This window comes from Mesoplodon mirus (genome assembly GCF_964341445.2).
Source record: "Mesoplodon mirus genome assembly, chromosome: 3".
Classification (NCBI taxonomy): domain Eukaryota; kingdom Metazoa; phylum Chordata; class Mammalia; order Artiodactyla; family Ziphiidae; genus Mesoplodon; species Mesoplodon mirus.
Genome location: NC_138978.1, coordinates 171,004,886 through 171,126,781, shown reverse-complemented (window position 1 = coordinate 171,126,781; position 121,896 = coordinate 171,004,886). Strand labels below are relative to the sequence as shown.

At 40.1% G+C, this 121,896-nt stretch overlaps 1 protein-coding gene across 2 annotated transcripts; it reads left to right on the top strand.

Annotated features, from left to right (window-relative positions):
* Window positions 1-577: 577 nt before the first annotated feature.
* PRRX1 (paired related homeobox 1) lies at window positions 578-75,646 on the top strand. 2 transcript variants are annotated; one of them, XM_082614690.1, is made up of 5 exons: window positions 582-1,870; window positions 57,722-57,897; window positions 62,317-62,498; window positions 66,294-66,365; window positions 72,085-72,186. In XM_082614690.1, the coding sequence occupies exons 1-4, from the start codon at window positions 1,630-1,632 to the stop codon at window positions 66,346-66,348; spliced, it is 654 nt and encodes a 217-aa protein (XP_082470816.1). In that variant the 5' UTR covers window positions 582-1,629; the 3' UTR covers window positions 66,349-66,365; window positions 72,085-72,186. The 2 variants fall into 2 exon arrangements, with proteins under 2 accessions (XP_082470815.1, XP_082470816.1); XM_082614689.1 differs by lacking the exon at window positions 66,294-66,365 and having other exon boundaries at window positions 578-1,870; window positions 72,085-75,646.
* Window positions 75,647-121,896: the final 46,250 nt, after the last annotated feature.

The following is a 121,896-nucleotide window of genomic DNA, read 5'->3' as shown; positions in this document are numbered from 1 at the left end:
AGTGCCTTCTAGATCTCCCCCAACCTGCCTTCAGTCCACGGAGGAAGCGTGGGAGAGCCTTCCATTATGATCACTCCTGTCATTTTATTACATTATTTAATAGGCTGCCTCTACAGGGCCAAATGTAGCCTTAATATGCTGGCTGTCTCCCCTGTTCTCAGACGCTCTTCCAGCCCCACCACCCCAAAATTGCTAGAACAGCAGGAAACGTAAAAAAAAAAAAAAAAGGCAGAGGGAGAAGAAAATTTGATTGAGATAGTTGTGGATTTTTTCCAACAAGTTTCCCCGCAGCTGTTATCAAAACATGCAAATGAGATTTTCCAACAGGATCTTAAACAAATCTGGAGGAGTTAATGCCGAAGCAAAATAATCAGCCCGTTTGAAGTGACTATGGGTTTCAGTTTGTCTTTTCTCCCCGTGATACTATTGCAGGGGAATGATAATTAGACCTTTACTTAAAAAATCTGAAGGGGCTCTCTCGCTTTCTTCTCCCTCCCTTTTCTCCCCCCTCCTCCCTCTCTCCCTCTCTCGCTCCCTCCCTCTCTCCTTCTCTCTTGCTCAGAAGTTGGCAAAGGGGGTTTTCTTAATCAGACTGTTTTTTTGGTCCGAGGGAAAGGAGGAAGAAGGAGACTGTGATGGAGAAAAGGGGTCTGTAAAACGTCAGGCACCACACAAAGGCTTTGCCACGTAATTACAGGCTCCTATTAAGTCGAGATCTGCCCTCCCAGGGGTCTCCAATTTTCTTGTATTCCCTACAAAGCCTCCTCTGCATGCCAGTTTGTGCCTTTTGAAGTGCCAGAGAGCTTCTTGATCCAACTGAGAAGGAAAAAGGAGCTCAGCAAGAAGAGGGGGAGAGGGAGAAGGGAACGGGGAAACCCACCACCACCCTCCTTCGGACTCTTGGAGCCCTTTTTTTTTTCTTTTTTTTTTTTTTCCTTACGAAAAGTAAAGTGAGAATCCTGCTCTCCAATACATCTGCAAGACATCACCCTCTCCTCCTGAAACTTTAGTCACTCCTGAGAATCCACAGGAGTGCAGAGAGGGGGAACACGTTTTCTTGAAGATGTTTTAAAGCTGGAACAAGCCTTCTTCTGTTGGTGCTTGAACTCTTGCCTGGGAATAACTTTTTTAACCTTAAAAAAAACCCCACTTTGATTCTTCTCTCCCACCCCTTCTTCTCTGTTCTTCTGTTTGCCTAACTCCCCCGCCCTGCTGGCCTCCCCTTTCCTCTCTCCCCCTTATTATTATTTTTAGTGTGTGCGCGTGGACGCTTTTGGAGAGCTGGAGGGGATTTTTTTCTCCTGACTTGAACGTAGGGTGACTTTTAATTTTATTTTTTGGTGTGGATTATCTCTTTGGACCCCGCCGGACTTGGCCTCAGGAAAGCAACCGAGGCTGTCGAAGGCTGCTGGTGCAGAACGCTCTGCTCTACACAAGGGGGTCCCCCGCCCTCTTTCCACTTTTTTTTTTGTTCTTCCCCTCCTTCTCTCTCTCTCTCTCTCTCTCTCTCTCTCTCTCTCCACTCCCCCCCTCTCTTCCCCACTCTTCTCCTCTCCCCCCTCGCGCCCACAGCGTTTGGTGTTGATTCGAGCGGGAAGAGGGGGGTGGGTGGGATCGGAGGGGGAGACCATGACCTCCAGCTACGGGCACGTTCTGGAGCGGCAACCGGCGCTGGGCGGCCGCTTGGACAGCCCGGGCAACCTCGACACCCTGCAGGCGAAAAAGAACTTCTCCGTCAGTCACCTGCTAGACCTGGAGGAAGCCGGGGACATGGTGGCGGCGCAGGCGGACGAGAGCGTGGGCGAGGCCGGCCGGAGCCTACTGGAGTCGCCGGGACTCACCAGCGGCAGCGACACCCCGCAACAGGACAGTGAGTGAGGGGCGCATGCCCGCGGGGGTGTGTGTCCCGGGTCGAGGGCGGGGGTCCGGGCTGGGCGGCTGAAGCCCAGGAACCAGGAGAGGTTGGTGGCAGTGGCCGGAGGAATGGCCGGTCACGGACAGAGGGAAAAGGATGAGAAAAGGAGGGCTCCGCGGAGGACGGAGCCAGGGCGGACGCTGGAGGGAGGCCCTGCGGTTGGGGTCAGGGACTCTGCCCGCCGCAGACTCGCGCCGAAGCCGCCTGCACTGCCTCTGCGTCCCGAACGAGTGCGGCTGCCAGATCTTTCCGCTTGCGGGGCGACCGGGCTGGGCTGGAAAAGGGTCCCAGAGCGGTGCAAATTCGGGGAGCCCGCCCTGTTTGGGAAGGCATTGGGTTAAAGATGCTGAGTCGAGTCCGGAGGGCTTCTTCCGGGTGGCGTAAGCGGGTTGGAGGGCAGACGGGGCAGAGGTGGCGGAGGGCACCTCGTAAATCGAGCTAGACCCGCGCTGCTCTGGCTGCGCACCGCGCGCGGGCTCCGAAGGCCGGGTGTGCCGGAGAGGCGGCGCCGGAGCGCCCGGCTAGAAAGCCGGATCCGCTCTCTGTCCCTGGAGCCACTCTCTGTCCCCGGCTGTTGCGGACACCTGCATAAGGGTTTGAGACCCCCGGTAGAATGAAAGGCCTGAATGACACGGGAAGACTCAGGCGAAGCAAAGGTAGTGTCCTTTAGGGGTGAAACCCGAGCTGCCGCCCCGCATGAGCCCGCACGGGAGAGATGTGCTGGGGAAGCACGGAGCACTGCGTCGCATTGAAGGAGCTCTCCCTACTGGCCCCAAAATTTCCAGAAAAGTCCATGTATAGTCTCCCTTCCGCAACCTACCTGATTGGTATCGCGCCCCCAAGGAAATCTCACCTCGCGTTATTAGCTGTACCTCACAAAACGTGACTCCAAGTGTATCCATACGTCCTGGAGTCTATAACAGACCTGTCACCTGGCTCGTCCCAGGTGACATGGGGCTGGATATTTCCTACACAAGGTTGCTAGAGTCAGAACTTGGCTGGAAGTTTTTAAATGAGGCTGATCCCTTTCCATGCCATTATTTGCTGACTGCTATTTCGTCTTGGAACCTGGAGCCTGTGGAACCAGGGGGTCCACTGGAATTCTGTGCTTTTCAAAAAACAGTGCCAAGGTCAGATTTTCAGAAAACAGATAGCAAAACAAACGGGACTTAGAAACAGCTGGAAGCAAGGCCTGTGCAAAGTGGTGGGAGGGCCAAGCTGAAACAGGCCGCAGGGAGAACCCATCTCTACCACAGGCCGCCTGCTGCTCGCCCTGCATCCTTGGTCCCGGCCTGGGCTCCCCTTAGAGTTTTTTAGCCAAAAGCAAACTGGGGCCGATCCACCCTACTACACGCAGAGGCAGAGGGTGATGGGGAGTCTGACCTGGCCTGACACTAGGGAAAAACTGGGCAACTCTGAGGAGTGAAGACCCCGTGTCCCCAAGTCCCTGATAATGGCTAGGCGCAGAGGCCTCCTTGTTGAGGTTACTGGTGCTTTCTGGGGAGCTGCTCAGGCCCAGCACAGCCAGGCAGCATGAGTCAACCACCGAAGGCGTAGGCACTTGTAGCTCAAGAAAATGCACTGCGAAATAATATTATTTTAAAACACTTTACTAGGGAATATTTAAACATACAAAGAGTAGGGTGAATAGTATTACGAATTTCCGTGTGCCTATTACCCAGCTTCACTAATTCTGCATATTCTGCCGGTTTTTTTTTTTTTTTGCCATGGCAAATTATTGATCACAACGTGTATCACTATTCGGAGAACTGAAGGCTGGAGCCACAACAGAAAACAACATTGTGAAGAAACTGCTGTATAGAAAATCAGGGTGCGGCAAGGGAGACCAGCCAGGGTTGCTTTGCCCCAAAAGCAAGCGGAGGGCTGTGTAAAGCGGGCCCAGGGTCAGTGGCCGCAGCAAGCCCAGGGCCCACGCAGGCCAGGGCTGGAGAGATGCTGACGGTTCCTGTCGTTTGACATTAAGTGGACACAAAGAGAGGGGAGTTCGAGTTCATGGTGGCCTTCTAGTGGGTACAGAGCAAGACTGGGCTGAGGAAGCCAGCTGGGAAGCACCCCCAAGCTGAGGCGAGGCCACAGTGGTGGGGAGGCAGCCCAGGGATGGGTCTTTCAAGACCCAGGCCTGGCGCAGCTAAGGCTGAGTTGAGCACGTGACAACCGCGGGATGGTTGGGGACAGGCAAAGGGCAGCCGGCGGAGCTGGGGACCATTTGTCCTGAGGGAAAGGGATGACACCTGTGGGAACCTGCCTGCTTGATACTTGAGCACATCACAGAGTTTCTAGTAGTGAGGAGGCCTAGTGGGGAGTGACCCCAGAAAGGAAACAGATTCTGGGGGAGAGGGTGTTTGAGGAAGAATGGTAGACAAACAGTTCCAGAAGGAGGTCACAGAATGCAGAGCGAGGTGATGGGAATGAGCTGATGGACAGACACCTGGGGCTGAGAAAGTAGCCAAGGAAACACACACACCCAAACACCCCCCCCGCCCCCACACACACACTCCACAGGCCTTGCTTTCTGGAGATGACCAGGGCCTATCCTAACAAACAGTAGTTGCTTTTAGAAGCAATGTTTCCTCAACCTCCTTCCCCATCTCTGGGATGAGAATAAGAGGGTTTGGTAAGTTTAGTGATAGCAAGTGTCCAGGAGGACCCTTGTCCTTAGTCTTGGGCCCCAACCAGGAGATGCCAAGGAACCTGTCATGAGCTACCTAGAAGTCAGGACCAGTGGAGCCCTGCTGGGCCTCCAGTCCACTGTGGACAGTGAGGGTCAGACTGTGAATCAGAGAAGAGAGGAGTCTCCAGGCAGGGGGTTAGAGCTAGGCTGCCAGCTGCAAGGGACAGAGGAGGGCACCAAGAGTCAGGCGCTTTTAGCAGCCTGCTGGGAGTTTACTCCAGAGTGAGAAATCATAATCTCCTTTGGAGAGATGAGGAACATTTAAAAGACACCTTCTCCTCTTAGAGCTGTATAGAAACAGGTCCTTCCTAAATTTTCTGTTCAGCTGAAATAAGTAAAACAGACTCTGCTTACACTTGCAATATTAGATCATTAATACTGCAAATTTTTCGGAATTACAAACTGGACCCATCTTAGCAAAGAGGAGCCACGTGCTGTCCAAAGTGAAGGCTTCCCGCTGATCTCCTGCACTCCACACCACAATTCTGTCCCCACCCCGCTTTTTTATTCACTCCACTTTCCTCTCTGTTGAAGGATTTCTTTCTCCTTTTACTGATATTCCCAGCCTAGTAAATTTCTCAAACGTCTCCGTTCACATATCTTAAGTGTTTAAAGAAACGGTTCTTTAACACGGTTAGAAACCCAGTGGCTAATGGGGGAGTGTGGAGTGCGAAGGGGGGGGTGGTGGAACAGGGGTAGTCAGGGAGAGGAAAGAGAAACAGGTCATAAAACTAGGCAGACCTACTTCTAGGAGGACGGTGCGTCCCGCTGTCATTTCTTAATCTGAACTTCTGCAAACTCTTTAAAAAAAAAAAAAAGCGCCTGCCTTCCACGTTCCCAACCTCTAAATTAGTGAAACCAGATTGTCCTAATAAGACCTTTTGTTGGAAACACATGTAGTCATAAAAAGGTAGACGGAAAGTCAATTAGACACGCGTGCACACTAGCACACATTCACAAGGCTGTTCTAAGTGTGCACCGGGCGCAGCTGGACCGCGGGCCCCGGCGGGATGCAAATGCAGAACAGCGGCGCGGGGAAATCGATTTGTCACAAAGGGAGAGGTGTAAACGCGGCGCGAAGGAATCACCCGCCCAATGCGCCTGCCACATTCCCGGGGGCCCATCTCTGCCGACTCTTCTAGGCCAGAGAAACGCCCAGGAGAGCGGGACCATTCTCCAGGGCGCTCCCTGCTTGGAATTCACATCGGAACATCAATTCCACTGGAGTCCCAATATTTGCAACACCTACAGCGCCAAGAAATTTTCTTATGCGGCATCACCCTGGGGCCCTGGAGCCGGTGCCGCCACTCTGAATTTGGGCCTCAATTATCTCGATTCAGGGGAGGGAGCGAACGAAATATACCGTTTTAAGCGTAGCCTGGAATTTTTTTCTCTTTAGAGGAGGTAGTGAAATCCAGGATCAAGGGAGGTCACTGAGTCCCCAAGGTTGAATGTCAAGTCCAGAAAAGAGGTTGTGAATCCTGTTTACCTTACTTGCAGAAGCAAGGGGCTGAGTGGCCTCCTCTTACCGTTTCGGAGAAATTGACCGCCTAGTGACTTCCTCCCGCTTTGGAGCGAAGGGAGCTTGGAGTTTGAAGCTTCGGGGAGGGGAGCCTCTAAAGTCCGAGGCCCCGGCTGCCAATACTCCCTGGGGCTCCAGATCCCCCAGGTCTAGAAGACAGTGAGTCACGGGCTCCACTGTTCACCTCACTGAGGAGGCCCTGCGCAAGACTCCGGAGCGCCTTTCCCGCACCTTGGGCGTCGCGCAAACCTGCATTTTTGCTCGGCGACCTTAACCTTCCCCGGGCAAGCTCAGGTCAGAGCATAGGGGCGTCAGGCGGGGAGCAGTAGGTCACTCGGGTCCCTGCAGTTCCTTCGTCTTCCCAGGGGCGTCATTTTAGATTTTACAACACGAGTAAATAAATCATCTCCAAACCAACAAGATGTCACCCCCCTCCATCCCCCTGCGAAAAAACCCCAGCAATTTCAGAGCCAAGGAGATCTTCCTATTCCACCGGCTCAGATCAGCTCAGATCCAAATTTTGAACGCCGCTCTGGTCAGCAGACACCTCCGGGAACGTTTTTCAGTTTTAAATAACATCTATAGATTTTCAACGATGAGAATCCCTAGACCCATTGGAATTTTCTTTTAAAAGATGTGTTTCTTTTACAGTTCCTCTCCCATATCCTGTTTACCTGCTCCCTCCTTCAGCAGGGCCGACAGTCAAAGCAGACCTCCCGCCTCCTGGAGAACCCCTCTCCTTCGCGGGGGCGCCAGGGACGCGGGTACGAGGAAGTTGCAAATCCGTGCGCGCCTGTGCGTGCGCGGCGAACCCCGCGTGCCTCTCGCTCCTGGCGGTGCGGACTTTCAAGTGCTCTGAGAATATGTATTTATTTTTTACCCTTTAGGAGAGATGGAGTCAGCAAAAACCATAAGAAGTACAATTTTTAGGAATCGGGGAGTGTATTTGTAGAAAGGATATAAGGCTTCCTTTTTTTTTTTTTTTTTGTCCCCCTGAGGGTGGATAAGGGGCCAACTCCCTGTTGCCACTTCTTGTCCAAACATTTACAGAACTACCTGTGATTGCGCGCCATTGTAATCCGATTGGATGCTCCTTGTCGAATTCTGGGTTTTAATTTGATGCGGGGCGAGTGCCACTCTCATAGTTTTGGTACACTTTAACTCCCTTTTCAACAATTCAAAGAAGATGCATATGTCAACAGCATTATTATTTATCCACAAGAATTTGGATTCTTGTAAAATCAAATAGTTTGGTGAGCAGGCTCACAAACCTCAGTTAAAAACCAACCATTTCAAAAAGTAATAATAATATCAACAAACTTCCACGAACGCTTTTTCTCTAAATGCTGTTTGTGATTAAATCATTAAATGCGGAGAAACTTTGCTGAGACGTCTGAGGAGGGACAGTCATCGGTGTTTCAGAGTCAGTGGGCTTGTTTTCCAAACAAACGTAAGTTTTTGAGCAAGGAGTCTCCACCGTGGTCTGAATATTAGTAGATTCTTGGCATTGTCATCTGTCTAATTTAGTGAGGCGGCCTCAAGGAAGTAGTCGTACAGAGAATTATGGCCTATCAATTTTACGTTTAAGACAGAAAAGAAAAATCACTACACTTCACTTGTCCTGGAAGCACTTTTCTTGGTGGAAAAATATCTGGGAAGCCGATTACAGGGGCAAGCCACTTTAGGGGAGGGGAGGGGAACAAAGGCACAATGGTGGTGGGTTAGGGAAATTTTATGAAAGAAAATAAAGAAAACACGTCAGAACAAATCTATGATAAACACAACTGACTTCTCAGAAGAGTCTGAGTACAACTAGAATCAAGGATTCTGCTGTTCCCGGAGTCCTCAAATACAGGAATTTATATAGGTCTGAGTTAGGACCAGAATGCAGTTCTCGGGCACTGGATAGCCTAGTCGCTTTGCTGCACCACGTAATGAGGGAGCTCTAATTCCTAAGAACTTTGGTCCTCATTTTTGCCATTATTGATTTCCCCAGACTCAGCTCCAAATGAGGAATGCATTTGAAAAATGTGTATTAATTTGAATCCCCAAGGCCCGAGTTATGAGAAAGAACAAGGACAGGTCCTCTGGTTCCTATTTTGTCTACTTTCAAGGAGTTATTTGCAAGCGATTGGAAATGCTCTTAACTGCCGGATGAGGAGAGACTATACCGAAACTCTCTTGCAGGAATGGCGGTCGCACCCGGCCAGAACCACAGGCTCTCTTCCACGTTCATCTATTTGGGGGAAGAGGGGCGGGAGACGTGGGGGAGGGAGTAGATTGGGCGAGGGAGAATTAATTCAGTAATTCAGTGAAGAATTTTAACTTGTAAAATAAAGACATAGTATCTTAGATTTTAATGTTCTCCATCTCTGCCGGCCGGGACGAAGATGCGAAAACCACCACCCCACCTCCGCCCTTTTCCTCCCAGTTCCAGGGGCGCTGGGGCGCAGCGCTCGGCGAGGTGGAACGCACTCGCGAGCCTTGCCAGACGCGCCGCTCCTTGCTCTCTCTCGCCGAAAGGGGGCGCCTTCCTCCCAGGTCGGGGCTGGAATTTAACCCCGGCCTTCAAAAACCCTTGGACTCCCGCAGGAGAGAGGGACGTGCTGGAAGACCCCTCTACACAAGTAGCAAAAGATGGGAAATATCAATAGCGTGAAGTCACTGCGGGGACTGCGTAAATATATGCTACACATGCGTTTTAACGGAAACATGGAAACAGCTGATAGGCTTTGGGCTTTCCTCTACTTTGAAATGAGGGTGGTCAGTATTCTAGGGTTAGCAGGAAGGGACAGGAGAAGAGTGGGACTAGATGACCCTGGATAGGTGGGTGCTAGGGCTGATGCCTGGGTTCCAGTGGGAAGGAGAAGGTTCGTCCTTGTGGAGGTGGGTGAGACATTTCTGTAGATGAACTCCAAGTATTTAAAGAAAGAGGGGCAGTTCTGAGAGACGGAGAGCTGGCAGTAGTAGTGAGATGCTGCAAAACTGCCCCAGAAACCCTTATGGTACCTGAAGTCCTTGGATAGGGCAGAACATTGGCCACCTTAGAGTTAGGCCCTAGGGTTAGGGTAAGCCTCTTCCCCTCAAAGGAAGAACAATAGCTGCCCCCTCCGTCTTTTGTGTGTGCCTGCAACTTGGGCACTCACAACCATTTCCAACCCCTGAATCTGACTCCTGGCCTCCAGTGATGCTCCCTTTTTGGGCAAGAGTTTCAAGAGACTTACAGGACAGATGAGGATACACCCTGGTACAGCTTGGCATCTTCTACTTCTCTCTTAGTCTGTTTCTCACCCTGACATTGGAGGGTCAACAGGATAAGGCAATGCTGGGAACAACAAACGGACAGAATGAATATTTTGTCTTCTTAGCTTCAATGGTAGTTTATACATACCTTCCAAGATAATCTTGAGCTTGGGTGTTCACTAGAAACGGAAGCATGAGGCCAGAACTGGAAGGGAAATTGCTTTCCCACAAACGTTTGTCTGAGAGTAAGAACATTCACCCCATTCACTTAATTTCTCATCATCAGTATGCCATTATATTTTAAAGGACCTCACAGTGCTGGAAGGTGTAGTTATAAATAAGCATAAAAACAGATGGGTATTCTTCCAGGACTCTGAATATACAGGCGGAGGCCAAATCTATTCAAAGACGATTGAGATATACAACTTAAAGGCCAAGGGGCTCAACTCAATCAATTTTTGAGCCAGGATATGCTAAGTTCAATCAGCTTGACTATGGGCAAAGTGAAAGGCCTAGCCAGACTTCAGATATATACAGAGAACAGGTTTTCCGTTGTATTTATCCACACAAATTCATGGTAGTCTGCAAAGGTCTTGGTAGAATTGGCTTGGGTCTGTTGAGTGATAGGGAGTCAGTGTCCCGGCCTCCTGAGCTTGTCCACCATCCTTTTCTTCTTTGCATTCATTCCCTGTGCCCCAACTGTCTGTCCAAGATCTGTGTGCTGTGGAGAAAACTGATGCTAGAGGCCACAGAAGCCTCTTTAATGCTGTTCTAGAATCCTCAGAAAAGGAGAGGGCTTTTGAGCAAAATATGTAATGTACTAGGTATTTTCATGTATTTGTCCTCTCTGATGATTCATTTTATAATAGCCAGTTAGAGACTTCTTGGGGATTGAGGTTTGGGAAACTGGTTACTATTCTGCTTCTCTTTCAAGTAACTCATAAATATATGAAGTTGAAAATTCTAGTGGAAACAGGCATTGAATCTAAATCTTTATACCTGGACACTGACATACATCACCATTAATCCAAACTGGGAGGTGACACTAAATAATTATGTACATTGTGACTTTTCTTTCCATTTTCTACCAGTGCTACTTCCCTAAATACTGGTCTGGATTACAGCAGTCACATACCACTGGGACAGGTGCCGAACTGTTGTCTGTGCTCAGTAAATGCTTATTAAGTGATGGAATGAGCTCCCTAAGTTTAGTGGATCCCCTTTCTAACCTAGCATAAGTACTAGGCCCCCTCGCCTCCTCTTCCCACTCTAAACCCTTTGCCTTGGAGATCTCCTCTAGGCTCACCATTTTAGTAACCATCTATATACTAATGACTCCCAGGATATAGCTTCAAGCCCCCCCCCCCCCCGGAGCTGCAGATCTATATATGCATCTACCTATTGGACATTTCCATTTGAACAGCACAAAATGCTTCAATCTCAAAAACAACCTAAACACGGCACTAATGAGCTCCTTTTCCCAGTCTGATCCTCTCATAACTTTTTCTATTTTCCTGTATCAAAACATGTGGGTGATGGGCTTCCCTGGTGGTGCAGTGGTTGAGAGTCCGCCTGCCGATGCAGGGGACACGGGTTTGTGTCCCGGTCCGGGAGGATCCCACATGCCACGGAGCGGCTGGGCCCGTGAGCCATGGCCGCTGGGCCTGCGCGTCCGGAGCCTGTGCTCCGCAGCGGGAGAGGCCACGGCGGTGAGAGGCCCGCGTACCGCAAAAAAAACAAAGCAAACAAACAAAAAAAATGTGGGTGCAACACTCAGAAACTTCAGACTCATCCTTGACTCCTTCCTTTATGCTTCTGTCCAATCCAACTCCAAATCCCAACAATTTTACCTTCTAAAATCACTTGAATTCATCTCCTTTTAAAATCTTTACGATATCTCACCCGCACTGCTAAGCCAGCCTCCTAACTAAATGGGTCTGTCTGCATCCACGCTTGTCCTCCTCTATGTGTACATGATGGCAGAGTGGATATAATAGATCTTCAAAAAATATTGGTTGCATGAATGAGTGAATGCTAGTGCATTTTTTACAAATATATTTTTAAAAAAATCATGGCCCTCCTCTTCTTTAGAATTCACATTTGCTTTTCATTCTTTTCTGTCTCAAGACCAAATTTTTGTCCTGTTCTTTTTTTAAAATCACTCTTTACAATCTATATTTTTATCTCTGCCCCAGCAACCTGCTCATTCACACACAAATGCTGATTCGAACCATTCCCCTACTTTTCCCTAGTATGCCAGTTAGGCTAGTACATGTGCTCTAGTCTCTTTTCTGCTTCTTTGATTCTGATCTGAAATGTCCTTGCTTCATGCCTCTTTTTTGCAAACCCACCCATGCTACCTTTCAAGGTTCTGCTTCCATCACCTCCTTGTGACATCTTCTTTGTCTGCTTCTTTTAGACCAAGTAAATCCCTTTTCTCAATGCTTACTGTAGAAATAATCAGTTCCTCTACAAGTATTGCTTAATTCTTTTCTAAATATTTTAAATTGTTAATTTACCTTGAGAATTTTCTTAAGATTAGAGACTTTTTTGGGCGGGGTTTATTCCACAGTTGTAGTAAGCAAATAAATCAAATAGATAATTTTAGGGTGGTATTGTATGGTTCTTCTGTTTATGCAATCTCTAATGCAAGTAATTTTTAAAATATGAGTAATACCAAAGTGCAATACATGCTTATTTTAGAAACTGTATTATTTTGCATTAAAAAGTTTAAGTGGGAAAGTCAACTAAATTTCACCACCCTGAGGTAGATACAGGTAACAGATGTTAAAGTATTTCTTTTTTATTTTTTACACAATGTTTGTATTAATACTTTTTTTAAAATACAAATTTATTTACTTTATTTTTATTTTTGGCTGCGTTGGGTCTTCTTTGCTGCACGCGGGCTTTCTCTAGTTGAGGCGAGTGGGGGCTACTCTTCCTTGTGGTGTGCAGGCTTTTCATTGCGGTGGCTTCTCTTGTTGCGGAGCGTGGGCTTCAGTAGTTGTGACCCACGGGCTCAGTAGTTGTGGCTCGCGGGCTCTAGAGCGCAAGCTCAGTAGTTGTGGCACACGGGCTTAGTTGCTCCACAGCGTTTGGGATCTTTCTGGACCAGGGTTCGTACCTGTGTCCCCTGCATTGGTAGGCAGATTCTTAACCACTGCGCCACCAGGGAAGCCCATGTACAACATTCTTGATGGCTGATTTTTCTTAATTTTTCAAAGACTGTGTTTCCCCCAAATTAAGAAAACACACACACATTGAACCCACTTGCTCTCATCAGAAAAGTTAAACAAACACACAAACAACAAACAAAAGTTCTCCAAGAATGATGAGAGCTGTGACATCACAGTTATTTCCCAGCGTTCTCAAGTTCCAGTGGGTACTTTTCCAGCAGTAAAGACCTTCAGAGTAAACAGTTTCTTTTTCTTTTCTGCTTGTTCTAGCTGGGAACCTTCCCTAGACATGAGCACATGTCTCCTTTTGAAATTGGAAAAGCCTGCATAATACCTAAAGGACATTCCAAGACCACAGTTGGAGAGCTACTGCTCAAAAAAAATCATTTTTACATGATTTAGTAAGAAAAGTGCCACAAAGCAAGTTGGGAAGAAAACATCTTAAGGGACTGAAAATTTTCTATTATTGTAGATCCCTGGATCTTGAATTTTCTTTTATTAAGTATTTTAAGACTCATACATGCTTTTGTAGAAAAAAAAGGAGGAAAATGATATATATTTCTCTGTACCCTGTAGAATGATGATCAGGTTGGATAGCAACATATTCCAGGACATGGTAGTGTTTTTTGGCAGAAGAAGAAGCACTTAGAAAAATCAAAGACAATGCATTTATCCAGATATGAAAGTCTGCAGTCCCCTAGCCCTTATTTAAAGTGATAATTGCAGAGAAAATATAAATTGTTATTATGAAGTCTATGTAAAAATCATTCCCAGGCGAAATGATGTTGAAACATTTGCCTGATTAATGCAAATATTTTCTTTAGGGAAAGTATTAACAAATGATATAACATCATGCAGAACCAAATTTTAAAATTATGAATTAGATATAGCTAAATAATTAATCTTTCTCTTTCTCATGAAAAAGAGGGAACAGGGAGAGTAATCATCATTTTTGAGGATTAAAAATCACTCTTCCCCAATAAAAGTTTCTGCAGTTTCCCACATTGCCTAGTTTTAAAGGAGGAAAGAAGGAGAACCACCCAGAGAGCTCTTTGCCTATAACCAGATGTGCTGTTCAGCTGCTCTAATCCTCAAGTTCGAGGGAAGAACACAGGATGAATCCTTAACACATTTAAGAAATAAAACGTAATTTGGTTCATTAATCAAAAAACTGAAATCTGCAGTTTCGCTACATATATTTCAAAGGCTGAATCCCTTTTGACAAGAGAAGAAGAAAATAATATCACTGCACGTTTGGCTGTTATGAGTCTGTTCTAGCTTCCCTCAGGGAAGAAGAGATTTTTCCGTGCGTGATCATTTTTTACTCAGAATATATGAAGTGTTATTTAAATTTATATCTTTTTTTCCTTTACCCTAACATTCTCCTTTCTCAGGGTGATGAGAATATCTGTTGTCTGCACTGTTTTGGATTTTTCTTTTGTGTGTGTGTGTGTTTGAAGATTCAGGGCTACCTTGAACAGCCAGGAAATTCCAGCTGTGCTTGGGTAAGCCTTAAAAGTACAGTTGTTTAAACTGAATTAATATACTCAGGCTGCTGGTTTGCTTAATTCTTTTCCCTTATTACTTGTATAAATTGATGACTTACTTGTCTTAAAGGATTAATAACATTAATAATAGGAATGATAAAGTGAGATAAAATATGAAACTGCTTCACAAACCCTAAGAACATGTGCCAGTGCTATTATGTTTTATAAAGGCAATTCTAAGAAGTAGGTAGGGGTAGCATAATTATTTTTATTTTACAGATAAGGAAACTGTGGCTTGGAGAATTTTAGTGAGCTACTGTTGAGTGACTTGAATCTTGATCAGGAATCTCTCCTGATCCCATTTTAATTTTTTTCATTGTATCCCACCACCTTTGCTGTCAACCAGATTCTCTTAGATACATTATTATCTAGAGAAACAACACTGAGTTAGGAAGAGGGACACTAGCATGCCACTTCATGACATACTGCCATGCTGCACAAATCTCTTTTAATTCCTCTGGCTCTTATTCTTCGTTATAAACTGGGCATATAACTTCATTATAAACCGTGCCTGTCTTCCTCATGGGAATGTAGCAGGCCAAAAAGACATTGCATTTGTGAAACTATTTGAGAAATAAAGGGCTAAATTTATGTACATTAGTATACCATAAGGAATCAAATGGAGGCTTTTCTAAATTAAGTTATCAAATAAAGATCAAAAACAAGAATGCATTTCAATACACTTATATCCAATTCTCAAAAGCAAGAATACTTAATTTAGATTTAGGGGCACTGGGAGGTTCAAAGCATTTTACTTTGTTTTTAGACAAATCCATGTTAAATGATGGGTCTGCAATTTACTTACTGGTTGACTTTAGACAAGTCTCTGGGTCTTGATTTTCTCATCTAAACACCTGACACATTAATATCTATCACACAGGTTTATTGTTTGGAATGATGAGATGATGTAAACAAAGACCCTGAATGCTTGCGCTTTCCCTGTTCTCCAATTCTACAACCTCTCTGACAAGTTCAGGCTCAGTTATGTATTCAGTATGGTTTCCCAATCCATGCTGGAGGTCATTTAATGTAACTGAAATTAGGAATATTCCCATCCTCCAAAAGTCACAGTCTTACAGCTTGTCACTTACCAAGTGACTAGGGAGATATCCATTTTTGATCTACAGTTCAGAGCTGATGCCTTAGGATTTTTAGTGACCTCCTAAGACCACACCATAAGTTCCTGGCAGAGCCAGGAGTCTGGCTTAGGTGTTCCTGACTACGGTCATCTCTTTCAGGCCACCCTCCCCTTCTTTAGCATGAAACAGTATTGCACATCTTTTTAAATTTTGAGATGGGACCAACCTTTCATATTTCCACGTGCTTCATCCATCACTGAAGACCTTATTGTGACTGAAGAAGACAAACACCCACCCCCAATTTAGACACTGAATTTAATGGAGAATATATGACATATGCTTAGGCTACCAGCTGTCAAGACTTCTTATCCCAGACCTGACACAACCAGTAAGTTTCCAAGAGACCGATCATGTTAAATTTTCTCTGTAGTATAATATCGCTAACATAGCACTGTCATACCACTCCTCTGAGATTTCTGTGGGGTTTACTTAATTTTTTTGTACGTGAATAATACTAAGTTAAATGTGATTATATATAAAGTTGCCATTCTTTTACCAACTTAGATTTCCTAACCAGTTGAGTAAGATAAACGTTCTGTTCTCAGTTTGATATGTGACCTGCTTTCATATGTATGGCTTTGAAATCTGATAAACCTGGAAGACATACAGACTGCATTTCTATATCATGAAGCATCCAGGACTCTTTATGTATTTATTTATTTTGCCAAGCAATTAACAATTAAACCTCCCTGGCATTTTTCTGTAATAGAACAGCATGGCTAATGCTTGTGGTGCATGTGGAGAAAATGGGTCACTGTGGGTGAGGCACTTTGAAGATGGTTTATTGCAAGACGTGTGCTAGCTGTCTAGAGAAGCAGGGTACCATGTACCTTCTGCACATGATAGATGAGAGGCAGATCATTTCTTAAACATGCTCAGTGGGTATTAGTCAGAGATTAGGAGCACAGCTTTGTTGGGAATATCAGTTCCGACATATGGAAAAGTGTTTGTGTGTTTGCTGAAAATGCTTTGTGTGCTTTGCAGTGTTATGTAGTCTCTAATTGTGGGTGTAGATAACTGGGTTACTACTTTCCTTTAGGGAGCATGGAGTCCTTCCTCATCCAGGAAAATTATCCTTTGGTCCTTATATTCTTCCTTTCTTTCTCCTATATACGTGTCTCCCATGTGCAGTTCATTTCTAATGATTTAGAGAAAAAGGATAAAGAGAAATAACAGGTAATCTGATTCTTTCTCTAATGCACTTGCAATCTAATCCTGTGTATCTTAAAGTGTGATCCCTAACTCACCCGCATGCATCAGAAAGAAGAGTCTTAATATGCAGATTCCAAGGCCCCACCCACACCCAGTGAATCAGAATCCACCAATCATGTGCATTCTAAATATCCTGGATGATTTTTATATACCGCAAAGTTTGAAAACACTGACGTACACCACTTTCTCTCATAGTAATTGGTATTGAATGATGTTTCTTTGTGACATCCACTGTGTTTTCTGTGTTCCTTTGTTATTTAACTCTCCCTAGGTGTCAATCTTATCTTTTCAACCAGGTGTATAAAGTTTTGAAGACAAGGGCAGAGAGGCAGGTACTTTATAACTTCAGAGTGCTTATCACGGTGCTTTTCATGTTGTAGATGGCTTCATAAAAAGCAGTTATTAAATAAATGAATGCATGAACAAAGTGGGAGATAAAAAGAGCACACATAAAGCACTCACTAGGTGCCTGGCACTGTTTTAAATGCTTCACATAAAGCAAAGAAAAACAGTTGGAGGCAATTATTGGGGGTTGTAAAAATCCTATGATAAATTTTCAGTGATTGTTATCTCAGCTCTTCTTCTAGAAGAAAAATGTTAAAGAAGGGGCAATCTATCACACAGATACTAATATTTGCAATTTCACTTTAGTTTTAAGTAAGTTTTCAGATGAAAGCATGCCACATTTCGGAAGTTATAGTTCAGTATTTTGTATCTTTTTTTTTTTTTACAAAGTCCTTCCTTTCTGATGGTTGATAAAGTACAGTTTTTCTAATATTTATGCAATTTTGTGTACTTATCTTCTACATGGTCTGAGAAAGCCAAGTTTTAATTTACCCTTTTTTCAGACATTGACTGTGGGAAGGTTGTATTTTGAAATTTCAACATAACTTTTCCAAGTTTGCCATGTTTACAGACAAATTTATTCCATTAGTGGGCACATACATTAGCTTGGCACATACTAAAGTTACATCTCAAATATCTCCTTTTAAGGTGTGTTCCAGGGCTTTTGCCCTAAATGGATTTTTCTGCTAAATATCAGGCTTTGCTTTTTTCTACTGAAGTATATCTAATTCATAGCTCGCTGTTCAAAGAGTGTGGAGGAGATGTGGATAGCCTCTTAAATGACAGACCATTCAGTTAAAAAGGAACTACAGGGGCTTCCCTGGTGGCACAGTGGTTGAGAGTCCGCCTGCCGATGCAGGGGACACGGGTGCGTGCCCGGTCCGGGAAGATCCCACATGCCGCGGAGCGGCTGAGCCCGTGAGCCATGGCCGCTGAGCCTGCGCGTCCGGAGCCTGTGCTCCGCAACGGGAGAGGCCACAGCAGTGAGAGGCCCGCGTACCAAAAAAAAAAAAAAAAAAAAGGAACTGCGTTTAGAAAGGCAGGGTTAGTGTGATTTTTGAAAGCTCAGAGGAAGAGAACAAGCAAGGAGGACCTTTGCAGAGATGAGAAGGGGCAAAAACCAAGGGGAAAGGCTTTCCTGGAGTCATATCTGCAGCAGAGACCACTGCTGAGTTACAGGCCTCTAAGCTCATCTGGGATCCTTTGGTGACCTAAACTTTGCTCTAGTGGTCTATGACATCACTGGCATCCCCTTAGTGGAATTACAACTTCATAATTTACAGTTAGCTGTTGTTTATTTTATATTTAATCATTTGTGGAGCATACTGGCAGCATACTCAGGGGAACTATGTGGTTATGCTCCTGCAAATCTTGTTGTTGCATAATTAAGTACGTAAGAAGTAATTCACCCAGTGTCATAACATCCCATATTTCAGGTCTTGCAGATGCTGGCCTTGGTTGTGACTGTCCTGAAAGTTAGCCCTGCTGACTCACCTTCTCAATGAGTTTTTCTTTGGGCTGAACAGTTACCAAAGACAGCTGGGCTTCCTGGTTTAAATACAGTTTTCTAAGTAGCAAGCATAATGCTTCCATAGAAACATAATCCTCTATGTGATATTAACTTCTATCATGTAACTGTAAAATGTGTTTCTATTCCTATGAAGCCAAAAGAATGTAAAATGTATCAATGATATAACAAAGAAGGTTCTTGAGTTAGCAAAGGGAATTTGGATTAGTCTCTATATTTCTCTGTGTTTGGCCCTGCGGCTCAGAGATGATACCACTTATCTAATGTCTTTGGATCTTTCAATGGAGGAAGGGAGCTAAGGGAAAGACATTAAGATTTATTGAGCACTCATCATGACCAGGTACTGTGCTGGGTGACTTATACTACTTAATACTGTTTCCATTTTCACAATAATGCTGAGTGGTAGATATTGTCACGCCCACTTTACAAATAGGGTTTTGAGACTCAGAAGGGGCAGAGCAACTTGCCTGAAGCCTCAAAGTTAATCCTGACAAAACCAGAACCTGGGGCTTCCCTGGTGGCGCAGTGGTCGAGAGTCCGTCTGCCGATGCAGGGGACGCGGGTTCGTGCCCCGGTCCGGGAAGATCCCACATGCCGCGGAGCAGCTGGGCCCGTGAGCCATGGCCACTGAGCCTGCGCGTCCGGAGCCTGTGCTCTCCAACAGGAGAGGCCACAACAGTGAGAGGCCCGCGTACCGCAAACAAACAAACAAACAAACAAACCAGAACCTGTCTTGACCCCTCTGGTAACCCGTATTCTGTTATCCTATCACTTATCCTCCAGTGGCTAGAAAAGTGGAAGAAGATGATTGAGTTGAATGGCTCTTCTGTGACGTTTAGTCCGTGGAACACAGGACTCCTGTAACTGGGGGTACTGGACTGTTCACTGGGCTTACAAGTTAAAAAATGCAAATAGCCCTTTAGAAAATTATAGTTTTGCAAAGAAAACCCCTCGTGTCACTGGATACTTCAATGACAGTTAAGCAGCAAAGTTGAGGTTAATTACAGGGCTCAGTGAACTTGACTGAAAGGGTGAGCTGAAGATAGTACTAGAGAAGGGATTAGGAGAGCCAGAGAGCTTTCCCCAAGATAAGGACTTGATTTTGATCATGGCTCTGACCTTGAACATGCCACCCAGCCCCTCTGAGCTATAATCCTCTCAAATAGAAAACATATAAGTATAGTTTTTACAAGTCCATTGAAGATTAAATCAGGTATATATGGATCGTCTTTACCTTATCTCACGAGTGGTACAAATCTTTTAAATTGTGTCAGGTCTAATACTGGATTAAATACTGGATTAAAATATTGAAACAAAATGACAGGTCCCAAATTTCTGGTTTTATTCTTTCCCGCTATGGAAATGATTTTTTTTTATAGCAAAGAATAGGGTTTTATTTGAAAGAGTCAGTCTGATTTGGTTGTTTGGAATTGGAAATTCATGTTTCCAGATGCAATGTTATAAGTGGTGATTAGGGTCCCAGGAAGCCTCCAACAGACTAGTAAAAGTATGATATAGACGAACAGTAGTGATGATGGAGGCATCCAAAGGGTTGTGTCCTGGAAGGAAGTGTCTCAGGGGCTCAATAGTGAGGAGGAAAGGGATGTCTTTCCCTCTTTACTGGTATAGACCAGTGCTGGGAAAAATTTAGAACTGGATGAATTTTATCTCTGGCAGCCTTCTTTAGCACTTACCCCCCGACCACCAATGTATGAATTCAGCCCTCTCTCCTGGTGCTCTCATGTCATTTATGGTGTGGTCTCTTTGCCCGGTTTCTTTAAAAATGCGACTGAGGTTTTGGTGCCTCAATCATCCTGCTCACCCCTCTTCTTTCTTAGTTCCCAGTGATAAGATAAACACACAGAACAGTAGTTTAATGGGAAATGATATACTGAATTTTCATCATCTGGACCAACACTCAATAAACCCCGGGCAGCCCAAGGCCCCATCTTCTGAGATTTGCTGATGAAACAAAGTTGGAGGCCTAAGTTTAAGTCTGTCGTGATTGTGGAACAGACTCCCATTCCACTGTCTTTTCTGTTCCTCTCACTCATTTTCTCATTTGACAACTGTTTTGAGTACCTGCTGTGTGCCAGTCACTATTCTAGGTTCTGGGGATGATGATGCAGTGAAAAAGACAAATTGTTTCTTCTCATAAACCTTACGTTCTCCTGGGAAAGAAAGGTGATAAACCTGTACATAAACGAACAACTAGATAAATGATTCAATTACACATGATGCTAAGTCCTATAAAGGAAACGAACAGGATTATATGAGCAAGGATATAATGAAAAGAAGGAGCTAACCATGAGGAGATGAGAGTAAAGAGCCTCTCAGGCAGTGGGAATGAACAGCAAGTGCAAAGGCTCTGTGACAGGTACAAACTTTTTTTTTTTTTGCGGTACGCGGGCCTCTCACTGTTGCGGTCTCTCCCCCATACTCACTATTTTAATATGTACAAACCCGTAAAAAGTTTTCTTACTTTTTTTTTTTTTTTCTTTTGCGTTACGCGGGCCTCTCACTGTTGCGACCTCTCGCGTTGCGGAGCACAGGCTCCGAACGCGCAGGCTCAGCGGCCATGACTCACGGGCCCAGCCGCTCCGCGGCATGTGGGATCTTCGCGGACCGGAGCACGAACCCGCGTCCCCTGCATCGGCAGGCGGACTCTCAACCACTGCGCCACCAGGGAAGCCCAGTATGTACCTTTTGTTTGTTTGTTTTTGCGGTACGCGGGCCTCTCACTGTTGCGACCTCTCGCGTTGCGGAGCACAGGCTCCGGACGCGCAGGCTCAGCGGCCATAGCTCACGGGCCCAGCCGCTCCGCGGCATGTGGGATCTTCGCGAACCAGAGCACGAACCCGCGTCCCCTGCATTGGCAGGCAGACTCTCAACCACTGCGCCACCAGGGAAGCCCGACAGGTCCAAGGAACAGAAAGGTCAGTGTGACTGGAAGATAGCAAGTGATAGGACTTTGGCAGATGAGATCATAGACCTAGGTAGGGGCCAGGTGATAGTGACCTTGTCGGTCACACTGAGGAGCTGGGCTTATATTCTACGTGTGATGGCAGTGGAGAGATTTAAGCTGGGGAGTTTTGTAATCTGATTGATGAATTTAAAAGAACAATTTGACTGCTATATGGAAAATAGATATTAGAGGGGAAAGGAGAAGCAATTAGGAGGTTATTGCAACAGGCCAGGTCGGGGGCAATGGTGTTTTGAACCAGCTGTATGGATGAAAAGCTGAGCATCGGTGGCAGGCACCCAGACTGTGCTTATTATAGGGGCCTAGGAGGCTGATGGGAGCCAGCTGGCTTAGTAGATAAAAGAGGCCTTGCCTGGAGGACTGACCCCAGGTGCTTACTTTTCTTAGCCTCATCTTTTCTGTATTTCCTTACCCAGGTTTTCTCTCAAACTTGCAAGCCTTTTCTCAGGGAGCTCCCTGGAATCAGTTGACAAAGAGGAGGGAGTGGTTGGGTGCAGTGCAGTGTGAAATGTGGGCAATTTTTTCCTCGAGTTTGTGATTTGAAAAGTTTGAGCCTGTAATTCAGGTACTGCCTGTAATTTTCCCAGAAAGGAAGGATTCTGTTTTAAAAGTTCAAAAGCAGCCTCTTTGTAATTTAACAAAACATCAGAAGGTGGTGTTACTGACAACCACAATTCAGATACGTGATAACTGAAAAGCCTTGACACGTTATTTGTATTTCCTAGGTTGGAGTTCCTCCCCTTTACTGTGTGTGCATTAATGCAGTCAAAGGTCAGAAGTCAGTGAGGTCTTTTCTCCAAACAATGAAATAGTACGCAGAGTTCAGATGAGCTCAAATCAGAACATTTTACCTACCACTGGTCATCCAGCTAACAAGTATTTATTGTGTTCCACACCATGTCAAGCACTTTGGAGGATGCTAAAGATGCATATGACGTGGGCTTTTGCCAAAAAAAGCCAATCATCTAATTGGTGAGATGAATCTAATACTGGCCCTCACATAGCTCACCTTCAGTGTAATTTTAACACCTCCAATCCTGAGATCACCAGTCCTCCATACCTTTCCTCCTCTTTTCCCCATCACTCAAGGGTACCTCAGGCTACCAGGTGGTGCCAGCTCAAACTTTCAAAGCAACTGCAACTCCTTCCTGTCTTCTGTTCTACATGCCTGTTTTTTGGGGCAGACATCTTGTCTCACAGGGGCTTGATCAGATCTTTCCTTACCGTTCTTTACAGATGGAATTTTCTATGACCTGTAAGTGATCCTAAACTGGAGGAAGAATTTCAAATATGTAAGAAACCACTAGTTGGAAAGAAGAAACTTTGAATAGATACATCTTGCTTTTATTTATTTTTTATTTTTAAAAATTTTTATTGGAGTATAGTTGATTTACAATGTTGTGTTAGTTTCAGATGTACAGCAAAGTGAATCAGTTATACATATATCTACTCTTTTTTACATTCTTTTCCCATATAGGCCATTACAGAGTGTTGAGCAGTTCCCTGTGCTATACAGTAGGTCCTTATTAGTTATCTATTTTATATATAGTAGCGTGTATATGTCAATCCTAATCTTCCAATTTATCCTCCCCCCCTTACCCCCTGGTAACTACAAATATGTTTTCAATATCTCCTCTTGCTTTTAAAGAATATTTTGAACCTCCAGTACTTTAAGCATTGTGCAGCTTATAGTACCACGAGAGTTAAGAAATACCTCATTATCTCATCTTCCTCAGCATTCTAAACCTTCTAACACTTCTCATGATTTTCAAGTTATTTGGCAAATGGTGTTATAGTCAGCATAAATGTACAAGTATGCAATCAATTAAACAGACCACACAGAAGAGTTCAGTAGTTGGAAAGAAAAACTGGACTTCATATAAACTGAACCTTGGAACAAGATGACAGTCCCCTAACTTTGAGACTAGAATTCAGAGACGGTTTATTAATTTCTTAACACAGGGAATTTAGACAATTTTTTTTCCTGAGGCTGAAATATTGGCTTTGCAACAGGGCTTATTTGAGGTTTTATTAGGCTTCTCCCTTCTTCTGAGCTTCCACTAATGTCTTTATTAATGATCTGAAAAAAGGAGCAGAGGAAATTGGGTCAGGATAAATCATTTTACACCAGTGGTGGCTGGAACTAACCCTGCACATCTCCTGATGCAGGGGGACACAGAGGACAGTGTGAGGTGGGGAAGCCCTGTAGCCTGACAGGGCCGGTCATAGCCAGCTCAGACCTGGGAAGGCTTGTCAAAGGGTAATTCAAGTCCTGACTAGTAGCTGACTAGGGAACAACTCAGCAGTTCTCAGAAGGCTGATTCCAAGCCAGAGGATTTATGGAGGCAATCTGCAAGACACAGTTAAGAGGGAAGATGATTTGGGAATTACAGTGCTTTCATCCAGACTAGGAAGTTTAAAAAATATTTGTTTTGGTAGGTGAAGAATAGAAGAATTTGGAATTTGAAATCAGAACATCTAGATTTCAGTCCTACCTATGTGTGACACTCTTGGCCTCTATTACCCATCTGTAAAATGGAATGATAATGCTTGATTTGTCTTTTTTTTTTTTATGGAGTCTTGAAGGGGGGCACAACATGGAAGAAAAGATGTATATGAGAAGAAACTAACACAACATTGTAAACAAACTATACCCTAATAAAAATTCAAAGAAAAAAGATGTATGTGGTTTGAGGTCTGATCAACACTACTATAAAACTCTAGTATAACAGAAGGGTAGCAGACTGCTAGGGAATCAGACGGTGGATTTTTCAAACTAGCAGGGATACATGAGGAAAGGCTTCCTGGAAAAGGCAGCATTTGAACGGGACTTGGGTGTAGTAGAATTTTTTTACAAGCTGGAACATTGTGAGTTAAGAACAATATAAACACTAAGCAAGCAAATTTCAAATGGACATGTACCTGTTCAGTCCCACAAGGACGCTTGCAAGCAGAAAGGTGAGGCCTGTGAATTTCCTTGGCAGTAGCTGACATTGCTTCACTCTGTTATAGTTAAAAATATAGACCCTCCACCTCCAGGTTGTCAATCTAGGCACCTTTCACCAGCATTAAACTCACTTAAAAATGATTTGAAACAACATTACATTTAAGAAAAAAAAAAGGCTGGTAGATTTTTAGTCAAGGGTACAAAAAACAAGTTGCTGTTTGTGTTCCAGATATTTTTTTAAAAATATGGTCTGGTGAGTGGAGAATGGCAGCTTGGAAAAAATGCTGGCTTTTAGAGGACCAGAAAACCTAAGAGGGCAAAAGCGGGCAGCTCTGCATTTTATAACCCAGCGTTTCTTTAAAAGGAGCTATTGGAGACCCTGGAAAGGGGGGAAGAAGAGAAGTGGGGAAGAGAACTCATTCAAATAATCCCATGGTTTTCAGCAAGGTCAAAAGTCTGAGAGTTCTGTGGTGCCTTGGGGAGTGGACTAAGGAAAATGTGACTTGGCAAGGTCAGCAATTTCTGACACTCATTCAAATTCTAGCCTTAGGAGGGTAGCTATTTGATGAGAACAGGGGAAGAGGTGGCATGAATAGATGACATTTAACATCGGTAGGAGACAGGCTGCTGCAGCAGCTTGTGCGCTCAATTCCAGGAGAGACATTTCCAGAGCAAACAGCGTCACCTCTTAATTGCCTGCATATGGATTTCCCACTTGGTGGATTCTTTTAATGTCGATGGTTGCTGTCTCTAACTTGCACACTCCAGAGGTACTTCATTTCATTATCCCAGAGACTGCACGTTGAGAACCCAAAATCATCTGGAAACTAAACCTAGGCAAAACTTGTTAGAAATGTATACCTCCTAGGTAAACGAAAACAAAGAAACTATATAATATTTTTCAAGCGTAAATACAGAAGGCTTCTGGACTACCTTTTGTTTTGGGGAGTGGAACTAACATTCATTGAGTACCTTGTAAATGGTCATGGCTTGCTTCTCTCCATTAGTTAAAACAATCAATAATTGATTGGACACTTCCTCATCCCCACCCCAAATACAAGTCATTTAAGTGTTTTTTAATTAATACTAGGCTCTTTCCAGAGTAACACAAAGTTAAACAAAAAGCATAGTTTCTATGATATTAAGAGCTTCTTTTAGAAAGGTCACCTTGACCACTTAGGATTCTTTTTTTTACAGGTCAGAATATTGTGAGTGAAGAACAATATAAACACTAAACAGGCAAATTTCAAACTCCATACGTGAAAGCTGGTTTTTATTTTTATTTATTTATTTTAAAATAAATTTATTTATTTTATTATTTTATCTTATTTATTTATTGTTTCTGGCTGCGTTGGGTCTTCGTTCCTGCACGCGGGCTTTCTCTTGTTGCGGCGAGGGGGGGCGACTCTGTTGCGGTGCGCGGGCTTCTCATTGTGGTGGCTTCTCTAGTTGCGGAGTAAGGGCTCTAGGTGCACGGGCTTCAGTAATTGTGGCACGTGGGCTCAGTAGTTGTGGCTCACGGGCTTAGCTGCTCCGCAGCATGTGGGATCTTCCCGGACCAGGGCTCGAACCCGTGTCCCCTGCATTGGCAGGCAGATTCTTAACCACTGCGCAACGAGGGAAGCCCTGGTTTTTAAATAGTGAGAAAGTGTTGGCATCATACATTTACAGTCTGTTGCTGTATTTGGTGAACAAGTCTGTGGGAAGTCCTCATGGATATTAAACAAGGAGGACTCTTGGTCTACAAACCTTCCTCTCTCACCTCTTAAAGGAAATTTATTTGGATGTTCAGGGATGCTCCACAACTTCTGTGAATTCTGTCCTCTGTATCCTGTGCTAAGCCAACAGGAGAAGAGCTTTGCTCTGAGAGAGAGGCAGGGCCCACCGGCTAAGAATGTGGACTTAGTATAGCAGCCCATTCCCTCACTTCATGTTCTGTGGTTACTCTCTGAGCCCCATCTTCCTTTTCTCCAAAACGAGGAGTACAAAACCTCCCATATAAGGCTATTGTGAGCATCCAGTGAGATAATGTATTGAGCGTGGTTAGCGCTGTGCCTGGCATGTAGCAAATACTTGCAGAATGGAAGTTATTCTATAATAAGCACTTGATCCTTATTTTACAATTGAGCAGACACTGTGGAGTCCTTTATCACTCAGCCATAAAAACTGTGTGAATATTTCCTTGAAATATTTGTAAACATCTGGAAACAATTTAGTCCGGGGACACTTTAGGTAACTAAAGGGACTCATTCTTAAAATGAATATATAGTCTCAGGAGACTCTGGGGTCAGAGAGCAAGTGACCAAATACTTCTACGCAATCCAGAAAGCTTTGTGGTGAGAGAGAGGGAAAAAGAAGGAGGGAGAAAGAGAACGGGTGGGAGAGAAATAGATTTTGCTTAAAGCTAAGGATCAAGCATATTTTGTTTGAGAAGCAACATGTTGCTTACTCTCTGATTTAAAAGTCAAAGCATCTAGGCTATATATCTGTTTATTTGCTGAGTGACCTCTAAATCCAGTGGAGTACCTCTCAAAATTATTATTGTTATTATTATTATTAAATCTATTAACCTAGAGATCTTGGGAGATAAAGCCTAGAACTGCCTGCTGAATTTGGACCTCGAAGCGGTGTAAAATCACTGAAGGGAAACATTAGCACTCAGAGTACAACGTGGACCAGAAAAATGTAATGTTACATAGTGTAAAGAGATACCTGTGGAATTGGGCTATACTTGCAAAAATGGAGGTATTTGGGTTTTTTTCTACTTTTCTTAGACATTGCCTTTTTTTTTTAACCAATCCATTTGAAAAAGCAATTGGATTTTTAAATTTTGCTCTTAAAGATAACACAAAGCCAGGTGTGTTTTGAGGGTTCCCAACTTTTAGCCCTTCAAAATTAATTTCAGATTCATGCTCGGGATAATCTAGACTTTAGAAATTTATTTAGTTGTAAAATTTTATTCAAAAAATTCTGGTCATTCTTACTTATTTAGCCAAATAAGGACATTTATATAAACTTCCTACTCTTTTCTGACGATATTGTTTCATAAAGAAAAGGATACTATAACACCAAAATAATAAAATGACTATAATCTCAGAATAAAACATATGGGTGCATTTAACTTATGAAGAAACTCACTGCTTTGTACTTATTTCCTCCCCATTTTATATTGGAACCTTGAAAGCTTTGTCTTTGTTCTGAGGACTGTTGACTAGGAATCTCTGATCTAGGTATTTTTTGCCTCCTATATCTTCACTATATAATTGCTGATTTTGTTATTGAAACTCATTTGATGATTTCGTGATGACTCTAGTTCAAGTAAAATTCATATTATCCTTTAGCTATGCATTTTCAGTTCTTAGTTCTGTGACAATAAAATTATCATCAATATGCCTTAACAACCAATTACATATTTAAAACCAGATGAAAGATAATCTGAATATAAAGTAGACATTTGAGACTTTTTTTTCAGGAATTATTGATTTGAAGCTGTACTCAGTCCATCAGGATCTATTTTTTCCTTATCCACTGGTACCCAAGTTCAGATTCCCCAGCTTCTTAGGGACAATGATAGGAAAACTTGACTAATTTTCAGTTATTTCAAAACACCTAATGAAAATATATGTTTACTCTCTACAGACAAAGAAAAAACTTTACAATTTCTTGATTGGATGGATATTAATTTACTGTCACTCTGTGGAACACTGTATAGCTCTTAGAATACAGTAGGGACTCATTAAAGAGCTGATTGAACGCGTAATGAATGATGATATTCCTGGCTATCGCAGGCTAAACGACACCTTAGACTGACAATTTTGAGTTTACTTAATGCAATGATAGTTTATTTTCCGGTAAAGTTTTTAAAACATAGAATCTATGGTGGGGGGAAGGTAGTCCATGCAACTGAAAAGATTGACAGCATTCTTTTCTTGTGTGAAGATGTGAGTGGAAACAGGCTGTGCTTTGAGGGAGTTTTGTGCACTTAATCTTTATGGTTGTGACCAGAAGTCTATGCCAAGAAGCATGTGATTTTTTTAAACTTTCAGTATATGATTCTAAGGTCCTGATATTTATCAGCTCAAAAAAAATCCTTTTCATTTCTTAGATATTTTTCTTGCTTTCGGACACCAGGTGGCGATATGAGGTGAGATGTGGGGAGCTTGGGGCTCCTGAGGCTGGATTATGTCACAAGACAGATAAATTTAAAAAGGGAAGGCGTTTTAACGATTTGGCTGTATTTTGGCTGAGAAAGGCTAGGTTGGCATTCATCATCTGTATGAAACACTTTTCTCACCAGATTTCAGGCAATATTTCACTTCGAAAATTCAGGAGCTACCAGTAGGTCTGTAGCTTCTGCTAGCCATTTTTGATTAGTATTTCATAATATACAAGACCTGCCCTCCTCCCATCTCTCACATCCATTCAGCATTTACAGAGTACCTACAGTGTTGCACGCACTGTTATAAGCACTAGAAATATTGTGTTGTATAAGGTCTGGGCCCTGCCCCCTAGGACCGCATAGTTTAGAAGAGGCAGACATACGAATCCTAAATCAGCAACATGTCATGGATTCTAGGATGGAGTCAGGATCAAGACAGGATAAAGAAGAGTCACAGAGGATGAAGTTGCCAGCCAAATAAATAGCTAAGGAAGAACTACATGGAAGACACGAACTTTGGGCTGAATAATGAAAGTTGAATAGATGTTAATCACTTAGAATGGATTGGGGGAAGGGAATTCCCTTCATACATAACAGTCCATTTTGCCACTACAGAAAGTTCAAGTATGTGTGGTATGTACAAGAAAAGCTGGTTGGGTCTTAGCAGTTAGTCATAGTCATACCCAAAAGCAAACTTGGTAGTTAACATTAGTAACCTAGTTTTTGGATTTGAAAATGTGAGAGAATACACTGTTGGCAAAACCCGCCACCTCCTCCTATATATGAGAATTTTTGTGATAAGAGTAATTGTAATATAAATTGGGTTTAAACATTCAAATGTTTTTACGGGGTCAGGATGGTTTAAATAGGGGCCACCTGGATTTTGTGTCAGAAAGGTCTGGACGTGTGATTCTTGGAAGAGTTTGAATTAAAAAAAATTTAGAAACTATTCAGAGAGTCGGAAATTTCAGAAGATGTAAGAGCCTGGAGAGAGAATAGTAAGTTGGCTTGATGCAAGCACTGCCATTGGGGTCAGAACCAGGGGCTGCAGGGATTGATCAGAGATAGTCCATTGGATAAGGTTTGATCTCAGGGAGAAGGTACTAATGGTTTTGTCTGGGCAGACAAAAAGAATTTAAAGAGGATAATGTGATGAAAAAGATGCTTGCCTGACAAAATTTGGGGATGGATAATAGCACTAGTTTGGGTTTCAGATGGCTGTGGAGAGAGTCGGGTAATCCGTTCAAGTGAGAGAAATGTTTTGTTCGCCACTGTTTTTCCAGTGCCCATCACAGACCTGGGAAATTGTTCCTCAAAAAGCATTTATTGAATAATGAAATAAAGCAGATGGGTTGGGTGCCAGCAAGCAAACTCAGATCGGGTTAAAAAATGTTTATTGGCCAACTTAGGCATGAAATATAAAGTAATGTCTTAGACACTGCCAATGGATTTAATCAGGTCAAATTTAACCCAAGTAATGAGAACCAACTTGTTTTTATAGAGTTGCCACTGAAATGAATTCTGACTTCTAGAAGAAATTACATTAATTTCTTCCTTCTTTCTTCTTCCCTTCCTCCCTCTTTCCTTCCCTCCCTCCCTTCTTTCCTTTTTTTTTCTTTCTCATGTGTTTGCTATTATTTCAGGTACACTGAATTATTTTGTTTTCCCCAGTTCCCATCTTTTCTTCTTTTTCTCCCCCCATTCTTCTGCATTCCCTCCCCCACCCTTCCTTTTCTCCTCCTCTCCTTCCTCCTTCCCCCTTCTCCTTCCTCTCCCTCTTTTTCCTCCCCTATTCTTGTGTGAGTAACAAATATAGAATTGAAAATAAATAAACTAAAGGAGCACAGTCCCAAGGGTTTAATGTAAAATGGAAATATTTTAACCCTTGTGCTCTGGCGGCTGACAGAGTTCTAGCTGCAGGTTTCAGGGGACCACTCGACCTTCTGTTGGGGTGGGGGAAGCAATGCCTATTACAACACTTAAACCTACCTTATTGCAACATTAATTCAAGAAATATTTAATGCGCCAATATAGGTACATGGTACTGTGTTAAGCACTCTGAGAACACAAAGTTCTTTGTCCCTCAAGAAACTTGAGTTGATGGATGGGTCTAGAATCTAGGCTCTAGATTAGATAAACACAAAATAAATATAATATTAACTGGAAAGTGATGTTACAAGAGAGGAACAAATTATTTGATACAGGAGTTATTTTTATCTTGGAAGTCCAAAATGGGAGTAGGATTTATATTTCTGGGAAAGAATATGCATTTATATTAATGATTGTCCAAGATCAGGAAGTTCTTCCTAATAACTGACAATCTTTATGGGTTAAAAATCTAGTTATTTTTCCATAGTTTCAATATTTCTGATTAAATTCTTAATTTGAAGGGTTTAACTCAAGAGAAGAGCCTTAAAAATCCCAATAAATGGGGTTAGTAAGACTGTTGGAATATTCTTCCTTGATTCACTGTTGAATTATATATTAGAATGTAGCTAACTTTCTAGAATATAGTTAAAAGATCACCTTACATTATTATTATAACCCTACATTATAATGAGCATTATAACATTATTATTATTAAGTTATGCATTACATGTATCTGATGAAAAATCAAAGCTGTTTTTATTTCAGGTCTCTAGTATTCTCGTATTATTTAAGAATTAGATTTGTCCTAGTTGTGGAATCATTTTTTTTCAAGATAAAAAATGATAGTCTGTGACAAGTATTGAGGATTTAAATGGGTTCAGTAGAGAACTTTCATGGAAATAAGTTAAAGGAATCTTTAACTAATTAATTCCCCACCACCACCCAACACACACTCGCCCCTACTTCTCTTACATTTTTCTGCATTTGGGGCTTTTGGAATTTGTATATCATCAAAAAGCCTTACCTTCTGCAGAAAGCCCTTGACCTTGAGGTACCTTGGGAAACTTGAGGAGCTTGCTTAATCCTATATATATTCCAGGCAAATTTTGACAGCCTTATTGCTTTCCATCATTAAGTGATCCTGGAACTTTTCCTAACTAGTTGGGCATATTAACACCAGCATCTTGATTCATTTCCAACCCAACCTTCAATTTATCCCACTTAGGCTAGTCCTAGCATTCTTCCCTGCTCTTTCTGTGGCCTAAGCCATTTGGGAGAACAGTGTGTGCTGTTAATATGTGTAGAGTTCTCAGGAGACAGAAGCAAGAGAAAAGCCAAATAGCATGGTTTTGTTATTATTACTAATCACGAGGCTCTACCTCAAAGGAACGAGGGTGAGAAAAGATGAAATAGCATTGATAAATGACTTGCACAATAAAATATGCTGTAGAAAAGTTCTAAGTATTACTATAAAGAGTGGAGACAGCATGCAAATGTGATTAAGGAGGTGGGGCCGGAGGGCAAAAGCTGGAATATGGGTGCACTTAGGGTCAACGAGACTGAATTCTGCTATGATGTAACTTCCCGCACATACCAATCTCAGCGTCATGTTTTCAGGAAACAGGATATTTGATGTGACAGCAATGCCTTACTTACGAAGGGGACCAGGAAAGAACAACAGTTAACTTTCCTGCTGGGCTGTGATCCCCCTGTTCCCCTACCCCTAACCCCCACTAAATTCAACAATTACCATTGTAAATAATTTAAAAATTGGTGTTGCTAGGTAGAACTTGCTCAGCCAGACTCTTAAAAGGAGAACTTTTAGGAATGAGACATTTGATAGTACAGTTGGTATGGTGGAGGATGGGGAATGGGGTTGATGGGGCCATTTATTACTTGGAATTTCTTGGAAATTGAATTAAAAAGACGAGAAGATCAGACCTTGAACTGGACTAAATTTTGAGATGAGACAATCAGAAATCTGATGTGATTGGAGGAAAGTGAGATGTATCAGTAGTAGCAAAGAAACAAGTCTACATAGTATAAATTGCAGGTGAGTTTTCGTCTACAAAATAAAATGGTTGGGAGTAATAATTCCATTTTGTTTCAAACATTTGATTCCTAATTTCCATGCTTTCTGACTGTGAGAAGCGGGAATGGTATTGTTCACCACACATAGATACCATAGAGTTTTAGGTTTTTTTTTATAGCACTTTGCAGTTTTTTTGGAAGAAGGTTGCTGCCACGAAGGATTTTATTACCACATACTTTGGTTTCTAGGTGCAAATGTGTCCAAAATCCCAGGTGCAAATGTATCCAGATTTCAGCACCACAAGGTTTTAGTTTCTCACTTGTGTTTGTTATAGTCCCTGCCAACAAATGAAACCCAGTAAAAAGGTTGGGTCAATTTCTAAAATGAATTAAGGAGAAAATGGTAACTTACAGAATCTCTGAACTCACAGTTGAGAGAGAGTTTATAAGTGATTGAATCAAACCTATTCTGGGATCTGGAATTCCTCCTCTGGTATTCCTGGATTAAACAAAATCCAGGGCTTGTTTAAAGGTTTTCACAGCTAAGGAGTGCACTATCTCACAGAACAGCTGTTTTCTTTGTAGGGTGGAAATTATCTTTATAAAATTTATATGAAAATTTTGTACATGTACATGCTTGTGTGCATGTATTATACATATGCCCATTTAGAAGAGGCATATTCCCTATATAACTTCATTTTCTTATTCAAAAGCTAGTCACATGGGCTGAAAAGTGTGAGCATATTTATGGGGAAAATAAGAGAATTGGAATAGTGCTTAAAAACTGGGAAATGTGCCCGCAGTATTTACCACTCTTTTAAGAAAGCATATTTAGGCTTTTAGTACGAAGCACATCTTTTTATTAACTCAGGAACTTCTACTATTTCACAATGAAAGCAGACTGTAAATAAAACGTTACTGATTTTCTTTTTTCCTTTTCCTGTAGTAACCAAATGCTTTCAGCCACTGGAGTCTAATGAATAACAGCTGTGCTTGAAGTGTTTCTATAGATAAAAAAATTTAAGTACGATAACATCTAAGGATTTTTTGTTGTTGTTAGAATAACAATGGATGCGGGAAAGTAAGTGGTGGCTAAAGGCATGAGTTCTTCTAATTTGTCATTCAGCCTCTTCATGAAGTAAATTAGGAACTGGCAGAGTCTAACAATCCAGTGCATTGGGAGAGAGGCCGGGGCTCTCTGAACCTGCATGTAGTTGCAAGAACTTGCAATGGAAGAGTCTAGTTCACCCACTGGGATGTCTTTGGTGGCCTGATTTACAAGATATCTGATATTAGAATGGCTAAATGCAATAACTCTAACCCCATGGACAATTAGAGCTACGAGGGGCTGGAGAGGGTGTCCTTCCAAACCTCTTATTTACAAAATGAGGAGTCTGATGTGATTTACACAAGATCAGGTCGCTGGTGGCAGAACTGTGTCTGCAACTGGAGCGCCTGTTTAATACCCATTATGTCCCCCCCAGTGGCTTTTCCAAAGCTGCCTTCTCGTTGTAACCACTCAAAATAAGATGCTATATAAATACTACATACCTAAATATTCAATCAATTGTCCTCCCCCCACTTCCCACCTTTTAGCAAAACCTTTCTGGAATATATTTGACGCTAGTGTCATGTGTCTGTTCATATACACTTAGTGAAGGAATATTTGTCTTTGGGTGGAAAGGTCATTCTTTCATGCTGGGAATATGTACATGCATGAGATTCTCAGCCACAGTTAGATAGAGGAGAATATTTTCTTCTTCAGAGTCAGGATCAGAAGCCTTTATACTGCCAGCTGTGCTTGAGTTCTTTTCACTTGGACATATCAACTCCCAGTCAATTATATTTCCTATTAGTTCAAATCATTTCCTATCATAATATTGTAATAATTATATTCAATACTACATAATATTGTAATACTTCAATTAAAAAATAAATAAAAATTAAAAACTCAAAAAGGAAAGTAGAGACTATTGCCACCAACATTTTTGGATTTGTATGCTGGCAAGAGTCAAACATCAAAGAAATTTTGCTGCAAAGCTTTTAGATTTGGATTGTGTTTAAAAAAAGAGAGCAACTGAAGTAGTGCTGGTTCATTATTTTAAAATATTAAATCTGCAACACATAATCAGTGATTTGATTAATAGTGGCTAATAATTATGGATGTGCTTTTTTTTTTTTTTTTTTTTTTTTTTTTTTTTTTTTGCGGCACGCGGGCCCCCCACTGCCGTGGCCTCTCCCGTCGCGGAGCACAGGCTCCGGACGCACAGGCCCAGCGGCCACAGCCCACGGGCCCAGCCGCTCCGCGGCACGCGGGATCCCCCTGGACCGGGGCACGAACCTGCGCCCCCCACATCGGCAGGCGGACCCCCAACCACCACGCCACCAGGGAAGCCCCTGGATGTGCTTTTTTGCTCTATTCAGAGAAGAATCATTTTTAAAGTCTTTATGTGTGAACTTATAGCCTCATATTGGCATTAGATATTATAAGAATAATAGTTACTGATAAATAATAAAAAAGAAAACATAAAACTAGATGTATTTAAGGTCCTGAAACTATTTTATTTATTTGTTTATTTGATCTTTTATTTTTTTTAATAAAATGCATATATATTTAAGGTAAAAAAAAAATCACTTCCTGTTAGTTCCTGTTAGAAAGTCACACCTCCAGTCAACAAGAAATCTATAAGAGGTATGAAATCACACCTTTCCCTCCAGCAATCCTAACTGCGTCTTCTCTTATCACTTCTTTTCCTGGATATACTCTTTTTTGCTCTATTCTCTGGGCCCTTATCTGGAACCCCAGTTGATGTAGCATAGGCTTAGAGTGATTTAGGATGATTTTTCTGGGACCTTCCAGATGTTCAGTGTGGAGAAATAAAATATAGACGTGCTTCCCTCTAGACTTCAACATAAAAGGCTTGAGCTTTTAGCTTCCTCTCCCTGTAGTGGTACGTGTCCAAAATCCAGCACAAAAGAGGGACAGAGAGCATCCACACCTCACATCTGCACGGGTCACTCATGCAAGGTGCCAGCTAGGCAGGAGCAAAGGAGAGAGTGACACATGAAAAGTCACAGGGCCACATGACAGTAAGACCAGCCTGGCATGCTTTTCTAGAGTGGTTTGGAAACTCAGTGGGTGTTACCCCTCCACAGCAGGAAGGGTGCTAAATGCATTATTAGTCATGGCCAGAGGTGATGTTTCTGTATTAGAGAAAAAGAGGCAAACTTGGCTCTCAATATCATATTTTTTGTCTTACTTTGCCTATTCCCTAGTGTGCAGTTCTCAGAGAGGAATGTGCCATAGTATTCCAATGGTTATGAAAAGATAGCATAAGTACAGCTGGCAGTCCAGAAAGGATGTGGTTAAGATATAGGCCACTTGAAGTTCTTTATAAGTAAAAATACCTCACTTCATGGCTCTTTTTTTTTTTAACATCTTTATTGGAGTATAATTGCTTTACAATGGTGTGTTAGTTTCTGCTTTATAACAAAATGAATCAGTTATACATATACGTATGTTCCCATATCTCTTCCCTCTTGCGTCTCCCTCCCTCCCACCCTCCCTATCCCACCCCTCTAGGTGGTCACAAAGCACCTAGCTGATCTCCCTGTGCTATGCAGCTGCTTCCCACTAGCTATCTATTTTACATTTGGTAGTGTATATATGTCCATGACACTCTCTCACTTTGTCACAGCTTACCCTTCCCCCTCCCCATGTACTCAAGTCCATTCTCTAGTAGGTCTGTGTCTTTATTCCTGTCTTGCCCCTAGGTTCTCGTGACTTTTTTTTTTTTTCTTAGATTCCATATATATGTGTTGGCATATGGTATTTCTTCTTCTCTTTCTGACTTACTTCACTCTGTATGACATACTCTAGGTCCATCCACCTCACTACAAATAACTCAATTTCATTTCTTTTTATGGCTGAGTAATATTCCATTGTATACATGTGCCACATCTTTATCCATTCATCTGTTGATGGACACTTAGGTTGCTTCCATGTCCTGGCTGTTGTAAATAGAGCTGCAATGAACATTTTGGTACACGACTCCTTTTGAATTCTGGTTTTCTCAGGGTCTATGCCCAGTAATGGGATTGCTGGGTCATATGGTAGTTCTATTTGTAGTTTTTTAAGGAACCTCCATACTGTTCTCCATAGTGGCTGTATCAATTTACATTCCCACCAGCAGTGCAAGAGTGTTCCCTTTTCTCCACACCCTTTCCAGCATTGTGTCTAGATTTTTTGATGATGGCCATTCTGACTGGTGTGAGATGATATCTCATTGTAGCTTTGATTTGCATTTCTCTAATGAGTAATGATGTTGAGCATGCTTTCATGTGTTTGTTGGCAGTCTGTATATCTTCTGTGGAGAAATGTCTATTTAGGTCTTCTGCCCATCTTTGGATTGGGTTGTTTGTTTTTTTGATATTGAGCTGCTCTTATGATTCAATTTTCCAGTTAAAAAAGGGCAAAGAACACATTTTGCCATTTGTGCTAGAGATTAGTATCTCTTTATTTACATGCAAATTACTTTAAAAGCTAGGAAAACCTATAAAATCTTAAATATTCCACACTGGGGACTCAAAACTAAGAGTCTTTGTCAAATAAAATGAATTCTCTGAGATCTGCTTTGAGCTACTTTCTTTGCATCTAAGCACAGCCTCTCTTAGAGGAAGGAAATAGTAAAGTTCTCACAGGGAGAGAAAACGTTTACCACTCAGTAAAAATCCTGGGGCCTCGCTGTATGAAAGCTTTAATTTAGCTCGGCTCACTCCTCCATGAGTTAATTTAGAGCACTAGTAAAAGGAGATTATTTTTGGACTGAGAATCTGCCGGGTACATTCTTTGAACCTAATAGAGCTAAATAAAGCCATCCAAACTCCTGTGATTTTTGGAGGAGGTCACCCACAAGTGATAGCCCTGTGATAGTTTTTATGAACATAGCAGACCAAATGTGAAGGAACATGCTCTAATCTGGAGAGATTAGGAGCCTCATATATGAATAGAGCCGCTTCTTAAACCCACATTAACTGGGAAAGATATGGAATGTGAATGTGCAAGTGTGCCTGAGTGTGCACGAACACACACACACACACATCAGTGCAGGAGGCAGCAAGGAGAAAGGGAAAGCACATAGGCCTAGAAGTAGAATAAACCGTGTCTCAGCTTTGGCTGTGGTACCTACCCGGTTTCCATTGGGCAAATCACTTAATCTCTTTTAAGACTCAGTTACTTTATTGTAAAAATGGGAACAGTCAAAGGGTTATCATATTGGATGTGAAAAGTATATACATTCACAATCACCTTGCAAGCCTAATATTTTAGTTTTGATTTTTTTCCTTGCCTGTACCTTTTCTGTTTTTTTCTCATAATAAATGTAAGACAAGCTCATCATAGAAAATTAGAGTATAGAAAAAACAACATGAGAAAAATATCTGTTATTGCATCACTCAGAGGTAAATACTCTTAACATTTTGATTTATCTCCTTCCAGTCTTTTTTTGCTGAATATTGTTTCACACAGTTAAGAATATACCACATGTATAACTTGCATTCGTATATATATGGATATATATGTTCACAAGTGTTCTTTCATAACATTAAAAAGGCTTTATAAACACAAATCTTAATACTGCATATTCCCCCTCCTCCTCATCTTTATCAGCATTATTGCCAACAGCATCATTATCATCATTTATTGATCACTATATACTAAACAAAAAATAAGTGGTTTACATATATTCTGTTATTTTACTTCATTCTGATAAAATACCGATGTTTGTATACTGAGACAAATACAGTCAATAAAAGCAAAATATTGAAGGGAATAATAATATTAATCTGTAAGCCTCTGAGAGAAACTCCAGGACCATTTAAATTAAATTAACTGGCAACAAGGTGATAGTAATACTGACAATGACCTCATACTTCGCTGGAAAGTTAAATCTAAATAAAGATATACACATATGTTTCTTGAAAAAGATGTCGTACCACATATATGCACTTGAGACTAAATTTTTTCTCATTTTAAAGTCTGGAAAACAAAGCATCTCTTTGTTTTTCTGTTCCTAAGGAATGAAATCATTTAAAGATGGTTTAATGCCTCAGTGAAATGCAAAAAGGCTTCTTCCGAGAATACATAGGCACCATTCAGGGTTTGGGAGGGTGTTTTAGAATCACAGTAGAGGCCTTTTGCTTATTAAAATTCACTATTTTTCTGACCAGTTAGCCTCTAAATGAAGCAGCTGAGAGGAATAAGACCATATTATTTCTTTCGTTTTCAGAAACCAATCTTGTCATTTCCATTTTTATCAACAGAGCTCATTCAGAGCAGAATTGGAGCAAAGTTGCTGCTGACTTGATTTGGCCAAAGATTCTTAAGTAAGGCCTTTCACAACCATTGCGTCTTTTTGCTGAAAGCTTGCTGGTGAAGGGAGAGAGTGCAAGAGATGGGAGAGTCAGCCTTTAAAGGGGAAGAGGGTGGGCGAGGAAGGGTCGAGGGGGGTCTCTAGGGAAGGGGCTCTTGGTGTTTAATGTTCTAATCCTCCCTTCAGAGTGGCCCACTGGCCGCCAAGGCTGGTGTTATCCTGTGTGCAGTGTTGATGGTCTGTAATCCTTTGTCAGAGTAATTGATGGTGAAGTCTGCACTTTTGCAGCTAATGATAAATAGGGCTTTTAAAGGTTATAATTTCTTGTTTAACTGATGCCAGTTGCAAATACTTTGTGCTGAGGAATAATTCCTCTCTGCCAAATAAAATACAGTGCAAGTCTGGGGCGTGTTTTTCAGCTTATTGTTAATCACAGCTTGCCTGACAGAGCACTTTCTATGCAGGAGATAAATGCTCAGGCCGTCTGGCTGCCAACTTCAGTACAGAAAGGACTTTTCTTGTGGAAAAAGCTTTTCTGTTTCTCCAGCACACATTAATAAGGCTTGTTTATTTTTATTTTTTTTACTTTTGATTTTTGTTCTTGTATAAAACACTTTCAGAGGGCTAAATGTTTAGTTCCTTGAAAAGAGAGGGATTCTTTGAGTTTCTGAATGTGTCTCACTTCTTTCTCTGTTCCATTCTGGAGCCGTGGTGTGCACATAGCTCCTCCAGATAAATGGCAAGAAGGCAACTCTCTCAGTTCACAGAAAACTGGATTATGAGCAATGGGGCTGGGGATGAGGATCTTGAGGGGTCTGCCCATTTCAAGACTGAAGGAAAAGTTAGGGTAAAAAGGGCTGGAGAATGGCAAAGAGAAGAGAAATAAGGGTTCCTGTGGGCTCAGAAGGAGACAGGCTTGCTTGGATTTGAATTGGACAAAGCAACACAAAAATACGATGAGAAATGCCAGTTTGCCTCAAAGTACAAATACATGCACTTCTGGGGTTTTCATATATATATAATTATACTTAAAATATCCCAATAGAGTTAGCAATTTAAAAATACCCTGTGGTCAATATTTTTTCATATCTGATATTATATTTTTGGAAATTTTCTTTCTTTTTTTTAATAAATCAAGTTGCTTACAGTGAGACTCCTCAGGAGCCTGGGAAGTTCAGTAGGTCTCAGGTGGAATGTTGGAGGGTGGAGGCAATACCAGGTAGTATAGAGCCTTTGATGGGTTGTGTTACTGCAGGCTCCTAGTGGAGGGGTGCGTGGACTTTTTGGATATACATTTGGACCATTTGGAAAGTCCTTCAAAGCTCTGCCGTACAGTAAAAAAATTGTACTTCTTCATGTCCTGAATTTGTACTTTGCATCTTTTGTAACTCAGATACACATATACTTAGTAGATTGAAAGAAAGATGAGCACGGAAGTTAAAAACAGGTACATACCGGAGAGATAGTGAGAGGTGATGGACAGAGATATTATGGTGGAAGTTTAAGAATCAGAGATGCCTAAAGCATCCTGAGCATTAAAAGTAGCAGGATGGACCATATTATGAGTACTGGCTTTTTGAATATATAAAGTGTCGATGTTTGCCTCATGCCCAGCCAAAACCACACTCTGTGCAATTAGCAGGATGCTATCTGAGAGGCAAAACTGCTCCTGTCACCCACTCCCCTGCTGAAGAATTCATGACTGACTCCCCTGCACTAAAGGATGAAGTCCAAACGCGTGTTTTAGGAGGCCCTCCACCATCTGGCCCTGCTTCCCCTACAGCCCCATCTTTCTCCTCTTCTCAAAGATCCCAGTGCTCAGCTTCAGCAACACAGGAAAGTCAAGATCATATCACTTACCAGCCCTGCGTTCTTGAGATGTCTACTTTTCTGAAACTCTGAAATTAGGACAATGACATGCTCCTTCATGGGGCTGGATTGAGGAATAAATGAAGTGAAAATCCTCTATTAGGAATGAGTAATACTGCTTTCTATCACTTTCCTCCATCCATTACAAGCAGTCATCCCCCACCCCGGTCAAAGTGGAATTTTTTTCCTTGAAAATCCAGTGCAATTTGTTTCTCCTTTTCTGTGACTCTTTTTTTCATCTGTTAAGATGCAGTTGCTCCCTCCTTTGTTCCACAGCTTTGCAGTGTATGCCTCCGTTATTTTACTTAGCTCATTTTTTTTGAAGTCACCTGTTTAAAGATCTGTTTTTCTCACTAAACTGTGAGCTCCTTGTGGGGGTGAAGGCCATTGACCTTTCATACTCACCAGCCCCTAGGTGTTCAATAAACATATGTCACATTGAATAGAAAGAAAACACAAGATAGGAAACCTGAACTGATTCATCATTGCAACTTTATTTTAATTCCATGGTTTAAAGGCTCGTATACACCTTGGGCATGAACTCAGTTTAATTTGTGGGCTACTGATCATTCCATCTCTACTCAGGCCAAATGCTTTGCTTGCTTTTTTCAAGAATTGCTCATTTGTCAGACTCCCCCTACGGAGTTGGCCTGTGTGTGAGGGAAAAGCAGAGGCACATTTCTGCTAACAAATGTAGTTTCCATCACCAAAGAACTAAAAAGAGAACTACCCAACTTAATTTCTTAGTGGGGCTCACCGGATCCTTAAATTGAAGTGCTTATCTACGTTCACATCAGATGATATTGAATTTTGATGTTTTTTTCTCATGTTTTCCATTGTACTATTACATGAGCACCCTCTGAAGGATAAAAACTTAAATTTTATTTTGATAGCACTTAAGACAAAGACAGTATAATATGGTTCTTCCATAAATGGCAATAGTAGAGTATTTCAAACAACGTGGGGATTCCAGAAAGCTGAGGTCGTGGCACTTCAGTGATTGATGATGCTGAGTGTAACGGATGGGTACTAGATCTATGCAATTATCTTGTTCCCACTGGCCTTGTGCATAATCGGATTTATGCTCCCATGATTCTGGGAAGAATTTGTAACTAGTTGATCAGGAGACGAATAGAAACATCTTGTAGGCTGTAACTTCAGTGTTTAACATTTTGCCAAATCAAATGCTCAGAAGTGTTTCTCTGAAAGAAACACCTCTTATACGAATCATATGATTGCAACCCAATCATATATATCAAGAAGTTGGTGTATTTATTTATTTCAAATTCTGAGTTAAAATTATATCCAACATACGCTCACAAATTCCTATGCACTTCTTAAAAGTCCTTTCATTTTTTGATAGTTTTAGGAAGGACATTTTATAACCTCTGCATTCTTTCAGGAAAGAATGCTGGTTCTATGAAAGACAAGCAGAGTAAACAGTTTCAGAACTTGGGCTCTGTAGCCAAACTACTAAGAGTCGAGTGTCAGCTATGTGCCCCTGGTCAGGCTGCTCAATCCCTCTCAGTCTTGGTTTCTTCATCTGCAACATGAGAATAATAACATGACCTATTAAGGTAATGAAATATAAAATATTCCATGTAAAGTACTTAACAGTGATTCTTGGAAAATAGTAAGTACTCAGTAATTGTTCATTAAGAAATATTAATTAAGTACTTGGGAAATCATATTAACACATCACATTAGATCCTGGAAAGTAGGTAAGACAGTTACAAAATATTGTCTCTGCCTTCACAGAGTTTACAATAATAATGTCTTATTTGTATGCATAGTAGTTTTTAGAAAAAAAATCTTATTTGAACCTCACAGCAATCCTTTAAGATTTTTTTTCATTTGTTAGTAAAGAAACTGGAGCATAGTAAGGCTGCGAGTTTGTTGAATGACAGTGAGGGGCAGACACAGGTTGGGGAATTAAGGCTCTGTCTTGAGTTAGTGTCATTTCCAATACACACCAGTCTCTCCCTTTGAGTAGCTATTGAGACTAAAATACATAGAAAACAAAGAAGACAATGTAACAGTGTATAACCATGTGCTAAATTGTGTGAATCAAGCACTTAGTGCAATTAGAGTTAAGAGAATAACTCATAGGATCTTGAGAAGTTGGGAAAAGTAAAATAAAAATTTTAATTAGAAATAAAAACAATGAACTCACCCACTAACCATTTTTAATTCTGAATGTTACTGAACATTGGTTTCTCTTGTACATTAAATTAAGTAAATGTTACTTTACTTAGTTTTGCTAAACTGTATTAAATTATTAATACACTTTTCCTTAAAATTGTATTAAGTGCTCTTTTCTTATACTGTAAACACATTTGGAATATAAATGAAATAGCATATGTGAGGTATTTTATGATCTTTGGAAGAAAGGCATCATAAAAATGCAACCTCTCAACCCTCAGAAGTTATGAACACAATTACATTGTCTCTCTCTAATGGAATTCTATTCTCTCCAACTGCACTGAGAATAAAGTGGGGAACATAGATTTCTAGTTCTATTCCTGAGGTTTAAAAATCTCTAGGCTGTGGTTAACTTTTGGCTTGAGACCACAAAAAACACACTCCAAGTATTTGTCATATCCAAAGGTTAAGTAGGGTACAAAGATGTAATTGATTTATTGGCCATTGGTCACTGGAGTCATTGTATAGGACTGTATGCAAACTTGCCTTCTTAGCTGTACTATATTCTTAAAGGCACCTTGAGAAGCAAGCTAGACTTGGGAAAGCCAGTGACATACATCTTCCTGTCTCCTGTCCTGAGCTCCCACAAGGGATGATCTTGGAGGAACTCACCATCATGATAGTCTTTGTTGAAACAAATAAAATGGTAGACAGATTTGCCCCAACAGATCTGCACCCTGTGTATAATAGACTATACACCAAACTTTTCTTAATCCTAAATGTCAGAGTTTTTCTCTCAGCCTGGGAAATAAATTGGTTTTCTGAATGCTCTCCTTTTGGAAGAGGCATCAACTTGCAATCTAACTAACAGGCCTAAATTCTGTTGTTACTGGATCCTTTGCAACATTATTTTTCCAGCCCTGACAAGAAACTGCTTTTCTAGAGGGACCCATAAAATCTACCTAGTGGCTTTGGTCTGGATTTTGAAACATATACTGCAAATGGTTCCAAAGGCTCGCGTATTACTTGGGTCCTAGTGGGATGGTGTTAATGTACAAACACTCACAGTTTAATGGAAGAGCATCCTTAGTGATTCATCTTTAATGCACTCCTACTCCTTTTGTGCCACTTCCCCTCCTCTATGTCTGCATTATGCAGCAATTTAAGACCCCATTGATATAGGACTTGGTTGTACCAACCAGCACAACTTGGCAATTGACTTACTTGGAACCTTACACACTCTGCCTTGGTTTATTTAAATTTTAAACATCTGAAATATCTATTTAAGATTTTTTTTTGTTTACAGCTGAGGCCAGCTGGCACTGATATCACATGAGCCATTGTCGGGGAGCTCCTACCTAGAAACTAACATGTCAAAGTGAGTTACCAGATATAGCTGCCATGAGACTAGGTAATGATGATAGGTCTTAACAATTTTAGTGGGCTACACGGAAAGCCCAAACAAGTAAAATCTTTCACAATGCCAAAGGTTGGTCCTTTCCACTGTGGGCAGTTGGATCTGCTTCTGGTTCTCATGTTTATAGCACTGTTGCAGTTCAACACAGGATTCTCTGAGTCACACACACACTCATGCAGACACACACACCCACGCACATGCACATGCACAGACTTTTTATAAAAAATGTCCCCCACCTCTAAATGTCAGATTATTTTAAAATTCCAGAACTTTATAAAATGGTTTTTCATCTTTGCTCTCTTCTCAACTGTTTGAATACTTGCTAAATCTGAACATTTTCTTTAAAGTTTATCTAAAAGAAAATAAGCATCTATGCAATGCTGAAATAACCCTGATATCCACAAAGATCATCAGTAATGTTATTTAAAACATCAAGAACACTGCAAATTTGACTACAAAAATGTGTATCTGTGGAGTTATATAATATCTAGTTAGTCATAGATTCCAAAATTGGAGATAATTAATAAGTAAATATATTATTCTTTACTATATACCTCTTTGAGGGCACAGATTTATTCATTGGTCAAGTATTTGAAGAAGAATTTATAATTTAAAATCAGGAAAAGATATTTAAAAATCTAATAACATGCCACATTTGATAACAATAGAAATGGAAACCCAGCTTGGCAAAGTTACATGCTTAAGATTACCTGACTGGGAAAAAAATCACATGATTTTTAGTACCAGACAGGTCAAGAACCCAGGTTGTCTGACTTTTAATCCACTGGAGTACCTCCCCCACCCCTGCCCCCACCAATTATATAAAACTGTCTTTATAATAAAATTCTATGAAAAGACATAAATATTGGATTGCTGGGGAAAGGTATAAAACCACTATCATGAAAATCTGATCTGGGGCTATGACTAATTAGAGATAAAGTCTGATATAAAACTAGACTTTCTCAAGTCAAGAAGTTAATTATACTGATGTCATTCGGTGACCACCTGGGCTTAGTGGCAAACAAAGTTAGTGCCCTTTTGGTTTTTGGGAAGATCTGAGACTGGTGCTAAAACTAGAAGTTTCCAGGAAAGAAAATCATGATAATCCTTTAGCCAAGGAGCTGTACTTCCAAACTGACAGACCTGTAGTAAAGAAGGAAGTTTAATTATGCTCTCAAGGGAGGTATGACCACTACTGGAAAACCTTAGTATGAAAACAACCAAACAGAACAAAGTGAAGGAGCCCAGCAGGGGTCTGCAAAATACAACTGAAGAGCAAGAAGGAAGTTGATTTCCTTGTAGGTAACTCCCTCTTTGGCTAGATAAAAAAGTATAAAACTGCAGCTTAGGATGGTCTCACTTTCCCAGATCAGTTACCGTATGCACACTTCCTTCGACCAATTTATGGCAAACATTATGTTTATAAAATCTTATTTTCTAAAATCTCTTCTCCCACCTACACACCGAATCCATATTATGTTTTTTTTTGTGAGTCACCTGAGTTCATAAAATCTTCCAGTTTATTCCTAAGATGCTTTATTTTAAAGGTGCTGCCTTCCCAGTAAGCTAACCACATCATCAAACCCTGTGCCATTTTGTCAACATTGCAGAGGCATAGAGAAGAAATAAGAAGAAAGCTAGCAAATGAAAGTTGAAGAATGGTTTTGTAGTGGAATTAAACACTAGTTTGTAGTGGAATTAAACACTAGTTTTGTAGTGGAATTAAACACTAGTTTGTCCCGGTTTGTCCTTCCTCTTGGTTCAATGTATTGCTATCAAAGTCCTTTCTTGAAAATAACTTAAAGGTTGGAAACAAATCTAAAGGTAGGGAAAATATGTAAAAAGACACAAGGATGTGGAAGGAGGAATGGCTGTATTGGCAGTGGATGCACGTTGGGAACAGGTGTCAAAGAAGAGGAAGATTTAGGTGGTGACTAGAAAGCCCTTGTACTTACCCTTGGTTATCCTCCTTTTCTAGTTACCTTCTTTTTAATCAGTAAAACTTGTTATTAGGTCTTTCCTCCATCCTGGCTTCTTCCTGTTATGAGTTGAGCAGTATAAAGTCTTCTTGCCAACTTTCAGATGATGCGGAGTTGGAAGTGGTGGCCATGACATGAGTCACAGTGACACATAGATTACTCATAGGTTTCCACTCTAGGCAGACAGAATCACCTACTAACAAGGAGTTCTTTAGGGCTGTTCAACAGCAGGGGACATGATTCAGTGGAATAAGATTATTCCACATGGATTTTTGAGTACTTTGCCCAAAATCTTTTTTCTCTCATATGACCTTAGTGCATCAGCTTTCTTACTGGTTAAAAGTCACATATCCCTGGAGAGGAAATCACCATATAATTAAGGTTTAGGTGTGGTTGACAGACAGTAATGTTCTTGTATGTTGGCAAATGAATTAGTCATGCTTTTGCCCAAGCTCCTTTACCAGTGAAAAGGAACAGAAAACATAGAAATAACTAACTAGAAGAGAATACAACCTAAAGCTAAAAATATATATTTTTGGAACAGAAATAACTGTATCAGGTCACAACTAAAATGTTCAATAATTCCATAATGTGTCATCATTACCAAAGTCAAAGATTTAATGAGTGTAACTGCGATGTATAGGGCTCTGTTCTACACACTTATTCACCTGCCTCAAGGCTCTCTTCTGACTGGGGTGATAATTACTGATGCAAAGTCATGTACAAAGAAAGTGCATGAAAGACCTGGATAACACATGCTCCTGGAATTTTTGTGCCTTGTAGAGATTGCAGTAATCCTTCAGAACAGGAAAGTTTCTGTGCCAAGACTTTATAGAAACTCATCCCTGAAAGGGCTGTCAGGTTTGGTGGCTGAGTGTGAATCAACCAGGTGTACAGAATAGGCATTTTCACCAAGCACAGTTAACATATTCATTAGTCATTCAAAGAAAAGAGCCTAAAGTATGCCAGGCACTAATGCTGGAGGCTGGGATACTACAGTTAACAAGTCAGAAAAGGTTCCTGCCCCCATGAAACTCATATTCTAGTGTGTGAGCCAGTCAACAGCAATAATTACAGGTTGTCATAAGTTACAAAGCAGATGGTTCATTCCGATTCTGGAAGGGGAATAGTTATAGGAAGGCTACTTCTGCTTGGTGATCAAAGAGGGTCCCTATGGCGAGCTGACAGGAGGAGGTGAACTGTGGAGGTTGACTGAGACTTGGAGGAGGAGAAGGTGCCATCAATATAAAGAGTCAGTGGATAGGGGAAAGGCCTAGTGTGTGTGGTTAGGCAAAGACAGACGGGGTCAAAGAAGAGTATGAATAACAAATGTGGAAGGCATGATTTGTCAGCATCATTAGCTGAACAACCAGAATGGGGTGAATGGAATGACAAGTCATAATGTAGCTGAAAAAAGGATGCTGAACTTCACAGGTGACAGAGGGAGGCTCGTGCTAACTGTGTCTTCTTACTTGTCACCCACTTTGGTGTCTCTGTCCTCCTCCCTCGCCCATTACTGGCTCTGATGGCCACCACATCTACTGGAATCTCTTTTTTCTGTTTTTACTTTACTTTTCAAGTGCTCATGGCTTCATTTCCCAAATCAATTATAAAGTTCCTTGAAGGTGGACTACATGTAATATTTGTCTATTTCTCAGAGCACCTACTTGCCTGGTGTGTAGTAGATGCACACTTAATATTGGTTCAAATGAATGAATAAGGTGATAGAGACAGGATGTGAAGGTCAAGAATAAGTGTGACCACTGTTAGTGGCACCAGTTTTGGGATTAGTCTAAAGTGGTTGACATAGACAGTGTTTTCAGCAAGTGTACTGTCACCCAACCCACAGTTAGGTGGTCAAAGCTAGTAGAAGTAATAATAGAAATAGCAGTTATTCTCATTTCTGTTAAGTAAATTTAAATGTTAGAATAACTGTTTCTTAGAAACCTCTCAGGTTTCCTCTTTTTCTTGACTGCGATTATAGGTGAACTAATTTCTTTTAAAATAAAGATTCACATTAATTTCAGTTTGGAGACATATCTTCAGAGTACTCTGGACATAGAGGAATGGATCAGTCACTTCAGCTTCCTCCAGGCATGAGTAATTACAGAATAGTCTTCATCCAATATGTCATCTAGCCAAAGGTTTTCCAAAACAAAGAACAAAACAAAGCAAAACCAAAAACATAACAACAAAAACCAAAGGACATGGTTCAGTCATTGCCTTAAACAAACAATTATTAAAAGTTTTCTATTGGGCTAGATACCGAAAATATAAAAACAATCCAAAAAACCCACAGTGCTGGATTTGAAAGAGATCTTAGTTGCCTAGTCCAACCTATAATTTTTCCAGTAAGAACACTAAGGCCAAACATCACATATTTGGTCAGCAATCCTGCTGAATTAGGATCTGAACCTCCTGATTGCCAATCTAACGCCCTAATTGCCAATCTAACGCCCTAATTGCCAATTTCCACAATTGCTCCATAACAGAATTTAAAGCAAAATAGAAGGAAATGTGTATATACCTAGTTGTTATAATTTTTAAAAAACATGTATTGTTTATGTCTTAAAGCAACCCCATTTTACAGATAAGAAAGTTGAAATCCAGAGATGTTACAGTGTGATACATTTCTCAGAATATGTCAAGCTTTAAACCACCATTTACACTTTGGCTTTTCTAATTCTTGAAAGAGAATTTTAATTTCCTTTCACTTAAGCATTGTTTAAAGATACGAGGCTTCTTATGTTGACCATTTTGGCATATTTTAGTCTTTATATTAGTTTGATGTCAGAGGCCAGAGTAACACCTGAGAGGGGCTTTAATCTCCTCTTTAGCCCTCTTCGTTCACTCTGTCCAGTGTTAACAGAGTTATCCTTGGCTCCATCTTTATTATGATGAAAAGCTAATTCTCTGTTCTCTGTGACTTTCTCTGCTATAGGCATCTGTCCTTTTAACTTGAGATGAAAAAGCATAAGGAAAGACAAGTCATGCTTCTATTCTCAAGTGTTCAAGCCTCATAATTGTCTTTTTATCCAAGTAAAAGAGTCTTGTTCCACCACTACAGTCCTTTCAAGAGCTGAGCTGACTCATTAATCATGTACATCTCCTTCATTACTATCTGCTGCCAGCTATGTTTGTTTGTTTTTTTAAAAAAACGTATTTTTTACCATATTTTTCTTGAGGACATTAAAATTTATTACCCGAAAAATGAATCATTAAAAAAAAATGACTTATAGTGGTTGCCTCCCATGAAGACACCAATTTCCACTGCTAATGTTAAGACTGATGTTGTGTCTTTTACAAAATAACAACAAGTCTTACTACAAAGGGAAAATGCTACCCAAAGAAGACAGGAGCTTATAACTCCTCTAGAGCTTTGTTTGTAATCCTACTGAAATACCGGGCGCTTCCAAGGGGACCACACACCTGGAATACTACAAGTTTAGAAAGCTTTTAAAATCTCCATCAGAACTCACTCTTTTCCCAGAATTTGCTTTCCTTGGTTTCTTTTTATCCCTTTGGAATTCACCAAAATGCTCAGACATTTACAAAAAAAAAAAGTCACTGAATAAATATTGAGTAGTATGACCCAACTTTTGTGTTTTTAGACATGTGGCAACCAAATTAGTCAACCTGAGGCAAACAGGCTGCGAAATCATTGAATTTTCATAGCCTGGGTTTAGCCCTTGGTTGTCTTCTTCCTTTCTCCTGTATTTTTTTTAAAACTTGTTTCTAGTGAGATTACTTGTTAAAGGAGCAGGTTGCTTAACTGTCTTTGAGTCTTAGAATCTGCCTGCTTTCTGAAAGTTTCTTTTCAAAATTTTAATTGAGAAAGGAAAATTGATTGCCTTGTTAGAAAGCCAGGAATTGACTAGCAGTAGAAAAATGACCCCAACTGCACTGATTTCCATGTACAATTTTGGGTCTATTGTCATGTTTCAGTTCTTTTTAATTTATAAAGTTTTTACTCATTTTTCATGCTCCCTAGATCTCAACTATGCTCTCCATCAAACCTAACTAAGCCAGATCAACGTATTTGAATGTTTTTCTCACTATCTCCCCAGTTATGCTGTGATAGAGATCTTAGTGAATAGTTAGATACCAACAAACAGTAAGCAGAAGAAAAAAGGAAGAACAGCAGTGGTTTTGACAATCCACCTCCAAGGAGAAATTGCAGCAGCAGTGGGAGCTGTAAAATCCACCACTTACAAAACAACTGCTCTGTGACAGACTATCTGCCTGCTCTGTGTTCATTATATTTTCAAGTGACCCTAGGAAGTAGGTAGTCTTACTTCCGTTTTATTGTTTTGAAAATTGAGGCTCAGAGAAGTGAAGTGTCTTACTCAAGGCCACACAGCTACTAACGTAGCAGGGCCTATAGGAGAACGCAGGTCATTCTGAATGCCAAGCCAGTGAACTTTCCTCTCTACTCCACTGCACTCCCTCATGATTATAGTGTAGTTGGCTCTGAGTAAAACATTCTCATTTTCCACTATTTTCGACATCCAGAAATGAATTGACAAATGAGTAAATAAGTGATTCATCCTTAGAGAATTGGGAGTAGGTTACATATCTGAAGCTGGAATTTTATGTCTTTATCGAAGAGAAGGTATTTTGTGCAGTAACTGAACTCCTATGATCATAATTCCAATATATGAATATTTTATGTCTGACTATTAATTTGTATTCACTGAGCATTGATAAGAGCTTCAATTAAATACACATGTAGGGCTTCCCTGGTGGCGCAGTGGTTGAGAGTCTACCTGCCGATGCAGGGGACACGGGTTTGTGCCCCGGTCCAGGAGGATCCCACATGCCGCGGAGCGGCTGGACCCGTGAGCCATGGCCACTGAGCCTGCGCGTCCGGAGCCTGTGCTCCGCAACGGGAGAGGCCACAATAGTGAGAGGCCCGCGTACCACAAAAAAAAAAAAAAAAAAAAAAATACACATGTAAACTTTGTACTCTGAAGTTATAGTCTAAAATAGACCCAGAGTCACATGGAAAAATGATAGCATGGGGAAAATTGTCAATATAGTCCCAGAAGAAAGCTAGGGTTCCAATATAGGGCTGCATCAGAAGGCTTGCTTTGTATCAGATATCCTCAAGGTCTGGTCAGGAATCCTTTCAGAAAAATGTCTTAAGAGAGTTAAAGTAGATAAGATGATATGGATTGTGTTGATATTTTTAACTGTATGGAAATGTATTGGTCCTACAGAGGTGAAAGCAAATATGTGAGATGAAGAAGTGAAAAGCAGTACAAACTGTATTATGATACCTCATATTCTCCAGTATTTTCTATTTCAAATGAGAGTTGGTTATATTCAGAGAACTCAACTTTGAGCTGTATCTGCTTGAAACCACTGTAGCTTTACACAGAGCCATTGATCCATCTTTTGGGTGAAAACCATTCAAAATAACATTATTTCAAACATTTTAGAGCATTTTATTCTCCGAAGAACATATATTCCCCCAAATGTTTAAGGTGTTTTAATGCTATTTTCTAAGGTTTAAGACTCATACTTGACCAAAAATAAACCATGTCTATGCCAAGTTGACAGTAAAGGAAAAAATATACTCATCAAAGACCATGATGCAAAGTTCAGGTTCTGGCAGCCATGACCCTAAGGTGAGTAATAGCTGTACAGTTGGGCATTTGTATTGGCTGAAACCTGGTCACTCTTGACAGTTGCTGGGATTCAGCAGTGGAGGATATCAGGTATGCTGCAGAGAAGATGCGGATGTGCTGCTGAACTTGGCTTTGGTCAGTGGGATGTGCTAAACTCAGTCTACACTCATCCCAGTGAGGACCTATGTGCCATTTATCAGAGCACTTATTAAAAGGATGCTGTCCTAATTACAATTGGAGCTTAGTGTAACCAAAGAAACTCAAATGAATGCCATAGCTGGATTTCACTGCTTTTCATAAGCCTTGCAATAAAAGCTAAACAGTTTTTAGTGGCTTTTACAATTATACTTCCCTTCAATTTTCCAAAGGTTACAGGGCCTGAACCACACAAATCCCATTAAAGTAAGTAGTTGTGCAATATAAGTTCCTTTGAAAACATTCTTCAGTGCCCATAAAATGATCAGCAGGCTGCTCTTTAGATCCGCTTGCCTGCCATGTTTTCAGCCAAAAGGCAGATGACAAGCTTTGATGTGATGGTTGGTTTCTGCTACTGAAGCTGGCGTTTTATCTTCTTGCATCAGATTTCTTCTCAAATTGATGTGACTCAGGCATAAGAAACACATTTTTTTCTTCAGATTTTATTCCTAAAATATGTTTTTGCTGTACCTTTAAATTACAGTTGGCTGACTGATTTTGGAATCTCCAGTGTCCCACAGGGTACAGAGCAGGAGAGGGTCAGGGCCTTTGGGAGTTAACTGGAGCCTGCACAGTGAGTGCAAACCTTAGTGAGGAGGGACCACGGTGTGCTGCGTTCTCCTCATGCTTGAGGATGGCATTCCTCCCTGTCTCCTCCACCCTCCCTTCAGTGCAACTTCAGCAGCCACGAGTGAAGTTCAGAGTGAATTTCAAGCTAGAGCCAAGGACAGAGCTATTGTTCTCTTTAACTTCTTCTTGAAACTTCTACTTAAATTCCCTAAAATTTACAGCTTTCTTTCCTAAAGAAGTGCTTGATAAGTATTCTAACATCCTGTTCCATAGGAAACACCATTTTCTTTAGCAGCTCTTCCCGCTGCGTGTTCCTGTTTGTTGAAATCATTCATTTATCTTAGATCTGCTTTTCTTGTAGGGAATAAAAAAGAAGGACCAGCTCCTTCATTTATGGAAGAGTCAGACCCACCCAGCTTCCTCCCATCTCTCTAAATCTGGTGGTGAACCTGTTTGAAAAAGAAACATGGTAAAAAGATTTTTTTCCTTCACAGGTAAAATTATCTAGGGACAAAAGATAATGTTAACCTAATTATTTACTATGCACTGTTAAAAATAATAATTGGAATCAGAAGTTATTCAGCCCTCCAAAACCTTACGTAAATCACCAAGGTTCTAATTTTCTGGGACTACTTCTATACCACAATATTACTATAACTCTTTCAAATTTTATTGTCATTTAATCTATCCAAAGACCTTATGTCTTTTATATAGGAATACTCGAGCGCAGCGAGGTGACAAAACATTTACATAAAAAGAAATGAACCATAATTTTTAAAAAGTATTTGATTATGTACTAAAATATGTTTAGGAATTTAGATATGGAGAAATCAATATGGATTGGCATTATCAGCAAAGTTGTATAGAGAAAGTAGGATTAAGGTGTGTCATAGGAGACAGAGATTTTTTTTTTTTTTTTTTTTTAATTTATAGCTGTGTTGGGTCTTCATTTCTGTGTGAGGGCTTTCTCTAGTTGTGGCAAGTGGGGGCCACTCCTCATCACGGTGTGCGGGCCTCTCACTATCGAGTCCTCTCTTGTTGTGGAGCACAGGCTCCAGACGCGCAGGCTCAGTAATTGTGGCTCACGGGGCCAGCTGCTCCGCGGCATGTGGGATCTTCCCAGACCAGGGCTCGAACCCGTGTCCCCTGCCTTGGCAGGCAGATTCTCAACCACTGTGCCACCAGGGAAGCCCGAGACAGAGATTTTGAACTGTGTCCTAAAATGAAAGAAAGGGAAGTACTAATATGAATGTGAGGAGAAGATGGAAGATGAGGGTTTACTACTGTGCTAAAGTAACCCTGCACACACTTAATTGATGAAGCAAGCACTTACAGAGGCCTTTGAAAAGTGAAATCCAAGAACATCTGGATCAAGATTGCTGTCCTAGATGAGAATGGTTGCATTTTTTTAATGGCTCTTCTGGCAGGGATAACAACATGTGATACACGTGGACCCTCTTCCTGAGACCCTCTTTATACAGCTAGTTTGGATAAACCTATCTTTCCCATAAAATTTTTTCCTGGGGTAGTGGTTTTTTATTTATATCTCTGGTGAGTCATTGCCCCTCTCCTGCACAGGGTGTATATTGTCATTGGCACTTAAAAGTAGAGTGGAATTCTTCCACACTACTATATATAAAATAGGTAACCAACAAGGACCTACTGTATAGCACAGGGAACTATACTCAATATTTTGTAATAACCTATAAAGCAAAAGAATCTGAAAAAGAATAAATATATATTCTTTTATGTATTTTATATATATATATATATATATATATATATATATATATATATGAATCACTTCGCTGTACACCTGAAACTAACACAACATTGTAAATCAACTATACCTTAAATTATAAAAAAAAGGCGTCCTGGCTTCTAGCTCTGGCTCAGTCACAGCTTGTATTGTGATTTGAGGCAAATCACTTCATTCTTCTAAGCCTCATTTACCTCATCTGTAAAATAAAAGGGTTGAATTAGATAATTCCCCTGGTTTCATGTGGTGCCAATATTTTATGACTCATGAATCCAAGTGAAAATTAACCTGCTAATAAGATCATTTTTCTTATTTTTATTAGAAAGCATGGCAGTAACTGCATACTTACAATTTACTCAATCATTCATAACATACATAATCATCCATAAAATCTGTAAACACCTTGGATTTGAAACATGATTTTGATAAAAATGTATCCATGTACTCTGTGGTTATCCTGCAGTTTGGTGAATCCTACCCATTTCAGAATTCCAAAGAATTAGCTATTTCCTGATAGCCAATTGGCTGTCAGCATCCTTGGACAGCATCCTTCAAAATCAACCTTTACAGTAGCTGTTTTTACAAGAAAGATGATATTCCAGCAATGATAAAAATACACTACTTTCTGTACCGTGTATTCAACCAGAGTTCAGAATCTGATAACAGTCCTTATCCCGGGTGTTTCAAATACCCCACATTTGTAAACCCGTATGATGTTCACATTTTCTCTCATGCTGCTGATGAGATTGTACTGATCCTGTTCTGTGTTCTTGGGGGAAAACAGGGAGCTCATAGTTGGTGATTAGTGAGCAAAGACAGACGAGCCGAAGGGCTGCCGCTCAAGCTGTCTCTGTTGCCCCCTCACTGTCTCTTTCTATTATACTTGTGCTCTGAAGGACATTTGCCAGATACACTCCTTGGACCCCTGTTATTTGTGTGTCTTTTCTCACCTTCAACATGATCTGGACTGGTGTTTTCATTTGTTAAAAACAACAAGAACATTCACTGGGAAACTTTTGCTGGAATCATTTCAGGTCATCACAGCTATTTATTCTCTGTCATAAACTGTAATTCTCCATTTCCCTTGCTCCCATGTCAGGGGAGTTGGTGGTTTATGGTGGACAGGCAGTGGAATGTGAGTGAAGAGTGGAAGATTTCAAAGAACTACTGAAAGGCTATGCAGCAGGTTGTAGTACTAACAACAAAACATAAAAGATTCTTGTTCTCCATCATAGTTTGACAGTACAAGAAGAAATGGGCTTACCAAACAGCATAAAGGATTTATAATTTGTGGTTATACCTGAGAAAGCATTTTCTTTGAGGAAAGAAAGCAAATCATGGGATTGGCTTAACAAGGGATTTCCTTTTTATGATTAAAATAGCCTAGGGTCTAATTGGTCTCAGTCTAGGGTTGGTATGCAAGCTAAAGATTTTTTGCAGACTTCTGTTTAATAGGAGCATGAAATACAGGTGTGGTGCTGTCAAAAGGCCTGAATGACTGAGAGAATCCTGAAGCGCAAGACATAGAACTGTAAAAAGATTTAGAAAGAGAATGGGAGCAACAGGAATGCCTTCAAATATTCACATAGGAAGGAGCATACAAATGCAAGGCAACAGCTGAAAGATGTATGATCCTAGGTGTTTGAACTCTAGTGTTGACATTATTATAAACTAATTTTGCTAATAGCTAAATAGTGGTAAAATCAGGGTTGTTGGATGGAATATTCCAGGCGTTGATAGATCCCAGAAATCATGATAATTAAATTGGCTCCATTCTCAAGATGCCACTGATCTGACCTTCTTATTGAGAGTGTCACAAAAGTGCCTTCAAAGCAGGGCTCCTTGTTGAGGTACCACAGTGGAAGAAACTGGAGAGGTGGTCAACTCTGAACACAACCATAACACTGAGAGAATGGGTGTCAGCTGCTTCTTAGCTGGGGGAATGTGGTTGAGATCATACGGCTTTTTTTTTTTCCTACAGAAACAATTTTCTAAAGACAGGAAAAGTTTCACATTTTCCCTGGACACAGATTCAACAAGCACTTACTATATATCTAGGTGCTTTAACTATCAGGAAGGAATGAGCAGTCTCTCTTCTGAGCTCCAAGGGCATCACTGATGAAGCAGCACTCATGAAGAAGCGGTCTCTCATCCAAAAGCCTTGGAGGCCTCAGTTAGGCACTGAGAGATCTGAGCTAGGGACTCCTAGATTTAAGCTGCACTTTGAATCCCCACCCAAATCTGGAACATGCCCTCAATTTGTAATAATACTACTATAGCTCAGGGGGGTGGGTCACTCTCCTCGGGGCATTAGAATTCATGCTAGTAATTTTCTGAGTGTTTTGTGTGTTTATAGTCAGGATCAGGAGACTTTACATGTTGGAAAAAATGGCTGGGAGCTACTTTCTGTTGACTGTGGAGCGAGTGGCCATGCTCTTCTTTCTCCATCCTCACTCTCACTCCTCATATTTTTCGTTGAGCTGAGTGGGGAAAGTGACTGGAAGTGTGAGTTCAGTTCCTCAGGCTGAGCATGTGACCTGGGCCTGAGCAGCTTGAACTGTAAATCTCTGAGTGCTACATGGGCTCTGCAGTGGCTTGGCCGTCAGGGTGAGGGCTTGGTGGTGGTGTTAGCACAGCTGGTATTCCACTCAGCTTCACACGTCCATCATTCCTGTCTGGGCTGGAGGGTGGCAGGACAGGAGCACACTACTCTCTGACTGCCATGGGCAGCCTGGATGATCAGCTTGCCAGGGAGCCTCTGGGGGCACTCAGAGAAAACCAAGGAGGAATCTTGACAGGTGAAAACATGGGGGAATGATTCTCCAAAGGTTCCCAAGAGCTCAAAGCCTTAGAACTCAAAGTTGGAGTGAAACTGTTTCAGAGATGTTTCAGGACTGTTCTTGAGTTCTTAGAGGGTGAGTCTCAGGTCAGTGTCAGCTTTTGATGGCGTTATAGCACTAGCTCTGATCTAGGCTGAGACCCCTGAAGCCTGCCTCAGCAACAGCATGGAGCCTTGAGCAAATACAGTTAGGAGTCACTTGCTGTTTCCAGGAAAATGCATGGTAAAACAGAGATCCTTCTGATATTGTCTACGACAAATGAGGTACAAAGCAATCTACTCTCCTTCCCCCATCTCCAGAGAATATGGAGAGGTGTTAAATTTTCCTTTAGCCCTCTTTGACAAAACAGGCTTCAAAAAAAATTTTTTTTCAGCATACAAAAAATATCCCTCTGACAGTTCAGGTCTGGTCCCAGATTTAGAAGCAGCAACGAAGCATCAGAACTACTGCGGGCTCTTGGCGTATGAACATGATAGCACGAGTGCCTGCATTTGCACACTGAAAGTGGCATTCGGCTGTAGCACTTCGATAAGCATGTGAGCCAAGGAAACAGTCTCACTCTAGGTACACAGTAAAGAAGTGTAAACCGGGACCTCCAACGTGACTTTTGAGCTCCTTATCATCAATTTCTTCTATTCCAGATGATCAACTGAACTCAGAGGAAAAGAAAAAGAGAAAGCAGCGGAGGAACAGGACAACCTTCAACAGCAGCCAGCTGCAGGCTTTGGAGCGTGTCTTTGAGCGGACACACTACCCGGATGCTTTTGTGCGAGAAGACCTCGCCCGCCGGGTGAACCTCACCGAGGCCAGAGTGCAGGTAACCGGAGTATTCCCCTCCTTAGAGGCACATCTCTGAAGACTGTTGAAAAACACAACTTGTAGGTTTCAGACCAGAGCTGATACTAAAAAGAATTATAAATGGACAACATGAGAACAGAATCAGTTTCTAATTGTGTTTCTTTTGGCAGCAGAGTATTTTTAAAAATTGAAGTGAATGCCTTTCAGCAGGGCAGACAAGGCCTTGCTAGAGGTCTCATTCCTCCCAGTGTTTCTCACCCTTCCAGATCTGTGTTATAAACATTGTCCATTGGAGCATTTGACTCTGAACCCTCCCTCGTCCACATCCCAGCTTTCGACTTGAGCTGTAGGGTGGCCAGAGAGATGAACTCTCTTGTCTTCCATCTCAGTTTTCCTCCCCAGACTTTGGGAATATCCAAATCTTCAGGAAATGTATTATAAATACACACAACTATGGACATGGATGGGAGTCAGAAATGAACACACCAAAGACCTTGCCCTTAGGAACTGCATTAAGAGCACATTCAAATAGATGATGATGTGTTTCTATGAAGTAAAGAAGGGTAAGGGCATGTAAGACAGGGGAAAGAGAATAGCATGTGTTTCTAATATGAATGCCATGAGACAATCAACTACAAGCCAGACATCTAGAAATAATACCACCTGTGATTAGGAATAATAATGATGATAATCATAACTAACACTAGTTGAGCCCTTACATGCCAACTAGTGTTTGTAGTTACATAAACTAATCTGTCTAATCCTCGCAACAATTCACTGGGGTGGATAACATTATTCATCTTGCAGATGAGGAAACTGAGACTCAAAGGTTAAAGTAGTTTCCCCAGTGTCACACAGCTAGGAAGTGGCTGAACTAGGATTTGAAGACAGATATGCAGATTCAGAGTTCATGATTTTAAGCACTACAGTGAATTTTAAATAAAAAAGAGTCTTCTGGCTAAATGCTTTTTCAAGCAGTGCTTTGCTATCTTTGCTGAGAGTCAAGATTTTATTATTTTCCATATTGCCAGTGGTAGGCTGCTCTTTTGATAAAGACGGGTTGTGGGCCAAATCTGTCGTCTTCCCGAATGAGTTATTGTTTGCGTATCTGTGTTCAGTCTGGGCTTAAAGGGTTTCTTTCTGCAAATAATAACCCTCTTGATGGGGACTTGAGCTAGCCTCGAAGGGTGTGGAGGGTAGGAACTGTATCTAGTACCCTATGCTATGAGAGACATTCGTTGAGTTGAGGGAGAGGGTCCTAGAGGTCCCTTCAGCCTGAGGAGAGTGTGCAAGAGTTTTCCCCATGGGAAACAGGGACTTCACCTAGAAGTGTTCCCCAGGAGAAAAAAAAATGTCATTGACAAAAGGGGAAAGTTGCCTGGGCACTGTGGTGCCCCCGAGGATAGGTGAGGAGAAGGCATACGTGAGGATGCGTGTGTTACTGCGTGGCAGTCTCTCAGGGCTCAGATGAGAGTGGTCCACAGGCACAAACTCAGTTCTGCTCTCTCCATCCTGCAGTCCAAAGCAGAACTCGGAGGTCTGCCTTCCCACATCCTCTTCCCCCATGCTGCTCACCACAGTTCTCCAAACACATTCTCTGTTTCTACTCTTAAATCCCTTCCTCTCCTTCAAGACCCCATATGTTTTATACCCCAGGCTTGGCCTGCAGTGGCCTAATAAATAATTTTAGGCCAATAACCCACAATTCCTGAAAGTACCATTTTTGCCATGGCAATCTGAATTTTAAATAAGGAAACCTGGACAGGGCAATGCTGGAAATTTTTTTTAAAAATGTGAAAGAACAATTTTGGGTTGAGAGCTATTTTGGCCCCATCACAACAATGAGCAAATGACTTTCTTATATGCAGAAACTATTTTATCTTCCACCTTTTCCATCCTACTACGTTCTAATGTCTTTTAGAGTTGTGAACATTTCCCACGTGAGCAGGACAGAATTCTCCCTCCGTGACTTTACTCTTCCTCCATGAAGTCTTACCCTTTGCCAGTGTGAACCACTCCCTCTGACTCTGGCCTTCTTTCTATTTATGGCTTTTATCGCAACATGACATGTATTATATTGAGTTGTATGTGGGCCAACTTCCCCAACTAGACTGTGAAGGCCTCTTGGATGGAAGCCATATCTTATCATCTTTGCAAAATTCACTTTTTTCCCTCAAATATTTATCAAGCATCTGTTATTCGCTTGGAACTGGTTTTGGTTTGCTGGGCATAAATAATACACTGGCCTCTCTCCTTAAAGATGTTACAGACTGGGGGCAGAGAAGACAGATGTGCATATCATACTATTATCATAGAGTAAGATGATTCCTACACTAAAGGAATGTTCAAGAATTAGTGATAGACCAGAGGAGGGAATGATTAAATCTGCCTGGGGAAAAAGAGAATACGTGAACATTAAGCAGCCATTCTGAGCCAAGTCTCACAACAACCTGTGAGTAGGTGTAATTATCTTCATTTGACTGGGGGACAAGGGATCAGAGAAATTAAATAACTATCCAAGGACAAACCTTTAAAGTCATGGAGCCAGTGTTTTTATCCAACTCTGTTAGACTTTAAAGTTATGTTCTTTCCACTACAACATTTCACAAAGAAGGTGATAGTAAAGTTAAATCTTAAAAAACATGTCTTTGGCATGTGGACCAAAGGGAAGAATATCGCAGGCAGAGAGAACATTCAGTGTGAATACACGTAGGTGGGAAAATAACCAAATATATTTGGGAGTCTTAAGCCCAGGTAGGATTGGAAATGATGAAGGGCCAGTGCATGAGATTCAAGTGATACAGGATGTGGCTGACTTGGTGGACAATGAGCTAATTCTCGAACAGTCTTTGTTCTATGGTAAGACATTTTGATTTTAATCTGTGGGTGATGGAGAGTCAGAGGATGATATAAAGCTAAAGCGAAGCCCTAATACAATTATATTCGCATCTAAAATGATAACTCTAATAGCAATATGAAGGACACATTAGAAACAAAAGACGTGAAGCCAGAAAAGATTCTGCCTCTACTGATTTGCACCCCGGTCTTCCATGGTGCACCAATCAGGTGGTATTTTATGTGAATGTTACCAACTAGAACTGTGAAATTGTCCCACTCCGCACCATAGGATTTCTTTCTCACACACCTTGTCATGCGTTTCCATAATTGCACTTAAAATTCTTGTAATTTTTCAAATTTACATGTCTATCTTCTTTTAATAGATTGTGAGCTGCTTATGAGCAGAGAATAAGTCTCACCTCTCCATTCCCGGTATTTAGGCCAGGGTCTAGAATGCAATCGCCATAAAGACTTCTTGAATGAGTAAATGAATGAATAAAATACCACGGCAGTCTGGAAGAGTTGTAGTATCATGAGTCAGATGTTCTTAAGCTCAAAAACTCGGCCATTTATTACTTGTGAGAACTTTAACAGATTACTTAATCTCATTGAAATGGTTTCCTCAACTCTGAAATAGAAATAATAATACCTAATTGTGGAATTGTCATAATAACTAGAAATAATGTAGGTAATGTGCTTATATAAGTTCCTAGCCCTAACAGCACTTAATAAATGGTAGGTTTATCATTAGCTGTAGTCGATGATATCAGTACTGCCCATTTCCTTGGAACCCTACAATTAAATATACTCCAGCCAACTTCCAATTTTCAGTATCTGCATTTCTGTTTCACAAGTTTCTTTCTAGAACTTCGGGAGACATGCCAGAAGTGTTGGAACATTTATAATCAATGACTGACAGGAGCCAGTGTACCAATCCACAATTCTCTCACCCCTCCGGTGGGAGGTGTGTGCCCTGCATCAGTCCTTAGAGCCCCTTAAGGACTGAGCTCCCACAGAGGAAGCTGGTTCAGTAGCACAGTTAGAGGTTGCTTTTCTTCTGTTACTTCCTCCCTCTCTTACACCTTGCACCTCCCAGATAAACTATTTGCTTCTTAAATCCTGTCGCAGGGTCTACTTTTGGGAAGATGGAGAATTTTCTTTACATATCCAATAAGTATTATGAAAGCAGTTGAAGTTTTTGCCTTTTGAAGAATTTTGAAAAAACTTTTAAAATGCCATTGTATCTGTGCAGAAGTCTAACGAGATTTTTCTTTTTTTATTACAATTACAACAAGGATTATAATCCATATTTTGCTGTCACATGGGTTAGTCATGGATCCCATCTCTGGTGGCTTGATTATTGGAAGTACCTCATGGTCCTGTTCTAATAGGCTTTGTCCTTAATAGCCCTGGAACATGGCCCACCAGGGAAGGATTATGGCATGTTTTCTGTTGTTCTGGGAAGAATTCTATACTTAGCCTATATCTTCCTTGGGAAGGTATTGCATGATAAAAATCAACCAGGACTTTATTCATGGAACCTCTTCTTTGTTTTTTCTCTCCCTCCTCATGCTCTTCTCTCCTCCTGACAATCTTCCAGGTGTGGTTTCAGAACCGAAGAGCCAAATTCCGCAGGAATGAGAGAGCCATGCTGGCCAATAAAAACGCTTCCCTCCTCAAATCCTACTCAGGAGATGTGACTGCTGTGGAGCAGCCCATCGTACCTCGTCCTGCCCCAAGACCCACTGATTATCTCTCCTGGGGGACGGCCTCTCCGTACAGGTGAATGACTGGCCCACTCTCCCTTGCTCCGCTTCCACATGTTTCTCAGCGGTTGGTCACGTTTAAAGCTGCTTGTGCAGCTGGCTGACATTTCTTACTGGGTTAACCTCTTCAGAGACATTCAACTTGCTGACATCCCCAGATTTTCACAGGAGATTACTAGTTGCCCCAGGAGCAGGGTTTGGGGCAGAAGAGAGAGGGGCAGGCCATCAGCAATCTCCTCTTGGACTCAGGAACTCTTGCAAAGGTTTCAAAGATGGGGAAGAATCTCAAAGAAAAGATCATTAAGCTATGCCCAGAGTCCCTCTTGTAATCATTCTGGAACAAAACTTCACTCCATGTCCAAATCTGATAGATTGGTTTGATTATACACAAGTAGGAATTTAACATGTAAGGCTCTAAGTGTAGGACCAAAGGCAAACTTCACAATAAAACTGATTTTGAATGAAAAGAAAAGAAGTAAGGAAGGGAAAAAAGGAGGAGAGAGACAGAGAGAGAGAGAGAGAGAGAGAGAGAGAAGGGGAAAAAACCCAAGATCATTCAGATAACTTTCATGGCCATAGTTCTTTGTTAGTAGGTGGGGATGTCTTATGATCCAAGATGCCTTCCTAATCTATTGCTAATTCTTGTCTACTTATCTGAAGTTCTTTGAGGGGTTAGTTTGTGTGTGTGGTTTTTTTTTAATATATAAAAACAATGTATAATTTACACTAAATTTTTATATTTAAAAGGTGAAAAATTTTAAGGAAGCAAATAACAGAGTATTATTTCAATGGCTTGGAAAGGCTTTAAACCTCCATTTATTATGCTGTCCAGAAAATACAGATTAATGCCAGAGGGAAGCTGAGACACATGTGCCTAATGCATTGTCATCAGTCTAAAGTGTCTTTATTTGAACCTAAACCTGAGTATTCTTAGAAACCAGATCAAGGCTATGTGTTCTCTGGCTGATTGCAGTGGAGGAGGAAGTATTTACAAATTCATTTATTATGCTTCTGTTTACCTTTTTATTGCTAAGTTTAATTAAAAGTTTAAAGAGAGGTTTTAAACTAATTATAAGATTATCTCCCAGTTGATGCTGAGCTACTGATGTGAAATGCAACATTAGTGAAATGCAAATACTTTCAAAAGTTGATCACTCTAATCAAAGCAAAAAACCTCATCTAAATATTCTCTCTGTTCCAAATAAGTTCCTTGAAAGAAACACCATAAATGGATTTGAAAATTTCTTTTAAATTCCCCATTGTAAAATTAGCCTGAATTGCTTTGGTCTTAGTACATGGAGACTCTGTGCATAGGAAACTGGAAATTTCTATTGCTCTCAGACATAGTATGCTTTGCTGATTTCAAAAGATTAGTCATATCTGTGTGTCCTATTTAAAATTTAGACTCCTCTCCCATAGGATTTACTAAAAACATATTTTGAAGACCATCGTGAAATCATATATTCTTCTTTAATATTTTAAATAAGTGGAAGACTGCTTTGTTTTTCAGATAAATATTGATAGTTCATAGACTCATTAAATGGCTTGGGAAATGGATGTGGATCAGAGCTTGATGTTTCAAGGTCTCTGGTTTGAATTTGGTCACAACCAGGAAGTTCAGCTCCTTTTTCTTCCTGGATCCTAGTGAGGAAGTTTTCATACCAGCTGTAATAACCCAGATGGCTGTCACGTGGTCCTTACCAGTGAGAGGCGGAGGGCAGTACACTGCATGGGCAGGGATGAAATCTTCCCTGAATTAATGGCTAGATTACCTGGACCTCAGCAGAAGTTCAGATCCTGTGCCTGCATTATACATACTATGTATATGGGCATCTAATTGAAATTATTATGCAATTTATGTGTGCTATTTGGGGAAGTGTTCTATTTTACTTTGAATGATTATGTAGAAATACTAGATACACTTTAAAAAACACTCATAATTCTACCATCTTGAGATAATTAGTGTTTATTTTTGCAATTAGAGTTCAGTATTTCATATAGTATAGACTTAGTATAAATACTATTTTGTATTCTGCTCCTTTCACTTAAAAATCATATAACCTAGTACTTCTTACTCAATTCATGGTATACTTTTATATCATTTCTCTCTTAGCCACAGAGTTTGTAAAAAATAATTAAAAATTTCATAGAATCTGATTGTTCATATTCTGTATGAAGAATAAATTAATCTCCAGATTTAAGTAGAAAAATGATGGTTTAAGCAGTAATTTAATCAATAGTAATGTTTTTTGACCCAGTGTTGACTGAAGTGTTTACATTTTGATTAATTTCTAAAAGTGGCACAAAGCTATTTTGTTTCTTAGAGATTTTTCTGCTATGTTTAGAACCAAAATACATTATGATTTCACATTTTGAAGCTTGGTAGGAAATATAAGTCTTGTTAAGGAAATATAAAAGAAAACCAAGTGATGAAGAGCAAAGGAAATGATAGACCTTGTGTGTTATGGAAAATTAACTTGCTATTTCTGTTGGTACTATTATGTCAAATTAGTTGTCTCACATGTGACATTCATTAAAAGGCATTTCTCTTGGTTAATCTTTGGATGCTCCTGTGTGGCAGCTCTGTCCTTGATCTGGTTCCAAAGAACAGACCCAACACTTGCCCAAGTTTAAGACTTCAGCAAGCAGAATTAGAGCCAGGGCTCATGAGCCCTGTTTCTGTCCAAAGTATTAGGCCACATAACCATATTTTCATTCAAATTAAATCTTACACGATATTGAAAATAGTAAATAGTATAAGACTAGGAAACTACGTAAACATGCCTGTTTGATTCAGGGTTTGTCTCAGATCTGTGAAGCATGCCTGCAACTGAGGTCCGCATTCTGGGGTGTGCGGGTAACCCCTGGGATGAGTGAGGCAGCTTGGTCACGCAACCCAGGGACAGTGGAGTAGACAGTTTTGCCAGAGAGGACAGTTTGCTCACTTCCACAGCAAACTGGAAGAAGACAGGAGGAAACCAAGACTCAAAGCAGAGAGCGTGCATATGGTCAGAATTATGGGATGGGAAACAGCCAACATACTTTTTTCTGGGTGTCTTTTATATCTAGAGTGGTGGCTGTATAATTTATCATCCAAACGGGGACACTTCTGAAGTAAAAGGGGAGTGCTATTAATAATGACACTAGGACAACAGGCATAAACTGGGATTGTCCCTGGCAAACTGAGACTTATAGGTCACTCTGTTTATAGCATGTCATGACCTCCTTCATTCCCTCGAGGGTGTTAGAGGTGATGATATCAGGTAGGCAACTGAGTCACCAGAAGGAACAAAGCATTCCTTAACAGGACACTACTGTCCTGGCAGGTGTCTTCTTTATCTACCCCTAGACAGTTGAAAGAAGCTTGTCTTTGGCACACATGCTCACTGCTTAGCTAAGAACTGTTTCCTTATGCAAATGAAAGCACACACAAGCACTAGAGTTATTTAAGACTCATTACCTTGTACTGCTCTGCCTCTCGGGTAGCAGTGATTTACCAAGTCCTGGACTTTTGACTGTTGTTTTAGATGAAGTAGTCAAGAAACCTTTCTGCAGAGACATCCCTTCCTATGAAAGATAGATAAAGAATGGCCTAGCTCTGCAGTGTTGGTCTGGAGTGCCATTTCCAGAGGGAGGGCTGGGCTTCAAAGAAAACTAATGACAAGTGAAAGAGAGGCCAGCGATCCTTATCCACAATTTCCCTCCCCCCACCTTCTCCTCCTCCTCCCCTCATTTGATCGTGGTCACGGTGCTGCCTGACATCTGCTGAACGCATTTGGCTCATTTCTCCCTTTCACACTTTCAAAAATAGATCCTCGTCCCTCCCAAGATGTTGTTTACACGAGGGGCTTCATAACGGATTCTAACGGAAGACACTGAAAAGGTAACTTGTCAGAGGGGGAAGAGGGCGGCTGCTGGGGGTAGGGTTTCAATGGGAATTAAGTATATTCAAGAAAGTGGGGCTTAACAGTCCTAGAAATGAAAGCAGTGAGGTCCTCAAGTGGGGAACACCATTGGAAACCAAAACTGCAAGAAAATACGTCCATAGAGTTAGGAGTAGTCTGATAGCCTAGAGCAGGGCTCTGCAAAGATTACTGGGCGTATGAATCACCTGGAATCATGGTACGATGCAGAATGAGATTCAGTAAGTCTGGGGCAGGACCTGGGAAATGTACCTCTAACATGCTCCCATGTGATGCCCATGCTGTTGACACTTGGTACATACCTTGAATAGTGAGGTTTTAGAGGAGATGGGACAGAGGTCAGAACTATGTTCTTGTTCTGGCTCTTGCTGTTCTTCAGGCCAGTTGGGTCCTGAATCTCTTATGTAACCTTGTATCTAAGCTTGAGCTAGTAGTAGTTTCCCTATTATATATCACACACGGGCGTTTGGAACCTACGGTGAAGCAATGTGCATTTCAAAGAGAGAAACAAAAATCATTGAGACAACAGAAAGATGCAAGTCTTCATATATAAAACATTTCTAGAAAGAAATGTTTAAAATGGTGGAAGCATCACTGAACATGCAGTGCAAACTGAAGGCTTGGTAATGAAATATGGCCCAAATGTGTCCACTTTAAGAGCTAAATGTACATTTAAAAAAATCAACTTCTGAGTTTTAAAAACAGAAGTTGGAAATGATTATTTAAATCACAAAAAAGATCACTTCCAAAAGGATTTATCGGGTCTCTCTTTAAAAGTAAAATTTCCCTAGGAAAACTCATATTGAATTTTCTTAGATGAAGCAAGTATACCCCTGCTGTTCTTGCATTGACAAAAGAACAAACCAAAGAGATGATCTCCAACCTCTACACGTCACAGAGTCATGAAAACCTCAAGCTCTACAGCCTTTCAAAAAATCCCAAGCTGGGAAGCCTTAGGATCTCAGGAGGACACATAGACTTCTTGGGCTGACAGATCTGTCTTTGGGGTGAAATTTTCCATAGCTTGTCATCATTTGTCCCAAAGGGCCAAATAGAAAACAAAGTTAGAGTTGAAAACTGAGTCAGGTAGTATTTTTCCCCCAGCTCTCCTCAATTGTTTAGTGATTTGTGGGATTTACACTCTGGGTGATTAGAAAGCAGAGGGGGAGACGGTCATAAGTTTCCTGGCTTTAAAACCATACCATGTATAGTATTTTCCATACTTCCTTGGTGTTTGGCAGTCATTTTAACACACTATCCCTCACGACAACCTCTCAAGGTAGGTTGAAATTATCAAAAATGATTTGTCCCCAGTGAAAACAGAACTCTAACCCTGCTGGTGGTTAGCATTCTGCTGTCTGTGGCTGGGCTCCATCTGTTAGGAATCTCCAAATAAGGAGAGGGAAAAATTTCAAGCTTACTTAAATGTGTCAGCTCTGTGCAAGTCCCAGAGCAGATTTGCTGAATCAACAGATAGGATACAAGTATTTCTTTTTCATCTCTAATTCCTCAATGCCCTGTACACAGCAATGTCGTTTCTTGGTCACAGACACACAGAATTTTACATTCTTCAAAACTAAATAGAAATATTGCTTTGGCCAAACCCTATAAGCCCAGTCTTAGTACTCATCTCATGTCTGCATCCTGTTAGAGGAATAGGCAGAAGGCAAGACCAATGGACAGGCTCTCTACTTGTTGGAAAGCAGGCTCTTGGCGTTATCATGTGCTTAATAAATTTTACCTAGTTTCAACCTCATCTTTTTAGCCCAGGAAGCTTAATCCTGTTTAGGAAGGAGAGGTCATTTTACATGGTGCGAATGGCCCCATTAATTTGGTTGAAAACAGCTTATTAACCTCATTGGTTTCTGTCTTGTGAGAAAACATTTCAGGGGTCTCGTTCTTTTCCTAACACAGAGCTTTAGAAGTTTTGGTGACATGGAAAACAGGTGGTCATGAACAATCTTTCAGATTGACAGCCACTCAAGGCTCTCTTGCATCTGTTGTCACTTTTGGAAGTGGGTCCTCTCCATCATACTTCTAATGTCTTTTTAAAGCATGACTAAGCTGCTCTTGGATTAATTTTGTCTTTTCTGACCTGTAACATGTCTTGCTTATTACTGGTATGTCAAAGGACTGGTCCCTATTTGCCTAAATGGTAGTTTTAGTTTAAGTTGAGAAACTAGATTCATGTCAAACTACTGGAGGGAAAACATACTCATTTTCTTTAGTGTGTGCACACAATATCACTTTAGCCTCTACCTATAAAGTTATGTACTCTAAATGTTTGTTTAGAGGCTGTGAATTAAGATGGTCTCTGTTCTTTTATCCTATTTCTTATGGCTATGCGATGCTGAAATAAGTTAGACCGATTTTTGAAAGTTTATAGCTTTCCTAAACGTTTATAGAGTGAAAATCTTATCACTTATCAAGTGTATAGGATATTGCAAAACTCATTCATTAATATCAACTGCTTTTTTATTCTCACATCCCTCTAACTTAAGAGCTACATATAAGTCATTGTCATGGTCTCACTAACACAGTGGTGTCCTTAGAACACCACCACAGTACAATTAGACAAGGGTGCTGTTCTCAACTCTGCAAACACAGGTGGCTATTTAAGGAAAAATGTCTCAGTGAAAATCCAATCTCCTGTGTAAAATATAACTCTAATTTCATTAATTTGGTTTTGAGATGGGAAGTGGATCAACATTCATCTCATCTGGGTTATTAACATCTGGCCTGCGTTAGAGAATCTCAGTATTTCCAAGATATGTATTACTATACTAAGTCTTCAGACTAGAAAACCAGATGATACTAGCAAATTATGAAGTAACTGCAGCAAAATGGTTATATAATAGATAAAACTGAAATCGCAAATACAGTAGACATTTCTAGAAAACAGTAACAGCATCTTCAGTAAACTAATTCTCCATGGTTCTAATTCCCTTTGTCTGCTAAGGAAAGTGGCCACACCTTTGATCATCACAAAAAGAGAGAATCTCTATTAAATAGGACTTTGCTTGTCCAGAATCTCAAAGGATGGAAAACATATCCCCCAAGAAACTGGGCCAAATGCGTAAAAGCACAATACTCCATGACAATCTACAGTTTGCCATCAGAGAATTTTTTTTTCTTTCTGCTCTCTCATGAAGTTTTAGCCTCCTGTTTTCAGAAGCCATTTAATTTTATTCTCAGTACTTAAATAATACAGATAACTCAAAATCTCAGCTTCTCTCCTATGCATTTAAAATTGTACTATGTACCATCTTTAGGACTTAATTCTCTCACAGAAATCTGGCTGAGAAAGGCTGAATTGGTTGATGTCATAATCTATAACTTAGGTACATTTCCCAAATCCAATTATCTTTTTCTTAGCTACTTAGATCTTTTATTTCTTTGAAATCTTAGATTTCAGTATATCCTAGAAATTTCTTGAGTATGGGATTTATGGATTTGCATATATTTCTGGTAGGGTCTTGAATGGAAGCATGTAATTCATACAGAACTTAAATGATAATATGTATATGGGTTTTGAAAATAAATGAGACTTCTTGGTATATTGTAACAAAGAAAAAAACTTGTCCCATTTTAACAGGTTGTTCTGATTATTTAACTCACTCCTAATTGAAACCTACATGAATTGGGACTCCTTCTATCTTTGTCTTTTGGTAGACAGTAGTAGAAGTAATAGTCTATTCTATAAGTCTAACCTGCAGCAAAATTTTTTCACTTTTTACTGTTAAAAGCTATTTATGGTGGATTAAGAATATGCAATCATCAGTCTTGCTTTTGTCATGTCCCTTTTGATTTTGCACATTCGATTAAGATAGCAAAATTGACGGGAAGGACTGGTTCCTTAAAATAAAAGCATGTTGGTAAAATATTTTTAGAAATCATCACTCACAGCAGGATGACAGAGATCACTGATATTGAGCAGGAATCTGTTTAATCATACAATATCTAGATATTTGTCAGTTACTTATCTATTCATTAAATACTTGAATGCCAAATATGTGCTAGACATGGTGCTAGTTCTACCTGGGGACACAGTGGTGAACAAGGCAGATGTGGTATCTCATCTATGGGGCTTATAGTATGAGGAATTAAAATAAGTCCTAAAAGGAAAAGTACAGGGTGCTATAGATAAATCTAACTTTGTGTAGACAGTTAAGATCATGCACCCAGAAATGAGTAAGAGTGAAACACACAACAATGAAATAGAAGAGTGTAGGGTTATTTTGGAACCCTTCTGAGTCTTCTGCCTGCCATAGGACACAACCATAGACACTCACACTCACACACATACCAGTGTTATAAGGGTCTTAAATTAAGGATTACATTTCTGGGAAGACCTAATTATACTTTTTAACCCGATTTTCCTGGGTTAATTGCTAGTAACTGAGCTGAAATAGGCTATTGTGAGTCTTGACTATTAAGTTTTGACTGTAAATCTTGACTATGTGGTGTCCCAAAGAAGTATTAATGATACAGTCTCTCTATTTGTAGAGTAGCTTTAGTTTTTTCTTTCTGGTCTGTCACTTGATCCCCAGAACCACAAACTCCTGTGCGGCTGACAAAATTGCACAGGAATGCAGGAACCAGAAGAGCACATGTCATTCCATTTATAAGTCTATCTCATTCCAGCCCTCAGTTGAAAGGTATTTTGCTAATCTTAGAAATAACTAGGAACATTTTCATTGAATTTAAATGAGTTCCCTTATAGCTGTTTAGTATCAAGTAATGGATAATTTGCATCCAAGTCTAAGAAACCTTTACTTTTCCTTTAAAAGAAATTCATGGATACAATTAATAGAAAACCACCAATTACAAATTTCTGCCCAGTGGTATTCCTAGGTCTTAATTACAGTCTCTGACAATGAAAAACAACTTAGGGTTTTTCTCAGTAATAAGAACAGTCAGAAACAGTTACCTCTGAGGTCAGGAATACTGAAACTGGAGCATTTGCTAGTTTATCTAAGAGATTTAAACATTTCCAAAATAACTGACCCAAAAGACAGTGTAAGCTGCTCAAGTACTTTTGAGTAAGTTATAAAATAAAGGCCAATTGGAATGGAAACCTCTTGATTTGGCAGTGCTTGGTACTATCCACCAGTGGATCAACAAAGGCAGAGAAGTCATCTTAGATTATTTAACTGGTTCTCCAAGTACGCTATTTAATATGGTATTCAGTGATTATCTAAAATATGTTAGGATTAATGTCAGCTACCTAGAATGAGGAATGAAAAATGCCCCTTAGTTTCTTTGCAAATGCCTCCTTCTCTTCCTCCTCACTCCCACAAGCTGGTGATGTAGGCAGGACAAGATTAAACACTGTTTTAACTGGTCAACTGATGAAACACCTGTTATCCACCATAAGCAGCTTTCTTCTCTCACCCCAGAAATAAATAATTACTCACTGTATCCAACACAGAAAATACTTTTCCCCTCATCTTGTTCCATGCTCCACTGTTTTTCCCTGCCCTTCAAAACACTGCCACCCTTTTCCAAGGGCCTTAGACTAATGGAATCTGGGGCTGTAAGGGACCTCAGAGGTCATGTAGTCCAACCCACCTGCCCCTACCTGCCCCCATCCTGAGACTTGTACCCATCTGGGGCAGACTTGCAGCTTTATGAAACTAATGCCTGTTATTCTCCCTGCTCTCTCCTTTGTCCCTACAGCGCCATGGCTACTTATTCTGCCACATGTGCCAACAATAGCCCTGCACAGGGCATCAACATGGCCAACAGCATTGCCAACCTGAGACTGAAGGCCAAGGAATATAGTTTACAGAGGAACCAGGTGCCAACAGTCAACTGAGGAAAAAAAATAATTAAACAGGCCTAAGAAGAAATCAAAAACCATAAGACACCTATCCTGCTCTGTCATTTCTACATCTGCTGGAAAAAAATAAAAACAAACAAACAAACAAACAAACACAGAACTAAACTATTGGGACCATGGCAGAGAAAAGCAGGAGAGGAGCAAAATGAAAATTAGTTAACAAATGTTCCTCCTCCCTCTGGGATACCATCACCACTTGTTTCTGTGTGTGTTAATTTTGTTTTTCCTTCTATTCATATGCTTTGCTTGATATACTCTGAGCTTCTTCAGTTAAGTTCAGCCCACCCACCCCCATGATTGTATGGGTTTTAAAAGAATCTACAGCAGCCAAAGAAACCATATATGTATATATATTCAGAATAATTGCCTATAGTCTCCTCATTGACCTGTTTGAACCTCAGTGTCTTACACTATCCTTCTTCCTAGTTCTCTGTACAGAAGCTCTAGGAACTTCTGAAAAGCCAAAGTCTTTCTAAAGAATCTGTGCCAGACATAATTCCCTTTCTCATTGTCTCCATCTCTGTTGGTCATGGTAAGCTTGTTCCATCAGCTACTGGAAAGAAAAAGCAATTGTATACAACATCTGGTCACTGGCCTGTCTGATCCAGTGTGATTGGCTATGTCTGGCTAATTCTAAGTTCTAGATCTAAGCTCTAGATTTAAGCTCTAAACTATAGAGGATAATATTACCATCACTACCACCCCTCACCCCATCCAATCAATCAGCCATCCTAAGTTAAAGATATTTGTTTTTTCTTGAATGATTTGCTGTCATAGGCTATTTGATAGAAGACATATTTTTCACTTGAGAGAGGGAGAGACATTTCTCTAGGAAAACAAATACTAAGTTGTGAAAGGCATGGCCTATATCTTTTTGGTGCCTTAAGGGTAGTCAGATGCACACTTATATATATACTGTATATATTTATATATTATATATATATAAAATATTCTTGCAAGCTTGAGTTTGCAGTTTCTCAAACACTACAAAGAGCAAATTTCACACCATCACCAGTGTCTTTATTTCTACAGTGATAAGACTTTTTATTAGGGATCTCATTTCCTTTCTTTCTCTACACAAAATTCTCATTATGGCCACAGAGCAATTGATAGGGCAGCTGTTTGAAAACAGGTCTAATTTTCACATTAGGGTTTTAAATAAATTAGAAACTATTTGAGGCTATGAAAATGTCCTTGAGTTTGGCACCTGAACTCTGGTGGAATGCTGATACATTCTGATCTATCACGGGAATTACACTTAGAAGAGGGAAAGCCGTTTCGTCATCTGTCCTTTTTCCACTCAACAGAAATCTGAAACATACGTCTTTAAGTGGAATACTTAAAGGTTTATCTAAATTCTAAAAATTTAAAAGTCAATTGTGGGCTATTTTTATCTTCTAATATATTGAAATAAAGTTTTGTGTCTAGGGCTGGGAGCCAGGACTGACCTTTTCTTTGTTTCTTTGTTTCCACCCGTGCTTCTGTAATTTGTCAGGTAAACTTGACCAAACCATGTTACCATGCTGTGCCTTGGTTTACCTTTTTTTGTAAAATGGGTTTAACAATACCTACCTCACAGGGGTGTTGTGAGGCTCTCATCATTTGCTTCTTCATTCTTTCCTGTATTCTCTGTATGTCCAGCGCTTTGTAGCCATGGGAGGAAAGGGAATATAAAAGTATACCATGTTAATAGAAGGCTGCTGTACCCAGAAGCCTTGTTTTCTAGCAAGGAAATGCTACCTTGCTGTAAATACTTATAACCTTGTATTTGGAAAGGAGAAATAGGCTTATATTTGCAGACCTCTCAAAAAATCACATCATTTGACCAAAGAATAATTTAAGACACACAGAACAGACATATCTTTGACTTATGTTTTCATCCTGACCAACTTGGATTTCTAATAATTTTTATCAGTAATTTGAAAAGGTTTAGATTGATTTTGGTCAAATATGCCAACTCTGAGTGACAGGCAAGGATTTGGGATTTAAGATGCACTTTCAGTACAGATTTGTTATTTTCCCTGGCATATCAGATTAAGCTAATGGTGGTATTTTTTTCAGTCAAACAGCCACCAATCTGAAAATGTATTTCCTGTGTTGATTTTGAACTTCTTTTATTAAGAAAGAAGCCCATCTTACGCATTTTGCTTTCATCAGCTGATTCCCTCTTCTTTTAACATACTATTAAAACATTTCTTGGGCCTCCCTGGTGGCGCAGTGGTTGAGAGTCCGCCTGCCGATGCAGGGGACACGGGTTCGTGCCCCGATCCGGGAAGATCCCACATGCCGCGGAGAGGCTAGGCCCGTGAGCCATGGCCACTGAGCCTGCGCGTCCGGAGCCTGTGCTCCGCAACGGGAGAGGCCACAACAGTGAGAGGCCCGCATACCGCAAAAAAAAAAAAAAAAAAAAAAACCATTTCTTACTGAATGGTTTATGTAGGCTGGTTGAACAACACACATTACTTGCTTCCTAAAGTATTCTTCAACTAATTCTTTTGTCCCACTAGTTGCTGCAGATTATCAAGTTTCAAAGGAACAGTGTATCCTAACAGATTAAAACATTCTTTGTGAAATGAGTACAGTCCAAGAAATTGGTGAACTTTTGGAGTTTGGGGAGAACAGCTAAAAGAGGATTTGGGTTATATAGTGCAGGGAAGAGATATCATAGGTGAAAAGATTTTGCTAAAAAGGGGGAAATCTTAGAAGAGGGAGTAAAGAGATAGAGGATCATGTAAAACAAGGTCATTTGAAACTTGCATCCTGATATTCATTTCCAGTGGTGAAGAGAAAAGCCTGAACCCATAACCCCAGTGCTGGATGAAATTAGGCAATTTTACCCAACACCTGGGCAAGTGCTGTCCAGGAATATCATAGAGTAACCAATGCCGTCCGCCACAGGAGCTTTTATTGCTAGTGAATCAATACCACAGACATCTCTTATGTAAGCATCTGATGGAGAAATGTACACAGGGTACAAGCACTCATTTTGTTCATTCATTATTGATTTAAAAAATAGAAGTTTGATATGTGATTTGGAGAAGTAGCCTTCCGGCTCCTAAACCAGGTGTCAACAGAGGGCCTCAGGGACACAAAATTCAAAGGCATATCCCTATTCCTTATCATCTATACCCAGATAACAGATGAATACATACAAACTATCTGTCTGTGTCCCCAGTCCCCCCCCCACACACACAAACAAGGCGCTGATTTGTAGGGTACTTGGCAGGTTAAATCAAGCAGGAAGAAGTGACCGGATAAAAAAGGGAATGACATTTAGGGTATAAAGATCTCATAAGAAATGTAATATGTAAATTATATCTTGCTTTATGATGTAAAATATACATTGTTTGCGCTAGAATAGAAATGATTCCTTTTCAATAAAAAGAAAGAAGGATACTACTATGCTGAGTCTGCTGGTTCTTTTCTCTTTGACCTTCAAAAACACATCTGCCAAGATCTAAGATTGCACTCAGAAAAGAGTGAAGGTAAGAGGGATTTACGAACAAGAGAACTTTTATCAGAGTGTAATAATATTTTCTAAAAAAGGGAAATAATCTATTCTCACAAACAAAGACAAATGGTGGGAGAAAGGGGACTTTTTTAGTATAATGGATAAGTGTAAAGTGGATCTTTTAGGAGAGTTTTGCTATTTTTCATCCACATCTTTAATATCCACAATAACAGATATCATTAGACAAAACAGGTTTTATATAAAGCACAGCCTTTTCTTTTAGAAAAAAGAAGTAACATAGTAAAATTTCTTAAGCACCTATTGGAGGCGTGATAGAAAAACTAAATAGGAGTCGAGTTTTTTCATACAAATTAAAATCTGATTTAAAAGGCAACTACAGCATGAACAAATTTATGCAGTAGTTCAAGACAATAAATTAATGTGTCAAAGAAATAGAGCAGATGGGAGTACAGAAGAGGAAGCAAGAAAACACTGCAAACTGGAATGGGAGAGGGTTTTACGGAGGAACTGGGACTTGAGTTTCATCAGCAAGGATTTGGGCAGGAGAAGGGAAAGAGATGGCTTTCAGGTAGGGGGAGTGGTATGCATAAGAAAGGATGAAGGCAGGGATACGGGAATGAGGAATGTGTTCCAGGAGCACGGCAAGATGGGCCTAGATGGGATGGAGAGCTTATTTTCAAGTGGAGTAGTAGAAAACACTGAAGATTGAGGCTGAGTCTTCATCTTGCAAGGTATTATGTGTCAGACAAAGGAGTGTGGACTTTTCCTCAGGCCATAGAGATTCATTGAAAGTTATAAAGCAGGAAAAAGAAATGCCATGCAAAAAATACTTCTTTAGCAGGATTGTTGTGGTAAAAGAATAAAGGTAAACTAGCACAGAACAGAAACTGGAAGCAGAACAGAGAGAAGGGGAACAAAAACCAAAGGATGAAGAGGAAATATCTTGCAAGGAAAGAATCAACAGGACTTTATGATGGGAGAAAGAGAATGGACAAATCAAAGACAACCCTGATTTGAAACCTGGGGACTAGGGGGATGAATCACTGACAAAACTGACAAAAAATCAACAAAAATGGGAGAGACCCAATTACAGAAGAAGATAATTGCAGTTTTAGATGTATTATATTGTACCATTTGAAAACTGAAATGTAGGGACTTCCCTGGCAGTCCAGTGGTTAAGACTCCACGCTTTCACTGCAGGGGGCATGGGTTTGGTCCCTACTCAGGGAACTAAGATTCCACATGCTGAGTGGCATGGCCAAAAATACAAAACAAAAAACTGAAATATAAGTGTCCAGTAAGTGAAGAAGTGGGGCTTGGAACCAAGGTCAAGGATGATAGAAGTTTGGGATTCATCTTTAAGGAGGAGACACCTTGAGGTACAAGTGTGAATAAGTTCTTCGAGAAGAGAAAGTGTCATTGTGACTCAAATAAATATTTTAATAAGTGGCTTTTGGAAGTAGTGTAGCCCAGGGAGAAAGACAGGACTTTGAAGAACATCTCCAATTAGGGAGAGAGTTACTGAAAGCAATTTACAAGGAGCTTTTTGAGAAATAGGAGAGAGGTCAGCTTGTTTGTTATCCCAGAGTTAAGGAAAGAGAAGTTTTCAAAAAGAAGGGAATGCTTAATATACTCAAATGCTGTAGAGCAGACCAGCTAACTGGGGGTGGGGAAAAGGCCATTGGATTAGTGATTTTCTAGAGTACAGTGTACTAGAGTGCTGAAAGAAGAAGGTACATTTTGGCAAGTTATGGTAAGAAGAAGTGCTTTAAAAAATGGAAGCAGTGGCTATAGGCCACTTGCTTGAGACTTTTGGCATTGAAAGTGTATTAGTAAGGATCCTTTCAGAGGCAGGTAGCAGAAATCTATCGCACTAGTTCAAATTACAAAGAGCTTTACTTAAAGGACACTAGGGTTGCCCACTGAACCCAGAAAAATACTGCTGGAGCCAGAGTAGCCCTTGGGATCCCAGACACCGGAATGATGTCCATACCCTTAGACCTGGCAAAGTCCACACACCCTGCCTTGGGTCTCGCTAGCACTCCTCTGACTGTGCAAATAGTCTATGGGGCCAGATGGATGTGCCCACCTGGAATCTGCAACATTCATTGTAGACCATCCTTCAGGCACTTGGGATTTGGAATTTCCTGTCAGAATGATCTGGAACCTGCTTTCAGGGTTTCCATAGGTCTCTTTTCCTGGGGCCACTGTTTTTGGGGGATGGGGTTTGTAGATTGTCCTAGGATCTGTGTGCTGCAGTTGCCACCTGTGTGCGCATGTCCACGTTTGGTGTGGGATGGGGCTGAGGTGAGAAGGGAAGTGGGTAGGCCACAGGCTGGGGGCTAGGTCCTGGCCCTTCCCTACACTGCCATGCTCTGAAAGAAATTACAAAGCAAACAGTCTGAGAATTCTGGATGTGAACCTGGCTTTTCTGTCATTATGGAGGGATTCATTAATGGAGGAGAGTGGAACATAATTGTTTAGCAGTTTGTTAGCCTGATTTATAATATAAGTGTGTGGATGTAAATATGCAGACCTTCATTGGTACTCCTGCCTGGGTATGGCTCTAGCATCCCCATGGATGAGAGACCTGGCTTGGCTGCCTTTTGATTTAATTTCTGGAGACTCCATTAACTAGAAATCAGTGCCAGAAAGCTTTCTGAGTCATAAATTTTGAATCTGAACCCGTCCTGACCCCACTTTTTTTCTTCTCTTAGAAATAGGACTCAGAGTTCTGTGCATCTGTAGGACTTCAGCTTGAAGGCTTCTTTCAAATCTTCCTTGGGACAGGGTGACAGGAGAGTTTTGAACAGAGCTAATCTGCGCCCTATGAACCAACATCCCAATTTATTGTGATTTACATGGGTTGGGGTTTGATACCTTACATCAGGTCTATGGGGAGAGAGAACAGCAGAGAGCTTTGAGAAGGGGCTGAGAAGGGAGATTTCAGTTATTGCTTTAGCTCCTCTTAAGCCCATGTACTTTCCACTGTGTTTCAACTTCCTGACTTTGCTTAAAAAGGGGAAATTTCTGTTACAGTTCACAGAGTTTGCTATGGTCTGACCCTCGGGAGTCTTGGAGATCTGGCAATGGGTTGAGATCCTCTTGGTTGCACAGAATACCTCAGGTCATGTAGTTCTAGATTTGAGGGCCTCTAATAAATGACACTCCTCTTTTACTTACCCATTTCTATATTGTTAGGTACATTTCTGTTGCAAGTGGCAGAAACCCAACTGAAATTAGTTTGAGGCAATTTAACTAGGGTGTTTATTAGATGGATGGGAGGTAGGCCAGAGGAAGAAAAGAGGAGCCATGGGAATCAGGGTAGCTCTGAGAAGCTCAGCTACCAGAAGAGACTTGACATCACCAGAACCCTCTGTCTCTCATCACTGCAGGCAAATTTTCTCCATGGAGTAAGGAAAGTGACTGCTGGCAGAGGCAGACTTAGATCCCTTCAGCCTTATCAGAAAGATCTGAGAAACCAGCTCCTGTTATAAATATCCTGGGAGACGACTTTAATGTCCTGGCTTGGTTTATGCACACTCATGGCCCAGTCATTGTGCCCTGGGGGTGGAAGTGTACTGAGCCTCCAGGCCAGGGGTGTCTGCCTTTTTCAGGCACCACTTGAGCACCAGTGCTCCTCTTGTCCTCACTTCTACCTCTAGTCACTACTGAAACACTCAGTCCCCAGCATATTTCCAGAGTCTTGTAGACAGAACATAAACTAAACCAATGTATAAATGCTCCCCACTTTCATTTTCAGGCATACAATTATTGGACATCAGTCCCCATAGCAGGTGGTGGCCACCTTGATAATGGATCCTTGTGTTGGTTTCCCTTTTTTCCTTTTTATTCCCTAAGCCCTTCAATCCTGCTCCCTGGGAACATTCTCCAAATAAACTACCTGCATGTCAGCCATTACCTCCATCTGTGCTTTTTGGGGGGTGGGGTGGGGGGAGGGCTCTGACTAATACGAAGCTCTATTCTCTTTTGCTAGGGGTATCCTCCCAAAATCTATATGGATTGAGTATTGGGGACCTGTTGTTACCAGATGAAAGAGAAGGAAATGAAATGTAGGCAGATAAAAATAACACAGGCAGGTTGTCCCGAGCAAGGAAGGAGAGAGAAACATTTTTGACTGTAAATTCCTTTCCATCTCAATTGGTATTAACTCTTCCTTCTCACTAATGTTGACAAATGTTTGCTGCAAATACTTCAGTTAAAATCATACCAATTCCTTTTCTCATTCTTGTAGAAGACGCAGCTAGCATTTCAACAAAGTCCATTTACTCTTCTTTCTGTGCACATGGGTAGGTCTCATCCCCCAGCATCCCTTGCAGTAAGGTGTGGTCTTGTGATTAATTTTCAGACAACGGAATGAGAGAAGTGGTATTTGACAACTTCAGTCCTGGCTTATAGCTCCCATCTATGCTATCCCTCGCTCTTCTTCCCTCTGGCTGCCTGATATGACAGCCTCTGATCAACATTGGGAACTACAGTTTAAGGATGGTAAAGCAACAGTCAACCTGCGACTTTGAAAAGTGACTTCAGGAAGCAACACTGCAACTCTCGCTGACCTGGAAACATTCTGGAGTGTTATATGGTAGGGAAATAAAGTTGTGTTCTGCCAATCCATTACATGACAAGGTCTATTTGTTAACTGCAACTCAGCCCAACTTAATACCTCCTCCCCCTTTCTCCTCCCTTTCCATTCTTCCTTCCTTCAATATCACATGGATTTCAAGATCCTTGTAACTCACTGACGTACTGTTTTCCATGAGCACACATTCTTATACTCCCATACTGGACATTTGAATATGGTAATATATAGGTTTATAGCATCTTGTGCCCTTTGGATAGTACCTAATTAATTGAATATTGTAGTAAATGAGTACACTAAATATCACTTTCAATAAATTAGTGCCAGACACTCTGGAGTTCCTGGAAAATATCTCAAAATGTTATTCTAGTTATAAAAAGGCAGCATTCTTGAAAGTAAGATAGCCAGGTCATCTACAAATTGAAGACATCTGAAAACTATTTCTTAGAGTCACATATTTATTTGCTTAGTGTCACTCAGTTACTCAGAGGTAAAATAAGGCTAGCAATCTTGGACAGCTAGAGAAACTCACACATGTGCACAGAAAGATGTGAACAGAAATGTTCATTATAGCATGGTTTGCAATAATAAAATATTGGAAACAAATAAAATGTCCATCAAAGAGAGAATAAACAAACTGTGATATATTCAGACAATGGAATATTATTCAGAAATAAAAAATGAATAAATAAGAAATGGCTACACGTATCTACTTGGGGACCTCTCAGAAACATAACTTTGAGAAGAAAAAATAGAAGTTGCAGAAGGATATATGACACTTTATATAAAGTTTAAAAATGCACACTAAAATCATATATTGTTTATAAACATAGATGTATGTGGTAAAAATACACATACATATAAATAAATAAAAAGATGAAATGAAAAACAATTTCAGAATACTATTTCAGAAAAGGCAATTTCTGAGTAAGGAGGTAAGGCATAGGATTGGAAGGGGCACACTGGGTGCTTCAAGTAAATCAGAACTACTTCATTTCTTAAAAAATATGAAGGTGTCTGCTCTTCTGGTGAGATGGGGCCGGGAGACGCTCTGCTCACCTTCTTGCCTGGGTTGGCATTCAGGCTCTAGGGCCGACAGAAAATCTCGTTTGAGGGTCCCACTGAGTTCCCTGGTCAGAGTGCTGTAGCTGAGAAGAGCGGCTCCTTGGGAATACTGCTCAGGCACTGCAGAAAGCCTTCTTGGAATCTGACATGTTATCACTTTGGGACCATTGGCCTGCTGCTCCTGACTTGGCCACATGAAGGCTCAGACTGTCCCAGTCTCTGAACTGAAGAGAACCAACCCTATTAGCATATCTCTCACCACCATGAATGCAAGGTATTTCAATGAAGACTATCAGGAGGACATCTACAAATCCTAGACTGGCATGTACAAGTTCTGAGGAATGGTAGAATAACCCAATGTATCTGGGTGACATTTGGAGACAGCTGGGACAGAGCTACAACAGGGCAATGGCTGACACCTAAATCATAGCCCACCTTCTCCAGCCATGTGGCTGACAGGGTCTTGGTGCTCTGGCCGGCTGTCAGGCCTGAGCCTCTGAGGTGAGCCAAATTCAGGACATTATCCACAACAGACCTCGAGCCCCACATAATATCAATGGGCGAGAGCTCTCCCAGAGATCTCTGTCTCAACACTAATACCCAGCTCCACTCAATGACGAGCAAGCTCCAGTGCTGGACACCCCATGCCAAACAACTAGCCATACAGGAACACAAACCCACCCATTAGCAGAGAGGCTGCCTAAAATCATACTAAGTTCATAGACACCCCAAAACACACCACAAGAAGTGGTCTTGCCCACGAGAAAGACAAGATCCAGCTTCATCCACGAGAACACAGGCACCAGTACCCTCGACCAGGAAGCCTACAAAACCCACCGAACCAAACTTACCCACTGGGGGCAAACACCAAAAACAACGGGAGCTACAAACCAGCACCCAGCAAAAAGGAGATGCCAAACACAGTAAGTTAAGCAAAATGAGAAGACAGAGAAATACACAGCAGATGAAGGAACAAGGAAAAACCCACCAGACAAAACAAATGAAGAGGAAATAGGCAGTCTACCTGAAAAAGAATTCAGAGTAATGATAGCAAAGATAATCCCAAATCTTGGAAATAGAATGGAGAAAATAAAAGAAACGTTTAACAAGGACCAAGAAGAACTAAAGCACAAACAAACAATGATGAACAACACAATAAACAAAATTAAAAATTCTCTAGAAGGAAGCAATAGCAGAATAACTGAGGCAGAAGAATGGATAAGTGACCTAGAAGATAAAATAATAGAAATAACTACCACAGAGCAGAATAAAGAAAAAAGAATGAAAAGAATTGAGGACAGCCTCAGAAACACCTGGGACAACATTAAACACACCAACATTCAAATTATAGGGGTTCCAGGAGAAGAAGAGAAAAAGAAAGGGACTGAGAAAATAGTTGAAGAGATTATACTTGAAAACTTCTTTAATATGGGAAAAGAAATAGTCATTCAAGTCTAGAAAGGACAGAAGGTCCCATACAGGATATATCCGAGGAGAAACACACAAAGACACATATTAATCAAACTATGAAAAATAAAATAAAAAGAAAAAACATTAAAAGCAGCAAGGGAAAAACAACAAATAACATACAAGGGAATCCCCATAAGGTTAACAGCTGATCTTTCAGCATAAACTCTGCAAGCCAGAAGAGAGTGGTAAGACATATTTAAAGTGATGAAAGGGAAAAATCTACAACCAAGATTACCCTACCCAGCAATGATCTCATTCAGATTCGATGGAGAAATTACAATTTTTAGACAAGCCAAAGCTAAGAGAATTCAGCACCACCAAACCAGGTTTACAACAAATGCTAAAGGAACTTCTCTAGGCAGGAAACACAAGACAAGGAAAAGACCTACAATAACAAACACAAAACAATCAAGAAAATGGTAATAGGAACATACATATCGATAATTACATTAAATGTAAATAGATTAAATGCTTCAACCACAACACATAGCCTGGCTGAATGTAGACAAAAACAAGACCATATATGGGCTGTCTACAAGAGACCAACTTCAGACCTAGGGACATATACAGACTGAAAGTGAGTAGATGAAAACAGATATTCCATGCAAAAGGAAATCAAAAGAAAGCTGGAGCAGCAATTCTCATATCAGACAAAATAGACCTTAACACAAAGACTATTACAAGAAACAAAGAAGGACACTACATAATGATCAAGGGATCAATCCAAGAAGATATAACAATTGTAAATATATATGGACCCAAAAAAGGGGCACCTCAATACATAAGGCAAATGCTAACAGCCATAAAAGGGGAAATTGACAGTAACACAATCATAGTAGGCGACTTTCCACTTTCAACAATGGACAGATCATCCAAAATGAAAATACATAAGGAAACATAAGCTTTAATTGACACATTAAAAAAGATGGACTTAATTGATATTTATAGAATATTCCACCCAATACAACAGAATACACTTTCTTCTCAAGTGTGCATGGAACATTCTCCAGGATAGATCATATCTTGGGTCACAAATCCAGCCTTGGTAAATTTAAGAAAGTTGAAATAGTATCAAGTATCTTTTCTGACCACAACGCTATAAGACTAGATATCAATTACAGGAAAAAAACTGTAAAAAATACAAACACATGGAGGCTAAAAAATACACTATTAATAACCAAGAGATTACTGAAGAAATCAAAGAGGCAATCAAAAAATACCTAGAAACAAATGACAATGAAAACATGATGACCCAAAACCTATGGGACGCAGCAAAATCCATTCTAAAATGGAATTTATAGCAATAAAATCCTACCTCAGGAAACAAGAAAAACTCAAATGAACAACCTAAACTTACACCTAAGCAATTAAGGAAGGAAGAACAAAAAAAAACCCAAAGTTAGTAGAAGGGAAGAAATCATGAAGATCAAATCAGAAATCAATGAAAAAGAAATGAAGGAAATGATAGCAAAGATCAATAAAATTAAAAGCTAGTTCTTTGGGAAGATAAACAAAATTGATAAACCTTTAGCCAGACTCATCAAGAAAAAAAGGGAGAAGACTCAAATCAATAGAATTAGAAATGTAAAAGGAGAAGTAACAACTGACACTGCAGAAATACAAAGGATCATGAGAGATTACTACAAGCAACTATATGCCAATAAAATGGACAACCTGGAGGAAATGGAAACATTCTTAGAAAAGCACAACCTACCAAGACTGAACCAGGAAGAAACAGAAAATATAAACAGACAAATCACAAGCACTGAAATGGAAACTGTGATTAAAAGTCTTCCAACAGGGCTTCCCTGGTGGCGCAGTGGTTGAGAGTCCGCCTGCCGATGCAGGGGACACGGGTTCGTGCCCCGGTCTGGGAGGATCCCACATGCCGCGGAGCGGCTGGGCCCGTGAGCCATGGCCGCTGGGCCTGTGCGTCCGGAGCCTGTGCTCCACAGGGGGAGAGGCCACAGCAGTGAGAGGCCCGCCTACCGCAAAAAAAGAAAAAAAAAAAAAAAAAGTCTTCCAACAAACGAAAGCCCAGGACCAGATGCCTTCGCAGGCAAATTCTATCAAACATTTAGAGAAGAGTTAACACCTATCCTTCTGAAACTCTTCCAAAATATAGTAGAGGGATGAACACTCCTAATTTCATTCTACGAGGACACCAGCACCGTTACTAAAACCAGAAAAAGGTGTCACACAAAAAAAGAAAACTCGAGGTCAATATCACCAATGAACAATGACACAAAAATCCTCAACAAAATACTAGCAAACAGAATCCAACAGCACGTTAAAAGGAGCATACACCCTGATCAAGTGGGGTTTATCCCAGGAATACATGGATTCTTGAATATATGCAAATCAATCAATGTGATACACCAAATTAACAAATTGAAGGATAAAAACCATATGATCATCTCAGTAGATGAAGAAAATGGTTTTGACAAAATTCAACACCCATTTATGATAAAAACCCTAGAGAAAGTAGGCATAGAGGGAACATACCTCAACATGATAAAGACCATATATGACAAACCCACAGCCAACATCATTCTCAATGGTGAAAAACTGAAACCATTCCCACTAAGATCAGGAACAAGACAAGGTTGCCCACTCTCACCACTATTATTCAACATAGTTTTGGAAGTTTTAGCCACAGCAATCAGAGAAGAAAAAGAAATAAAAGGAATCCAAACCAGAAAAGAAGAAGTAAAGCTGTCACTGTTTGCAGATGACTTGATACTATACATAGAGAATCCTAAAGATGCCACCAGAAAACTACTAGAGCTAATCAATGAATTTGGTAAAGTAACAGGATACAAAATTAATGCACAGAAATCTCTTGCATACCTATATACTAATGATGAAAAATCTGAAAGAGAAATTCAGAACACACTCATATGTACCGTTGCAACAAAAAGAATAAAATACCAAGGAATAAACCTGTCTAAGGAGACAAAACACCTGCATGCAGTAAACTATAAGACACTGATGAAAGAAATTAAAGATGATACAAGCAGATGGAGAGATATACCATGTTCTTGGATTGGAAGAATGAACATTGTGAAAATGACTCTACTACCCAAAGCAATCTACAGATTCAATGCAATCCCTATCAAACAACCAATGGCATTTTTCACAGAACTAGAAGCAAAAATTTAACAATTTATATAGAAACACAACAGACCCCGAATGTCCAAAGCAATCTTGAGAAAGAAAAACAGCTGGAGGAATCAGGCTCCCTGACTTCAGACTATACTACAAAGCTACAGTAATCAAGACAGTATGGTACAGGCACAAAAACAGAAATATAGATCAATGGAACAAGGAAGAAAGCACAGGGATAAACCCACGCACATATGGTCACCTTATTTTTTTAACAAAGGAGGCAAGAATATACAATGGAGAAAAGACAGCCTCATCAGTAAGTGGTGCTGGGAAAACTGCACAGCTACATGTAAAAGAATGAAATTAGAACACTCCCTAACACCATACACAAAAATAAACTCAAAATGGATTCAAGACCTAAATGTAAGGCCAGACACTATAAAATTCTTAAAGGAAAACTTGGCAGAATACTCTATGACATAAATCACAGCAAGATACTGTTTGACCCACCTCCTAGAGAAAGGGAAATAAAAACAAAAATAAACCAATGGTACCTAATGGAGCTTAAAAGCTTTTGCACAGCAAAGGAAACCATAAGGAAGACTAAAAGACAAACCTCAGAATGGGAGAAAATATTTGCAAATGAAACAAAAGACAAAGGATTAATCTCCAAAATATACAAACACATGGAGCTCAATATACATTTTTATTTTTGTTTTTGCAGTACGCGGGCCTCTCACTGCTGTGGCCTCTCCCGTTGCGGAGCACAGGCCCCTGACGCGCAGGCTCAGAGGCCATGGCTCACGGGCCCAGCCACTCCGTGGCATGTGGGATCTTCCCGGACCGGGGCACGAACCCGTGTCCCCTGCATCGGCAGGTGGACTCTCAACGACTGCGCCACCAGGGAAGCCCTGGAGCTCAATATAAAAATAAAAAACAATCCAATCCAAAAATGGGCAGAAGACCTAAATAGACATTTCTCCAAAGGAGACATACAGATTGCCAACAAACACATGAAAGGAGGCTCCACATAACTAATCATTAGAGAAATGCAAATCAAAACAAAATGAGGTATCACCTCACACCAGTCAGAATGCCCATCATCAAAAAATCTATAAACAATAAACGCTGGAGAGGGTGTGGAGAAAAGGGAACCCTCTTGCACTGTTGGTGGGAATGTAAATTGATACAGCCACTATGGAGAACAGTGTGGAGGTTCCTTAAAAAATTAAAAATAGAACTACCATACGACCCAGCAATCCCACTACTGGGCATAGACCCTTTGAAAACCATAATTCAAAAAGAGTTATGTACCAAAATGTTCATTGCAGCTCTATTTACAATAGCCAGGACATGGAAGCAACCTAAGTGTCCATCGACAGGTGAATGGATAAAGAAGATGGGTCACATAAATACAATGGAATATCACTCAGTCATAAAAAGAAACGAAATTGAGTTATTTGTAGTCAGGTGGATGGACCTAGAATCTGTCATACAGAGTGAAGTAAGTCAGAAAGAGAAAAAAATAAACCCATATGCTAACACATATATATGGAATCGAAAAAGAAAAAAAAAGTTCTGAAGAACCCAGGGGCAGGATAGGAATAAAAACGTCTACGTAGAGAACGGACTTGAGGATATGGGGAGGGGTAAGGGTAAGCTGGGACGAAGTGAGAGAGTGGCATGGACTTATATATACTATCAAATGTAAAATAGATTGCTATTGGGAAGCAGCCACATAGCACAGGGAGATCAGCTCGGTGCTTTGTGACCACCTAGAGGGGTGGGATAGGGAGAGTGGGAGGGAGACGCAAGGGGGAGGAGATATGGGGATATACGTATATGTATAGCTGATACACTTTGTTATAAAGCAGAAACTAACACACCATTGTAAAGTGATTATAGTCCAATAAAGATAGTTTTAAAAATCCCTTAGAGGAAAACATAGGCAGAACATTCTATGACATAAATCACAGCAACATCTTTTTTGACCCACTTACTAGAGCAAGGGAAATAAAAACAAAAATAAACAAATGAGACCTAATGAAGCTTAAAAGCTTTTGCACAGCACAGAAACTATAACCAAGACTAAAAGACAACCCTCAGAATGGGAGAAAATATTTGCAAATGAATCATTGGACAAATCATTAATCTCCAAAATATACAAGGAGCTCATGCTTCTCAATATCAAAAAAACAAACAACCTAATCAAAAATTGGGCAGAAGACCTAAATAGACATTTCTCCAAAGAAGATATACAGATTGTCAACAAACACATGAAAGGATGCTCAACTTCACAAATCATTACAGAAATGCAAATCAAAACTACAATGGGATATCATCTCACACCAGTCACAATGGCCATCATCAAAAAATCTACAAACAATAAATGCTGGAGAGGGTGTGGAGAAAAGGGAACCCTCTTGCACTGTTGGTGGGAATGTAAATTGATACAGCCACTATGGAGAAGAGTATGGAGGTTACTTAAAAACTAAAAATAGAACTACCATATGACCAGCAATCCCACTACTGGGCATATACCCTGAGAAAACCATGATTCAAAAAGAGACATGTACCACAATGCTCATTGCAGCTCTATTTACAATAGCCCGGAGATGGAAGCAACCTAAGTGTCCATCAACAGATGAATGGGTAAAGAAGATGTGGCACGTATATACAATGGAATATTACTCAGCCATAGAAAGAAACGAAATTGAGTTATATGTAGTGAGGTGACCTAGAGTGTGTCATACAGAGTGAAGTGAGAAAAACAGAAACAAATACTGTGTGCTAACCCATGTATACAGTATCGAAAAAAAAAAAAAAAAGGTTCTGAAGAACCCAGGGGCAAGACAGGAATAAAGACGCACAGGTGGAGAGTGGACTTGAGGACACAGGGAGGGAGAGGGTTGGGCTGGGATGAGGTGAGAGAGTGGCATGCACATAAATACACTACCAAATATAGAATGGATCGCAGGTGGGAAGCAGCTGCAGAGCACAGGGAGATCAGCTGGCTGCTTTTTTTTTTTTTTAACATCTTTATTGAAGTATAATTACTTTACAGTCGTGTGTTAGTTTTTGCTTTATAACAAAGTGAATCAGCTATGAATAAAGATATATCCCCATATCTCCTTCCTCTTGTGTCTCCCTCCCACCCTCCCTCCCTATCCTGCCTCTCTAGGTGGTCACAAAACACCGAGCTGATCTCCTTGTGCTATGTGGCTGCTTCCTACTAACTATATAGTTTACATTTGGTAGCATATGTAAGTCCAGGCCACTCTCTCACTTCGTCCAAGCTTACCCTTGCCCCTCCCACTGTCCTCAAGCCCATTCTCTACATCTCCAACTTTATTCCTGTCCTGACCTTAGGTTCTTCATAAGCATTTTTTTTAGATTCCATATGTATATGTTAGCATATAGTATTTGTTTTTCTCTTTCTGACTTCACTCTGTATGACAGACTCTATGTCCATCCAACTCACTACAAATAATTCAAATTCTTTTCTTTTTATGGCTGAGTAATTTGTATATAATTGTATATATGTGCCACATCTTCTTTGTCCATTCATCTGTCAATGGACACTTAGGTTGCTTCCATGTCCTGGCTATTGTAAATAGAGCTGCAATGAGCATTGTGGTACATGTCTCTTTTTGAATTATGGTTTTCGCAGGATATATGCCCAGTAGTGGGATTGCTGGGTCGTATGGTAGTTTTATTTTTAGTTTTTAAGTAACCTCCATACTCTTCTCCATAGTGGCTGTATCAATTTACATTCCCACCAATAATGCAAGAGGGCTCCCTTTTCTCCACACCCTCTCCAGAATTTATTGTTTGTAGATTTTTTGATGATGGCCATTGTGACTGGTGTGTGGTGGTACCTCATTGTAGTTTTGATTTGCATTTCTCTAATGATTAGTGATGGTGAGCATCCTTTCATGTGTCTGTTGGCTATCTGTATATCTTCTTTGGAGAAATGTCTATTTAGGTCTTCTGCCTATTTTTGGATTGGGCTCTTTGTTTTTTTGATATTGAGCTGCATGAGCTGCTTGTATATTTCAGAGATTAATCCTTTGTCAGTTGCTTCATCAGCAAATATTTTCTCCCATTCTGAGGGCTGTCTTTTAGTCTTGTTTATGGTTTCCTTTGCTGTGCAAAAGCTTTTAAGTTTCATTAGTTCCCATTTGTTTATCTTTGTTTTTATTTCCCTTTCTCTAGGAGGTGGGTCAAAAAGGATGCTGCTGTGATTTATGTCACAGAGTGTTCTGCCTATGTTTTCCTTTAAGAGTTTTATAGTGTCTGGCCTTACATTTAGGTCTTTAATCCATTTTGAGTTTATTTTTGTGTATGGTGTTAAGGAGTGTTCTAATTTCATTTTTTAACATTTAGCTGTCCAGTTTTCCCAGTACCACTTATTAAAGAGGCTGTCTTTTCTCCATTGTATATTTTTGCCTCCTTTGTCAAAAATAAGGTGACCATATGTGTGTGGGTTTATCCCTGGGTTTTCTATTCTGTTCCATTGATCTATATTTCTGTTTTTGTGCCTGTACCATACTGTCTTGATTACTATAGCTTTGTAGTATTGTATGAAGTCATGGATCCTGATTCCTCCAGCTCCGTTTTTCTTTCTCAAGATTGCTTTGGCTATTCGGGGTCTTTTGTGTTTCTATACAAATTGTGAAATTTTTTGTTCTACTTCTGTGAAAATGCCATTGGTTGTTTGATAGGGATTGCATTGAATCTGTAGATTTCTTTGGATAGTATAGTCATTTTCACAATGTTTATACTTCCAATCCAAGAACATGGTATATCTCTCCATCTGTTGGTATCATCTTTAATTTCTTTCATCAGTGTCTTACAGTTTTCTGCATATAGGTCTTTTGTCTCCTTAGGTAGTTTTATTCCTAGGTATTTTATTCTTTTTGTTGCATTGGTAAATGGGAGTGTTTGCTTAATTTCTCTTTCAGATTTTTCATCATTAGTGTACAGGAATGCAAGATATTTCTGCACATTAATTTTATATCCAGCTACTTTACTAAATTCGCTGATTAACTCTAGTAGTTTTCTGGTAGCATCTTTAGGATTCTCTATGTATAGTATCAAGTCATCTGCAAACAGTGACAGCTTTACTTCTTCTTTTCTGATTTGGATTACTTTTCTTTTTCTTCTACGACTGTGCCTAAAACTTCCAAAACTATGTTGAATAAGAGTGGTGAGAGTAGGCAACCTTGTCTTGTTCCTGAACTTAGTGGAAATGATTTCAGTTTTTCACCATTGAGAATGATGTTTGCTGTGGGTTTGTCGTATATGGCCTTTATTATGTTGAGGTAGGTTCCCTCTATGCCCACTTTCTGGAGAGTTTTTATCATAAATGGGTGTTGAATTTTGTCTAAAGCTTTTTCTGCATCTATTGAGATGATCATATGGTTTTTCTTCTTCAATTTGTTAATATGGTGTATCACATTGATTGATTTACATATATTGAAGAATCCTTGCATTCCTGGGATAAACCCCATTTGATCATGGTGTATGATCCTTTTAATGTGCTGTTGGAGTCTGTTTGCTAGTATTTTGTTGAGGATTTTTGCTCCTATGTTCATCAGTGATATTGACCTCTAGTTTTCTCTCTTTGTGACATCTTTATCTGGTTTTGGTATCAGGTGATGGTGTCCTCGTAGAATGGGATTGGGAATGTTCCTCCCTCTGCTATATTTTGGAAGAGTTTGAGAAGTGTAGGTGTTAACTCTTCTCTTAATGTTTGTTACAATTCGCCTGTGAAGCCACCTGGTCCTGGCCTTTTGTTTTTTGGAAGATTTTTAAACACAGATTCAATTTCAGTGCCTGTTTTTGGTCTATTATTTTCTATTTCTTCCTGATTCAGTCTCAGAAGGTTGTGCTTTTCTAAGAATTTGTCCATTTCTTCCAGGTTTTCCATTTTATTGGCATATGGTTGCTTGTAGTAGTCTTTCTGGTCCTTTGTATTTCTGCAGGGTCAGTTGTTATTTCTCCTTTTTCACTTCTAATTCTATTGATTTGAGTCTTCTCCCTTTTTTTCTTCATGAGTCTGGCTAATGTTTTATCAGTTTTGTTTATCTTCTCAAAGAACCAGCTTTTAGTTTTATTGATCTTTTCTCTTGTTTCCTTCATTTCTTTTTCATTTATTTCTGCTCTGATCTTTATGATTTTTTTCCTTCTGCTTACTTTGGGTTTTTATTTTTGTTGTTGTTTTTCTTTTTGTAATTGCTTTAGGTGTAACATTATGTTATTTATTTGAGGTGTTTCTTGTTTCTTGAGGTAGGATTGTATTGCTATAAACTTCCCTCTTAGAACTGCTTTTGCTGCGGCCCATAGGCTTTGGGTTGTCGCATTTTCACTGTCATTTGTTTCTAGGTATTCTTTGATTTCCTCTAAATAGTGTGTTATTTAGCCTCCATGTGTTTATATTTTTACAGATTATTTTCCTGCAATTGATATCTAGTCTACCATTGTGGTCAGAAAAAATCTTTGATACTATTTCAGTTTTCTTAAATTTACCAAGGCTTGTTTTTTAACCCATGATATGATCTATCCTGGAGAATGTTCCATGAGCACTTAAGAAAAATGTGTATTCTGTTGTTTTTGGATGGAATGTCCTATAAATATCAATTAAGTCATCTTGTTTAATGTGTCATTTAACCTTGTGTTTCCTTATTAATGTTCTGTTTGGATGATCTGTCCATTGATGAAAGTGGGGTTTTCATGTCCCCTACTATGATTTTGTTACTGTCGATTTCCCCTTTTATAGCTGTTAGCATATACTTTATTTACTGAGGTGCTCCTATGTTGGGTGCATAAATATTTACAATTGTTATATCTTCTTTTGGGATTGATCCCTTGATCATTATGTAGTGTCCTGGTTTGTCTCTTGTAATATTCTTTATTTTAAAGTCTATTTTGTCTGATATGAGAATTGCTACTCCAGCTTTCTTTTGATTTCCATTTGCATGGAATATCTTTTTCTACCCCCTCACTTTCAGTCTGTATGTGTCCCTAGGTCTGTAGTGGGGTCTTGTAGACAACATATATAAGGGACTTGTTTTTGTATCTATTCAGCCAGTCTATGTCTTTTGGTTCGAGCATTTAATCCATTTACATTTAAGGTAATTATCAATATGTATGTTCCTATTACCGTTTTCTTAATTGTTTTGGGTTTGTTTTGTGAGTCTTTTTCTTCTCGTGTTTCCCACCTAAAGACATTTCTTTAGCATTTTTTCTAAAGCTGGCTTTGTGGTGCTGAATTCTTTTAGCTTTTGCTTCTCTGTAAAGATATTAATTCCTCTATCTAATCTGAATGGGATTCTTGCTGAGTAGAACAATCTTGGTTTTAGGTTTTTCCCTTTCATCACTTTAAATATGTCCTGCCACTCCCTTCTGGCTTGCAGAGTTTCTGCTGAAAGATTAGCTGTTAACCTTATGGGGATTCCCTTGTATGTTATGTTTTTGCTTTTTCCTTGGTGCTTTTAATATTTTTCTTTGTATTTAATTTTTGATAGTTTGATTACTATGTGTCTTGGTGTGTTTCTCCTTGGATTTATTCTGTATGGGAATCTCTGTGCTTCCTGGACTTGATTATTTCCTTTTCCATAATAGGTAAGTTTTCAAGTATAATCTCTTCAAATATTTTCCCAGTCCCTTTCTTTTTCTCTTCTTCTTCTGGGACCCCTATAATTCGAATATTGGTGCCTTTAATGTTGTCCCAGAGGTCTCTGAGACTGTCCTCAATTATTTTCATTCTTTTTTCTTTATTCTGCTCTGTGGCAGTTATTTCCACTATTTTATCTTCCAGGTCACTTATCTGTTCTTCTGCCTCAGTTATTGTGCTATTGATTCCTTCTAGAGAATTTTTAATTTCATTTATTGTGTTGTTCATCATTGTTTGGTTGCTCTTTAGTTCTTGGTCCTTGTTAAACGTTTCTTATGTTTTCTCCATTCTATTTCCAAGATTTTGGATCATCTTTACTGTCATTATTCTGAATTCTTTTCCAGGTAGACTGCCTATTTCCTCTTCATTTGTTTGGTCTGGTGGGTTTTTACTTTGCTCCTTCATCTGCTGTGTGTTTCTCTGTCTTCTCATTTTGCTTAACTTACTGTGTTTAGGGTCTCCTTTTAGCAGGCTGCAGGTTCTTAGTTCCTGTTGTTTTTTATATCTGCCCCCAGTGGCTAAGGTTGGTTCTGTGGGTTGTGTAGACTTCCTGGTGGAGGGGACTGGTGCCTGTGGTCTGGTGGATGAGGCTGGATCTTGTCTTTCTGGTGGGCAGGACAGTGTCTGGTGGTGTGTTTTGGGGTGTCTGTGACCTTAATATGATTTCAGGCAGCCTCTCTGCTAATGGGTGTGGTCGTGTTCCTGTCTTGCTAGTTGTTTTGCATAGGGTGTCCATCACTGTTGCTTGCTGGTCATTGAGTGGAGCTGGGTCTTGGCGTGTAGATGGAGATCTCTAGGAGTGCTTTCACCATTTGACACTATGTGGAGCCCTGAGGTCTCTGGTAAACCAATGTCCTGAACTCAGCTCTCCCACCTCAGAGAAACAGCCCTGACACCTGAGCAGAGCACCAAGACCCTGTCAGCCACATGGTTCAGAAGAAAAGGAGAAGAAAAGAAAGAAAGAAAGAAAGAAAGGAAAATAAAGTTATTAAAATAAAATAATGCAATGTAATTATTGAAAAGAAAAAAAATTAAAAATTAAAAAAATAAAAAAGAAGAGAGCAACCAAACCAGAAAACCAATCCATGAATGATAACAAGTGCTAAAAACTATACTAAAACAAACAAACAAATAAAAATCAACAAATGAAATGGACAGACAGAACCGTAGGACAAATGGTTAAAACAAAGCTATACAGACAAAATCACACAAAGAAGCATACACATACACACTCACAAAAAAGAAAAAAGAAAAAAAAATATGTATGTCATTGCTCTCAAAGTCCACTGCCTCAATTTTGGGATGATTTGTTGTCTGTTCAGGTACTCCACTGATGCAGGGCACATCAAGTTTATTGTGGAGATTCAATCTGCTGCTCCTTAGGCTGCTGTGAGAAATTTCCCTTTCTCTTCCTTGTTCACACAGCTCCTGGGGTTCAGCTTTGGATTTAGCCCTGCCTCTGTGTGTAGGTTGCCTGAGGGCTTCTGTTCTTTGCCCAGACATGATGGGGTTAAAGGAGCAGCTGATGTGGGGGCTCTGGCTCACTCAGGCCGGGGGGCTAGGTGGAGTACCGAATGTGGAGCGAGCCTATGGCAGCAGAGGCCAGTGTGATGTTGCAATAGCCTGAGGCACGCTGTTTGTTCTCCCAGCTCTGTGCTTTGTGACCACCTAGAGGGGTGGGTTAGGGAGGGTGAGAGGGAGACACAAGAGGGAGGGGATATGGGGATATGTGTATAGGTGTGGCTGATTCACTTTGTTATACAGCAGAAGCTAATGCACCGCTGTAGGGCAATTATACTCCAATAAAGATGTTGAAAAAAATATGAGATGCAAATATGACAAATATTAAAGTTTGACAAAAGCTGGGTGGCAAGCACAGTATGTTCAAGATACTGCTTTCTGTACTTTTCTGTGCTTATTATATTTCAAAATTTGTTAAATGTGGGAAAAAATAATGGGCATGTATATCTTACAGCCTCAGCAGGGGGACATGCAAGATTGTGGTGGGTGTGTTTGTGTAATCCTAGACTTTGTTCTAGCCAAGAAGGGAGGAAAGATGCTATAACACATTTTAAAGAAGACTTTTTAAAAAATCCTACATAGAACTTATCTCACCCAATCAAGCTTCTAGGCATGGAAGAGGCAATGCCCCTTAAAGATTTATATCAAAACTATTTTCCTTGGTTTTTTACTGTAAACTTAAATTTCTGCCTTTATTGTTTGGGTTTCCAGGAGTCTCCCATTATCTGGGCTGTATGAAGTAACCCATACCTTGAAGTTATTATTAGCCATTATAACTCCTGCATGGTGTTGAAAGCATAGGGCATAGTTTTGATGTATGTGTTGGGGGCAGTGGAGAAGTATGTGTGTGGGGTATGGGAATCCTGTTGTAGAATAGCAAACATTGATGGGAACTCTTCAGAGGGGAATTTTAGGGGATAACATGATGTAATGGGAAAAGCATGGACCTTGTTTCCAGTCTCTACTAACTTATTTTCAGTGTAACCTTGGTAAGTTATTTATCCCCTATGAGCCTTTTCTCTTTGTTTGTAAAGGATACCTACACTATTGGTTGGTGGAGGGATTAAACAAGGCAACACACATGAAGGATTAACATACTACTTGAATCACATTGTAGATTTCCTTTTTGTTCCATACTTCCAAGGGACAGCTCAGATTCAATGGAGAGAGTCATGATTTGTAGGTTAGGAGGCCCAGACTCTCTGTGTGGTAACATAGCAGAAGGAATTCAAAGATGAGAGAAGTGTGGTAACCAATGAGAGAAGGAAAAATGTGGAAAGGAAAGGAGGGAGTGTATAGAATGTGTGTGACTGCCCTACTTTTCCCAGAAGTATATGCAAGACGTTTCTCCTGTTGTCTAGCTACTCTTAAAATTGAAGTTGGCTTGCCCCACCTCCTTTGGATACAAAAATGAAACTCAAAGTTTAGAGGCCTCTTTTCCCTACCCCTTTGGAAATTCTACAGAACAGTGAGTGAGGAGAGTTCTGATGAATTTCTTTTTTCTCTTTTGTAACAAAAAATAGCCCAGTCCCAAAGTAGTAGTGCACAGAGCTAATTTTTGATTGAAGACAAAGTCCCCAAAATATTTTGCTTTCATCCCCTTTCCCTACTGCTGCTTGTCTATGCAATACCCCTTTTTATCAGGAATGGAGTGTTGGATCCCGGTTAGCTGTGAACAACTTGTCTCATCCTGGACAGCACTCCCTATTCCTCCTGACCCCCAAACTTTCCATTCTTGTCTCCAGGTGAGTTTTCAAAGAGTTTTCTTGAAGATAACTATTTTTGTGTCACTGAGGAAAACAGCAGTCACCATGGATGCCTAAGAATGATTTAAAAATTGTCCTTCTTTGGGCTTCCCTGGTGGTGCAGTGGTTGAGAGTCCGCTGCCGATGCAGGGGACACGGGTTCGTGCCCCGGTGCGAGAGGATCCCACATGCCGTGGAGCGGCTAGGCCCGTGAGCCATGGTCGCTGGGCCTGCGTGTCCGGAGCCTGTGCTCCGCAATGGGAGAGGCCACAACAGTGAGAGGCCCATGTACCGCAAAAAAAAAAAAAAAAAAAAAAAAAATCCAATTAAAAAAAAAAATTGTCCTTCTTCAAGCTTCAGTAAAATGAAGTCTGGGCTTTCTCCCAAGTGCCCCTGCTGTCTCTATCGCTAGGTACCTAACTCAGCCCCTGCCCTCCCAGGGAGAGAATGAAACTCCTTCCCCATATCACCCCAACACGATATAAATTGCTGATGGTCAGGTGGGATTCAAAATATACTGCAGAGACTTCCGGGGAAGATGGCGGAAGAGTAAGACACGGAGATCAGCTTCCTCCCCACAGATACACCAGAAATACAGCTACACGTGGAACAAATCCTACAGAACACCTACTGAACACTGGCAGAAGACCTCAGACCACCCAAAAGGCAAGAAACTCCCCACGTACCTGGGTAGGGCAAAGCGGAGAGATTTCCGCACAGAGGATCGGAGCCGACTGGCACTCACCAGCCCGAGAGGCTTGTCTACTAGCCCGCTGGGGCGGGCGGCACTGGAAGCTGAGGCTAGGTCAGAGTGCAGGGGGAGGACTGGGGCTGGCGGCGAGAACTCAGCCTGAAGGGAGCTAATGTTCCACAGCTAGCCGGGAGGGAGTCCGGGAAAACTCTGGAGCTGCTGAAGAGGCAAGAGACTTTTTCTTCCCTCTTGGTTTCCTGGTGCACGAGGAGAGGGGATTAAGAGCGCTGCTTAAAGGAGCTCCAGAGATGGGCGTGAGCCGTGGCTGAAAGCGCGGACCCCAGAGACGGGCGTGGGACACCGGGGCTGCTGCTGCCGCCGCCAAGAGGCCTGTGTGCGAGCGCAGGTCACTGTCCACGCCCCCTTTCCGGGGAGCCTGTGCAGACCGTCACTGCCAGGGTCCCGGGATCCAGGGACGGCTTCCCTGGGAGAACACACAGCGCGCCTCGGGCTGGTGCAATGTCATGCCGGCCTCTGCCGCTGCACACTCGCCCCGCACTCCGTGCCCCTCCCTCCCCCCCAGCCTGAGTGAGCCAGAGTCCCCGAAGCGGCTGCTCCTTTATCCCTGTCCTGTCTGAGCAAAGAACAGACGCCCTCCGGTGACCTACATGCAGAGGCAGGGCCAAATCCAAAGCTCAGACCCGGGAGCTGTGAGAACAAAGAAGAGAAAGGGAAATCTCTCCCAGCAGCCTCAGAAGCAGCGGATTAAAGCTCCACAATCAACTTGATGTACCCTGCATCTGTGGAATACATGAATAGACAACAAATCATTCCAAATTGAGGAGCCAGGAGTCAGTGCTGTGCCTCTGAGGTGGGAGAGCCAACTTCAGGACACTGGTCCACAAGAGACCTCCCAGCTCCACATAATATCAAACGGCGAAAATCTTCCAGAGATCTCCATCTCAACACCAGCACCCAGCTTCACTCAACGACCAGCAAGCTACAGTGCTAGACACCCTATGCCAAACAACTAGCAAGACAGGAACACAACCCCACCCATTAGCAGAGAGCCTGCCTAAAATCATAAAAAGTCTGCATACACCCCAAAACACACCACCAGACGTGGACCTGCCCACCAGAAAGACAAGATCCAGCCTCATCCACCAGAACATAGGCACTAGTCCCCTCCACCAGGAAGCCTACACAACCCACTAAACCAACCTTAGCCACTGGGGGCAGACACCAAAAACAACGGGAACTACGAACCTGCAGCCTGCAAAAAGGAGACCCCAAACACAGTAACATAAGCAAAATGAGAAGACAGAAAAACACACAGCAGGAGAAGGAGCAAGATAAAAACCCACCAGACCTAACAAATGAAGAGGTAATAGGCAGTCTACCTGAAAAAGAATTCAGAATAATGATAGTAAAGATGATCCAAGATTCTATTTCCAAGATCCAAAATCTTAGAAATAGAATAGACAAAATGCAAGAAACAGTTAACAAGGACCTAGAAGAACTAAAGATGAATCAAGCATCCATTAAAAACACAATAAATGAAATGAAAAATACTCTAGATGGGATCAATAGCAGAATAACTGAGGCAGAAGAACTGATAAGTGAGGTGGAAGATAAAATAGTGGAAGTAACTGCTGCAGAGCAAAATAGAGAAAAAAATGAAAAGACCAGAGGAGAGTCTCAGAGACCTCTGGGACAACATTAAACACACCAACATTCGAATTATAGGGGTTCCAGAAGAAGAAGAGAAAAAGAAAGGGACTGAGAAAATATTTAAAGAGATTATAGTTGAAAACTTCCCTAATATGGGAAAGGAAATAGTTAATCAAGTCCAGGAGGCACAGAGAGTCCCATACAGAATAAATCCAAGGAGAAATATGCCAAGACACATATTAATAAAAATGGCAAAAATTAAACACAAAGAAATCATATTAAAAGCACCAAGGGAAAAACAACAAATAACACACAAGGGAATCCCCATCAGGTTAACAGCTGATCTCTCAGCAGAAACTCTCCAAGCCAGAAGGGACTGGCAGGACATATTTAAAGTGATGAAGGAGAAAAACCTGCAACCAAGATTACTCTACCCAGCAAGGATCTCATTCAGATTTGATGGAGAAATTAAAACGTTTACAGACAAGCAAAAGCTGAGAGAGTTCAGCACCACCAAACCAGCTTTACAACAAATGCTAAAGGAACTTCTCTAGGCAAGAAACACAACAGAAGGAAAAGACGTACAATAACGAACCCAAAACAATTCAGAAAATGGGAATAGGAACATACATATCGATAATTACCTTAAATGTAAATGGACGAAATGCTCCCACCAAAAGACACAGATTGGCTGAATGGATACTAAAACAAGACCCATATATATGCTGTCTACAAGAGACCCACTTCAGACCTAGAGACACATACAGACTGAAAGTAAGGGGATGGAAAAAGATATTCCATGCAAATGGAAACCAAAAGAAAGCTGGAGTAGCAATTCTCATGTCAGACAAAATAGACTTTAAAATAAAGACTACTAGAAGAGACAAAGAAGGACACTACATAATGATCAAGGGATCGATCCAAGAAGAAGATATAACAATTGTAAATATTTATGCACCCAACATAGGAGCACCTCAATACATAAGGCAAATACTAACAGCCATAAAAGGAGAAATCAACAGTAACACAATCATTGTAGGGGACTTTAACACCCCACTTTCACCAATGGACAGATCATCCAAAATGAAAATAAATAAGGAAACACAAGCTTTAAATGATACATTAAACAAGATGGACTTAATTGATATTTATAGGACATTCCATCCAAAAACAACAGAATACACATTTTTCTCAAGTGCTCATGGAACATTCTCCAGGATAGATCATATCTTGGGCCACAAATCAAGTCTTGGTAAATTTAAGAAAATTGGAGTTGTATCAAGTATCTTTTCTGACCACAAAGCTATGAGACTAGATATCAATTACAGGAAAAGATCTGTAAAAAATACAAACACATGGAGGCTAAACAATACACTACTTAATAACGAAGTGGGGCTTCCCTGGTGGCGCAGTGGTTGAGAGTCCGCCTGCCGATGCAGGGGACACCGGTTCATGCCCCGGTCTGGGAGGATCTCACATGCCGCGGAGCGGCTGGGCCCGTGAGCCATGGCCACTGAGCCTGTGCACCCAGAGCCTGTGGTCCGCAACGGGAGAGGCCAGAACAGTGAGAGGCCCGCATATGGGAAAAAGAAAAAATAACGAAGTGATCACTGAAGAAATCAAAGAGGAAATTAAAAAATACCTAGAAACAAATGATAATGGAGGCATGATGACCCAAAACCTATGGGATGCAGCAAAAGCAGTTCTAAGAGGGAAGTTTATAGCAATACAATTCTACCTGAAGAAACAGGAAACATCTCGAATAAACAACCTAACTTTGCACCTAAAGCAATTAGAGAAAGAAGAACAAATCATCCCAAAGTTAGCAGAAGGAAAGAAATCATAAAAATCAGATCAGAAATAAATGAAGAAAAAATGAAGGAAACGATAGCAAAGATCAATAAAACTAAAAGCTGGTTCTTTGAGAAGATAAACAAAATTGATAAACCATTAGCCAGACTCATCAAGAAAAAAAGGGAGAAGACTCAAATCAATAGAATTAGAAATGAAAAAGGAGAAGTAACAACTGACACTGCAGAAATACAAAGGATCATGAGAGATTACTACAAGCAACTCTATGCCATTAAAATGGACAACCTGGAAGAAATGGACAAATTCTTAGAAATGCACAACATGCCAAGACTGAATCAGGAAGAAAAAGAAAATATGAACAGACCAATCACAAGCACTGAAATTGAAACTGTGATAAAAATTCTTCCAACAAACAAAAGCCCAGGACCAGATGGCTTCACAGGCGAATTCTATCAAGCATTTAGAGAAGAGCTAACACCCATCCTTCTCAAACTCTTCCAAAATATAGCAGAGGGAGGAACACTCCCAAACTCATTCTATGAGGCCACCATCACCTTGATACCAAAACCAGACAAGGATGTCACAAAGAAAGAAAATGACAGGCCAATATCACTGATGAACATATATGCAAAAATCCTCAACAAAATACTAGCAAACAGAATCCAAGAGCACATTAAAAGGATCATACACCATGATCAAGTGGGGTTTATTCCAGGAATGCAAGGATTCTTCAATATATGCAAATCAATCAACGTGATACACCATATTAACAAATTGAAGGAGAAAAACCATATGATCATCTCAATAGATGAAGAGAAAGCTTTTGACAAAATTCAACACCCATTTATGATAAAAACCCTGCAGAAAGTAGGCAAAGAGGGAACTTTCCTCAACATAATAAAGGCCATATATGACAAACCCACAGCCAGCACTGTCCTCAATGGTGAAAAACAGAAACCATTTCCACTAAGATCAGGAACAAGACAAGGTTGCCCACTCTCACCACTCTTATTCAACATAGTTTTGGAAGTTTTAGCCACAGCAATCAGAGAAGAAAAGGAAATAAAAGGAATCCAAATCGGAAAAGAAGAAGTAAAGCTGTCACTGTTTGCAGATGACATGATACTATACATAGAGAATCCTAAAGATGCTACCAGAAAACTACTAGAGCTAATCAATGAATTTGGTAAAGTAGCAGGATACAAAATTAATGCACAGAAATCTCTGGCATTCCTATATACTAAAGATGAAAAATCTGAAAGTGAAATCAAGGAAACACTCCCATTTACCATTGCAACAAAAAGAATAAAATAACTAGGAATAAACCTACCTAAGGAGACAAAAGACCTGTATGCAGAAAATTATAAGACACTGATGAAAGAAATTAAAGATGATACAAATAGATGGAGAGATGTACCATGTTCTTGGATTGGAAGAATCAACATTGTGAAAATGACTCTACTACCCAAAGCAATCTACAGATTCAATGCAATCCCTATCAAACTACCACTGGCATTTTTCACAGAACTAGAGCAAAAAATTTCACAATTTGTATGGAAACACAAAAGACCCCGAATAGCCAAAGCAATCTTGGGAACGAAAAATGGAGCTGGAGGAATCAGGCTCCCTGACTTCAGACTAGACTACAAAGCTACAGTAATCAAGACAGTATGGTACTGGCACAAAAACAGAAAGATAGATCAATGGAACAGGATAGAAAGCCCAGAGATAAACCCACGGACATATGGTCACCTGATCTTTGATAAAGGAGGCAGGAATGTACAGTGGAGAAAGGACAGCCTCTTCAATAAGTGGTGCTGGGAAAACTGGACAGGGACATGTAAAAGTATGAGATTAGATCACTCCCTAACACCATACACAAAAATAAGCTCAAAATGGATTAAAGACCTAAATGTAAGGCCAGACACTATCAAACTCTTAGTTGAAAACATAGGCAGAACACTCTATGACATAAATCACAGCAAGATCCTTTTTGACCCACCTCCTAGAGAAATGGAAATAAAGACAAAAATAAACACATGGGACCTAATGAAACTTAAAAGCTTTTGCACAGCAAAGGAAACCATAAACAAGACCAAAAGACAACCCTCAGAATGGGAGAAGATATTTGCAAATGAAGCAACTGACAAAGGATTAATCTCCAAAATTTATAAGCAGCTCATGCAGCTCAATAACAAAAAAACAAACAACCCAATCCAAAAATGGGCAGAAGACCTAAATAGACATTTCTCCACAGAAGATATACAGACTGCCAACAAACACATGAAAGGATGCTCAACATCTTTACTCATTAGAGAAATGCAAATCAAAACTACAACGAGATATCATCTCACACCAGTCAGAATGGCCATCATCAAAAAATCTAGAAACCATAAATGCTGGAGAGGGTGTGGAAAAAAGGGAACACTCTTGCACTGCTGGTGGGAATGTGAATTGGTACAGCCACTGTGGAGAACAGTATGGAGGTTCCTTAAAAAACTACAAATAGAACTACCATATGACCCAGCAATCCCACTACTGGGCATATACCCTGAGAAAACCATAATTCAAAAAGAGACATGTACCAAAATGTTCATAGCAGCCCTATTTACAGTAGCCCGGAGATGGAAACAACCTAAGTGTCCATCATCGGATGAATGGGTAAAGAAGATGTGGCACATATATACAATGGAATATTACTCAGCCATAAAAAGAAATGAAATTGAGCTATTTGTAATGAGGTGGATGGACCTAGAGTCTGTCATACAGAGTGAAGTAAGTCAGAAAGAGAAAGACAAATACTGTATGCTGACACACATATATGGAATTTAAGAAAAAAAAATGTCATGAAGAACATAGGGGTAAAAAAAAAATATATATATATATATATATATATATATATATATATATATATATATATATATACTGCAAATACGCTGTTGACAAGAGATGCACAAAACACAAGGATGGAATTTTGAAGAAAATATAAATCAGTTGAATACTCGGCCAAAGAAACCTGGTGCATACATATTAATGACAGATAAAACAGACTTTGAAGCCAAGAGCACTATTAGGGATAGGGAGAATCATCACATCATGGTAAAAGAACAACATGGAACTTTAACAATGTAAAATAACACTTAACAACATTTAATGACACAGCCTTAAAATTTATAATCCATACATTGACAGAGTTACAAAAAGTAATTTAGAAATTCACAATACCAATTGGAAATTTTAAGATACTTCTCTCAGTAAATGATAAAGACTGAAAATTAGAATGCTTATAGAGGAGTTGAACAAGACAATTTACAAGCTTCATCTTTATGCATATTGATAATATAAGATAGATTTTAAATATCAAAGAACTCATATAAACTACCTTTTTATTGTAAATTAATTAAATGCTATATCATTAGCAAAAGAAATATAATGGGGAAAACATTATAGGCCATTTTTGAAATTCATGGACAGCAGACAGTATTCCAGAAGAGTAGGCTCAGGAAGATTATTTCAACATTTTAAGGAAGGGAGATAACAGGCATTATACCTATATGGGTATAGGGGATAAGCCCTACAACCAGTCAAAGGTCCTGTTAGTTGGGCTCCTGGAGACATCAGAGCAATTGATCCTTGTACTGATCCCACTGTACTGAGTTCAGGGACATATCTGGACTAAACTCATGTTGGCCTACAGGGGTTGAGGGAGATGCTTGAATGTACTAATATTGAACTGCTTTCAGTAATAATATTATATAATATATTATATAACGATAAGTTAGATGATCTCAGGCATATATTCTGACTAGCCTACACTCAGACTTCCTCTGGCCTGTATAAGACTGAGAATGCTGGGTTTCCTGAACAGTGATATTACCCTCATTCACTTAGACATTATAATCCAAAACTGCAGGATTTTAGGGTGTAGAAATTTGCCCTTCCATCTGTCCTGGAAAATGTGTTGTGTATCCTGACATCACTAACTTCCTTAAGGATCCTTTAGAAAAATGAATCCAGCTTGATTTCCTAGAGCAATGTCTATGTTTGATATTTTGTCAGTTTAAGCCCCCTAATAAGACTTATTAAGTCCTGTTTGACTTTGCTTCCCAGAAAACTACTGAGTGAATGCTTTCTGAGAAAAAGAAAAAAAGAGAGAGTATGGCCACAAGAGGATAGGATGTAGTCATGTACTTTATGCTTCTTTAAATAGGCAGGATTTGTAGACTGGTAGTTTGGGATATTCCAAAGTGCTTGTTCATCTTCATTTCTGGAAGCCTTTTAAAAATTAGGAAACTTATTATAGCAGGGCTTCTGTACCTTTCACCTGATGACTTTATCCTCAGACTGGTAGCTAGAAAGTTGAAAATGTCCCAGAGAATTTTTGAGTAAGTTTCTCATTTTTCAACAGAAAAATATAAAGAAATAAGAGATAGATAATGATATAGTACTGTTGGATATAATTTTTGACTGGCTGAATAATTGTATCCAAAGATTGTGTTTTTTTCATTAGCACACTTCAGAAATTTGTTGTGGGTTCAACTTTGCTCAACATATTAAACAATTACTAGTATAAAGGCAAGAAAAATGTTATGCTGATCAAAATTTCAAATGACCTAAGCCTTGACAGAATAGCTAATACACTTGAGTCACAGGATTAATTTCAAGATGGATTCATTTCAATATTAGATAATGGATTAGTAGGCTCCTAATTTCAAGAAAAAAACCCCTACCTAAAGCAACATCTTTCTTTAGTCTGATTTCCACTACACACCCTTTAGAATGGCTAAAATTAAAGAGATTGTCAATATCAACTGTTGGTGAGGATGTGGAGCAACTGGAAATCTTACACATTGCTGGTGGAAGTGAAAAATGATATAATCACTTTAGAGAACAGTTTGTCAGTTTCTTATCAAGATGAAAATATAATTACCATAAGACCAAAAAATTCCACTCCTAGATATTTATCCAGGAGAAAAGAAATATATGTAAAGACCTATACCCAAATGTTTATAACTGTTTTGTTCATAGTAACCCCAAATGGAAATAACTTAAATGCTCACAATAAATGGATAAACAAATGTATGTGTGGTATACTTATAAAATTAAGTACTACTCAGTGATGAGAAGAAACAAACTATTGATTCATGCAACAACATGGATGAATACCAAAAACATTATGTTGAGCACAAGAAGATGGAGACAAAGTATATATGTATGATTCCATTAAATGACACTCTAGAAAAGACAAATCAAATCTATAGGAATAGAAATTCTGTGGGTTGACTAGGGCTGGGATTGGGAAGACTGATTGCAAAGGTTACAAGGGATCTCCCTGAGGGATGGAACAGTCCTCTACCCTGACTGGGGTGATGGCTCCATGATGGCACACATTTGTTGAAACTCATCAAACCATAGTCATAAACTATGTATTTGTATGTAAATTATGCTTCAAAAAAGATTTAAAAATAGTATGATTGTAGAACTCTAAGAAAATGTTGGAGATATCAATAAATCATGCAGCAGTAGAAGCTCCTTGAATGACTGTGTGATGAAAAGTTTAAGTTGCAGGAAGGGGGAATCTAAGAACAGTTGTTAATCAATGGCTTGAGCTGCAGAGCAATGAACAAATTTTTGGTATGTGTTAGTTAATTCAAGTAATTGGGCATCCATACCAAAAAAATAATTCCCATTGTGACTTCAGAGAATATTATGTATTCAGAATTGCTCTGAAGGCATAAAGAATTAGGGTCTGCAAACAAGCAATGACAACTATTACCATGATCTTAATTATTATTATTTTTTTTTTTTTCACGGTATGCGGGCCTCTCACTGTTGTGGCCTCTCCCGTTGCAGAGCACAGGCTCCAGACGCGCAGGCTCAGCGGCCATGGCTCACGGGCCCAGCCGCTCCACGGCATGTGGGATCTTCCCGGACCGGGGCACGAACCCGTGTCCCCTGCATCGGCAGGTGGACTCTCAACCACTGCGCCACCAGGGAAGCTCCTTAATTATTATTTTTGATTATATTTGTACTTCCCTTGGTGAATAATATATCTATACATTCACATGAAACTTTTCTGAAATTTAAACACAATCTACTGTTGGAAGATAATACTGTTGGTACCAAATACAAACTGAACATGATTTTCCAATATGAGATAGTGTGCTTCCATTTCACGTGAATGTAAATCATTTTGTAACTCACAGAAGGACGATAAGGAAAACTTAAGGTGTTACTTTAAAAAATCAAAATTCAAAGATGAACATCAAACTATGAATATGAAAGCCCTGACGGTAACTTAGGTAAAACCACAGACTGACCCTTAATGCTAAAATTTTCTCTGCTGAGACACAGTCGGGTTGGTTCTAGGATCAAAAGCCTAAATCAAGAATTATATATTGTACTCTCTCCACATGGGGGCTTAGCAATTTGGGTAATGGAAAAGTGACTTCTACATTTCATTCCAATTTTGAATTAGGTATCTATATGATGATAATATTAAAATACACTTTTTAATAGTATTATGACGTATTTTCAATGCCTGAGTGGCATGGCACAAATATGAGTAAGATGCCAGCAAGATGCCAGCTTCTGGTTAGCTAGCTGTTCTTTGGGTACACTGTGGAGTATGCCAGCTCTCAAGTTTGTTTGAGTTTCCAAACCTTTTGTGGCAAAGTTAGACTGAAAAAGGAGAAAAAACAACCCTCACATACTTTGCTTGCTGGGCAGTCCTATCACATAGATTCAGAATAAAATCATCAGTGTTGATGAATTTTCCTAGTTATGCTTGAGAACTTAACACACAGTTTTGAGAGTTGCTTCATGTTGCACTGTCTAGCTTGAACTCTAAAAATTGTTCAGTTGCTAAACCAAATATGCCCCGGGTTTGCCAAGGAAAATAATCTATTTTCCTATTTCCTGTGCTTCATCAGGGTACAAAACACAGAATAAGCCAAAATTTCTCCACAGTGGGCTTGCAGTCTTAAGGAGACCATTATTTTCAATGCAGAAAGTCAAATATTTTTTCCAGAACCAATTTTCTTGCTGACCACACTGAGCATTGAGAAATCAGTGAGCGCCTTCTTGGGAAAAATTGAAGAAGGAATTTGGCTTTAGAAAACAGGAAGTGGGTTTCTATTACTGTATAAGGCCAAGATAGAAGGACTTCTAGACCACATTGTCAAAGGTGTGTGAATAATCTCTAGAGGCAGTGACTATTCCTTTTGATGTTTACCTAAACCAAAGCAAGGTTTATCCATTACTCCTCATTTAATGACAAAGCTAGGATAATACTGATGGACTTTTCTTTCTTTTCAAGGAGGGGGAGATCAAGTTGGGAAAGTCCAATTCAACACTTTAAGAAGTCTTTAGTACAAACATATTTCATCCATTAGGTTAATGTTTTTCTCAGGCTTGTCCAGGAATAAATCCCAATTTTCTCCCCTTAACATCCCAAAGGCACAGCTGATTTGTTTTTAGTTGGGGCAATGAAATGTTTAAATGGGAAACACATGTCCATTTGGTCTGGAGAGGACAAGCTAGGAGCTTCTTGTTTACGAGGCCCCTACTCAGCAATAATCTGACAGCCACAGAAAGACTAAACAAGCAACGAGCAATTAACTCCTAAATAATAGTTCTTCCTGGGAAGATAGTGGATTTTAAATCCATGTAGAACACTCAGTACCTAATTTAAGGTTTAAAAGGCTCTTTATTTCAAAAAGGAGGAAGTTCTGTTATAAATCTTACTTCATTGTTGCCCTTCTCTTTCTCGGAACGCAAATAATTTGACCTAACTCTTCCACCCTAATGCTCATGATCCCGATCCCTGCGTCCTAGGTAGTGTTTCCACGTGGATATTTCTTTCCAGCCTTTCTTTTACCTTTATATTCTTTTCTAAATTCTGAATCCCAAGCACAATCTGGGAAATGGGAAGAAATATATTATCTCCTGAGAGAATTACACTGAATAAACAACATAGAGAAGTTGCTGAATCAAAGGAATCTCAGGAGATTGTGACATGTGGAGTGGAAGTTGAAGGTCAGCATTTTTGGTACCAGGACAGGAACACGTAGGAGAGATCACAGTCTAATCAGTCTTCCTTGTAGCTGTTACCATGGCCCTGTGTGCTGTTAAGAGTGAGTCTTTCTTGTAAATAAAATAAATATTGTAAGTTTAATCACATGGAATATTTTATACAACTGCTATAAGTGGTGTTTCTGGAAATAACAGGTTTTAGAAACAAAATAAGTCCTTAAATTGATAACATTGACATGTGATTTTATATACTGCCATTAACCTTGTTAGAAGATGTAAATGTTACATTATTTAAATCCCACCCGATAATGTTTTCTGGTGTTTTCCAGTGTTTGCATATTTGCTATAGACTGTAGTTTATTTTAGTACTATTAAATGTAATATCTATGATTTATTAATAATGAACATTAATAAAGTCATAATTAATAATTAACGTATTTATAAACAAATGTGTTTTAGATATCCATAATAAGAAGTAAAGAGCATACAGAGTATTGAAATTATTTTAAGAATAACTTATGACTTTGTCAATTCTCAAGAATTCCCAGGAATTCTAATTTCTTGTTCCCAAATCCTAAGATTAATACTAGTCGGAAATTTGAAGCACTAGTCCTTGGTGAACCTAGGAGGAAACATCATTCGTGAATAGAATACCGAATTCCAGTATTCAGTGCCTTAGCAAAGAGTGATGAAAATGTTTTGAACTTGGGAATCAGAACAGCTAGATTAAAAACTTTCTTTCAGAGACTTGTCCTCTAGACAGCCTTGGGCAAGCCACTGGCAATATGGAAATATTAATGCTTTACTAGGTTGTTGATCAGCTCAAATAAGATTAAGAATTTCACTTTGTACCCTTTTACGCACTTCAGATAAATTCAGGCAATTATCTCAAATAATCTTGCCAAAATTTGCGTGCCCACTATAAAATTGGGAAGACCCAAAACTGGGCTGGAAGACTGACTGGGAAATTGGTAGAAAGGGCTTTGTGGCCAGTTTCAAGTATTCTGCTCCTAATAATCTTCTCCATCTGCAAAATAGGATCAGGAATGGGTGTGGTGAACGGCTGATGGATTTTGAGATCCTGGAGATTTCTGCTGACTGCCTCCAGCAAGGCTCCAGATTCAGTGTTCTATCTTTTTCAATACTAGAAAAAGTCTAATGGGAAAAACACAAGAGGGTGTGGAGAAAAGGGAACACTCTTGCACCACTGGTGGGAATGTGAATTGGTACAGCCACTATGGAGAACAGTATGGAGGTTCCTTAAAAAACTACAAATAGAACTACCATATGACCCAGCAATCTCACTACTGGGCATATACCCTGAGAAAACCAGAATTCAAAAAGAGTCATGTACCAAAATGTTCATTGCAACTCTATTTACAATAGCCCGGAGATGGAAACAACCTAAGTGTCCATCATCCGATGAATGGATAAAGAACATGTGGCACATATATACAATGGAATATTACTCAGCCATGAAAAGAAACGAAACTGAGCTATTTGTAATGAGGTGGATAGACCTAGAGTCTGTCATACAGAGTGAAGTAAGTCAGAAAGAGAAAGATAAATACCGTATGCTAACACCTATATATGGATTTAAGAAAAAAAATGTCATGAAGAACCTAGGGGTAAAACAGGAATAAAGACACAGACCTAGTAGAGAATGGACTTGAGGATATGGGGAGGGGGAAGGGTAAGCTGTGACAAAGCGAGAGAGAGCCATGGACATATATACACTACCAAACATAAGGTAGATAGCTAGTGGGAAGCAGCCGCATAGCACAGGGAGATCAGCTCGGTGTTTTGTGACTGCCTGGAAGGGTGGGATAGGGAGGGTGGGAGGGAGGGAGACGCAAGAGGGAAGGGATATGGGAACAGATGTATATGTATAACTGATTCACTTTGTTATAAAGCAGAAACTAATACACCATTGTGAAGCAATTATACTCCAATAAAGTTGTAAAAAAAAAAATCACACACACAAAAAGGAATCAGCCAGAACAAAAATATCAAAGATCAAATGTGACCCAAGAGACTGACAGGTACACACCGCTATATTTAAAATAGATAACCAACAGGGACCTACTGCAGAGCACAGGGAATTCTGCTCAGTATTCTGTAATAACGTTTAAAAATAAAGAAAAACAATGTTACCCAAGAATGCTACCCAAATATTTAAGGTCATTAGGACACCTTAATCAACCAGTTTTTCCACTGTTTCCAACTTCAATCATTTAAGTACTATATTATACTTTCTATAACATCTGCATACCATCCGGACTCATTTCTTTAATATTTTTCTTTAATTTGGTCCATTTTTAACTTAGTCTTGTCCCAAACAATAATAAACATGAAATTATTGATTGATGTGCTAATTTTACTTCCCTAAAACACATTTGCATAACTATTACATATATCATAACACATTGGTACATAACTATTATGGTAAACAAATGTCCATCTGGGTACCATTTCAAATCATATTGCCTACCACTGGACCACAATTTGAGAAAGAGTTCTACAGACCATTTTCACTAATTTTACTAACAAAGCCTAAGGAAAGGCATTTTGTCTTAAATGAGTAAATGGAAACAGGCCTGTGAAGTCACACAGGACCCCACGCTCAGAAGGGCCTCATGTTTGGTTTAATACTCTGCTGTCACCCTCCTAAAATTCTTAATAATTTTTATTTATTTAATATTTATTTACTTATTTGTTTATTTATTTTTGGCTGTTTCGGGTCTTCGTTGCTACACGTGGGCTTTCTCTAGTTGTGTCTAGCGGGGGCTACTCTTTGTTGCAGTGTGCGGGCTTCTCACTGCGGTGGCTTCTCTTGTTGTGCAGCAGGGGTCCTAGGCACAGGCTCAGTAGTTGCAGCACGTGGGCTCAGTAGTTGTGGTTTGTGGGCTGTAGAGCACAGGCTCGGTAGTTGTGGCGCACAGGCTTAGTTGTTCTGCGGCATGGGGGATCTTCCCGGACCAGGGCTCGAACCCGTGTCCCCCTGCATTAGCAGGCAGATTCTTAACTACTGTGCCACCAGAGAAGTCTCCTCTGAATAATTTTTAAACAAGAAGCCCCACATTTTCATTTTGCACCACGTGCTGCAATTTATATAGTCAGTCCCAAAGGGATAGAGGAATTAAAAAAGGATTGGCATCAGAACATAGCTCAAATGTGGCATTGAAATTTCATTAATTTCATTCATAATGTTTTTCATTAACAACTTTTTGCAATCAATCATTAAGTAGTTATTCACCCTAAAATTAGGCAAGACATCCATGGAAGATTTTAAAAAGAAGTAAGACATTTGTTACCTTATAGTAGAGCCTGTAGTCAGGTTGGGGAGTTAAGATGATATTCATTAATCAATTAGCTACTCCATAATGAAGAGCTAAGTTGAATATTGTGGATAATTGTAATAGTAGTTTAGAAAAGAAAGACATCTCAAAGTAGGAACAGTTGGAGAAGATGTGAAAGGGAAAGATTTGAGCCACTTATCATCTCAAATAACTAGTTTTAGAAATGTCTATGCTAAACTGTCATGTAAAATCCTCTACAGTCTAGTCCCAATCTTTCTTTCCAGCTTCTTCTCTAACCTGTTTCCCCAAATACAGATCTGTCCCTAAAACTTAAAAAAACTCAGGTCAAAAGTATTAATGGAGGCTCACATACCATGTATTCAGATGTTTAAAATTTATAAGGCAAAGTAGTAAACTGTTAAATAATACCTGTCATAGTATCCTGCACTGATTATCCTATCTTTATGGCAATCTGAAAGGCTAGGTTCTAATTTAGAGTTCCTGGACTCCTGGGAGTTTCACTCTTGAGCTTGGTGGGGTGGGAATAGCTGGCTCCTAGCCTCAGGCTTGCAGCCTGCTCCCCTTCTGTTACTGTATCCCACTCCAGCCCACAATGTGAGGGGCCTCATACATACCATGTGGACTCTAGCTCATACACCTAGGCTCATCCACACCTCCCCCCAGACACCTGCCTCTTGTCTTCACTTCAGTGTAGGTGAGTTCACATCAGCAGCATGATTTGCCTTGGGAAGATGAATTTGGGAAAAAGTCTGTGCAGGCCCTCAAGCAGGTTTGGGGCCATTTGGGCAAGGAATTCTGGATTCCAGGAAACCAGAGTGGAGTCTACAAAGGGCAGGGGTGGGAAGGAGGGTTATAGGGGGTGGGCATGGGCTCTGGGTGGGCATATCTTCTTGCTCATGGTCTTCTTGTTTCATGGAAGGTTTGTAGTTGAGGAGGGCTGAAGCCTGGTCCTGCAATACACAGAACCTCAGGAAGGTACAGCCAATATACCCTATGTGCTACCCACTTCCTAATTTCTCCTTTTCCCTAAAAAGTGTTTTTAAGTATCTCTTTGTCTTTATACATACCACTCTGCCTTTCTTTTTCACCTAGAATACCCACACCCACTCTGTTGAGTATCATAAGAACTTGTTCATATGCCACCTCATCTTCGAAGATCTGCAAACTCTGTTAGGCACAGATAGTTCATTTCTGCTTTGTGGTCCTTTGACATTTTATTTGTGCCTCTATGATGGCCTTTATTATCTTGCATTGTAATCACTATCTTCCTCCACTGGACTGTGAGTGCTTTGTGCATGCTTGGTCTCTGTACCAAAAGAGGAACTAGTGACACACAGTACTCTCTCTTACAAACACATTTACTGAGAGAATAAATGAATGACATATACTCTTGTGGCCCCCAAATGTGCCATGCTATGTAAAAGTTTGTTTATCTTGGAGCATTACCGGTTTCTAAGAGTAGACTTGAGCATCTACATGGCACCATCCTGGTGAAAACTGGAAACATTCAGTCATCCAGATGTTAGGTGTCATATGGATAAATCCCCAGACGATTGACTGAATTTTTCCATTTTCATTGGAATGATTGGCATTGTGTATATAGGGCCTTGTGTTATCAGCCCTTGTACTCCCACCACAGTGGGTTCAAAAAGTTACTATTACAGACACAAATGCTCAGCAAGCTGTTAATGGGATGCAGCATTCTTCATCATGTGCTACTCACGTGAAAGCTGACAAGTTCGGTGCCAAAGTGATTTCAGTTCATCAGTCCTCATTGTCATTAGCAGCTAGCATTTATTAGGCAGCCGCATGTGCAGAGCACATTTTCAAATGAAAGACATCATGACAAACATTAGCTGAAGAGAGTTTTTTTTAAGCCACAGAATCAGCTTTCCTGCCGCCTACCAAGCTATTTTATAAAAATTCTGCCTAAAGGATTCAGAGCATGTACTACGTTTTGATTTTTAAAATTGCACTCATGTCATGGAAGTCCTCTGTTTCCCCAATTCCCTGCCCTTTGTTAGGCCCTTGTCCTTGTCTTTTATCCCAAACTCTAATAATTGAGCATGCATTTGTTTGTTATATTCTGCCTCTTAGCGTGGGTAGACGACGTACAGTGGAAACGCAACATATTAAGAATCAGAAGCCCGACTTTCACCTTGCCACTGTCATTTGGGCATTTGAGGAAAATCACTGAACCTCTCAGAAGTTCAGTTTCCTGATTTGCAGTTAGTAATATCTGCCTTAGAGAGCTGCTGTGAGGGTGAATAACATAATGTATGAGAAAGCACTTTGAAAATTCCCAGTATAAAAGTATTCAGGGTTATTATTCGTTGCCTTAAATGCACCTTTCTATTTGATTTGAGGTTTCTGTCTCTTCAAAAACAAGCTTAGATGGTGTCTGAGTATTGGTCCTTGAGGGTGTCTAGATACAACAGCAAAAAAAAAAAAAAAAAAAAAAGTCAAATGAAGCGTAATCAACAGTAATGATAGGGATTGTGATGGGTAGGAAGGATACTCTTTTAAGCACAGATGGGAAATTCAAGACCTGGAATTTTCCAGAGGTTTCCAAAGAGATTCCACGACTTCTGATGCAAATTCCAAAGCTCAGTGTGCTCCTTCTACTGTACTGTCCTCCCCCAGCCACAGTTCTCCCTTAGGGAGTTATAAAGCGAGACCTAATTTTTCATGTGCTTTTATGTGGCTCTCACGATGGAAGAGCTGCAGAGCGTCAAAGAACTAGTTCTATCCAGTGTGTCCAAGTTCCAAGTGGTGCTGTCTGTGCACAGGCCATGGGGGTCTCTCACAATGGGGGCCAAGCACTGCTATTCCGTGTGGTGCTGTGATAAAAGGTGGCAGCCAACAAATACAGAATTGACCCTCCTCCTAGAAGCGATGACATGGGCAAATGTGCCTGGCAGGTTCTTCTGAACAAATGCATTTGGCCGCCCATGTCCCTCAGCTTCTAGAGGAATTTCAGAACATAGATATTTTAAAAGTCCTACATCAGGGGGAGAATATAAGTGCTTACTACAGAACTGACAGATAAGATTCAGGAAACATACTCTTTCGATTAGAACTAGTCCAGGGAAAGGCCAGACTGCTAAAAGCAGCAGTTGTTTTAATTGCACAACGATACCACATGGTGGCTCCGGAAAGAACTGCACTGAGAAGACAAAATGTCTAAAACCAGTTTTCCCCCCAGCAGCCTCTTTCTCCAAGGCATTGTGAGAATTTCACAAAACAGGTGCAATTAAAAATAGGAAATTTGCTGAATATCAGAAATTGCTTCCTAAATATTTCAAAGAAGTACTTTAAATTATTCTATCTTATGAAAACTTCTCTGATAGTCCCCAGATGGGTAGGAGCCTCACAGCATTGAGTGTGTGATAATCACCCACTTTACTTGTCTTTCTCACCCAGGAGATGGTAAATCCCTTGAGGACAGGGCAGTGTCTTTCATCTCTGAAAGGCAGGCTAGTATAGTGGAGAGAGTTTCTGTGAGACACCCGCCTGTTCCAGGGTTAACTGTGTGACCTTCCGAATATCATACACTTACTAGACTTAGTTTCCTAATTGAAAAGTGAAGATCAAAATAACTACTTCAAAGAGTCATTGCCAGGAAGATAAGTTCATGGGTGAACACTGCCCAGTATATAGCAGATACTTCATCGATATCTGTTGAATGAATATAAGATGCATCTGTAAAACATCTGCTATTGTATTTTCCATTTTGAAACCCGTGTCTTCAGTATTTTTTCAAAAATGCAATTTAAAAAAAGTATTAAAACTTTCTCTTTGTATATGCTTCCTATTCTTTCTTTTGATCTTCTGTCATATCACCTCTTCAGGAAGATACACCTTGCATTGAGCTTATATAATTTTTTCAGCCTGTCCCTTTAATCTCTCCTCTTATAACACATATGAATATGTTAATAGATTTATGACTTGAAAATATTCCCTTGACCTGCAACTCCATCAACCTAATCTTTTATCTTTCTCCACTTTACTATTAAAATTGTCAAGTTAACTTTCTCCTTCTAATGCTTCTCTGTGAAAACATACTACGAACTTTCAAAACTGGCTTATTACCAACTATGCTACAGAAAGCAAATATATTCTTGAACATCTCCAATGACTTTGTAATCATTAAATTTATGGACTTTAAAATCTTATTATTATAACAATTTCTTAACAAATTCCCTTTTTAAGAGTAAAAATTCTATGTTTTAGATGCAAAGCCACAGTTTATTAGTTTTATGCTATAAAGTGAGTCTCCTTAAAGGCTTTTGGAGCTCAACTTCTAAATATATATGCTTCACCAAGTGGTGAGAATAAAGTGAGACAGGGTATATGAAAGTTCTTTGAAAATTGTGAAGTGTTGTACTCATATTAAGAATTATTGCTCTTATTTCTGTTATCAGGGACACAAGATGAGTTAGAAAAATATCCTGCTCTGGAAGACCCTACTGCCTACTTGTGAAGGAAGACCTATGCAAGATAATTTAGAAATAGACAAATGAGTGCCAAAAGAGCCAGTATAAAAGTTTTTTGGAAAACCTAGAATGAAGTAACTAGGTTGGAGTGGATAAGGAGTAGGCATTGGATTACTGTTGGAGTTGATGAAAGAATGATATTGATACAGAGACTAGATCTTTGAGTAGAATCCTAAAGATGAATAAGAACAATGGTGGGAAGATGGTTCCAGGCAAATAGCCCTGTAGGATATACATGGTGCAGTAGAAGGTGAAGATTCTGGAAAACTAGGCAAGAGCTATATTGTTCAGAGAACATATACTGTTATTACATGGGCTCATTTCTTACAAAGAAAGTTCTAGAATGGCAATAAAGACAATTGTTTGTTGGTACTTCCTTAGCCTTTCCCAAAGTATATTTTAATAGTAACTTATCTTTCTTTTAACTTCCTCTAGGACAGTTGTTCTTAACTGGGAATGATTTTGCCACCAGGAGACATTTGGCAAAGTCTGGAGACATTGTTTGTTGTCACAGTTGGTGGAATCCTACTGGCATCTAGAGTGTAGAGGTCAGAGATTCTGCTACGCATCTTACAATGTATAGAATATTCCCACACAACAAAGAATTATCTGACCCCAAATATCAATCATGTCAATATTAGTTTTCTCCAGAATAAAACAGTCTCATGCAGAAGAATTTAGCCACTTTGTTTCCAGGCTTCTGTCCAGTCAACCCCCATGACTCTAAAGTCTTACCTTGGACTCCAGGTTGCTTACTAGAGTATTTTCTTAAACAAAGAAAATTCTTTCATAAGAGAAAATCTGGCACCAGCTTTTAGGATAGTAGACTTTCATATGCTAGGTAGACTCAGATAGAGGAGAAAGGTGTTCTACTCATGCTTAGAACACACCAGCCCTGAAACCCTGAAGATGCACAGATTGAGGAGCATCAGGTGACAGCACCATGGATAGCTGGGGGAGCAGCTAAGGAGAACTGTCCCATCCATGGCTTTGTGAGAAGACATCCATTGATAGGGGATGAGCTGGGGGGAAGGAAAGGAGTTAGGCAGGAAAAACCCAGCAGCTGTGTGACAGTGGCTGTAGTGGAGAGACTGATTTGTGAGCCTATCCGTCACTGATTGGAGATCCTTAGACATACTTGGGAGAGAATGGAAGCCAGAGGTCTCCCGTAAGCAAATAGGTGCAAAATACAGGAATTACAATTACAATTACATCACTATATAATTGTGATACAACTACATCACTATATAATTCTAAATGAGTCTGAAGATATTCATGTGGTATATAAGTCTGAAGATATTCATGTGGTATATAAGTGGCCAGAAGTCCAATTCCAGGGAAGCAAATATTCTGGTAGAATTACTTTTGGGATCATGCAACATTCCTTATAGCTGTAGAATAAGTTTGACTTTTTATGGTACATTAGCATTTTAATTTAAGCAGAAGAAAGGAATTTCTGATTTACTATATAGAAAATTAATTGAAGAAAGACTAATATTTCTTACTAGTTTGTTATAGTTTAACCCAGCAGACTTGACTCCAGGGGAAAGTCCTGTGGAATCCAGTTCTTACCGCCTTACTTCTGTTTTGTAGCTATCATGGCTGTCACTCAGCCAGAATGGAATCCCTAATGCTAGAGAATCTGGTGTTCCAGGAAAGCTGCTTCGTGCTGAGGCTTGGGCAACCTGCCCATCCTCTACACAGCTCTGATAGCTATAAATACATGTGGGTAGGACAGTGCCATAATCTGGGAAATAAGTACAGATTCCTGTCATGCTAAGAGAGAAGGGATACTTACACATACATAATACATGTACATACATACGTAAATGTCTATCTGCTAGATTAGAGGGGTGGATTATAGCCTGTGGAAATGTATTGGAATTTAAGAGAGAAAAGAGTTTTTAGTTACTTTAGAAAGAATAGTTATATATTAAAAATATGTTGTTTATGTATTTGTATATTAACAATGCACATTAACAGTAGTGTGTTATTTAAAATACACAACTGAAGCATCAGTATTTAACACTTTTTCGACTTAATTTTTGTTATAATCTGAATTAGAAAACAATCTGTTAAAATTTTTTGTTATTTTGAGTAGTCACTTCCTTCACTCTTGAGTTAAATCAAATTGTTCAAATTTTTACTGTGTCTTATCACAGTGGCTATTTTTATTTTTGAAGAGTAGCTCTATTTTCTACAGAAAGATGAGAGAGATATAATTTTTAAAAATGGGGCACTAGATTAGAATAGGATGTCCAAATTTCCATCCTGACTCTGTCATAGCAGAACTATTTTTGAACTAGATTAAATCGTCCTGCCCTGTGGACTTCATCATCCTCATCTATTAAATGAAGGCTATACAGCCCCTAAGTTCCCACCAGCTCTGTGATCCTCTGAAATTATTATACTTTTCTTGTTATTCTCTCTTCTACTCTCATTACTTCTATTCTTTTACATAAGAATTTTGCCAACCTTGTTTATCTGTTCTTTTTTTTCTGTCACCTTTGTTTTGCTCAGCTTATTGAATAATAAAGTCACATAAGATTCGCCTCCTCCAGGTTATGTTAATCTCATATTGATTACTGAGGTTCAGTTTAACACTATTTAAAGAGCAGAGTGTTTGGAGTCAGGTAGACCTGGGTTTGAATCCTGGCTCTTCTACTTATTGTGTGACTTTGGGCAAGTCACTTAAACTTCTTACCCACCTGGAGAATACGGTGAAGAATGTCTTTCCTTTAAATTTGTTGTGAGAATGACTGGATCTGAATACTTATGCCAGCATAACCAGCTTTTTCTTATTGAGCTCCTTGCCTTCAAAGCAACCTTCTTCTTTCAGTCAAAAGATATTTATTCAGTGCTTCCTGTATGCAAGCATGCTTCTAGATGCTTGGGTACCATTTTATTTTGGAATTTTATTTTATTTATTTTTTATACAGTAGGTTCTTATTAGTTATCCATTTTATACATATTAGTGCATATATGGCAACCCCAATCTCCCAATACATCACACCACCACCCACCCAACCACCCTCCACTTCCCCCCTTGGTGTCCATAGGTTTGTTCTCTACCTCTGTGTCTCAATTTCTGCCCTGCAAACTGGTTCATCTGTACCATTTTTCTAGGTTCCACATATATGCGTTAATATATGATATTTGTTTTTCACTTTCTGACTTACTTCACTCTGTATGACAGTCTCTAGATTCATCCACGTCTCTACAAATGACCCAATTTCATTCATTTTTATGGCTGAGTAATATTCCATTGTATATATGTACCACATCTTTATCCATTCGTCTGTTGATGGGCATTTAAGTTGCTTCCATGACCTGGCTATTGTAAATAGTGCTATAATGAACATTGGGGTGTATGTGTCTTTTTGAATTATGGTTTTTCTCTGGGTATATGCCAAGGAGTGGGATTGCTGGGTCATATGTATGGTAAATCGATTTTTACTTTTTTAACGAACCTCCATATTGTTCTCCATAGTGGCTGTATCAATTTACATTCCCACCAACAGTGCAAGAGGGTTTCCTTTTCTCCACACCCTCTCCAGCATTTGTTGTTTGTAGACTTTCTGATGAATCCCATTCTAACTGGTGTGAGGTGTTACATCACTGTAGTTTTGTTTTGCATTTCTCTAACAATTAGTGATGTTGAGCAGTTTTTCATGTGCTTCTTGGCCATCTGTATGTCTTCTTTGGAGAAATGTCTGTTTAGGTCTTCTGCCCATTTTTGGATTGGATTGTTTGTTTTTTTTCCTAATATTGAGATGCATGAGCTGTTTATATATTTTGGAGATTAATCCTTTGTCCGTTGATTCATTTGCAAATATTTTCTCCCATTCTGAGGGTTGTCTTTTTGTCTTGTTTATGGTTTCCTTTGCTGTGCAAAACTTTTTTAAGTTTCATTAGGTCCAAATTGTTTACTTTTGTTCTTATTTCCATTACTCTAGGAGGTAGATCAAAAGAGATCTTGCTGTGATTTATGTCAGAGTGTTGTTCCTATGTTTTCCTCTAAGAGTTTTATAGTGTCCGGTCTTACATTTAGGCCTTTAATCCATTTTGAGTTTATTTTTGTATATGGTGTTAGGGAGTGTTCTAATTTCATTCTTTTACATGTAGCTGTCCAGTTTTCCCAGCACCACTTATTGAAGAGACTGTCTTTTCTCCATTGTATATCCTTGGCTCCTTTGTCATAGATTAGTGGACCATAGGTGTGAGGGTTTATCTCTGGGCTTTCTATCCTGTTCCATTGATCTATATTTCTGTTTTTATGCCAGTATCATATTGTCTTGATTACGGTAGCTTTGTAGTATAGTCTGAAGTCAGGGTGTCTGATTCCTCCAGCTCTGTATTTTTCCCTCAAGACTGCTTTGGCTGTTCGGGGTCTTTTGTGTCTCCATACAAATTTTAAGATTTTTTTGTTCCAGTTCTGTAAAAAAATGCCATTGGTAATTAATAGGGACTGCATTGAATCTGTAGATTGCTTTGGGTAGTATAGTCATTTTCACAATATTGATTCTTCCAATCCAAGAACATGGTATATCTCTCCATTTGTTTGTATCATCTTTAATTTCTTTCATCAGTGTCTTATAGTTTTTTGCATACAGGTCTTTTGTCTCCCTAGGTAGGTTTATTCCTAGGTATTTTATTCTTTTGTTGCAATGGTAATGAGAGTGTTTCCTGAATTTCTCTTTCAGATTCTTCATCATTAGTATATAGGAATGCAAGAGATTTCTGTGCATTAATTTTGTATCCTGTAACTTGACCAGATTCATGGATTAGCTCTAGTAGTTTTCTGGTGGCACCTTTAGGATTCTCCAGGTATAGTATTATGTCATCTGCAAACAGTGACAGTTTTACTTCTTCTTTTCCAATTTGTATTCCTTTTATTTCTTTTTCTTCTCTGATTGCTGTGGCTAGGACTTCCAAAACTTTGTTCAATAATAGTGCTGAGAGTGGA

What these genes read in the sequence shown, in the direction of transcription:
- PRRX1 (XM_082614689.1), top strand. Translation starts at nt 1,630, where the DNA reads ATGACCTCCAGCTACGGGCACGTTCTGGAGCGGCAACCGGCGCTGGGC. An exon ending in CGACACCCCGCAACAGGACA is followed by an intron (nt 1,871 to 57,721) that starts GTGAGTGAGGGG and finishes CTTCTATTCCAG; the next exon opens with ATGATCAACTGAACTCAGAG. An exon ending in GGGACGGCCTCTCCGTACAG is followed by an intron (nt 62,499 to 72,084) that starts GTGAATGACTGG and finishes TTGTCCCTACAG; the next exon opens with CGCCATGGCTACTTATTCTG.